Source organism: Microcebus murinus, chromosome 23 (assembly GCF_040939455.1).
Source record: "Microcebus murinus isolate Inina chromosome 23, M.murinus_Inina_mat1.0, whole genome shotgun sequence".
In the NCBI taxonomy this organism is placed as follows: Eukaryota; Metazoa; Chordata; class Mammalia; order Primates; family Cheirogaleidae; genus Microcebus; species Microcebus murinus.
This window is the reverse complement of record NC_134126.1, coordinates 28,510,430-28,634,133: the sequence shown is the minus strand read 5'-3', so window position 1 is coordinate 28,634,133 and position 123,704 is coordinate 28,510,430. Positions and strand designations below refer to the sequence as shown.

Sequence of the window (123,704 nt, the reverse complement as noted above, 5' to 3'; positions counted from 1 at the left end):
GGAGGGATGACACCCACCCATCCAGCCCTCCCAGATTGCTCTCTGGGTGGAGAGGAATTGGAGGAGAGACTTCCATAGCCTTAGCGTGGAGCAGATGAGCTGCCGGAGGCCTGGACGACAGCAGTCGTGCCCAGCCATGGCCACGAGAGGGCAGCAGAGTCCTTACTCTAAGCCCTTCTCAGGGTTCAGTCCCAAAGAGGGGCTGCTGGAGTTGTCATAGCTCAGCATTGCCAGTGCCATGCGGCCGGGGCACGTGGCACCTGCTCTCCGGGAGCTAGAGCACGGTGTTGTGCATAGCAACCAGGTCCTCAGTGTCCGCTCTGTGGCTGCAGCCCCCTCCCCTGGCGATTCCCCCAGAAGGACCTGGATTCCCAGCAGGAACCCCACAGGAGTCTGGGAGAGGCCGCCTGGGTCTCCCCACTGGGGGAAGGAGGAGGAAGAGATGCTGACCTCCAGCGTCATGGGGGAACAAGAGGGCTTATGGGAAAGCACCCAGCCCAGAGCCAGAGACCCGAGTCCTGGCCTGTAATTAGTGCACCTGCAGCCAGCTCACATCCCCTCTCTGGCCTCAGTTTCCACATCTGTAATATAGGATGTGAATATTCCGCGGTGCTGCTGTATTTGTGGCCTCAGGCTCCAGGAGACTCCAAGAGTCACGGACAGTGGCCTAACCGGATTGGAGAGGACACTGTGCTGGCGCCACAGGTAGGGTGGCATTGACCGTGTGACATCTTCACCCTCTGTACGATGTAGAAGTTGCACAGATGACCTTTCCGGTGCCTTCCAACAGTGTCATTCCGGGATCCTGCACACACACCCCTGGGGAGCCGCAGGTGGCCTGGAGCCCACATTCCTGGGCCCAGGTGGGGGGTGGCCGTGCCAGGCTGCAGACATTTCCCACATTCCTCCCCAAGGTCAGGTGCCTTCCCTGAATTGAATGTCACTGCCAGCCACAGTCCACACTGAGAGGGAGGAGGAAAGTGGGCGGGGGGCTGGTCATTCTTCGCTGATCCTGAGGCTGCAAAGCAAACCGGGGAGGTGGGGAAAGGTCAGCCCTGGCGGGGTCATCTGCAGTGAGCACAGAACACCAGCCCGTGTGCGCCTCGTCGTGACAGCGTGTCTGGTAAAGCCGGCCTGTCTGGGAGTGGGGTTCTGTTCCCTGATAGTGGCTGATGCTTCCTTGTTTGTGTCTGCGCCTCAGCCCCCTCTGTAAACGGGGGTGAGTTACCCCGATCCCTCCCCAGGCTCCTCCTCCCACCTGGGGTTCACAAGGTGAGGCATGCCCTGCCCAGAGCGTCTGTCCTGGAGGCCCAGCCCCTCCCCAGGAGGCCGGAGGGCCCAGCTGGGCCGGTGCTCTCCCCCCAGCCCGGGTCTGTCCAGGGTGGAGGCAGCTGGGAATTCATCTCCACCTGGAGCCGGTGCTGCTCTGCTCTGGCAGCACCCAGCAGGCAGGTGGCTGGCCTGGGCGGGCGTGTTTACCGTGCCCGTGCAGCGCTGGCATCCCCCCCCGGCCTGTTGGAACTGTGGGGCTGCAACAGGTGCAGCGTGGCAAACACTGAAGCCAGCACTGGGCAGCGGGAGGGGACTTAACCCCTGCCAGCCTGGGTCCAGAGTGGTTCTGGGCTGCAGAGGGAGGGAGGGGAGAAGGAGAGACTTGGGGCCACAGGGTGGGAGAAGAGGGGAGCTGTAGCTGGGGCACCTGGAGGGATCTTCCTGGCAGGCTTAGTTCCCCCTTAAGTGAAGTCTGGACCCCAATATGAAGGGGCTGGCAGACCCGGGCTCAAATCCCAGCACTGCCACTCACCTGGCACAAGGTCCTAGCGGCTCTCAAACCAGTCTCCTCATCTGCCAGGAGGAACAGAAATGACATTGGCTCACAGGAGACACGACGCCCTGCCTGTTCTGACCATGTAGGATGTTCAAATGCGGAACTGCTCAGAGAGGTCTAAGGTTGACCCTGCAGAGCGTGCAGGGTGACGGTGACTGAGTGGGTCTCAGCCTCCGACCCCTAAAGGCCCCGTACAGGCCCTCGAGGTCCCGCTTCCTGGGAGCCGGAACCTGATTATCCTCAGCGGCCTGTCCCCTCAGTCTGGTAGACAAAGCCAGCCGCGTCCCAAGAGGCCAAGCCGCAGCTTGAGCGAGGACGGGTTAGGCCTGCCTGGCCCCGGCCGACTGCCCCCCGCCCCCGCCCGGCCCTGCGAGTGTATCACTGTGCGGCCCCTCCCGTCCTCTGACCGTGGTCCCAGGCGTGGGGCCTGGGCACAAGCAGGAATCAGCATCGGGAGGCCGGGTCTGAGACTGTGAAGCCACGTGTCTCAGTCTCCCCACCTGGAACACGGGGATAATGATGCCTGCACCCAGCTGACAGGACCCTGGTGAGGCTCAGAGATGACAGGAGTGAGTGCCTGCCCCACAGCATCCCCGTCCTCCCCCTAGGGGAGCTACCTGTCAGGATGCTGCCAAGCCATCTGGGGCCCCCAGGAAGGGCTCTGATCTGCCCTGGGGGCAGGGCCGGGCAGGGCCTGGAGAAGTGGCCAGCAGGGACCCCTGGCCCGAAGGCTTGCAGCCAACCCCCAGATGCAGGTGGAAGGAGGAAGCCCGGCCCCCAGCAGGCCTGCTGGGATGGACTGTGGGGACCGAGGGACCTGTCTCAGCACATCCAGACCTGCTGGCAGCTCCTGAGTCACCCGGGCAGCCAGAAGGGCAGTCTGGGGGTGACAGCAGCACTGCCTCCCGTACCAGGGGCCTCCTCGCCGGCAGTCCCTGCCGTTGGTCCCCCTGCCCCTGGAAGTCCAGAAGCAGCATCCTGGGCCCAGTGCCACCTCCACCATGCCCCTGCCTCCAGGCAGCCGTCGCCAAGGTCGCTCTGATTCCAAAAGCGCTAGAGGTGACTCCGCGGGATCTGGGTGCCCGGGCTCTGCACGCCGCCAACCTCCCAGGCTAAAGGTTCTTTGTCGCCTTACTTTGGTTATTCTTGCAACGATTTCAGCTCACTGAAGACAAGCAAAAGCCAACGCTTAGAAAGATGTGAGTGTTTCTCTGGCTGGTCTGGGGGCTCTGGTCTCTGCCTTCCTGCAGGAAGACCAGGCCTCTCAGAACCACCCTAGGTAGGGAACCGCCCATGTCTGCCCGGAGCCGTCTCTGGCTATAGCTGGAGTTGGGGCCTCCTGTCTTTTTAATAGTTGAGGCCAGCCCCAGGCACCCAGACTTGGGGTGAAAGTGGGGAAGAGAGGATTTCCCATGAAACGGGTTGTTAAATGAGCTCATGCAAGAGGCAAGAGACAAGTCACCAACATGCACGTGTAACGTGTTTCTGACTGGTGTCCTCCTCCTCACCTTCTCGGCCAGGTGGGGCAGGGCCAGGCCAGGGATGGGGAGGCCCGAGAGATGGCGTGCGGGCTGCCAGGGGAAAAGGGGCCAAGGAGGGGTCCCCATCCTGCTTCCCCATTTCCTCCTCTGCGGGTCTTAGAGCTCATCATGGCTTGGCAGGCTGGAGTCCAGGCGTGTGACCCCCAAGCCACCCGACTTTAGGTTCAGTGAAAGTCCAGAAATACAGTTTTGAGCTCTGGCTCTGTGTCAGGCACTGGAGACACAGGGACCCTGTCCTCATGAGCTAGTGGGGACACGCCCCCCCCACACTGATACAGAGGCCGGCAGAGATCAACACTGCCACAGGGCCTGGGGGGCCAGGGAGGGCCAGGGAGACAGCATGTCGTTCTGCTGAGGAGCTCTGGGGAGGTTTCTCGGAACGCTGGAGAAAGGGCACGAGTGTCCCGTAGCAGGATGGCTTTGGTCGGGCCCTGGCGTTGGGGTGGGACGGAGGTGCCCGCGCATGAGTGGCTGTGCGGTCGTTTCAGGCACTGGCATTGCCCGGCCCACCTCCCAGAGCACAGGGTTCCGGGAAAAGGGGCTTTGAAGGGGCAGGGATGGGGACAGCTTTCTAGACGGAGGGAACTGCACCCCCAAACTTTGGGGACTTGGGGACTGGAGAGGGGTCGTTTGCACTGGAAGGCAAAAGGGCAGGTGAGGGGACTTCGGGAGAGAAGGGACAGGGAGAACGGGGCTGCCTGGAGTTCTAGGGCTGGGGGGGCTGACCTCAGAGGTGCGGTGGGACACAGAGCAGGTCACATCACCACTCTGGGCCTCGGTGTCCCCACAAACGGAGAACTTGGGGGTGGAGAGGTTGGCATGGCCAATGAGTCACCCGCCCCTGGGGTCTCTGGGAAGAGCCAAGCAGGTGTCTCTGCGGGCGGCCGACCCAAGCGCAGGCTCCCGGCAGGGCAGGGGGAGCTCGGGTGGGGGCCGTGCACAGGGGCCCGTGCTGACAGTGGAGTCACGGTGGCGGGAAGTGACAACGGGCTGGGTCCTGTGCTCCAACCACCATGGGGGTCCCCACTGCTGGCCGCCCAGCCCCCCCCCCCAGAGAAGCACGAGATGAGGGGAGTAGTGAGATTTGGGCTCCCCTGGGCTCTCCTGGTCCCCCCTCCCCAGGATGGGGTCATAGACGAAAGAGATACCCGGCTCCCCTCTCTGCTTGGCAGCTGCAAGATTACAAAGGAGGTGGCTTCCACGCAGGGCCGCCGTCTCCTCTGGTATGATTTGAGGGCGTGTGGGAAGGCCCCACCCCGGCCCAGAGTCATGCCAATATGAATCCTTTTTCTGTCTAGGGCCTTACAGCTAACAAATGCTTTCTGTGCGCTCTGATTCATTTTGTAAGCCTCACAGGAACCCTGGAGGGTGGCCGGGAGGTGTCATTAGACTCCTCCGTTTCACAGATGAGCAAGCTGAGTCTCGGAGAGACGACGGCAGGAACTCACTCACGGACACACAGCTGGTGCTCGGTGGACCCAGGACGGACCCGGCTTTGGCGACAATGCCGTTGCCCCAAACCGAAGCCTGGCCAGCCGTGGTCAGGTTAAGTGTTGCTCCTTCTCATGCCGATGCAGCCGCCCATTGGTGTGGGTAAAACCCGCACCATTCTCCTCTTAGTATGAATTAGTTCATCCCACCAAACACTTCCCTGCTCTGCAGGAGAGAGACAGGGTTGAAGTTTGGGAAGTTAACAATCACAACCGCCAGCCAGGCGTGGTGGCTCACGCCTGTAATCCCAGCACTCTGGGAGGCCAAGGTGGGCAGATTGCTCAAGGTCAGGAGTTTGAAACCAGCCTGAGCAAGAGTGAGACCCCGTCTCTACTAAAAATAGAAAGAAATTAACTGACCAACTAAAAAATATATACATATAAAAAAAATGAGCCGGGCATAGTGGCGCATACCAGTAGTCCCAGCTACTCGGGAGGCTGAGGCAGGAGGATCGCTTGAGCCCAGGAGTCTGAGGTTGCTGTGAGCTAGGCTGACGTCACGGCACTCACTCTAGCCTGAGCAACAGAGTGAGACTCTGTCTCAAAAAAAAAAAAGAATAACGACCCCCTTCAAAGAGGCAGAAAGGGAAGATAAGACTTCTACAAATTCCACTGACTTTCTATTTTTCCCCCCAAATAGAAAGTCCTTTTAGGGTTAGGGTGAGGCTTCTTTAGCCAGGAGCCTCACTCAGACCCCAGAGGGGAACGGCTGGAGGGGTGTCCAAGAACCATTCGTTCTCCTGTCCCTCAACCCCGCAGGAGTCTCTGCCTTGCATGGGACATGGGGCACGCAGGGGTGCGCCAGACAGAGACTCCCTCTCCTCGAACATCTCGAAATCCATCCTGAAAGACGGAGAGAAAAATAGGTCGATGGCAACACAGCCCGGTGACTGCCAGCATGGAGTCAGGGTCCGAGGAAGGACGCAGAGTGACGTAGGCCGCCTCCACCGCGACACGCTCTTCACCCACTCCAGCACCTCGGCAGCCCTCCAGCCAGAGAGTCCTTTCTGTCACCTCCCTTCAGTTTCCCTCGCCCCCAGGGCCCGGTGCCCCTGACCGTGGCCGATGACCCCACCCTAGGTCTCAGCAGCTAGAAGACAGACTCTTACGGACTCTCCGGCTGATACTCCCATCATACAGATGAAGAAACTGAGGCCCAGAAAGGGGAGGTGACCCGTCCGAGGTGCCCCCAGCACAGGGGTGCCGAGCCCGGGTTCTTTCTCACCCACTGGAGGCGCCTCCACCACGAGGCACCCACACCGGGAGGGGCTGCCTGGAGGAAGGGACAGGGGCCCTGTCTCCACGCTGAGCAGAAGACACCGTGCAGCCGGGGCGGGGACCGGGGCGGCGGGAGAAAGCTCGAGGGGTGCAGCGGGTGACCGGGTGGGAGGCTCAGCCCGTCACCGTCATGCACAGTCGTCTTACCGCACTCCTGAAAGGCAGGGCCGCGGAGACCTACATTTGTCAAAATTAAATAAAGTTCGAAGCTCAGCTCCTCGGCTGCACTCGCGGCAGTCAAGTGCCCGGCAGCCACCACGGCTGGTGACGGCAGTGTCAGTGGGAACGGGGAACATTCCCAGTGCGGCGGGACACTCCGTTCCTACGGCGCTGCGCCGTTCCACGCTCGCATGCCATCGCGTTTGAAGAGCATCTCTCTAGTTCCGCCGATGCACGTGTGCTGTAGAAAACTGCACAAGGACACGACCCTGGAGTCATAGTGGTCCCCACCTACTATCAGCATTTGACGTGGGTCTGCCCAGTCTTTACTCTTCATGGAAAAGAAAATCCAAATGATGCGCAGTCGTTGTGAAAGATGCAAACGCTATGGGGGCATAGAGAGTAAAAATGTTGTCCTTTAACCCCCCCACACCAGATGCCAGCCCTGGGCACATATTCTTCTTGAGTCTGAGCCCCCACCCCCACCTCCCACCACCTGCCATCCCATGGCCCCGGGGAGCCCCTTTAACCACAGAACCCCCATTTTGCTCGCCCCACCTGTTGTTCGAGACTCTAGTCGACTGCCCCAGACGCGGCTGAGTGTCCTGGGGGTGGGGGCAGGTGTCTGCACTCAGAGCAGCCCTCTCCGCCCCGCCTTCCGACCCTCATCAGCGACCCTCATCAGCGTCCTCTGCCTGAGAAGCCCCTGTCTCCTGTCCCCACCAGCCCCGTTCCCTGCACCCTGCAAGGCCAGGGCAGGGCCCAGGGGAAGGGCAATGTGGCCTTTAACCTCGCCTCCTACCTTGCCTCCTACCTTTCTCACATCCATGGCAGCCAGCAGCAGTCCAGCGAGCTGTCAAGACCCAAGCTCTCTAGGTCTCAGGTTTTGCACACAAAGAAGGGAGATAGCATCTACCTCAAAGCCTTGCTGTGAGAGTTGTAGGGGAGGCAAAACTGGGCCTCTGACCTCCTAGGGTCCTCAGCTGGGCCTGAGAATTAAGTTTACATAAGAAGATCGACAGGAGAAGAGCACGTAAGTCTTAGTTTACACGTACATGGATGTCCTCTCAATAAAATGAGGACCCCGGGCCGGGCGCGGTGGCTCAGGCCTGTAGTCCTAGCACTCTGGGAGGCCGAGGCGGGAGGATCGCTTGAGGTCAGGAGTTCGAAACCAGCCTGAGCAAGAGCGAGACCTTGTCTCTACTAAAAATACAAAGAAATTAATTGGTCAACTAAAAATATATAGAAAAAATTAGCCGGGCATGGTGGCGCATGCCTGTAGTCCCGGCTAATCGGGAGGCTGAGGCAGGAGGATCGCTTGAGCCCAGGAGTTTGAGGTTGCTGTGAGCTAGGCTGACACCACGGCACTCTAGCCCAGGCAACAGAGTGAGACTGTCTCAAAAAAAAAAAAAAAGAAGAAGAAATGGCAACCCCCAAACGTGTATATAATAGGTTGAACAAAGAGTAGCAGTTGGGGGAAAGTAGCTAAAATGTACGGGGAGGCTGAGGAAGATGGGGGTTATTTAACAAGGTCTGGCTGTACGGAGTTTTCTCAGCCCCAACTCCCTGTCCCTGGGGACAAGAATGTTTCTTTTCCCCTGATACACAGAGAAAGGAGGAGGTCAGAGTGTCCCTTTTATATCAGCTGCTTTTCAAATGCCTTGTGCCGAAGCGGCATATTTTGGGGTGGCATATTTTGTCCGTCTTCGGAGATAAATGAGATGATACATGCGAGACATTTTGCACGCGCGATGCTTATTACAGATGAGAAAACCGGGCCAAGGAGATCCAGCCACCTCTCAAGGTCAGGAGGTTGAGAAACGCAGGTTCTAGCCCACATGTGTTTGGCGGCAAAGCCCACCCTGCTGCCCACGGGTGTCTGATTCCGGTCCCACCTCACCCCCTAAGCACCAGAATAATCTTCCTTCCGCCCAGACAGAAGTGAAGCTTTGACAGAGGCCGCAGCAGAGGAGCTGCAAGGGGCCCAAGCCTCAGACCGATCCTAAGCCGGAGGCCTGCAGGGGGCCTGGGAGCTGAGCAGTCCCCTTCCACGGAGTCCTCTGTCCCCCACCTGCCACTGCAGCCTGGGCACCCCTGCTGCAGGTGCCTGGCCTCTGTGATCTTGGTTTCCCCAAATGTGTAACCCTGACAGCCTGTCCTGCTGTGCTTCTGTGACCCCCACCCGCCCAAGGAGACATCAGGGACCCCGACTCCGGCTTGACCGGGAGCAGAATGTGGGCTCTGCCGCGTGGGCCGGACCAGGCTCGGGAGGAGGTAGGGGCACCGTGGGCACTGACCCAGAGTCACCCTGCTCTCCCCAGGCTTCCCCGGGGCCCTCAGCGAGGGTGGGGTGCTCGCCAGGCCTGCTAGGTGAGAGCAGGTTTGGAAGGAGGCTTAGGCGGGGTGCGGAGGGAGGGTGCGCCTGCCCGGCTCCGAGGTGATCACGGGAGAGGGCACGCCCGCCGGCTTCCCCCGCCGTGCCAGACAGGGCAGGGCCCATCTCACACGCTCTGGGCCTCCGGGCTCCGCGGTGGGACCACCCCAAGCCCCTTGGCAAGGTGTGAGCAGAGCCGGACGCCCTCCCCTGCACACCACCCAGTGCCAGCTCCCCAGCCTGCCTTGCTGGGCGGTGGGCAAGGAGGGCAGGGGACCCGCATCCCAGCTGCCCCCAGAGCTGCGAGGACAAGGGTGGGGAACCTGTCCCCACAGGCCCAGCTGGCCAGAGGCCTTGCCTCCCCCAGCTGCCTCCCCCAGAGGGAGCAGGAACAGACAATGGCCATGGGTGACTCACCAATGAGCCATCGTTCATCCCCACCCGCCTGGCCCACGACAGCCCAGCTTGTCCTCACGGAGCTGGAGACCCGTCTTCAGGGGCTGCCGGCCTCCTCTCTCCTCACCCAGCCCCGTTCCCCTGCTGTGCAAGACCACATCAGGGGCCCAGGAGGGTGATCCAGTGGGGAGGGGCTGCGGGGGACCCAGGCGGTCAGAGCAGAGTCCTCCCGTAAAGGCAGGTAGTGACCACTGGGGCCCTAGTGACATCTGGCTGCTTTCCCCTGCTCTGCCCCATGATGCATCACTCACTCTCCCAAACCACAGGGGAGTGGTCACTGTGATTCCTTCCTGCCCTTACTGGACAGAGCTTGGATCCTGTCTGCAATTTACTCCCTCCTACAACATGTGGAGCAGTGGGGAGTCCCATTTCACTCCAGGTGGGACAAGGTTCACTGTTAGAAAGTATTTCCTTTTGCTAAGTTGCTATCTGCCCCCCTGTAGCACCCACCAGTTGGCACTTCTAGAATTTAGTGTCCACTCCCAATCCCCACGTCCCCTGTGTTCTTTGCTGTGAGCTATGAAATACCCTCATTTCTTTCAGTTGTTCCTCCTAAAACATGCTTTCACAGGCCTTTTGACAGCTCGGCCCAAGTCCTCTGGATACATTTCTGTTTATCCAGGTTCTTCTTACAACATAGTGCCCTGAACAGAGTATGGCGCTCCAGCTAAGATCAGGCTAGCATAGAGGGTGCAGATAAATGTCACCTAGGCTCTGGGGCTTGCAGATCTCCTGAGCTCTGTGGCTTGCTGGCCTGCACCGAACTCAGCGTCAGTGAAAACTTCCTTGGTGCTGTTGGACCCATTGGGCCAGGCCCATGCTGAAAGGTGTGCTGAGGTCACCCCAGCCTGCATGACTGTCGCCTCCAAGGCTCAGAGGCCCCTCTGCCTACCTGGGGGTGGGGTGGGGTTTCCTGGCAGACGACCTCCTGTGGAGAGAGCCTCCGGGCTCAGACAGTGGCTCTTCACAGGTTTTCAGTTGTGGATTCCCTTGTGGGTCCCATGAAAACTCTTCCCAGAAAAATGTACCCACTTGAAAATCCCCCATATGTCACCATGGCTCTCTACAGACCACTGGCTCTGATAGGAACCCCCATCTGGAAGCGGATGCCCCCAAAATAAACTCTGAGGCAGCTTCCCTGTTCCAACTGTGGGACTCAGGGCACGTTCAAAGTCATAGCCCCTTTCACTAGCGCTGTGCTCGACAGCTTACGATGTATGTCCATACTCATCGCCAGCGACAGACCCTAGAGTCTGGATTATACTTGTGTGAATAGGAGGTCAAGGCCCAGAGAGGTCCAGCGACTTGCCCAAGGTCACACAGCCAGTCCAGGCAGAGTCACCCCAGACTCTCCTACCCACATGGAGCCTCAGAGAAGCCCAGCACAGTCTGCCCACCAGTGGGGAAGATACAAGGAAAGGCTGCACCTGGCTGCCGGGGAGACTGGTCTGAGCTGTGCCCAGCTGGCTCCCGCTGCTCCTTGGAGGCACGCCCCACGTGGCCTTGGTGCTGAGCTGTGGCTTTAGCAGCCTTCCTCCTGGCAGAGGCAGAGAAGGGGCCGGGCTGCCAGGCTGTGGCTTGTCAGAGGGGAGGGACAAGGGAAGACACCAACCGGGCCTGGATCCCAAAGCCCAGGAACCCAGGGGACAGAGAAAGAGTCCCTGGCCCCTGCCTGTCCCAAGAAAGCAGACACCTCCCTGGGCAGGAGCACACACCCAGGGCGGGGGAGGGAGTCGGACAGAGAGCCATGCTCTGTGTGCATGAGGTTCACACACGGGCACCACGCTGACCACGTGAGGTCAGTTTTCAAATTTCCAAGGATGTCTTCCTCCCTAAGAACCTCTCTCCTTGGCCCAGAAAACTCTTCAGCCTGCAAGGCCCGACTCCCTCCCTCCACAAAGCTCTCCCCAGTGCCCAGTGTAGGAGGGGCTTGCTCCCTGCCCAAGGCCCTGTGGACCCCGCTCAGGCACTGTCTAGTCACCGTCCGACTCCTCTGAAGACCGTGCCCGTGGCAGGCTGGAGCTCTGGACTCGACATCTCACCCTTGCCCCTGGCAGTAGGGGCTCAAAGCCCTTTTGTTCAATTCTGCCTGCGCTTGTTCTGTGACTTCAGGCCGAGTCTAAAACCTCTACGGTCAAAGAAGGCCAGCGCCCACCAACCGTTCCTGCTCAGGTGGAAGCCAGTGTGGCCCTTAGAGACCCTCTGAAGAAGCATCTAACAGCCGTTCTCAGGCTGTGATGGGTGACAGAGAAAGTTCAGGGGGAAAATAAAAACTGTCATTCTTTTTTATCTTTCCCCAAACCAGATTCTTTTCCTTTGCTCCAGCTGGCAAAGATGTCTGGGCAGAGAAAAGTTCCGGGGCTCGGAGTGTAGCTCTGCATACAGCTGGGTGAGTCCCATCCTCTGCTGTTGGTTGCTGGGAGCAGGGCGCAGGCTTGCAGGCTTGCAGGCTGCTGCTTGGGCCTGCGAGGATTAACTCTTATCACAGTGAGTCCCTGAATTCCTATTGGCTGTAGGTATGTCTCTTCCACCACGGGACTTCCAGGCTGCGGAGGGCAGGGACCACATTTTATTCAATTTGGGGTCTCCAGGGCCTGGCACAATGCCAAGCACACAGTAAATGCTCAATAAATGTCACAAAGACAAAGTGCACTGCAACCTCACTGCCTGCCCGATTCGAAGCCTCCCTGTCTCCCCTAATGGAAAGAGCATCTTGGAGCTCTTCCTTGTTGACCAGAGAAGTGACCCTCATCGGCCCCTCCTCCCTCGGCTCTCTTCTCTCTTCGCTGGAGGGAAGGGCCCTTCTCCTTTGGGCTGCTCCCCAGCCCCACCGGGCCACGCCTTTGTTTCTCTGTTTATTTGCAGCCCCAAATATGCTTCTTAGGTTTTCCTGCCACCTGGCCTGGAGCTCCAACCACCCCGGCACCACCTCCACTCTGCTTCCCCCACCCAGACCTCGACATTCACATTCCAGACTTGCTCCCCGGCCTCTGGCAGCCTTCACCCTCACCACAACCGTAACTGTTTTTAGCACAGCATGAAGGAGAAGGGAGCTGAATGACCTCACCACCCCATGGTTTTGACACCCTCCAGAGACCTCAGTCCCTTGTCCCCACCTGGTGTCACTTCCTCTTTTTAATAACAACACTGACACCCTGTTTCACTTCCACCACTTCCTGTGTTCTCTGCTCATCTCAGCCACTTCCTGTGGCTGCCTGGGTTTCTTGAGGGTGGGTGTGTCTTTGGCCCCGCTGGGGGAAGGTCATGCCTCTTGACTGCAAACTCTAACCCTAAGCATTTAAAGGCCTGCCCCCGCCATCCACAGACGCGTTCAGACATCTGCAGACACGTTCACCTTTTCATAAAGCTGTCCAGAATAGGGAATTCAGCATCCTCCCCTGGGTCAGAATCCCAGTGTCTGACCAAGTTCATCCTATTGTCCATCCTAAATCTCTCCTGCTGGTAGTGTTGCAGATTTAGCAAATAAAAATACAGAACCCCCATTTAAATTTGGATTTCAGATAAACATGAATAATTTTTTAGTTAAGCGTGTCCCATGCAACATTATATTATAAAATTATTCATTTCATTTATCTGAAATTCAAGTGCAACTGGACACCCTCTCTTTTATCTGGCAGCCGTACCTGCTACATTCCTCACAAAAGCATCAGTTTGCAAGTGTTTTGATCTCAGTACCCCTTTGCCACTCTTAAAAATTATCGAGGACACTCAAAGAGCTTCTGTTTATGCAGATGAATGATAGCTTCTGATATTTACCATGTTAGAAATGAAAACAGAAAAATTTTAAATCATTATTAAATTATTTTAGGATAATAATATTTGTTTATGAAAAATAACCATATTTTTCAAAACAAAAAAATTAATGAGCAGAGTAGGTAGCATTGTTCTACTTTTTTTTGTGAGCGATTTTTTTTGTTACATTTTTAATTGTAGTAAAAATCATAACAAAAAATTTGCCATCTTAACCATTTTTAAGTGAACAGTTCAGGAGTGTTAAGTATATTCACATTGTACTGTAGGCTTGGATTCTTATACCTCCTTCTGTATCCAGGCTGTTTTAATATCACACACCATGAAGTCTCTGGAAAACTTCACTGTATACTCATGAGAGATTGACAGTGACAAAGGCAAACGATGTTTTCATATTATTAATAAAAATAAATTTGACTGTGTATACCCTCTAAAATGATTTGGGGGAACCCCCAGGGGTTCCCTGGACCAGACTTTGAGAACAAGTGCTCTAGCGCCATGCCAGGGGCTGCAGTGGTAATCAGCATCCACTCCTTTGCCCCGCAAGTTAATTTGGGCTGGGGATGTGTGACATCACACAGGTAATTAATGATTCCAAGTTGGTGCTTTTTTCTGAGAATAGGTGGGGTATGGGGAGGCTGAGGATGGATCTCGCCTAGTGCAGCAGTGAGGATGGGGAGATGGGACTGCAGAGACAGCCCCAAGGGGCCTCAGGTTGTGAGGTGGACCGAGCTGGCTCAGCCATGGAAGGGGGAGAGCTGCAGTTCTGCACCCCCTTGAGGCTTTAAGAGGCCTCTGGCCGGGCGCGGTGGCCCACGCCTGTAATCCTAGCACTCTGGGAGGCCAAAGCGGGCGGATTGCTGGAGGTCAGGAGTTCGAAACCAGCCTGAGCAAGACCGAGACCCTGTCTCTACTATAAATAGAAAGAAATTATTTGGCCAACTAATATATATAGAAAAAATTAGCCGGGCATGGTGGCGCATGCCTGTAGCCCCAGCTACTCGGGAGGCTGAGGCAGGAGGATCACTTGAGCCCAGGAGTTTGAGGTTGCTGTGAGCTAGGCTGACGCCACAGCACTCACTCTAGCCTGGGCAACAAAGTGAAACTCTGTCTCAAAAAAAAAAAAAAAAAAAAAAAAGAGGCTTCTATAGAAAGTCAGCTCCTCCAGACCCTGAGACAGAGTGGATGAGCCTGGTGGGAGTGCAAGCTCCCGGGGAGCAGGGTCAACAAGACAGCTGCTTGCTGCCCCCGCCTGCCCCTGACGGCGGCTGTCAAGGGAGGGGGTGGACAAGCCCCCCCACTCCTACCTGGCATTTGTCTGCCTGGTGTGGCCTCCATGGGCATTCCCTGCCAAGGCTGGCGGGGAGCAAGGCAAAGGTCGGTTGTGAGCAGGGACCTGGACCCTCAAATCTCAGCTGAGAGCCTCGAGGAAGAACCTGCCCCCTGGGCAGGGTGTGGGCCAGGCTCCTAGAACCCCACAGTTGGGGGGCTTATTCCTTGGCCGACCACCCCAGTGGTGAAAGAAAGAAAGGGGACTGACAACAGCCAGCGTCCAATCCAGCCCATGTCCACACAAGCAGTCCCACCACACCAGTGCCACTGGGGCTGCAGCGGCTGCCTACATGTTTTCTGTGCCAGTCACACGCCCTTAGCACACTCACCTCCCTGCTGTTAACGACAGTCCTGTAGGTGTTAGTTTACAGCCCCAACTTTATTATGTATAAATTCCTTGAGGGAGGGGAGCCAGGCCCTAATTGCCCCTGTATTTTCCATGGCACCTAGAACAATAGTAAGGTCTCAGTAAATATGGATGGTTTATTAGGGAACGGGTTTTCACTGATTTAACTCTCAGATTCCCCTTTATAAGGGGCTGGGGCCAGGAAAGCAGGTGGAGGCCCTTTATTAAACATTTATTGAGTACCTGTTCTCACTCCCTAGGTTTTCTTTGGTGATGCATTGCTCACAAAGCATGTTAAATGTATTGTCTCATTTAACCCTTTGAAAGTGACTCTCTAAGGCATTGCCGTGGGCTCTGTGGAAGGAAGGAATGTGCTAGCCCAGCGAGGTTGTCTCTGCTCTGCAGTGTCAATTGTGTGCATGGGGTGCTCTCAGAGCTGGGGAAGGGGTCTGCCAGGTGTACCCTGGCAGAGAGGTAGAGACCATGCGGCCAGCTCTCCTCGAACCTTCCCATGCTCATCGAGTAAACGTCTTACTGAACTTTGGCCTCTCCGTGTGCATTTCCACTGGTAGTGAGCCTGCTCGCCAGCAGACCCAAGGATCTGGTTGGTTTGACTGCAGTTGCGTTTTTCATTCTAAATCAACGCATTGGCACTTTGAACCCACGCCTTTCCTGGAGCTTCTTGAGTTTGCCCCCTGCACCTCCAGGGCCTGTTGACAAAGAAGGTTTCTGAGCAGCAAAGTGAGGCCCAGACCCTGAATAGGGAAAAGGCCCCCCAGGGAGGCCGGCCCACCGTGGGACACCTTTTTGGCAGCCCCCTGCCTCTCCAGTGGCTTTCCCATTCACAGAGGGCTGGCTGGCCCTGGGCTGCGAGGCAGAGAAAGCCAGGGGGTCCCTTGGCAGAGAAGGGGTCCCGGCTAGTGGCTGGCCTGCCGCCAGTATGAAGCCGCTACGAACTAGGGGACCCTCCATGGACAAAACCACAGTGCCTCAGTGAGTGTAGCCCAGGGGGGTCACAAAGACTCACACTCTACAGGCCAGGTCTGGAGGGTGACTCAGAATCCAGCTGGGAGCTCTGGAAGGTCACTGCGCCCTTACCCTGGCTTCTAGGGGGAGCAGGGGGTGGGTCCCGCTGCAATAGCTGAGCGACCTGCTGGCCAGGGCCCAGGTTAATGCGGCCTGGAGTTCGCATTCCGACCTTGGGGACAGAGAGGTGAGGAGGAGAGAGGAACCGGCGCTGGCTGGGCCTAGCACCTCAGAGGCATGGCCAAACACTTCCATTAGGAAATGGGGGTTTTGGTCTCTTGGGCTGGGAAAATCCTGGCCGGTAGTGTCTGTTTATCAGCGAAGCTGAGTCAGACTGAAACCTATCTCCTAAAAAGCTCTGCTATTTCTAGAATTCCATCCGGTCAAAGTCAGCCCCGGGCTCCTTCCTTTTCCCTGGGGAATTCCTTTGTGTGGGGGGTGGGGGACAGAGGGAAGAGACTGGCCTTTTCCTAGACACTAAAACCTGAAATCTGAGTTTCTGCCCATTTATGGACTCGAAGCCCCCTCCCCCGCCGACGATGACTCATTCCCCCAGCTTGACCTAATTGCCCCCCGGAGAGGGGAAAGGGCGAAATTGAGAAGTGGGATTAGCTCCCGGAGGGGGCTGGAGGCTAAAGAGAGAAAGGAAGAGACCGCTGGGGAATTCCTGCCCAGAGATGGCACGGGGAGGATTTTGGAGCCTAAAGGGGGCAGATCGAGAAAGAGACAAAGATTTTTATCCCCAAGAGAAATGGCAATGCCCCGCGGCGGCCTAAAATTCCTCCCGAGGCGGCAGCTCCATAGAGGAAGGCTAAGTGAGTTCTTCCACCTCAGTGTGGTCAGAGCCACTGGCTGTTCCGTGAAGCTGCAGCTGCCTGTGGGCTGTGCTCAGCCTCCCAGCCTCCTTCGGGCTCTGAAGCGGAGAGATCCTGAAACAGAGGACGAGGACTGGCATCGCTGTCCCCGTCTGGGGGCGCTGATGCGGGAGGCAGAGCCGGGGCCGAGCAAGGGCCACATCTCTAACGTTCCTGTAAAATCCGAGAAAGCCTTTGAAAAGGTGCAGCCGTGGCGTTTCAGAGCTGGAGGGTCTGGAGAAGCCTTGTAGTACAGCCCTCGCTTGTTGTGCAGTGAGTACAGGTGGAGAAACTGAGTCTCAGGAAGGCTAAACTTCACGAAGGACAGTTTTGTCAGGAGGAGAAAGCCGATCCCAACCAGGCAAACATGCCGCCCCCATCTCCGCACTGCACCCATCCCTCCCAAGCCTCGGCAGACGAGTCTTCACAGGCTTTGGAGGGAGCTGCTTTCCTAATCAATGCAATCCTAGAATTTTTACAGGGCAAAGGGACCTCAGAGATCATCTGGCCTGATATTCCACCCACAGCAGAAATTCCTTCCAGCAACAACTCCCAACCCTCTGTCTCTAACACAAATCTCCCGAACTCCAGACTTCTTATACCACTTATCTCTGCTTGGAGGTCTAAGTGGCCCGAGCTCACCCCACACGCCCTCCGTCTGCCGTCCCAGCCCGTGGACACTCTATCCTGCGAGGTTTGCACGCCGAAAACCGTGGCGCCATTCTTGCTCTCCCCCTTTTCTTTCACACTCCACATCTAACCGAACAGGAAAGCCTATTGGCTCTATCTACCTGCAGAATATCTCTGAAATACGACTACTTCTCATTTCTTTACAGCTGCGACTCCAGTCCGAGCCCCATCACCTCTTTCCAGAATCGGCCTCTACCAGGTCCTTTTGCTTCCAACTTTGGCCCTTCCATGGCTATTTTCAACAAGCAACTAGAAGATTTTTTTTTTAAAAAAAAAATTCTAAATGAAGTCTGGTGTAGTGGTGCACCTGTAGTCCCAGCAACTCGGGAGGCTGAGGCAGGAGGATCTGTTGAGCCCAGGAGTTGGAGGCTGCAGGGATCTATGGGTGTACCTGTGAATAGCCACTGCACTCCAGCCTGAGCAACAAAGAGAGATCTTGTCTCTAACAAAAAAAAAACCAAATTCTAAGTTAGATCATGTCACTCCTTTACTCAAAACCTCCCAGTGGCTCCCCATTCCACTCTGAACAAAAGCCACAGCCCATATAATGCTCAGGAGGCACCGTGTAAGCCACTCTTCCCACCCGCACCTCTCCTGACCCTCTCTTCTGCTGCCCTCCCCTCCCCTTCCCTCCATCCTCAGGGCTGTTCTAGCACTTGCCTGACCTGCTCCTGCCTTAAGGCCTTAGCGTTGGCTGTTCCCTCCACCCGAAACACTGTTCCCAGACATCCACAAGGCTAGTAGTTCCCTCCCCTCCGGGTCTTTGTTCAAATGCCACCTTCTCAGCAAGGCTTTCTCTGACTACTTATTTAAAACTTTATTCCTTGTCCCTCCATCCCCGAACCCCAACCTAATTATGAGTATTTCCCTAATCCTTATGACCCTTCCTAAATAATACACTGTATCATTTACTTCGCCATACTTTTTGTCTGTCTTCCTCCACTAGAACAGAGGGGTCCCATAAGGGTGGAGATTTTTCTCAGCGTTGTTCACAAATGTATCCCCAGAGCCTAGAACAGTATACACTGCTAGGCACTCCGTGAATAAATACTGAATGAATGAATGAATGAATGAACACAGCATGTAGGTGATTGCCTCACCAAGCTGAACTCCTGCCTGAGTTGCCCCCACCCATGGGTCCTGCTCTCTGAGCCAAGGCCCATACAGCTGTTCTGTTTTCCAGAAGATCACCCCTGTCATCCGTTGTGTGATTCCCACCCATCCCCCTTCCCCTGCTTTAAAAGTGCAGAGGGGCCTCTTCAGCTAATCCTTTGTCCTGGGTCCCCTTCAAGACGTGCTCAGGCTGTCAGTCACTGTCCACATCCTGACAATGCCCACTAGAAGCTCTGCTGGGTGTGGGCGCCGGGCCTGGGGGGGGGTGCTGCTGCTGCCCGCACATCTGGATGGATTGCTGTCTCCCCTTTCACTTGTCCCGCCAGAGGGCCCGAGGCAGCTGGTTGGATGGGCCAGAGGGAGAAGCGAAGGGGTCATCCTGACGGTGGGGACAGGCTGACGTGCCATTGGGGTTCCCCTCTGCCCACGCAGAGAAGCCTCCGTACCACCCTGGGGGAGGCCTCCCCGTTTCCCCTGCGGGCTGTCTGGACTTGCCCCGGGAGAGGGCTGAGAGCAGGCCGAGGATTCTGACCTTGCCTGTCCTGGTCTCACAAGGGCCCTTTCCTGTCTCCCGAAGTTACCCACCCCCCAGCCCCTGTCGTTCGGTCTGGTAGTTCGCATTCCGGAAGCGCTGATGTGGCACTAAATATTCCTGCAGCTCCGGCCTTCTCCCCCGGGCCGGCGTCATCCTGCGGAGGCCGCTGGCTGGAATGTCCCTGGTATGCAGCATCCCGGCAGGTGAGGGGAAGGGCTGTGCAGGATGGGTCCCCACACCCAAGTCTGGGACTCTTAGGGGCCCGAGATAAAAGATATCCTCTTCCCGCTCAGCTCCTCCTTCCCCAGCAGGCTTCCCCCACCCCCACCCCCGCCCACCCTCCCACCTCCTGCCTTACACGGGGTTAAGCAAACAGTCCTCCGGTGGACGGAGGTCTTAGGACCAAACAGCTTTGTGTTACCTCTGCTTTCCTGAAAGTGCACACCCCAGCCCCCTGGTGAGACAGTGCTGATGGAAAGGGCTGTGTCCTCTTGCTCCTGCTCCATCCCACCCCTTGGTTCCCGGCTTGTGCAGCCCACCCCCCACTGTGACCTCCCCTCCCTGTAATCCCCCACCTGCAGCTTCTCCCAGCTCCCTGGAAGGCTTGCTGAGACTTGGGCAGGGCCCTTGGGGCATTGCTATAGTACTTGTGCCTAGCAAAGAGCCTGGCGTGTAATAGATGCTCAATACATATTTGTAGTTCTGTTTACCTCCATGCTTTTACCCAATCCTCCAAACCCCATCCAGGTCAAATGAGCCCCCGCCACCCCCAAGATATGGCATCCCACACACCTGGGTTGGAGGTCTGGTTTTCCCATTTGCTAGCCAGGCAAGTCACTTAACAGGTATTTGAGTCTCCCTTTCTCCTGTGAAATGAGCGTGGTAAAAAGGGTACCGCATAGGTAAAAAGGGTACCCTTTAAAAAGGCCATCCTGAGCATTGAATAGCACACATAAGGTGCCCAATACATAAGCACTTAATAAACAGTAGCGCCTATAAAAACACAACCGCACTAGAATGCTTACAGCAGCACAATTCTCAGTTGCAAAGATGTGAAAACAATCCAAGTGCCCATCAGCACATGAGTGGATTAATAACAGGTGGTATATGTATACCATGGAGTTCTACTCAGCCACAAAAAACTATGGTGATCTAGCACCTCTTGTATTATCCTGGATAGAGCTGGAGCCCATTCTACTAAGTGAAGTACCACAAGAATAGAAAAACAAGCACCGCAGGTACTCACCATCAAATTGGTATTAACTGATCGATACTTATAACATTCATCAGGTGTCGGGCAGGTGGGAGGGGGCAAAAGGGGATAGGTATATTCACACTTAATGTGTGCGGTGTGCACTGTCTGGGGGATGGACACACTTGAAGCTCTGACTTGGGCAGGGCAAAGGCAATATATGTAACCTAAACATTTGTAGCCCCATAATATGCTAAATTAAAAAATAAACAAACAGTAGTCCCTATTATTTCCCAAGGTGCAATTCTTCTTTCTAGCATAATTTATTTCCATTTTTTTTTGTTTGTTTGTTTGTTTGTTTTTTTTGAGACAGAGTCTCACTCTGTTGCCCAGGCTAGAGTGCCGTGGCGTCAGCCTAGCTCACAGCAACCTCAAACTCCTGAGCTCAAGCGATCCTCCTGCCTCAGCCTCCCGAGTAGCTGGGACTACAGGTGCTCGCCACCACACCCTGATAATTTTTTGTGTTTCTATTTTTAGTTGCTTGGCTAACTTTTTCTATTTTTAGTAGAGGTGAGGTTTCGCTCTTGCTCAGGCTGGTCTGGAGCTCCTGAGCTCAAGCGATCCTCCTCCCTCAGCCTCCCAGAGTGCTAGGATTACAGGCGTGAGCCACAGTGCCGGCCACATCATAATTTCTTATTGAATTGAATTTATGCATACTACCATCCTTCTCCACACTCTGTAACCTTGAGGATAAGATCTTGTTTGCCGCACCAGGGATACAGCAATTATTAAATATCTCTGTCCTTCCACAGAGCTTACCATACAATAGGGCTTGATTCACCAGTGGTGTGGGATAAACGCGCACTGCTAACCCCACAGCTGAACTCTAAGCTTCCCAAGGGTAAAAGGCCCCTATACTTTTCTGGTGTTTACTCAGAGTCTAGCCCAGAGTTCAGCAGGACTCAGAGACTTGGGACCTCAAGGCCCCAGGTGTGTGGCCTAAGCAACTTCTTGTTTGCTGTCCCATCTTGACCCCACAACTGCCTTGCCCTCCCCATCTCTTCCCCGCACTCAGTCACTTTGCCCTCCAGGTGCAGGGACGGAAGGTCCAGTGCTGCGAGGGGCAGACAGGTAGGTCGTGGAGGGAACCTGGCCGGTGTGGGGGACGTTGGGAGGCTGGGAATACCAGCGCGGGTTGGGTGAGGGAGGGAGCCTGCCTGAGGCCGGAGGCCACCTCCCATCTGCGGGTACTTTGTCCTCATCCTCCCTTTCATCCCCAGCACTCCGAGCCCAGCCAGGAGTTTCTCAATGGGGCCAGCGTGTGGGGAATGCTCTGCAGGGGGCTGAGGGGGCTGGACTGGGGGGGGGCAGTGGACATTCCAGGCATTCTTTGCTTCCTCTAGGAGTCAGGCAGGCAGCGGGGTGGACGGGAGAGGAGCTGCCGGCACTGGAGGATAGGGGATTTCTTTGGAGGGAGGGAATAAAGGCTGTGGGGTGTCTTGTGGGGGGAGGTGGTGTGGGGGGTAGGGCTTCAAGCAGATGGGGGAGGGGACAGAGAAGAGAGAGAGGCAAGGGTGGGGTTGGGGCTGGACAATCTGCCAAATCCCGTTCTTCCTCTTGCGCAAAAGGCTGGAAAGAGCAAACAGGGACCCTGGGCCCGGGGCTTTCCCACCTGTGTGCTTAGTAGGGCCAGGCCCGAAGGAACTACTGATGCAGGTGTAGCAAGAAGCCCTGGCAAGCTAGGAGTGCGGGTTTGTTTGCTTTGGTTTTGATTAAGTAATTTCTCCATTTCCCACCCTCGGGCGGCCAGGGGGAATGTGTACTGGGAGAAGGTACAAGGACCTGGCCCCCACCCCCTCCCCAAAGAGAACGACAGAGGCTGTTTTCCAATCACCATTCTGGTTTTAATGGAGGGTTCTTCCTGGCCACTGAGGCAGAGAAGAGGGACCATTAGGTAGACAGTCAACAGGACATGAGGGTTTGGAAAAGACCCCCTTCTCCGTGACCAGTGGGAACCATTGCAAGAATACCTCTCCCTCCGCAAAACTGAGACGTCATAGTGGATTTTCCCAGAACACGGCATTCACATTATCGAAAACAGCAAGATTCACTTTTTATAAAACAGCGTCAAGAACAATTAAAAATAAATATGGACTTTCCAGGGTCCCGAAGGCCCAGAGAAATAGACACATCCACAGTCTAGACTTCAGGAGCAGCTTAGAGGCAGAAGTTGCGAGTCTCTGAGGTCAAAGTTGGGGTCCAGAGGAGGATGGGACCCCTGAGATGAAGTTCATACAGCAGCCTGAGCCTTTTCAAGTCTTTTAGATTCATAGCAGCGACTCCGGGAGGCTTGGGCCAGGCTGGGAGGATGGGAAAGGGAGAGAACCTTTGAGGAAACAGAAGTTGTGTTTTCTTACGCCTAGGATAAATAAGGGAGGGTCACTCCAGGCCATTCCCAGGACGTCCCAGGCGCATTGGGTGGCCACAATCAATCCAGTGCTAGCGGTGGGTGGGGGCTGGAACGTGCGTGTGCAGACAGTCCGGCCCACTCTGGCAGGGAATGGGCAGGGCCAGGGCTGCTCCGGGAGACACCCTGTGTGACACTTATCCATGGCAATGAAGGGCGTGGGCACCGATGGGCACACTGCCCAGTCCCCACGGCCCTGCCATGTGTACGAGAAACAGGCAACCCGGGCTCTGCCACGGGCCTGCCCATTCTACTCCGTTGCTCTACTCTCTTCCCCTCTGCTTGGTTCAACAGGGCTGAAGACGCTGAACCCCTGATGTACTTCGTGTACCTGCTCCCCACATCCGGCCCAGCCAGGGCTCCGCTGACGCCCCTCAGCCTTCTGAGCTGGGGTGCAGGGCCTGGGCGGCAGGGGAGAAGGCAGCGCCCGTCGGGTGCAGCCAGCTGCATCTTAAGCCTGCCTGGGCTCGGGCAGTCCCCCCACCACCACTCAGCCGAGCTTCGAGCAGACCCCCAGTGCCTGTCGGTAGGCCTCTGTCACCTCCGGGCAGTCTGTCAGGGAGAAGCAGCTATCCGCCAGGGCGTCCTGCCGCCAGCGCCGCAGGCAGCCTCCGGGGCCCTCGGCGGGGGGCTCCTCCAGACCCATGAGGTCGTCCACAGACACACAGCCCCGCAGCGGGGGCTCGGGGAGCCGCTCGGGCAAGTCCAGCTGGTCAAAGGACTCAGAGGACAGGATGCTGTCCTCGCTCACGGCCCCTGAGGGACGGCTGGTCCGGGCGGGGGGCCGAGGCGAGGCCAGTTTGTCCAGGGAGCCGAAGGCGGCGGGGGCGGTGAGCTCCGAGGCTGTGCGGGAGAACTTGCCATCGAGCTTGAGGATGCCCTTGCGGTGGAGGAGCAGCCCCGAGGCCTGGGGGGGCTTCTGCTCCACGGGGTCCCCACTCACAAACACGTCCCCTGCGTCCAAGAGCTCCCCGGACTCACTGGGCTCGGGGGAGGAGTAGTAGCCGGACTCGCGCTGCCGGGCCTTCTTGAGGATGCCCTTCCTGGGGGGCAGGGGCACAGCCTGCCCCGGGCCAGTGGGGACTGGGCTGGGCTCCGGGGAGTCCTCCTTCGCCCCCTCTGATGAGGAGGAGGTCAAGGCCGCCTTCTTGAGAATGCTCTTGGGCAGCTTGAGGCTGCTCTTGCCAGGGCGGGGGGCGGTGTCCTCAGCCGGGCTGCCCTGGAGAGACTGGGCCATGTCATTCTCCTTGCGGGACTTCTTGAGCGAGTGCTGGCGCTCCAGGCCGGGCGCGGCACTCCCACCGCCGGGAGCGTGCTGCTTGAAGAAGCTGCACACCTTGGCCCCGTTCTCCAGGAGCGGCCGGGAGGAACGCCGGAGCCAGTCAGCCATGGAGGCCCGGGCAGAGTCGCCGCCAGTGTGCCCGCCCTCACGCAGAGCCTCCTGCTCCACCACGCGGGTGGCATAGCCCCAGTTGACCCACCAGTGACTGGCCACGTCCTCCAGGGTGGCCCGGCGGGTGGGGTTCACCATTAGCAGCCACCGGATCAGGCCACAGGCGTCTGGAAGACAAAAGGCGGAGGCTTCAGTCTGGCCGCTCCGAGAATGGGCAACCCGTCTCCCCCGAGTGTCTCACCCCATTTGAGCCAAGACGCTGCCCGCCTGTATCTACATCAAGGCTGGCCTGGGCCCCAGCGCAGGTCGTGGGAACAGGGGAGGGAGGGTGTGAAGAACTAGACTGGGGGTCAGGAGACCTGGGTTCTAGTTCCAGTTTTGCCACTCTGGCTAGAGACCTGGCGCAAGCCACTACTTTTGGGGGAACTGAGTTTTGGGTCAGATATGTCCATTCCAACCTAGGCTCTACATACCCAGGCCCAGCCACCTCCCCCGTCCAGCCTTCCTGGATTGACTCCCCCTGCTGCCTCTCTGCCCCACGCCCTCTCAAGACTGTGACCCCTTCCCGTGCCTGTGCTGGTATGTCAATGTGTAATTCTCTCTCTCTCTCCACTGAATCCAACCCTCGGAGGGCAGAGACTGCGCAAGGGTAAACTGGGGCTCTCACACCCTTTTTCCTGCCTTCTACATCACAATGAAGGGACAAAAAGGTTTCTGAGGGTGAGAACAAAAACAGGAAATGAGACAACTGCAGCAAGATCTAAGTCGGACCTTAGGTAGCACTTCCCCACTCTAACCCAGCGTGCCCACGGGGGAAGGGAGAGCTATCCCCTCCTTCCTCAGAGGGCTCAGACATTGGAGAGATGGCTGTGGAGGGTTCCCTAATCTTTGCTGCAGGTCACAATGGACGGTCGCCCTCTTCACCCGGGTGCCACTGTTCACTTCCTGCTCCGGCTGAGAACCCCCCACCTCGCACTCACCGGAGGGCTTGGGGGGCTCCCGGTAGGCCCCGTGGCTAATCTGTTGCACCAGCGTCTTGTGGTCCTGCCCGTCAAAGGGCATGGTGCCATGCACCAGGATGTACAGGAGGACACCCAGGGACCAGCTGTCCACCTGCGGGAGAGGGGAGATCAGTAAGGCCAAGGCTGCTGGACCCGCAGCGGGGGCTGCCAGCCTCAGCCTCAGCACTGGGGAAGGAAAGGGACCTGCTGGACCACTCAGGGGCCACACACCTGAGGACCACCCACCCCTGGTGCCCTGGGGCCATGAGGGGGACACCGCACAGGGGCTGTTGCTCTCAGAGAGAGACGTCATCGCCTCCCCAGGAGGGACGGCCACAGCACAAGGGCAGGGTGGGGTGGTTGTGGTGGACACCACCTCTACATCAAGGCTGGCCTGGGCCCCAGCGCAGGTCATGGGAACAGGGAAGGTGAGGGTGTGAAGCACTAGACTGGGAGTCAGGAGACCTGGGTTCTAGTTCCAGTCTTGCCACTCTGGCTAGAGACCTGGCGCAAGCCACTACTTGTGAGGGAGCTGGGTTTTGCGCTCTGAAGAAGGGAGTTACCAGGAAACCAGCCCGCCTAGCTCGCAGGATCTGAAGTCCTGGGAAGTGACCGAGCTGGCGGAGGGCGGCCACTCACCTCTGGGCCCGTGTAGGGCTTCCCATTGACGATCTCTGGCGAGGCATAGAGGGGGCTCCCGCAGAAGGTCTGCAGGAATTTGCCTTGGTGGTACAGGTTGGAGAGGCCAAAGTCAGCAATCTGCAGGATTGGGGCAAATGCAGACCCAGGTCAGGCCAAGGCTAGGGTTGTTCCATAGCTCCCAGCACGTCCCTCTCCAGACCCTGAGGAATGCCAGGCCCCAGCAGAAGGAAAGGGTCCCCACAACCCCTGCCCCACACTGGGCACTGTCCACATAGCTTAGGCCTGGGAGAGAGAGCCCTGAGCAGGTGTGCCAGTAGGGAGCGCCCAGGCGGAGGCATGTGTGTGGGGGGGCTCCAGGATCCTGCTGCATCCCACCCAAGAAACCCTCTCTCCTGCCTGCATCCAGCAAGCCCACCTCCCCTGGGAGGCCTTCCACTGCCCTGAGATTGCCTCCTCCTACGAAGCCCTACAGCGGCCCACGGCTCCCGGGAGTCCCGGCTCATCAGCTGAAAGGAGCCAGATGGAGGGGGAGAGCCAGCTCCTCACGCCAACACACAGCCCTCAGGACCACCCTAAGCCGTGCAAGACTGGAGCTGCCCTCCTAGCACAGGGCTCATGCCTCTGCCCGCACCTGGCAGCAGGAAGCTGGGGTCCGCCCACAGTAGCTCTGAAGCAATAGTGAGGGCAAAGCAAGCAGCAGGGCTGTGGGGACAGCCCAGACAGGACCTTCACACAGGACCTTCACAAGGACTCCCTGAGCCACCTGGCACTGAGCGCTTGACAAGCCCCCCGATCCCACCCTCTCGCCCCCCATGGACAGCCTTTCCCAGCTATCCACAGGTAGAGGCCGAGGCCGATGGCCTGCTGGTCCCCACCCTGCCAGAGGATCATGCGTGCCTGGGCTGGGGAGGGGCTGTGTATGAAACTTGGGCTCCTTCCTTTATGGCTTTATTGGCCTCTTATCGAGCAGATACAGTTGAAGCCCACAGGCCTGTGATTGGCACAGACGTGAAGGTTCGTTCCTGTCCTGGTCATGGGTTTATTGGCTCTGGCTTCCCTGCCCCCGGTCAGCATCAAAGAGAGCCCCACCTTCTCCGGGAATTGGCTGGGAAGGGGGAATGAACTTAGCACTGGGAAACCTCAGGCCACAGGTCTGGAGCCACTGGATGGGACTATGGCTTGGGTTCTGGAAGATTCTGAGTAGGGTCAGAGGGCAGACTCACCCTCCCAGGTGCCTGCTAGGGGACAGCCTCCTTGCCCGAGCCAGCCCTTGCCACACCCTCCTTTCCGAGATCTGGGTTTATTCCACCAGCATGAGCTTCTCCTGCCTGACCTAACTTTAACTCCTTGGGAAGGAAATCCAGCAGCGGCAAGCAGGAAGCTGGTGCTGAAGTGCTTGGGCTGTGGGGACAGGTGCCACACGGCTACCTATCTGTAGCAGATTAGAATGTGCATGTGTGTGCGTGCAAGTGTGCACACATGCAGCCAGGGAGAAGAACTCCTGGCCCATCCCAAGGTTGTGAGCAAAAGCTGAGCCTAGATCTAAACTCCTGTCAGCCTTGTGATGTCAAAAGAACACTGGTCTGGGAGTCAGAAGACCTTGGTTCCAGCCCAGGCTCAGCCACTCACTAGCTGTGTGACCTTGTGCAAGTCACCCTTTGTCCTGAGGCCTCAGTTCTCATCCAGCAGGTGCTGGAGTGGATGAGGTTCCTGTCGGTACTGACATATTAAGTCTGATCTTTGCTCAACTCCTTCAGGAACCCACTAAGAGCTCAGAGCTACCTGGCTGGGGATGGTGCAGAAAAGCTAAGGTGGGGCAGGGAAGCTTCTGGAAACAAGAAGTGGGGCTCACCTTGATATTTCCATTGGCATCTAGGAGGATGTTCTCCAGCTTGAGATCCCGGTGGACAACTCCGTTCTGCAAGGAGGAGGGAGTAGAGTCAAGGGACGGTCACCAGGGAAGGGAAGGGGATGAGGGGCCGAGGGAGCCAGGTGGGGCTGAGCACAGGTGGGCTGGGAATGCCCATCTTCACTGGTGTATGATGCAGGAAATCACAGCCCCTTCCGTCCCCAGCCAAGAGACGCAAAGTCAGAGATGCCAATGTTTCCTTGAGTGAGAGTCCAGAATCCAGTCTTGCCTCTGCTTCTGTCTCCCTGAGTGATCTGGGACAAGTTGTGGGCTCTCTCTGGTCTAAACCAGCTCCAGAGTCCCAGGGCTCAGCCCCTCAGAACACGGCTGGGGCAGGTGCGCGCTCACCTGGTGGCAGTAGTGCACAGCAGAGACGATCTGCCGGAAGAAATGCCGGGCGTCTCCCTCACTGAGCCGCTGCCGCTCGCTGATGTAGTCGTACAGGTCCCCGCGGCTGGCGTACTCCATGACGATCACGATCTTGCTGCTGTTCTCGAACACTGGGCAGAGCAAGGTGGGGAACGTCAGGCCCCCCTGCAGTCTGCTCTCCACTGGGGCCGCTCACTCCACCCAGGCCCCACACCAGACAGGACCTCCCTCTAGAGATGTCTGCCAATCGGGCTGCAGGACGAGGGCCTCTGAAGCTCCCAGCACCTTCAGGGAGCAATGAGTTAAGGCCGAGGACACTGCCTTGCCCTCCCCCTCCTTGGAAGTCCAGGCTTTGGAGGACTCTGAAAACTACCTGCAAATCCCCAGGAAGGCAGAGACATCACTGGCTGAGAACGAAGGGCCAGCCTCTTTGGTTTAGAACCCAGCTCTTTCTCGCCTGTGACCTTGGGCAAATATCTTCTAGATACATCAGTAAGAATACAACTTTGCCGAGTGGTCTTGGACAAGTTATTTTACCACCGTGCCTCGGTTTCCTCATTTGAAAGGCAGGATGATAATGGCAGCCTCACAGGGCTGGGGTAAGAAACAGATATAAAAAGTCAGCAATAGCTTTGGGGCTGGCTGAGCAAGCTGGCATAGGGTCTGGCACATAAGCAAGCTCTCGATAAGTGGTACCTACTGTTATCTTTATAATCAGTGCCCTCATTAATAACTTTGAAAAATATTGCCAATAATAATGACCGCCTGGAAGAGCAGAAGAGGGATAACAGGATGCGAAAGTGGATCGTGAGCTACAAAGTACCGTGGAGAGCTGGGCCATTCATCACCCTCACCATCTCTGACTTCCATCCAGGCTGTCTGAGCCAGGGCCTCGTACATAGAAACAATCAATACGTATTTGGCAATTAATTGACTGGCTGGGTTCCTGGCCACCAGCCCATCCCGGCTGGCTCAGCTCCACGTGTAGGAGGGCCCTTCCTGCCACCTCAGGCCCTGTCCTGGCTCCAGACCCCGGGAAAGGTAAGGCGTGGCTGGTTCACCAAACTGGCCCTTCAGCTGGGTGTGTGTCAGCACATGCACATCCATGACATGGCATCTTTGTGTCTGACAGGTCCTGTGACTTGCTGGGCCAGCCCCAGAGCTGTCACTGTCTAGTCTCGGAGAAGGAGCAGAGGGAGGAGGCTCCTCCCCTAGAGGGGTCCCCACTTCCAGGCACTCCTGGATACAGGGCCAGGAGGACTGTGCCTTTTTCCAGGGGAACATGAGTAAATGGCCCTGATCCACGGTGGCTCAGCCTCCTCGGGGTGCCTGGCTGAGATTCCACCACCCCTGGGGCTCTCGATATCTCTGCAGGGGTTCGCTAACCTTTGTGCCATAAAGCTGGGGGTCAAGAGCCAGCCAGGGCACATTCTGGAGAGGAGCTAGGTCAGAGTTCACTTCCCAGGACTAGAGCCTCCCCCAGCCCACACCCCCTGAAGCCTGGAGCTAGGGGGGCCCTTCCAGGTACACTGTGATGCTCTATGTGTGCTCAAGGTACACAAGAAGCCACATTCTGAGCTGCACGCTCAGTTCCCAGGCCTAGCTGGGGAGACGGGTGTGGGGGAGAAATCACACACACACAGACACACACACACACACATACACGCACGCACACTCTGCCAGTCACCAAGCTCAGCCCGGCTTAACCAATGCTTTGTCATCGGCCCACTCTTCCCTGAGGGAGGTACACAGAGATACAATTAGTCTTCTCAGCCACTTGCCTGGGCTCCCCATGGGACAGGCTCAGGCCACAGGGCCATGTCAGTGGCTCTGCCCTTCATCTTCCTACAGACAGGACCTGAGAGCAGACACTGCTCCATTTTTTACCCCACTCGGAAAATTCAGACAGAGGCTCCCTTCCCTCCCCCCTGCTGCTACTGCTCTCCCCGGCTTCCGGTCTAATTGACATTATGTAAAGGCTCGAAGCAGACAGGTGTGTGTGGGAGGGTGCTCCCCCTCTTTCCCTCGTCACCCTCTCTTGCTTGCTCTGTTGTCTGGGTCACGGGGCAGGGGGCAGCCGGGGTGGCGAAGTCGGCACTGACGTCAGAGAGGAGGAAGACAGGAGGGACGAGGAGAGGGAGCAGCCAGCCCCTGGCGGGAGCGATTCAGAGCACAGGACAGACTCTAGGAGATCTGGCTCTTGGGACCATGAAGAACAGCGCCCCTGCACCTGAGCCGGGCGCACGTGTACGTGTGCCTCAGCCTCCCTAGGACTGCTAAGGGTCCAGCTGTGTTGTTGGGAGGGCAGCGTGCAGGGAGGGAAAACCTAACGATGACAATAAGCCTGCACTCCCTTGAGTACCTCCCTGGAGCAGAGCCCTCCGTGACATTATCCAGTTTGATCTTTGCGGCCACCTCGTGATGTACGTGGGAGTATCCCATTTTGTAAACGAGGAACCGAGGCCCGGAGCCTAAATGAAATGGTGCCTAACGTCACACGGCTGGGTTTCAAATCCAGCTTTTGCCCAACTCTAAACCCTGGGGTTTTTTCACTTCTTCGTGTTGTCTGTTCTGACTCCTTCTAAACACACACATGCACACATACACACTCCAGTCCCCCGCGTACCCTCATGGATGGCGATGATGTGAGGGTGGTTGAGTGACGACATGATCTCGATCTCCCGCCGTATGTGCTTCAGATCTTGCTCGTCTTTGATTTTGTCTTTCCGGATGGACTTGATGGCCACCTGGGAACAGAGCATGCGGGAGAGTGAGGAGAAAGGTCTGACAGGTAAAGGCATCTCTGAGGACGTTCTGGGGGCCCTCCTGGCCCTGCTGGCCTGCCTGCACCCGCCACAAAGGCCGCCGTGTGCACCCAGAGAGGCCACTCCATCCTTCCCCAGGGTGGGTGGCAGGGCGGCCGGAGAGCACCTTCTCTAGAAAAGGTTCCCGCCTGGGCTGGGTACAGTCCATGCAGCAGGAAGGAGTATGGACCAGTGGCCTCCTTATTCAGAGTGTCTAGTTCAGGGGTCCTCAAACTTTTTAAACAGGGGGCCAGTTCACTGTCCCTCAGACCGCTGGAGGGTGCGGCGCACATTCCACACATGCGCACTCGGGGCCCGGGACGCGGTGCCTGCTAAGCAGGACAGGCAGCGGCTGCAAAAACACCCGCCGGGCCGGATAAATGTCCTCGGTGGGCGGCATGTGGCCTGCAGGCCGTAGTTTGAGGACCCTTGGTCGTTGAACTAGGAAGGCAGCCACCTGCCTTCGTAAGACGGATGCTGTACGATTTATACAGCCCCTGTGCCAGGCCGCACCAGGACGAGGATGGGGCCTGTTTTGCTCGCCACGGACCCTTGACGCTGAGCGCAGTGTCTGGCACGTGGTTGGCACTGGATAACTGTTTGTGGCATTAGTGAAGGAACCGGCCCTCACAACAGCCCTGGGAGGTAGGCACAGGAAATGTCACCGTCCCCGTTTGCAGGGGAGGAACCCGGGAACCCCAAGAGGTTAAATGACCTGCTCAGACATACAGTCACTAACTGGGGTGACCACTGGTGATCACTAACTGGGGTGATCACCAACTGGGGGGAGACCACTGGCTCTCTGACTCCACGTTTGGTACTTTATCTGCCCCCAGAGCACTCAGTTGCCTTAAACGACTAAATTCTAGCCGAAAAGTGAAAACAGCCCAAATGTCCCTCAACAGATGAAAGGACAAACAAAACACGGTCTATCCACACAATGGAGCCATAAAAAGGGAGGGAATTCTGACACATGCTAGAAACCTTGAAGACGTTATGCCCAGTGAAATAAGCCAATCACACAAGGATAAACGTCGTAGGATCCCACTTGTGCGAGGCACCTAGAACGGGCAAATCCGCAGAGACAGAAAGTAGAACGGTGGCTGCAGGAGGCCGGGAAAATGGGAGTTGTGGCTCCATGCCTATAGTTTCAGTTTCACTAAACGAAAAGAATTCGCAGACTGGTGAACAGCAATGTGAACTTGCTTAACCCTATTGTACACTTAAAATGGTTAAGTTTTACGTTATATATATTTTACTATGATGTTTAAAAACGTTGCCCCCCAAATTATAGGGGGGAAGAAAACTCAAACACCAATCTCTTCTGTCCAGGTAAGGAAATATTCCTCCCCTGGTGACAAACGACTCGGCAGTTAAACAGAGAGCTCAGGCCCTGCCATCTCAGTCTCTACATGTGAAAAACACCACGTAAGGTTTAATCCCCGTGGCTGGGGCGTGTCGTGTGCTCAGGAAGGGTGGGGCGAGGCAGGGGGACACACAGGAGCTGCCAAGATGCAGTGGAAGCCGCCTCTTAGGGACCCAGGTGGCCGGGTGTCTCTCTGCTCCACCCTACTCAGCAGCAGCTGCAGGACAATGCCCCAGGAGCACCAGGTCACAGGGGGACAGGCCTGGGGAGCCAAGGGGCCAGCCCCCGTTCTAGGCCCTTATTCTGTGGCTGTCCCTGTGGGCGAATCCCACCCTTTCTCAGCGCCGCGGTTTTCTTTTCTGTGAAATAAACAGGTTGAGCTAAGATGTCTGGGGCTTTCCTGCTCTGAGTCCCCGCAAAGAGCCCTACAAATGCCATGGCCTGGCCCTCCTTGCAGCTGCACGGCTGGCATGGGGGCTGGGCGGGGGTGGGGCGGGGGTGGGGCGTCCGGGGCCAGCCAGTTCCTGGCAAGTCCTGTCCAGGAACACGGACAGTAAATAGGAGACTTCCTCTTCGCGGGAGATAGGGGAGCGATGAGAATCCGAAGACGATGCAGACCGGGATAAATAGCTCTTCATTTCCCAGGAGGGCTTGCCTCCCCTCCGGACTCAAAGGGAGACAGAGAAAAGGAAACCCCTGCTTGAGGGGAGGGGCCTCTAATCCACCCTTTCAAAGGGCTCTGCAGGCAGACAATGGCTTCCGGCTCGCAGGGCTCACGGGGACAGCGGCCTGTGCTCCCCGTCGGACAAGAATGCGGAACAGCCCTAATCCCGTCAGAGGAGCTGCTCACAATGCCCGCCAGCCCGGTCACCCCGGCAACGGGCCAGGGATGGCGTGCCCTCCGCCCTGCTCCTCCCCCAGAGCCGGGCCGGTGAAAGAGGGGAGGCCCAGTGCTTGCTCAGGCCCTCCCCGAGCAGGGCACAGAGGACAATGGCAGGAGGGAGGGATGGTCACCATGGAGCCTCCTCCCCATGCTGCAGCTGCAGGGGCTGGGGCTGCCCGCCTTCCGCTCCAACAAACCATCCATGTCTCTCCAGTGAGCTAAACCAAAAAAAATCCCTGGGCTTGGAATTGGGCAGGGGTGGGGAGTGGGGTGTAGAGGGCTTGGATCCTCTCTCTAGCTCGGAGGCACCCCTCTCTCCCGGATTCAACCTGGGGCGTCATTCCCCCACACCTCTCTCTCCATACCCCTTTTCTCTCCCTGAGGGGAGATTTTGTGGACTAGTTCTTTTCTCTCTAAAATTCTTTGTTTCTAAAATCAAACAATGGATATAGCGCTATGAGCTCTTTAGAGACAAAGGTCCATTAAAATGTATTAATAGATAGTAAAAGCAATCATGTGAACACAAATCACATATCCAGACAATCAAAAAATTTGAGAACTTAAGAGGTACACGTATAGAAGACCTAGGCACATCTTAGATATAGACGCTTGTGTACTCACAAACGTAAACAATAGTGAAATAAATCACTACAGGCTTAGGGGGCTGAACTCTACAGATGACAAGGCCTAAAAGAAATGAGGTTCCAAAAAAAAGGGGGGGGTCTTTGAGGTGCTAGAAGGAGTCTCCACAAGGGCAAGAGGGTACACAAGTCCAACCCTGAGAGCCATCTCTTTCAACTCTGGAAGCCCAAAGTTCTCACTCAGAATTGTTAATTCTCAGTGAACAGCTCCATCCTCCTGCAAACTCCTGCTCTGGCCTCAGGGGATTTAGGGATTTATCAGGGACCCTCCAGTTATCTAAGTTAGGTTCTAGCACATCACAGCTTGGCTGGCACTTCCCAGGAGAGAAGCAAGTTATTCATCAGGCCTCCAACAGTAGGCCCTGCTCCCAGCCTACCCCAGCCCCAGGGGAGAGGCCTCTAGCTAGGGAGAGGCCTCTACATATCGCCTGGATGGCTTGTCAAAGTAAATTAGAGCTAGCAACCGCTCAGGCCTAGACAGAGCCTAGCTACCGAATGCATTCAACAGTTGTTTACTAGGGACACAACTCACAATAAAATTATTTATTGGTTAAGTCATCGGGCTGATCTTTGACTTATGGGACAGCACCCAGATAAGATTTTCTACCCCTCCTCCCAGGCACGGGTAGAGTCAACCTCAGTCTTGAGGACTAATTTTTAAGGACCTTTGTTCTCATCTGCAAGTTAGTTGGGGGACTATTTTCTAGAATAAAAATAAACTGACTAAAGCCAAGGAAGAGTGTAACAATTGCTGAATGGACCACCCAGAGGAAGGAGGGCCACATGCCCAGAGAGAGTCCTGGTATAATTATTAATATTGCCCCTTTTACTGTCCAAACTATCCGAGTGTAGACAATAAATCATACGACCACCCTACGCAGAGGGGGAAGGAAAACCAGGCCCAAGGATGATAAGGTAAACGTGAACACCTGATTAGTGGAGTGGGCACTGAGAGCCCAGGTATCTAATCCTTATTGTCCCTATCGAGCTACACAACTCAAGACAAGTCACTTAAATGATCCGGTTAACTGGTCTGGCTAGTTCTAATGTTCTCATATGAAAAACGAAAGGACATTTATTCTTCAAACATCTGCTAAGTGCCTATACGTGCTATGCTATGTGTTAGGGATTCAGACAAAACTTAGTCCCTGTGCCAAGGCCTTCAGTCCAGGGGGAGGACTAGCAATTAAATCAACTCCAGTCTGGTGTAATAAATGTAGCAGCTGAGGCCCCTCTCTGCAGAGGGGCTCCAGGAACACTGGAGAGAGCTTTCTTTCCCTGCAGAAGCAGGGAAAACCACCCTTGGGAGAGAACTAGTTCAGAGCTTGAAGGGTGAGTGAGCTTTGTGGGGCCAAGGGAGGTGGGCTAGGTTGGGGCAATGGGGCACTCCAGGCAGAAGGAAAGGTTGGAGCAAAGGGCTGCAAGCCACTCACAAATTTGAGCATCAGGATCTCAAAACTCCCTTCCAAACTCTGTTCTGTGCTGAGCTTCTTCAGAGAGCGCCTGCCAAGGATTGTTACCAAGGGGCCTGTCCAGAGGCCCCTTACTATGACCATGTTCACCTGCCCGAGCATAATTCTTCCCGACACCATCCCAGCGATGTTCTTGCCCCTGCAGCCATGAACATTGGAAAGGAGGCGGGGCCAATTCCATATCCTGTTTTGCAAATGGGAAACACTGGGGTCCAGAAAGGCGCACTGACTTTTCCAAGGCCCCCCAACACATCGAGACAGAATCAGGATCTAAGATGCAGGGGTTCTGCCTGGAGAAGTTTCCATCTCAGAAGACAAAGGGCATGCCTCACATCTTGCCCGGGGCCAGGCTGTGCAGTACACCACCAGCCACCCCCATCCTGCTTGTGGACATATAAACATGCCCTTGCTCCTCTGCCTACACCCTGGAGAGGTAGGTGCTGGGGCTTGATGGGTAAACCCTGCCTCCCTCCCAGGAACTAAGAATGGTAGAAAGTTCTTAGAAACAGAGGGCCCAGAGGTGCTGGTTGCAGGTGCAGGGAGAAGGGGTGCAAGCTGGGCATCTCTGGTCATCGCTATCACCTGGAGCCAGAGCCAAGCTCCTTGACTCCGCTGCCCTTTAATGGAGCAGCTGCTGTCTGGGAGGCAGGGCAAGGAACTGGAGGATGACCCATTTAGATAACGGAGGACAGGTTGGGCTGGGCTGGCCCAGGCTGGGCAGAGTGAGGATGGGCCTGGGGGTGGCTCACCATCCCACCAACCTGCCGAGGACAAGGAGGAGATCAGGACTGGGCTCTGAGGGGAGCCTAAGCCACCTCCCCTGAGCCCCATACTGTACCACCCCCTCCCTGCCACCCTCCAACCCCCTCTGCCAGGTTGCTGGGCAAGGAGCCTCCCTGCCCAGCCCTCTTGTGTGGTTTGGCCAGAGCCCAAGGACAAGAGTCGCCTGCAGCCTCCGTCCCTGCAGCTGAACAGGCAGGTGCAGAAGGAGCTAGGAGGGCAGTGTCCCGCCGAGCAGGCCTTTGGTAGCTGGCCAGGCGGGAGTCCTCTGGAACTAGGGCTGAAAGAGAGGCTGGGACTTTGAACAAAGCAGAGATCAAAGTGGCTTGGCTTAGGGAAGCTGGGCACAATCCATGCTCTTTCTCAGAGCAGGGCAGACCGAGGATGGTGGTGGGGGGTCCCCAGGAGAGGAAAGGAAGGCTTGGTCAAAGCCAACCTTGCTGGAATAATAACTATGTCAGATACTGCGCTAAGCACTGTGCATAGACTATCTTATTTAATCCTAGGAGAACCCCACAAGGTAGGAATGATTATAATCCCTACTTTACAGATAAGGAAACTGAGGAATGAACAGGTAGCACAGCTGGTAAGCAACAATGCCATAACTTGAACCCTTGCAGTCTTGACTCTGAGCTAGGCAGTCTCCCCAGTAAGTTTTAAACACCGGGACTATAACGTAGGACACTCACCCAGGATTCCTTAACACAGTCAGTGTATGTGGGGGTGCGGGTTGGTTCCCAGTGACTCTCCCACCCTCAGCACTGCCTGGAGCGCTGGGAACGGCAGCCAGCGAGCTAGCTGTTGGAATGACACAGCGCACTGGGGCAAGCCGGGGCTCATCTCAAGGCCAACTCCCAGTCCCAGACTCAGTACTTGGTCACTCAGAGCCTGGGTGGTCAAGTCCATGCCTGTGCTGCAGGCAGGTTACAGGCACAGGATAAGACACTTCCCCTCTCTGGGCCTCAGTTTCCCCATCTGTCAGTGAAAGAATCAGACCATCTCAGTCATTTTCAAACCTTCTGGAATCCCACATGGCAACCCAATATATCAAAGGGACAGAGCGCCCCTGCCGCAGAGCACTACCCTCTTGGACTCCCTCATCTCCCGCAAGGCACCCCTTGCAAGTGAGACTACCATGCAGATTATCCCAAAGGCTCTGGTGGCCTCGGCCATGCCAGGGACCTCACTCAGCATGTGTTTTTCTCTTCAGGGGGAGGGGTGGTGAGGGGAGCAGGGAGAATCACAGGAGGAAATGTCATTTGGATACCAAGATCCAGAGCAAATATTTGTTTTTCCTTTGATGCCCTCTTGGAGCAGCCGTTAGTCCCGCCCACCTGCCCTTCCCTCTGCCCATCCCCTGACAATCCCACCTAGCAGGCTGAGAGGGGGAAGTAAACTAGAAAGGTGGAGGGAAAATTGGGATGGAAGTCACCCAGCAGGCTTTCCTCTCAATCTAGCCCCCACCAACAATCCCAATTCATGTGAGGAGGGGGGTCATGGGCAGCCCCCACGTGGCACCTGGCCTCTCTTGGTTCAGGGAGGATGGTAGAGGCGCAGGGTTGGGGGCAGTGTGCGGAGGAGGGCAATGCTCCAACATTGAGAATCCATCGGCTCGGCAGGCAACTGCTCTCCAAGAAGAAGGGAGAGCTGAGCAAGTTCTCAGCAGCAGTACTGGGTGGTCTAGATCAGGGAGGCTCACAGCAGGCCCACGCCTACTGATCTTGGCTCCCTTCTCACAGCAAGAGGCATGTGGCCAGGGAGTATCTTCAGAATTCTCCCTGTTCTGATGTAATAAAAGCTGGAATTCCTGCCTAGAGCTGCTGAGGCTTGAAAACTGAAAGCTGGTTTATCTCACTCCGGAATCAAATGAGATCTCCCTCTTTCTCTTTCTTTTTCTCTCTCTCTCATACTCACATCCACTCTCTCTCTCTCTCTCTCTCTCTCTCTCTGTCACACACACACACACACACACACACACACACACACACACACACACACACACACACATATGCAGTGACCCAGGTCAAGAACCTGATGGGATCTCTGAACTTCAATCTCAGTTTCCTGGCCACCCCAGTCCTCACGACCCAGTCCCCACCCGCTCCCCCCAGGAGGCAAAAGGCACAAGCCACGAGCAGCTATTTTCCAGCTGAGCCACTGACAAAGCCTGGGCCCAGCAGTCTCAAGCCTGGGGCCTCACTGGGTCCTCACACTTTTAAGAGAAAGAAAAGGAAAGCCAGGAAGTACATGATTGCCCAATAGCTGTAACCTGGCAGCGGGCAACTGGGGACTGTGCCAGGCGAGAGCAGGAAAAACATACTCAGTCCTATTGATGGGGCCATAATCCACCCCTTTCTCCAACATCCACTCTCCTTCACCAATGAAATGACTTCTTGTATTTCAAACCAGCTACTGGTTGCAAAAGCAAACACAACCTGGGGAGGAGGCAACCACTGCCATAGCCAATAGGGCAAACCATAGCCAGGCACACACGTACGTACTTACACACACACACACACACACACACACACACACACACACACACACCTTACAACCAGCACCCAAATGGAGTCAGCAAAAACATAATCCCTAAACCACCTGCTCTAAAAGGCTTGTTAAAATACAGATTATATGGCCCCATCCTATACCTTCAGAATAAATTCCACTGGGTGTGGAACCAGAGAATAAGTATTTTAAACAAACACCCCAGGTGATTCCTGTGCACATTAAACTTGAGTAGGAGAACCACAGTGAACCAATGGTAACTAACTTTTGGCAAGTTTGTCATCCTTTCTGGGCTGGCCTTTCTAGATACACATAGTAGTTCTCACTGCAAGTTCTATGTGTCAGGGACAATTCAAGTTCACATTTGTATCTTATTCAGTCCTCATAGCAGCTTGTGAGGCAGGCTGTGTTTTCTCCATTTTTGCAGAAAGGGAAACAGAGTCAAGAGGTGAGGAAACTGCCCAAGTTCACACAGATTCCTGTGACTACTACACACACACACACCAAATTAAAAGGGCAAGTTCCTGAAAAGGGCCCAGAGGTATCTTGGGGGCACAGTAGACTTGGTATCAGTGCCTGGTTTCATATTTTCCAGAATCAAAACCTCATCATAAGGAAACTTCCACTAAATCTTAGAGCTGTAAAGGACCTAAATGTCAAGCCCGCCCCTGTGCGGATCTCCACAGCACGCTGGGACGCCAGACTCTTTAGAGTTGAGGAACTCCACACCGCATCCATTCATTCAACCACACACATATTTATCAAATTCCTACTAAGCTCAGGTGCCTTCTCTTTCCACTCTATTGAACAGTCTGTTCCAGGCAAAATTCATCTTAAGTCCCATCTTCCCTAGGGAGCCTCCCCATCCCAAGACAGGACAACGTTGTCCTCTGCGCGCCCCGGGCCAGCCATCCGCCTCACTTGTTTGGCAATCCATCCCATGCGGTCTGGTGCTCCTGGGGTCCTCAGGTCTGCGACCACTGTCCCTCCGGTCGCGGACAGACACGTCTGCAAAGGACACCCCTCCGCACACACGGGCCCCCTCGGCGTGGTGGGACCGCACGCTGGCAACTCCCCGGAGCAACGCGCGGGCCCCCGGCCCAGCCCCCTTCACTCCCCGGCAGCCGCCGAGCCCGCGCCCGCTGGGCCGGCCAGAAGGGAGCCGCACTCACCAGGCGCCCCGAGCTCTCCCGCGCCTTCTTCACCTTCCCGTAGGTGCCTTTGCCCAGGGTCTCCAGGAACTCGTAGCGGTGCCGCAGGTTGTGCTTGTGGTGGTGCCGCTTCACCGCCTGCCTCTTCATCAGGGGCTTGGGGGACTTGATGAGCCCGTCGGCCAGGGGCCGGGGGGGCTCCGCGGCCAGGGCGGCGGCGGCGGCCGAGGCAGCAGGGCCGAGGCGCGGAGGAAAAGCCAATGACTCCATGGCGAGCAGGACGGGCGCGAAGGCGACAGCGCAGTCCAGCGGCCGCGCGCGGAGAGTTAGAGCCCGCGGCGCCCGTCCAGCTCCGCGCAGGGACCCCGCGGCCGCAGCGCAGCGCTCGCGAAGCGCAGCATTCCAAGTTGTTATAAGCGCTGCCTGCCCGAGGCCCTGGCCACGCCCCCGACAGCGCCCATTGGCCGGCGAGCCGGGCGGCGCGTGACCGCGGCCTCCCGCATTGGCTCGCCCGGCTCCCGGCCCCGCCTCCTCCCCTGGGCGTGGCTGGGAAAGGTGTCAATGGAGCCCGCCCACCTGGGCCCCCGAGGCCAGGACGGGGGAACGGGGGATTCCGGCGGCCGCGGAGGCCGGCTGGAAGTCCAGAACCTTGCTCCGAGGGCCCTTGGAGCTGTTCTTGCCTCTTGAGTGGCGCTTGGTCCTGGTTAGAGCCCCTGTTTTTCTGTTGTGCTGTGTTCTCGGTTGGCAAGGGGCAATCTGAGGGCGCTGGAGGTCACCAAAGTATTTCTCCATCCTCAGTAATTTGCTTCTCCCAAGCCCAGGTCTATAAAAGTTGCTGGGCCACTTCTTTAAGTCCATAAAAAAGAAAAAGGGATAGGATATAGGACAGGGGTAGAATCAAGCCAAATGAGAGCGCTGGTGGAGAACTGTTCTAGGGTTCTGAGTTCACTCGTTTTCAGTTAGATCAACCTTAATTGGATCCCAGAATCTAGTGGTCTTGGAAAGGCCTCACCTGTTCCTCAAAGAGGGCTTCCGGGGTTGAGTGGACCCCTCAGAGGTGGTGGAATTTATGAAGTGTTGGCAGGAGCTGGAGAGAGCCAAAAGGGAAACAGGTATTCATTAAAAAACATATATTACAATCCTACTATTTAACTTGTATCCCTAAATCTGTAAACAGATGCCCCACCCAAAGTGTTCTTGCCCCTGATTTCGGAACCAGGAGGACTGGTGATAGGTCATGATGTGTGGCTTGGGCTTTGAGGGTTTTTAGGTCCAGAATCTGTGTTCTGAGAATCCATTTAGAGTGAAATGAGAATGTCCATAGGTTTTCTTCCTTGCTCTAAGTGGGAAGAAGAAAGGCACTTTTCCTCTTGCAGCTGTCTTGATAACTTAATCCTGTGAAAGGAGTATTATTCTGCCCAAGGCCACACAACTGGTGAGAAAGTGGCAGAACTGGGATTCAGACCCTGATCTGTCGAGAATAGAAGACTTCAGACCTGGATCCCCTCCCTTGAGGGAAGCCCTCCTGCTAGCAGACTTATGGCCCTGCCTGGATCCCAGCTGTGCTGGGGAGACAGCCTTCCTTTCATGCCCCAGGAGGATGGTACTCCAGCTGTGTATTCAGGGCAGGCTGAGGATCAAGAAGGACCAGATCCCTAGTGGGATTTTGTATTTAGTGTCTACCTACTTTCCTACTTCCACTTCCACGGATCCTTTGATCTTTTCTAGAGTGAGTTGTGGATGTCTTCATCCCTCTACGGAGCCCTTCTCTTCCTTTGTGGCTGGAGAAGATCCACCTTAGACAGGAAACCAACTCCCCTCCCCCAGATCTGAAGGGCCAGAGGAGGGAGAAGCTGGTTTAGCATTCTTTCCTCTACCAGCCTGGGCTTTTGCTCTGGGTTATCTGTGAAAATAGGATGAGGCCCAGGAGACAGTTCCCCTGACCTGCTGTTTCCTTTCCCTTCTGACATCTGTATCCATTCCTGGGGGCCCATCCAGATGGATTAGGATTCTCAAAAGGAAGCCTGGGTAACATAAGGGCAAGCACAGGGCTGAATGTTAGGAGACCTGAATTCTAGTCCTGACTCTGACACTAACCAGTTCTGTGGCCTTCTATTGATTACTTCATTCACTCTACAAATACTGGTGCCAACTAGATGCTGGGCCAGACGACATAATGGTGACAAGATCATTGCCTCTGGAGTATTCTCAGTCTAGTGAGAGACAAGCAAATCCTATACAGAGGGAGAAGGGTCCATGATGGAGGAAGAACAGAATGCCGTGTGATTTATAACAGGAGAGAGCCCCTAGCCCCATGGGAGGAGGCTGGTCTGGGGCAGCTTCCTGAAGACAGGGCTTTTCAAGCTGAGACCTGAAGGGCAAGTGGCAATTAGCCAGCCAAATCAACATTTCTCCATAAGATGAAAGAATTATGCAGATGAGCCTAAGATTCCCTTTCAGGCTTAATCTAGAGTCCCATGAAGTTTTCCAGGTATCCCCAACATCCAGTGTGCTGCCAGGACACAAAAGGTGCTCAATAGATGCCTGTGGATGGAAGGAATGGAATCCAAAGACTAAAGGGAAAGCACTACATGTGACAGATGTCCTGCCATTACCAGCTAACTGGCCATGGCAGTGGGTGACATCACCTGCAATCTCTTGGACCTTTCTCATCCCCACTTCAGCTTCCTCTGACATAATCTCAATCCCCATTTAGGTGACAACAAGAGGCAGGCGAGGGAGATAGAGGGAGATAGACAAACAGGCATAGAGCCACAACAGCATGTGACTCAGAAATGATCTGATCTGCTGAAACTCAGCTCTCAAATTCCTTGGAGAGAGACCTGGTTGGTGGGAGAGCAGGAGTGCCTCGCAGGGAGTCTGTGCCGGTCAGGGACTCTGTTGCCAGCAGCTCTCAGGCAATTCCTGGGTCATGTGCTTGGATGTGTGGATGAGCTCGGGTGTCAGGGCTGAGCTAAGCCATTTTCAATCCTGCCTGCCCCACTCTCCAGTCCCGGAAGGGGGAAGCCTACCCCCTCTCCCCCAGCCCCACGGCCCTTTGCTGACCCGTGTCCGAAGGGCTCCTGGGAGCAGCCATTTGTGGGGTCTACTGTATGCCGTGCTGGGAAAACAATCGGGAACAAACCCCCAGTTCCTGTCCTTACACACTTCACACCTTCTGTGTGCGTATCTGTGGGGGCCGGGTGGGTGCAGACTATCAAAGGGCAGGGCTGTGAAAGCAGCTCAGAGTGGGACTGTCCAGTGGTGTCCTGCTGGGTGCTGTGGGGGGTGGGGCGGGTGGGGTGGGGTGGGGGCAGCTAAGGCAGGTCTCAGATGCATCCAGGATGAGTCTTGAGGAGTGACTGAGAATTAGCTCTCTACTCTCAGGGAGTTTACAGTTTAGCGAGGGAAATAGATATACGACTTACCCCATAATCCAAGTTGAAAAGTGGTAGGACCCCTGAGAGAGGTATAAAATGCCTGTGGGGGCTGAAAGGATGTTTTTTTATTCTGGCCCAGGGGCTTGAGGGGGTTCTCATAGTTGAGCCTTGAAGGCTGGGTGGGATTTGGAGGAAAGGTCCTAGGGATGGGGTGGGGGTGGGGTGAGGGAAGGAGGTACTGCATGTGTGGTAGGGCTGGGGAGGGGAGAGGAAAGCCAGCATGCTCTGAAGCTCATGACCTACAGGGGCCTCCCGGGCCCTAGAGCATCTTCTCCCTTGCAATCATCTTAGTATAGATGCCTGAGCACCTGCCTCTTCTATCTTCTGGGAAAGGGGCTCAACTCACCATTCCCTCCCAGCCTGAGACCTCAGCCATCATATTCCCTTTCCCCAGGGCTCTGAGGATGAGTTACAGTCCGCAGTCACCTCCCCTGCCCCCACAGGCGACAATATGGCCTTGAATGTGTTAACCTTCCCCTCTCCGGGGCTGGTGGAACTACCTGGTTAGGAGCCTGCATGTTAGAACTGGCCCTCCCAGCCTGGCCTGAGAGCTGTAAATCCAAAGACAGGGATGCAAAGCCTGCTAGTCTTTGGCAAATCGGGACGCCTGGCTCAAAGCTGCCCTCTTCTGACCAAACTAAGCCTAGCGAGTTTTGTGGGATGCCCAAAGCTGTGACCACAAAGCAGGCGATGTGTTCCTCCAGCGAGCCATTCATTTGTTCATTCATTCATTCCTTCAACAAATATGGACTGAGCTGTTACAATAGGTATAATAATATCTAGCACTTATGGAGCCAGCCCTGGTTCTAAGCTTCTTAGATATAGTGTCACACCCAACCCCACCCAGCTGGCAAGCAGTAGAGCTGGGAGGCAAACCCCGTCGGTGCAACATCATGCCTTGTTGCCCTGACTTGTTGCCCATTGCTTTATGGGGCCTGAATGGGTGCTGGAAATACAACATGGAACTAGTGATCTTCTAACAATCTAAATATATATATATATTTGAGACAGGGTCTTGCTCTGTTGCTGGGCTAGAGTGCATGGCATCCTCATAGCTCACAGCAACCTCAAACTCCTGGGCTTAAACGATGCCCTGGCCTCAGCCTCCTGAGTAGCTGGGACTATAGGCATGAGCCACCATGCCCGGCTAATTTTTTCTATATATGTTTTTAGTTGGCCAATTAATTTCTTTCTATTTTTTTTTTAGTAGAGATGGGGGTCTCGCTCTTGCTCAGGCTGGTTTCGAACTCCTGACCTTGAGCGATCCCCCCCGCCTGGGCCTCCCAGAGTGCTAGGGTTACAGGCGTGAGCCACCGCGCCCGGCTCATGCTGGATTTTAACACCAGAAAAATGTTGTTCTGTGAGTTGGGAGGTGGACTGGGTGGATATTTGTATAGACAGAAAGTCTAGAGCTTCCAGTCAGTGTTTTGGAAAGCGTCTCCTTACCTTGTTGTCCATGGCAAAACAAAGAGATCTTCCTCTTTTTCTGCCCCTCGCTCCTGAGTCCTTTTCCGGTTCTCTGGTTGTGTCACTACCATTGCTGTGGGGTTGGGCAATGTGTTGGGGTGCGAGAAGGGGGAAGCTATGCTTACAGCTGGGGTAAAGGTTTTCAGGGGACTCCTCCCTGGGCCCCCGGAGTCTCCAAGTGCTCCCCGCTAACTAACCCTGTTGTGTCATTGTCTCTGTCCCCCGAGATCCTTGATGGATTGAAATGAGTAAATAAAAATCGCCTCCCACCTTTACAGGTGTGAACACTTTCACATCCATCCTTTTATTGATTCTTCACTGACATTGTGAAGTTGGGGCCTTGGGTTAGATCTTGGGGTGGAGAGGCTTTGATATATTTGAGGCAGGAGGTACAGTGAGCTTCAGAATGGAAGTCAGAGGATGGGGAGCTGTACCCAGCTCTGTAGCGTGCTGGCCACATGCCCTGGGCAGGTGACTCAGTTCTCCTAGGCCTCAGTTCCTAATTGGTCAAAGGAGACCCTGAACTTGGAGGTGCTCTGCAGACGGTTAAAGACTCCCCAGCAGGTTGGGGTTTGTGGCAGTGGGTACTGTGGCTCAGGGCCCTTCAGGGGCACTTCACGCCATTTAAATGCTGCTCCATGAAAGAGGTGAGTGTCTTCTCCTTCCTGGGTCTGCCTGCACTCGGGGAGGCCCAGGAATGCCCAGACAGGAATGACCAGACAGGGCATGGGATTATGTGCCCAGGAGGGAGGTGGGAGGAAGGTCTGTCCAGCGCCACCTCCCTGCCCTGTGCCTGGCTCCTGCTGGCAACCTGAACCCTTGGCCTCCCAAGCTGATCCTGGAATGTAAACCCCAAGCAAAGCACATTCTTTCACTGGGTCACCAGCTCCTGGCCCTTGGTAAGGGAAGACAGAGCCAGCATTTCTCTTGGCCCCAGGGAGTGACATGAGCAACAATCTGGTACTAGGGGGCTATCACAAGGCTGGATTAATCAGCTGGCTGTCACCCATAGCTCATAAAAAGCCTAATTCTGACCTAGCACTCCTGGTGGAGCCCACAACTAAGGGGAGAGGGAGCCCAGTCCCTAAGCAGGGCATTTGGGGTGCTGCTTCTTTCCTGGGTCTGACTCCTTGTGTCAGCCGCAGCCATAGAGGAGCCTGCAGGGAAAGGGGCATTAGTAAGATTCCTCTCGAAACTGGTGCTGTCTTTGGGCTCTTTGATTTCTGACTTTTATGCAACTCAGGGAGCATTGGGCAGAGGTAAGAATGGAGGCTGGAAGGGTGGGACTTTGCGAAGGGCCTTCCAGGGAGGGTTTTAAAGCTCCATGAGGACGTAGGCAAATCTGTAGACAAGAAGGATTTCTGGAAGGGCACAGGGAATGGAGCAGCCAAGTGGAGCATGGGCTGGAGGAGAGCCTGGGGGCAGGGGAACCGGAGTTAGGGGGCTACTGAGCTTGCCCTCGCGTAAGACGGTGGGGGTGTGAGCAAAGCCAGTGGCCGTGTGAGGGGGAAGAGCAAAGATGAGGTCACCTGTGACCAGGGCTGAGCTGGCCACCCTTGGGCCCCAGAGGCCAAGGCTGGAGGTATAGCAAGACCCAGTCAGAAGGGCAGCTCCAATCCAGCCCCTTCTACAGATGGGCACACCGGGGAGCCTGGGATAGGATCTGTAAATGACTATTCCCTTATCAACATTTCGTGTGGAGGCTACGGATTGCTAGGCTGAGCTTGGGACCAAGGCCCATTGTCTGTTGAATGGCAGGCAGGGGGCCCCAAAGTCCTTGTCTCTTCCTTCAGGTAAGGAGGGCAGGGCTAGGCCACCTTTTAGAGACATGAGTGGGGCTATAGAGGTCCCTAGCCCTGCTGGCACGGCCAGGCCACGGTCTCCCACCCAAGGCTGACGAGAGAAGGAGGCCTGGCAGCCCAGTTAGAGCCCAACCAGCCAGAAGACCACCAGCCGCCAGCATGGAGTTCCTTCCTGCCCGCTGTCCATGGTGCCGGCGTGCTGGGGGGAAGGAGGACAGATTCCCCCCAGCCATCCCGGAAAACCCTTCAACTCTGAAATGTCACCTAAGGCACCAAGTGTTCAGACACGTCTCTGGCCTCCAGCTCCTCACCCCAGGGACCCTCCTAGTCATCTGCCAACTATTTCCTCTTTGGAGGAGGGTAGCAGCTGGGAGGTTTTGCATGAAAAAAAGAAACTGTCTCAGGAGCCTGGGGCTGCGGCATGAGGACCTTCCTAGTTCTTTCCCCAGGAAACTTCCCCTTCATTCACTCTACACGTGTTTATCACGTGCTGGCTCTGTGCCAGGCACACTAGGTGCTGAGCTTGTGAAGGCAAGTGACGAAGACCAGGTGACCCCCTTTACAGAGTTTATCTGGAAGTTATAGGACTCCTTTGGGTCTCAGTTTCTCACCTGTAAAACAGATGGATTTCAGTCATCATGATGGATCAAAAGATCCCTCTAGGCCGGGCGCGGTGGCTCACGCCTGTAATCCTAGCACTCTGGGAGGCCGAGGCGGGCGGATTGCTCAAGGTCAGGAGTTCAAAACCAGCCTGAGCGAGACCCTGTCTCTACCATAAAAAATAGAAAGAAATTAATTGGCCAACTAATATATATAATATAAAAATCAGCTGGGCATGGTGGCGCATGCCTGTAGTCCCAGCTACTCGGGAGGCTGAGGCAGGAGGATCGCTTGAGCCCAGGAGTTTGAGGTTGCTGTGAGCTAGGCTGACGCCACGGCACTCACTCTAGCCTAGGCAAGAAAGCGAGACTCTGTCTCAAAAAAAAAAAAAAAAAAAAAAAAAAAAAAAAAAAAAAAAAAAAAAAAAAAAAAAGATCCCTCTAGCCATATGGCAAACTGGGGCCAGGGTTTCTGGAAGGAGGGAGCTGCCGCGCGAACAGCCCAGTGCAACAGAGGATTCTGCCTGGCGAGGACTGAGTAATGGTGCAGCAACTCACCGCCCAATGTAAAAGGCTTCTGAGTCTGGGCACCTGCTTTGAGTGCGCATCTGAGAACGTGAGTGTGTGTGTGAGTAGAAGAGCAAAAACATGTGCATGCACAGGTGTGTAGAATGGCGTGGGGCTGTGTACATGAATGTGCAAAAGGGTAAGGTGTGTGTGAGCGTGAGGTATGAGAGGGCTGGGGACAGGCAGGGCCCAGGGTGTGCTGGGTGGAGTTGCAGGAAGCTCATTGGTATGAAACAGCAGCTGCGCAGGATCTGCAAAGAGCTCACTCTTGGAAAGAGGGACGCTTTGCCCTCTGGGTCTCGGGGTTGTGGGTGGTGGGTTCTTGGTGCTCTGGCTGCATGGAGTCAGAAACAGGGGCCCTGGGGGCTATTTGAGCCAGGTCTACACCTGCCTGGGGAGTTCAAGTGAACTGGGATATTTGGGAAACAGCCCGCAGTTTACACCACTAAAATAAAGAGGATCATACCATGGGGGAGAATGCAAACTCTATGTGAAGTCAACACAGGACACTGAAGTCATTTTGCCCGTGCAGCCAGCTGGCCCGCCCCTTTCTCTCGGGGGTCATCTCTCCCTCTTCTGTCACTAGCTACACTGTGTGTAGCTATACTCGGTAGCTACATTAGCTACACTCAGTAGAGAGGGCCGAGTCTGAGAGGCACAGACAGAACCACCGCAGTGCACTTTTTGTAGACCTGCCCCAGACCCCTCCCCTGGAGGCGCCAGCCCCCATTCAAGGTTTGCACAGACTCCAACTTGCTTCAACCCCTTTTCACACCACTCCCCAAAGGCCTCCCTGCTGCCGACACTTGGCGTAAAGTTCCAACCATTTAGAAATGCCCCAGTCCTAGTCACGTCTATAAGCCGAGCACTTTGGGAGGCCGAAGTAGGAGGATTGCTTGAGGCCAGAAGTTCGACACCAGCGTGGGCAACATAGCAAGACCCAGTCTCTACAAGAAAAATAAAAAATAAAATAAAATGCCTCAGCCCCATCCGCGATTATGGGACCGTTTTCTGCACTTAGAAAACACCCCCCACCCGCACCCCAATAAGGCTTGGCTTCCTCGAAGGGGTGGAGGCACCCATTTGTAAACACTCTTCTTGGGTGGGCCGTTGGGCAAATGGTACCAGGGCTGGCCTTTGAAACCGCTTCCCCTAACGTGTGGTTCCACATCCTTCCCAGTCTTTGCAGCTCCTCCAGCCCCTTTTCTGATGGTTGTTACTGCAAGTGCAAAACTGCAACGGGATCCAGAAGCAAAGGAAGGCCTCTCCGCAGTCTGCATGCCAGGGGCCACCAGCGGCCACAAGAGGGAAGGAAATGCCAGGCCAGCAGGTGGCAGTGCCCTTCTGGGACCCAAGTTAGGAAAGAGTCCAGGTACCCAGAGAAACGGAGGGAAAAAAACATCCCTATCCCTTAAAAGCCCAGGTTCCATTTGTCCTTGAAGATCCAGCTGAAGGTGTCCCCCTCCCTCCCGCCAGGAGGCTCCCTTGACCCCTCGGATGCAGACAGGTGACCCTGCTCTGTTGCTGCCTTGGTGAGAAATAATTATACTATCACGCGAGGAGTGGCACCTGACTCCTCCGAAACCTTTCAGGGCAGATATTTTAATCACCTTTGCAACCCCGGTGCTAGCGAAGCTTTTAAAAATAACCAGGATCAGCGAGAGGTGCTATATGAGCTAAAAGGAGGCACAGTCTTTCAGCTTTTTTTTTTTTTTTTAAACCGGTGAGCAATTCCCTTTCTACTTTGGATAAGACAAAAATGAGCTTTAGCTGAATGAGGCTGGCTATGAGAAGAATGCTGAATGAGGACCGGCATATACACAGAGTCTCAGCGCAAGAGAAGGAGCATATGCTGTTTTCCTGGGAGCGGGGCGGCTCACCTCGGCTGTGGGAAGGTGGAACTCCTCAAAGGAAACTGACAAAATAGGTGGCCACTGGGGGTCCTGTTTAGCCTGAGAATGCCACAGGGATTGTCTCATTGTCCCCGCTACCCATTGAGATACCCTTCCATCCCACCCCTGGACCAGGGTGCCAGAGAAGATAGGAATATAGATTTTAATCATTGTGCTGCTGCTATTGACCAGAGTGCAATTAATCCATCTTTTGTGGATTTTGATGCCACAGTGTAAATGAGAAGGTTTCAGGCAGAAACACTCTGGGGACCTTCCGTGACAAAAGGGCCAGGTCTCTGGTGGGTAGGGCATGACACAAGGTGGAATGGAACGAAGAGAGGTGTGGGGAGCAGACCCAGGGCTGGAAGTCTGCCCCCTCCCCATTGTCCCACGTCCAGTAAGGACCCCAAGAGGAAGGGGGTCCTCGCTGCCAAGGCTGCTGGCCTGTCCATGCATGCGAGCCCGACTTCCCTTCCAATGCAGCCGCCTCTAGCTTCAAGTCCAGTTCTTGCTGAGTGCATGAGGTCCAGGGTGGGCCCACAGTTGACTACCAAGTGGGGAAGGGATGTAGACCAAGGGGGAGGAAAGGGGTGTGGGATCCCCCGCCAATCCTTCGCCACTTTTCATCCCAAGAGACCCTCAAACAAGTTCGGAGCTGGGGAAAGGACAACAACGCAGCTTATCCGCTGGGCCCAGAACTGCCCTTCGTGCCTCCTGGAGATGGGCGTGGGGCGGGGTGGTACCCCCAGGGGAGAGCGGCAGGAGAGATTCCTGTGCCTTTCTGTGCCTGCGCAGTAAGTGGGGACTCTCCCCAGTGGCCGGCTCAGCCACAGCCTGGGGCTGGTGGAGCCATGTGCGCTGCTTACAGTTTTCTGGGGTGTGCAGGGTTTGGAGACCGAGGGAGATGACTCGGAGCCCCAGGGCCCGACCCCACTGGCTGCTAACTTGACCAGAGTGACCAGCTGCTACCAGGAGCTGGCGCCCTGGGAAGTCGCCCAGACTGGTTTTGACAGCGTCATTCCTCATGTCGGAAGTGGAGTGGTGTGGTCCAGGGCAAAGGTGCTAGGCCAGGGACAGCTAGGAGTCAGAGACACAGAGGGCTTCCACCGCGTCGCTCAGACCCTGGTTGACGCCCCCCACGGCCAGGAGGCAGTTCTTGACGACGATGCTGGAGCAGGCGCAGCGGGGCGTGAGCATGGCGGGCAGGATCTCCCATTTGTTCTTCCCCGGGTGGAATGCTTCGGCCGTCTCCAGGACAGTGGGCTGGTTCCCTGACAGCGCCAAAGGAACCAGACCTTACAAAGGAGTTCAACCACCAAGCCACGCTCCACAGCCACCCCCGCCCCTTCCCTCCCTTGGGAACCCACAAGCAGAGGCTAAGCAGCCGCAGCTTCCCCGGCTACAGGATCACTCCCTCTTCCCTGAGCTGGGCCAGAGGCTCTTGTCAAGCAGCCACTTTGCCCTTTCTACCTTCTTCCGGTCTTTTCATCTCCTTAGAGGTAAGCTTTCCTTCCCCACCCCTTGCTTTTACCAGGAGTCCCAGAGCAGGACCGCCTCCCTCCTGCCTTTTACTAAAAACGCTACCCACATGGCCTAGCTCACATAGTCCTTTCATGCACGAGTAAAGTGGGAGTCTGTCTACACTAAGTAAATGTGGGGTGCCCGGGACCCTTGCTGTCTGGACCCCTCTTCCCTGATGCTGTTGGACTTTTCACCCTTAGAGTCCTTCCTTCAAGATACCAGCAATCTCTGGAGGGGTAATATATCCAATCCCAGATTCGTTAGACCTTATTTAATCAGACTGCTTTCCTACTCCATGAGAGAGCTGGGTATCCAAGAAGAGATGGGTCAGAGAAGGAGGACCAAGGCTTAGCCCCTCCACAATCTGTCTCAAGTCCCTCCCAGATAGGGCCCCAGGGATCTGTGCTACATGGTGATCGGTATGCCCCTTATTCTCTCTGGGCCTCAGTTTCCCTGTGTAGGAGGACAGAAAGGCCACGTCTACGGCCCATATATGGATAGGTAATGTCCATGCTGGTAGGGAGCATTGTGAATTCTTTGGAATAAAGCGGTAGGCAGGTGACGTGAAAGGAGCCAGTAACCGCTCCTGCCCATGCAGAGTGCCAAGGAACCGCCAAGCGCCAGAACTACAATACATTGCAGCCTGGAAGCTCCAACCTTACCAAGTCCCCCGGCCACTATCACTCGTCCACCCAGAGAGCCGGCCACGAAGTCTGCCCGCCGTTTCTTGAGGAAGAATGAGCGTTCCATCTTCAGCCATCCCCCTAGCGGACACGGATAAATGGCAGGATATAGAGAGAATTGGATGCTGGCCACCCTCCCCAAATACAGATTGAGTCCCAAAGAGCTGTCACTCTGGGCAGTGGGTCCACTCCGTTTACCCTTTGTGCTCAGGGAGCAAACAGCTCCTCCTGCTGGTTGAAAATTCTCTGCGGCTGCCACCCTCACCCATGCTTGTTGCAATCTAAGGAACCATAATGCCCTATGATGACCAGCTTGTTATACCTACGTCCTCACGGGCTCTAAGCCAGAGAGGAGGCTAACAGAGACAGTGAGGGTAGGAGTCAGGATCGTTCTGTTTGTCCATCAGTAAAAAGTAGGAAAAAAATCCCTCCCTGACCTGATCCTGCACGGATATTGTAAGGAAAGACACAATAGGTAGAAAAGGCTTTGCTGAAAACAACCAGCCAAAGGGAGCCCTGTACAGATGACAGAATTTGATCCCAAGAGTAGCCCTGAGTGGAGAGGGGGGTGTTCAGACTTCCGAGAAGCTTGCCCAGCTGGGTGAGCGGCCCTGGGAAGAGGGTCGGCTTGTGGGCGAGGTGAGGGGAGCCAGGCAGAAGGAAGACAGGTGGCCAGCGCCTCCATGCGGGAGCCCGGAGAGAGCAGGGCCAGGGGCTGGCGACCAGCTCACCCTGTTCCATGTCGAACACGTCCACCGTCCGCAGGAACTTGGGCTGCCGGTAGAGCCGACCCTGGCGCAGGCCCCCCAGGCTGTACAGGCGGTTGTCCAGGGTCACAAAGCTGGAGAAGGCCCGCTTACACGGGATGTTGGGGAACTTGGTCCAGGAGCGAGTCTCTATGTCAAAGACCTCGAAGGCATTGACCGCGTACTTGGACTGTCGTCCCCCTGGGGGCCGGAGCAGGGTGGAGGTTGGGCAGAAGGGGAGTCCCTGAGCATAGGGACTGGGTTTCCCCTTCTGACTGTTGCCCAACCACACAGGAGGCTCCCCGGGGGTGGGGCGGTGTGACTGCCCCCCAGCTCCAGGGAGCCGCTCAGCACACGGGCACCGCTTCCCACGGGAACCCACCCAAGGGAGGGAGGGAGGATAGAGGTGGAACAGGTAACCCATCCTTACCCAGCACGTAGATCTTGGAGCCTCGGAGGAAGGAGGTGGCAGCATATCTCGGGGTGGGCATGGGTGCCAGTGACACCCACATGTCCTTGAGCATGTCATAGTGTTGGAGGTGGTTGTGTGGACGGAGGTCCAGGCCCATCCCACCTGCTGCGTATACTCGGTAATCTAAGAAGCAAGGCGACACACACACACACCTCGCTGGCTTAGCTCCCAGGCACCCTGAGACAGTCCACAACACCCCTCCCCTGCCATGGCCAGGCCCAGTTCCCAACCACTGCTCTGCCCGAGCGAGCCGTAGCTATGTCACTGCGGTTGATGGCACTGTTCAAAGTCCCTGCCGTGGCTGAGCCTGCATCCCTCGGCTAGGTCCCAAACACTAAGGAGCCCACAAACCCTACACCTCCCATCCCTGCGTTACCTGGAACAGCTCCTCCTGGGAATGAGTCCTCCTACCTACTCCACACTACTACTTCTGTGCCCAGTTCTTACTCATGCTTTCAGAGTCATCTCAGTGTCCCTGAACCGCAAGACTGGGCCGAGAGTACCTGCTCCGTGCCTCCTGAGCGGTGGCAGCTCCGTCACCCTGCTCGCCACGTGTGACTGAATGGTCTTTGTCTGTGTCTTCCAACAGATTGTAGGCTCTGTTAATCTGTAGCCCCAGAAGCTGGCACACGGGCGCGTGAATGCTCATTCAGCTAACTGCTAAATCCACTCAGTGTCACAGTGAAGAGCACAGACCTGACCATCACTTCTTAGTTTTGTAACCTTGGGCCAGTGATTCAACCTCTCTGGGCTTCACACTGCTTTTCTCTAAAATGGAAATAATAACAGCACTTGCCCCATTGGCCAGGTTGTGAGGATGAAAGGGATTAATAGATGCAAAGCACCAATGGTGAGGACTCAATCAACGTTAGCTCTTAATCTCTCAGCACCATTAAGTGAGACCTGGGAGGAAGAGGTAGGTTCTTCTCCATGAACCTCCAGGCCCTCCATCCTTCTTACTGGGAGGTCAGAGAAGCCCCACTGGCCACCTGCCCTGGGGGCATTCTGCACCAGAATTTCTGTCTGGGCACCCTCATCGGTCAGACTCGGGCTCCTTCTGTTCTCCCCGGGGCCTGGCACTGTGCCAGGGACGGAGCAGGTGCTCAAGAAATACTGGTTCCTGATCTACAGTGGATGCGGCAGGCAGTGAGGACGGTTTAGCAGAAGACGGAGGGAAAGAGAGGAGACAGAGGGAAGGTCACAGCCCGCTGCAAGGCTGCGCTGCCCAGTCGGGTGTGTCTGAACTTGGGCGCTCCTGACTCCCATTGAACCATTTCCCATTAACCCTTTGTGTTTGGGCAAAAGAGCTTTTGGAGCCCCCTCTGGGCTGTGCTAGGCTCGAAAAGAATGAAATGAGGGGCTTTGAGAAAGTAAAATGGAAAACTGTGAAACCAGGTAGTCAGCACGCGTATGCCCTGAGAACTAGCGGACCGGGCAAGGTGCTGCAGGAGCACAACCCTTGGGAACGTTCTGGTCTCCCTTGGCATCTCCGAGACTGGGAGGCAGAGGAGGTTGAAGGTGGGAAGAAGGTCCTAGAATTGGGTCCCGAATTGCTCCCAGGGGCGCCTGGTGATGGCACAAGGATAAAGTGAACGTCCTCAGGACCCCGAGTCGGTGTGGAGGTGGTGGCACCTGCAAAGCAGGTTTCAGGGGCTGGGGTGTGGCGGTTGGGGGGTGCAGTCGTCCTGCTGAGCGCAGGGGTCTGCAGAGACATGGCACTAAACTGCACAGCCCACACTTCCGGCCTCTCCGCCCGCCCTCAGCCCTGGCCCCACTTGCCTTTGGCCGTGACAGAAATGCCCATGGCGGCCTCTCGTAGCACGCTCCTCTTCTTCCACTTGCCCTCGTCGATGTTGTACATCTCCACGACCTTGAGGGGCAGCTGATTGGTGCCCACGCCCCCGACCACCATGATCCGCTTCCCCAGGGCAGTGACGGCCACCCCGGCCCGGGCTGTGGGCAGGGGAGGCAGGGCCGTCCATTGGTCCGCCTCGGGGGAGTAGACCTCGAAGCAGTCCATGGGGACGCCGTTGTCGTCACAACCCCCGATGGCATAGACCTGTCCCCCGGTCTCCAGCAGGGAGCAGTAGACCCGGCGGCTGGGCAGCGGTGCCAGGCGCTTCCACTGGAAGTCCTTGACGTTAGGCACCTCCATGGCAGCCCCGGGGACCCCGCTCGCCGCGCGCCCGGGCGCAGGGAGGCGCGAGCGCGGGGGTCCGCGGGCTACTCGGTGCCGGCTCCCGCGTCCCCTCTGGCCGCCTCCATCTCGTCCCCGAGCGCAGGCTCCCGCCCGACGCCGGCCAGCGCTCACCGTCCCTCCAGTCTCAGCGGTCCGGCGGCGTCCGCGCCCGGCCCTGCAGGAGGAGCCGGGCGAGTCAAGGGCGCCGGCGGGCGCGCGGGCGGGCTCCGCAGCCCCTCGCCAACTTTAAAGGGAAGACCGGGCGGCGGAGGGCGCCACCCTGCGGCGGCACCACGCCCCGCACCGCTTTGTCCCCAGCCCCCGCCCCGCCCGCCCGCCGCTCGGAAACCGCCCGAGCGCGAGGAGGCGGGGGCTCTCGGGGTTCGGGGCGCCAGGCTGCCTCTCGGGGGGAGGAAGGAGTTAACCTCCTTCGGCGTCGACGCCTCCCCGCCCCCACGCCCCCTCCCCGCAATCTGGGCGCCCACGCCCCCGCGCCACTTACACTGCCGGGCCGGAGGCGCGCGGCGGCGAGGCGCAGGCGACGCATTACCGGGGAGCCCGGGGCCCCCGCCCGGCGGCGCGGGGAGCAGGGGAGAGGCCGCTGTGTCCTTCCCCAGTCCCCACGCCGCTGTCGCACATGCAGATGGGGAGAATGAGTGAGCAGCAGGCAGGGGAGCGGAGCGCGCGGGGAGGAGGCGGGCGAGCCGGCTCCACACCCCCCGCACCTGAGCGGGCCCGCGGGCGCCCCGCGGCGGGGCGGACCGTGACCTCTTTACATAAGCCCGGCTGCGCCGCCCCGCGGGGGAGGGACAGGGCCCGGCGGCGGCCGCGGCGGCGGCGGCGGGAGCAGCTCACCTTGTCTACAAGGGTCAAGGAAAGCGGGGCACGACAGCCAAGTACCCAGCCGGATGACAGGACCAGACTCCCTGCGGTGTGGGGGCGGGCTGTTGTGTTTGTTTTGGATGAGGAGGCGGGGAGACCAATTACCCGGTTTATCTACAGTACACAGACCCAGTTCGTGACGTGACGCGCGGGCTCAATGGCTTTGCTCTGGGGGAGGTGCCGTCATACGGCTTAACCCCGTGGAAACACGTTACGTGGGTGTGCCACACGCACACCTGACACAGGTGCATCCGAATATAACGTATACGCCGACCTACACGTATGCATACCTTGCGCGTCACCCTCCCCTGCCCTCCCTCCCCTGCATACACAGCGACACTGACAAATGCGCGGTTAGGTAAGTGGAGGAACAACCAGAGACATCAACACAGATAGACGGACACACAGGTGGGCTCTCTCGCCCTGTCTCTCATGCACACACACACACACACCCCACCACCACCACCATCACCTGTCTTCGCACACTTCAGGAAGGAGAAACCTGATGACCAAAATGACCAAATCTTGGTCCTTGGTGCCAAGGCACAGGGCTTGACAGACAATCCTTTCAAGCCACTCTCTAATAGCCTTTTAGGACAGAAGTCCCCAGTAACAGAGGTGCCGGTGACACCAGAAGACCGCTTGGTCCGGTGGACTGCAAGGTCTATGGGGTCCTTCTCCCACCTGGTTCCCTCCAATATAGATAGCCAAGTCTTGAAACACCCAGGCACAGGAGGCTGACAGGCCTGGGTTTGAATCTCGGCTCTGAAAATTGTTTAGCTACTCTGAAACTCAGTTTCTTATATATATTCCAACTCGATCTTTTAATTTGAGAAGAATTGTAAATTCATATGCAGTTGTAAGAAAAAATACCTTTTACCCAGGGTTTCCCCAATGGTAATAACATCTTACAAAATTATAGGAGAACATATAGTACAACCAGGGCCATTGAAATTGATCAGTCAAATACAGAACATTTCCATTGCTACAAGGATCCCTCATGCCCTTTTATACCCACACCTATTCCTCTCATGCCCCTTCCTTCCCAGGCCCTGGCAACCACTAATTTGTTATCCATTTCCATACTGTTGTCATTTCAAGAATGTTATAGGAATAGAAGCATACAGCATGTAATCTTTTGGCATTGGCTTCTCTTCCTGCCCCCCACAACACAATTCCCTGGAGGTTCATCCAAGGTATTGCATGCATCAATAGCTCATCCCTTTTATTTCTGAGTAGCAGTCCATGGTATGGATGTATCCTTGTCGGTTTTTGTGAAGATTAAATGAGATAATATTTGTAAAGTGTTCAGCATTCCTTCTGACATATAACGAGGGCCTAATAAATCTCTATTAATACCATGACTACTATAAAAAAAAAAAAACAGGGAAAAGAAAAACTGAGAACAAACACAAATGTTTTGTCCCTTACTTAGAAATGACTTCCTGTGAGAAACAGAAGCCACAATTAGTATTTTGAGTTCTTGGCTTAAAAATTCCACTGTTTTTTAGTTTGAATTCTCTGTACTTACAAAGTAAGTACCTCTAGAACCGTCGCAGCGGAAGAGCATGTTCTGTTTTCTCTATTCAATAAGAACTCATCAATTTCAAAAGAATGTGATCTGAATTAATGAAATTTCACAGGAAATAGCAAACATTTCCCTCTCTTCCTAGGGGTCTCTATCTGTCCAGGGAAATAAGGAACAAACCTTTGCCTCGACTTGAATTGTTGTCACAGAATCAGAATGGGGTGATCAGGAAAATTGAGGTCATAGATCAAGCGTCCTCAAACTACGGCGTGCAGGCCACATGTGAGTGTTTTTGCCTGTTTGTTTTTTCACTTCAAAATAAGATATGTGCAGTGTGCATAGGAATTTGTTCATAGTTTTTTTTTGTTTGTTTTTTTTGAGACAGAGTCTCACTTTGTTGCCCAGGCTAGAGTGAGTGCTGTGGCATCAGCCTAGCTCACAGCAACCTCAAACTCCTGGGCTCAAGCGATCCTCCTGCCTCAGCCTCCTGGGTAGCTGGGACTACCAGCATGCACCACCATGCCCGGCTAATTTTTTCTATATGTATTAGTTGGCCAATTAATTTCTTTCTATTTATAGTAGAGACGGGGGTCTCACTCTTGCTCAGGCTGGTTTCGAACTCCTGACCTCAAGCAATCCGCCTCCCTCAGCCTCCCAGAGTGCTAGGATTACAGGCGTGAGCCACCGCGCCCGGCCCTCATAGTTTTTTTTTTTTTTTTTTTTAACTATAGTCCAGCCCTCCAAAGGTCTGAGGGACAGTGAACTGGCCCCCTGTTTAAAAAGTTTGAGGACCCCTGCCGTAGACCTTCCTCAAAGCAGCTTGCTGGAGTCCGTCTTCAGCTCTTTTGCCCCCTGAGCTGTGTGCCAAGCCAGTGAGGCAAAACTTCTTGTGCCCCAACGCCCCCAGGCGGGGGCAGCTTAATAAGCAGATATATAGAGTTCCACAGGACGGACTTTATGTTTGCGTTCCTGATTGAGACAAATGAAGCCCTTGCATATCCATTTTCTCGTCATCTTAACACAACCCCGGAGAGGTGGTGGCCAGGGCAGGGGTCAGTATCCACTTTTTGCAGATGGGGACTCTGAGACTTAGCGAAGTCTTAGTGGAGACTTAGTGAAGTGACTTACTTATGACCATGCAAGCTGTTCAGGGTGGTTCTAGTTATGAATTCCAAATCCAGTGCTCTTTCACTTTATCACAATTAAATCACAAATGAAAGAATTATGGCTTATTAAGGAAACCAAGCTGTTCCACTCTCAACCGGCTTCTGGCTTTCTGTCCAACTGTGGTACAGAAAGAAGCTGAGACCGTCCAAGGGGATTCCAGCCGCTGCCCGTACTACTTGTGCCAGGCAGCGCAGCTAGGGCAGCACCGGAATACAGCCCCAGAGCTGTTCTACCTGTCGCTCACGTCCTACAGGCACCGCCCTTTACGCAGACCATGGGATCTAGGGACTTGGACCCTTGGAAAAGTACTAAGAACAGGATGTCTTCCAGGCTGTGGCCTAATTGCTTGTTCTGGAAGTCCTGGCTTCTCTCCATCTCCCCCACTCCTTCCCCATGGCTCTTCCTCCCAGCCAGGTGACATCCTTTAGTCCTTACATCGAGTGCACATTGAGGAAGCTTGTAACCTAGCAACCGCCACTTAAGATTCCCTGAGTCACCTACGGTTTCCATGCCTGGGCCGAGTGCACCACGCTGGGGCCTTAAGGAGTGCTAAGCAGAGGGGGACAGTCCAGTGACTCCTTTGATCTCTCACCACCCTATTCTAGTGTGTAATTATTTTCCTGGTCGGGAAGTTCTTCCTCATGTCAAACCCCAATCCTCCTTGCTCTAAGATCTTGCATAGCATTGGATCTGGGTTTCTCTTCTTTCCTAAAGAGTTGATGGCTTTTTGCCTTAGTTACACCGTAGGAGTGGGTGGTTGGGGAACTAGGGGAGGGAAAGGTCGTAAGGCCTCTAAAGGTTAGGCCTTTGGTACTGCGGAGTCTTTGTTATTGTGATATTGATGCATCAATCAAACGTGGGGATGCTCAGTCCCAGAAAAAGTCATTCAGTCATTTTTTTAGAGATGGGTCTCGCCACATTGCCCAGGCTGGACTTGAACTCCTGGGCTCCAGTGATCCTCCTGCCTCAGTCTCCCAATATCTGGGTCTGTAGGGGTGCACCACCATATCCAGCTCAGTACATTTTATTTTATTTTTTTATAAAGTCACACCTTGGATTTGTTGAGGTCTAATTTACATACAATAAAATGAAGTTTTACTCATTTTCTATGGAGTGTCTGTTAGGTATTCGGCACTGTCCTGCCTTCACCAAACTTTGTGGTAGGTTAGGGGGAAACTGAGGGTGTGGGAAGAGGACAGTTTCCCCCAGGGAACTAGGCAGATTCTCAGTGTAGCAGACCAAGGACGGAATAACCGTGGGTGGGGTTCCAAGGGCCTGGCGGAATTCCAAGTATAGGGGACATTTTGGGGGGTGGGGAAAGAGGACTTGTTTAACTGTTAGTTGCTGCAGCAGCTCCTCCTCGTGTCCCAGAAGTGACCTTTACCCTCCTGTCAGGGGCACCAGCAGAGTGCCCTCTTCCGTGTACCATGCTGGCCAGAAGGGCACACCAGGAGTTCCCTTCTCCATGTAGTTCTCTTTCTACAGTGCTCCACAGATCACAGGGTAGAGGATGAGTGTGTGCACTCTGGAATCAAACAGACTGGGTCTGAATCCCGGCTCAGCTACCTCCTAGCTGTATGACCATACACAAGTCACTTATGTCCCTGAATCTCAGTTTCCTCACTTGCAAAAGAGGGTAAGAAAATCTACTCTAATCCTCCTGCCTCGGCCTCCCGAGTAGCTGGGGACTACAGGCATGCATCACCATGCCCGGCTAAGTTTTCTACTTTTTGTGGAGACGGGGTCTTGCTCTTGCTCAGGCTGGTCTTGAACTCCTGACCTCAAGCAATCCTCCCGCCTCCCCAAAGTGCTAGGATCACAGGCGTGAGCCACAGTGCCGGGCCAAGAAAACCTACTTTCTAGAATTGTGGGAGGAAGGAGATGCCAGGCATAGTTCCTGGGCACATAGTAGGTACCCCATGAAGGCCAGTTCTCCCTTTGTGATGGCAAGTCTCTGTTTCTCTAACTTTCTGTGAATTCGCGCTAGTGTGCCCGAACAGCAGGTGCCCGTCCCACTAGGTAGGCAGCCGCACCAGGGCCCACGCCCTCCTTTGCCAGTCATTTCTGGGCCAATTCTTGGACAGGATATTTTTCCTCCTAGCTAGCTGAAATTTCTTCTGCTGCAGCCTAAACTGCATTCTAATCTGGAGAACAGCTGGTGCTCTTCCTTTAGATAATCACCTTCTCATTCCTAACCAGAAGATTGGGCCCCGTGTAGGGGCTGGGGAGTGAGGATGACTCATCCAGTTAGGACTGAGGCTGCCAGCAGACCAAGGGAAGGGTGGGCTCCTCCCCCAGCATGGAAAAGCCTCATTAGGCCCCCCCCAACCCAGTCCCAACATCGGCCCAGAGGAAGGATTTAGGGCTCACTCGGGCTTGATGGGAGATGGCACGGCACAGCTGCCAGCCGTCAGAACCACGCCCTGCAGTCTGTCCACGCGGCAGTGCCACCCTAGGGGCAGAGGTCTGGGGTCCCACAGCGTGGCCTTAGCTATTTGAGCGCCCATCCTGATCGCAGAGCCTTGATTAGAGAGTTGACTTAGCCACATTCCTTCCATAACCCGCCTTGCTCCGTCCCCCGCAGGGCATGCGCCAAGTGTTGCCTGGAGGGACTCAATGGGTCTCAGCTAAGGAACGCGCCTGTGCAACCGGGAGCACCTCCCTGCCTAGCTAGGCACAACTGGGACACCGCAAGGTGGATCCCAGGTCTGGGCGGCGGACGGGTGCGGGGAAGGGGCCATCGTGGTTTCCAGACTCAGGAGCTGCACAATTTAGGAAACAAAGGGCTGGGGAGCCCCACTCTCCTCCCCATTTAGTGTGCAGGGTGACAAGGACGCAGGAAGGGGAACCTCTGAAAGACCCTGGCCACTTCCCTGTGTGCACTGAGGAAACTGTCAGAGGACACGGGGTTGATGATGAGGCCCGAGGGTCTGGGCTGTGAAGGAGGAAGGATTTCCTGGGCAGCAGCGTCAGAAACTAGAAACAGCCGCCCGAGGCGAGGCTGCTCTGCCACGGCCCCTGGGACGTTCGGGAGGGACGTATCTAATAGGAGAGACACAGGACCGGGCGTCGGGAGCCCTCTGCTCTGCCTGCAACCGTGGCGAGTCACAGCCATTCTTTAAAGTTAGGAGGAAGGAAGGTGAAGGAGCGCAGCTGGGTCCCTCCCCGCCGGGGGTCCTTTCCTCCCGGGGGCATCATACAGGGAGGGAAGCCACGAAGAAAGATGCGTTTAGCTTTTAGTGACAAAGCAGCACATTCTCGAATGGACATCCTCACATTCTTCCAGGTGATACGAACACAGGGGTCTGGCCCTACTGGCTCTTGTAGGCACTGCTGGCTACCCAAGGTCCAGTCGCCAGCGAGGACTTCAGCAGAGGCTTCCCCTGGCCCTGCTGCTGCCGCCATCACCCTCATTTCCCTCCAAGCAGCCAGGACGGCGGGGCTGGGGGGTGGCTTGTGACAGCTGTGGCTGAGGCTAATGGGCTGGCTCCCTGGAGACCTTGGGCACCCACCTGGAAGCCTGATCCTGTTTCCGGTTGGGTTCTGACCTTTCTGGGTACCGGCTGTCTTCCCACGGTTGCCAGGACAGTAGACAAGGGCTCCACGCATCCCAATCTGGCTCTTTCTCTAAAAGTGCAAACGTGCCCACTTGTCCCAGGTCACTAGGCGGGGGCCTGGCCGGGCGCTGGGGATATCAGGGGCCTTACCCTCACCCTTCCCATGCAGAGGACAGCAGAGCCTTCGCGGGGGCAGCTCTGCAGAGGAGCAGAGGCTGCTGGGAGGGGGGACCAGCAGACCACTCAGACACGGCTCTTTAAATGCCCATTAGTAAGTTAATGTCGCCGTTTCCAGAGTCAGCAGCATCCTCCATTCTTCTTAATTAAAAACAGCTCCGAGTCCTGGCAGAGCCGAGAGAGGGCCCTGAGTGATTTACACACCAGCCCTGATGCTTCCGGCTGGGAGATCGGCGAGGAAGATTGATTGGCAGATGGGGCCGCCTGCCTGTCACGGACGGTGTACGTGCCTGTGCCCCTGTGCATGCGTGTGCCCCAGCTGCCGTGGCGGGGGATGGGGTGGCTCTCCTGCCGGCGGGATCCGAGCGAGCAGGGCCACCGGGCTCTGCAGGCGCAGAGCTAGGGCCTGCTAGGAACAAAAGGCTAAACGAAAAGCTGGCCGGCTCACCACTGCCACCAGGTCCCTCTTCCTAGCTAAACCACCCTATCTGGGTGACGAAAGCTCATCTATTGTCTGATCTCTACCCGGGAGAGAAACGGCCCTCCCTGGAGATGCCTCTTATTTCCAGGCAGATATTCCTCAGCTGGTACACAACAAGTACTGGCTTCTGTTTGATCATTACTGCTCGCATTGAGAGGTGGATTTCTCACCGCCTGGTCCTCCTTCCTTGCCTCCCTTCTAGCACCGAATTTTGTCTGACCCTGACGTCCAGGGCCATGCAAGGCTCCGGGTCTTTTACAGGGCTGGGGAGGGAAGGGTGAGGCCAAAAGTTGGACTGGTGGGAGGTGACGCTCAGCCTGGGCCCGTAGGGAGCTGACAAGTGGGAGCAGCCACCCCGGAGGTGCCAGGCCTCTGCCTCTCCCTGCCGGGGCTTGGGGCAGCCTCTTTGTGCACCCCACGCCTCTGCTTATCTCTGAGAGTCCACCAGCCTCCGTGGGTGCCCGAGGGGCAGGTCCAGCTGGCCCTGCAGTGGGAAGGAGGGGTCTGTTCACCAGGGACAGGACCTGGACAGAGGTAGGGAGTGGCTTTTGCCCTCTCCTCACCTCTCCCCTTCTCCTCTGGCACTGCCCATCACGCGCGCGCACACATACACGTATGCACACACACACACACACACACACGTATGCACACGTGCCCTCCTCCCCAGAGGCTCCAGAGCAAGGCCCAGGCAGAGAGGCGCAGGGAAGAGGAGGGGCAGGGCCTGGAGAGCAGGCGTCATCACGCCCTGCTTCCACCCCTGCTCCCAGGGGAGACAGGCAATCTGCCGCACAGCAAGGTCGCCATCTGGTGTGCTGACCTGCGTCCCTCCATGCTGGAGACAGGAGGAGGGGACACATGATGGGCTGGCAAGTGTGCCGGGCAAGCGTGCCTAAGAATAGCTGAGCGTCCAGAAAGCTGAGAACCAGGCTAAGCTTTGGGAGGGTCTGCGTGTCCTCCGCCGCTAGGCACTCCCAGCGCGGGCAGGCCAGCACCCGAGGAGGGCTGAGGGGCCCCAGGGAGCCTGCACACTTTCCTAGTTGAGGACAGAGCGTCTGAGCGCCCTCCTGCAGCCTGTCGCCAGGAGAATGTGGCTGCCCGCCTAGCGCCCAGGAGCCGCCAGTCCTTCCCTGGACGTCACTAGGCAGGAAGCGGGTGACACTTCTATCCACAGACTGACCTGCCGGCTGGCACCCCAGGAGGGGCCACCACCCTGTGCATCCTTTGTTCCCTGCAGGCAGTCCTGGCCCAGAAAAGGCTATTTCCTTCCGGGGATGCCATCCCTCCCCTGCCGTCCACCGTCCACCCCAGGAGCTCTGTTCTTTTTTTTTTTGAGACAGAGTCTCCCTTTGATGCCCGGGCTAGAGTGAGTGCCGTGGCGTCAGCCTAGCTCACAGCAACCTCAAACTCCTGGGCTCAAGCGATCCTCCTGCCTCAGCCTCCCGAGTAGCTGGGACTACAGGCATGCGCCACCATGCCTGGCTAAATTTTTTTTTGTATATATATTTTTAGTTGACCAGTTAATTTCTTTCTATTTTTAGTAGAGACGGGGTCTCGCTCTTGCTCAGGCTTGAACTCCTGACCTCGAGCGATCCGCCCGCCTCAGCCTCCCAGAGAGCTAGGATTACAGGCCTGAGCCACCGCACCTGGCCTGAGAGAGCTCTCGATGCAAGTTGCCCAAGTCACAGGTAAGACACCTCAGCGCGGGAGTCGGCCGACTGCGACCGAGGCCGCTGCTGGCCCCGCTGCCTGCTTTTGTCTGGCCTGCCATCCAAGAACAGTTTCTGCATTTTTAAATGATTGGGGGAAAAAAAAATCAAAAGGAAAATATTTCGGGATACGTGAAAATGATAGGAAATCCACATCCCAGCGTCTATAAATAAAAGTTATATTGGAACGCAGCCACGCGCATTCGTTTACGTGTTGTCTGTGGCAGCTTTCCCGCGGCAGCGGCGGAGTGGCGACAGGGAGAGCCCGGCCCGCAGAGCGGAAAATATTTACTATCTGGCTCCTTGCAGAAAAGTTGGTCCCCTCCCCCACACACACCTGCGGCTATTTTAGGGGGACAAGAGGAATGCCACCTGATTCTTGACAGCTCAGTCCACGCTTACCTTGACACGTTAAGTTGGTGCAGCAATATCTAGTGGCCGTGGGGAGAGATTAACGTTTTTGGACACTTACTGTATGCATGCGAGACACATTTTCTCTGTTTAGTAATCTTTGTAACAATCTTGAGCGAAACCAGCACTCATAGCCCCATTTATGCTAGGAAGGCACAGGGAGATTAACAAACTGGCCTAAGCTCTCACATCTAGTTGGAAGAGGATCCCGGATTAAAACTCGGATCTGCCTGACTCCAAAGCCCGTGCCCTCCCCAGGCCACCATGATTCCGAGATGACGACCCCCCAGTGAGGACCCCCCCCCAAATGGCTGCTGGCTTGGGCACCCCGTGAACAGACAGGGGACCCAGGCCCCGCCTCCAGCGCCCTCAGCCTCAGAGCCAGGTCCTCAGGTGAGGGTAGTCTGGGCCGCAGGCAGCAAATCAACAACAGTGGCCAGGGTGACAACGCCACACCCGGGCCACCTCCCTCCTCCTGCCTGCTTCCTCATCCCTCGCTATCTATTTTCATCACTTATTAGCTTTCTTTCAGGAAGATTCAATTTGCATTTAGATAGAAAACCTCCGGAACGACTCTGATATAACGTTAAGGTGCTAATTACACATTCATTCCTCTTGAAATATTAAGGCACATCGGTTCATCCCCGGGGGGTGGGGGTGGGGGTGGAGGGGGTGACGGAAGGCGGCAGGAAAGCTTGGTGTTGATGTGCGATGAATATTGAGCTGTTTACAGCAAAGCGCTTACAGCCCCTCACCAGCAGAGGGCGCAGAGGAGCCGTTCTTAAGACCTACCAGGGCAATGTCTTGGGAGCCTAAAATCAACTCAAATTAAATGCCCAACAGCAATTAACCCTCGAGAGCAGCTGGAAGATGGCCGGTGAGAGGGCAGCTTCTGGGGGTGGGGGGAGGTGGGGAGCACCCGGAAGTGCTCTGGTTGCCAGTTTCCTGAGTTGCTTATAAGAGTCTCGAGGCAGGGTGCATGCCTGTCTATCCACCCCTCTTTCCCATCACCACATCCACTGCCTGGCATTCAGCGGGGACTCAGGAATGTCTGGTGAATGAATGAATGAATGAATGAATGAATGAATGAATGAATGAATGAATGAATGAATGAGTCATCTAAGCATTATGGGAGAGTTCATTCATTCCACTACCGTGATGAGTCAGGCATTGCGCTAGATGAAGTGCATTGGCCTCCTTGCATCTCCCCCTGGGCCATGCAGAGGACAATTCTCCTCTGTGTTGAAGAACAGTACTTTGCATTTTACATATTGCTTCGTAATTTCACATTCGTATGCAATATTTAATAATTATAGTAAAATTGTGAGGTAAAGTCAAGTTTTTTTTTTTTTTTTTTTTTTTTTTTTTTTGAGACAGAGTCTCGCTTTGTTGCCCAGGCTAGAGTGAGTGCCGTGGCGTCAGCCTAGCTCACAGCAACCTCAAACTCCTGGGCACGAGTGATCCTCCTGCCTCAGCCTCCCGAATAGCTGGGACTACAGGCATGCGCCACCATGCCCAGCTAATTTTTTATATATATATCAGTTGGCCAATTAATTTCTTTCTATTTATAGTAGAGACGGGGTCTTGCTCTTGCTCAGGCTGGTTTTGAACTCCTGACCTTGAGCAATCCGCCCGCCTCGGCCTCCCAAGAGCTAGGATTACAGGCGTGAGCCACCGCGCCCGGCCTTCTACGCCTTATGTTAGTGCTGGGGTGGTTCTTCCAGTCTTCACAGTGTCACACCCCAAACTAGGCCCTTGCCCCTAAGATGCTGGGAGCCCAAAGTCCAGCCCAACCTCTCAGCCAGGCTTACTGCCTGGGCTCCCGCCAAACCACTCTGCTAGCTGATGCCCAACAGCCCTTTCATTTCCTGCCTCTAACCTTGGCTTTGTGCTTTCTGCTTCATATGCTTACCCCTGCCTGTTGCAATCCTGGTCATCCTTCAGTGCCCAGCCTGGATGCCACCTCCTCTAGGCTTTGCATGCTCCCTGCAGGCAAGAGCCATTTTCCCTGTGTTTCCATAGAACTTTGTCTAGACCTGTCAGCACTTACGACTGCCTTGCCTGACAATGACCACCACCGATATCCTCAATACCAGGCCAAATTCTTTACATGTTTTGTGTAATTTGAACCTCATGAGAACTTAACAGCCACGATGATAGTTAACAAGTATATGGTGCTCATTGTGTGTCATGAACTGATCTAAGTTTTGTGTGTGTATAATTTAACTTATAAGGTAGGCACTATTATTATTGGCATTCCACAGATGAGGAAACTGAGACTTGGAGAAGTTAAGTGACTTGACCAAGGTCAAACAGCCAGAATAGGGTGTGGAATTTAGCTTGCCTGGCCCCGGAGTCCACATGCCCATCTGTGTATTAATAGATACGCTCTCTTTCTGACCGGATGGTAAGCACTGTGAAGGCAGGAACCATGGTATATGCCATTCTTGTCAAAGCACACCCCCTTTAGAGCCAAGCACAACAACTAGCACATGATACATATTGCATCAGTTGAGCTGAATTTGGACCGGATGCCACAAGTCCTGGATGTTGGCTGTATGCTGGCCAGGCTGTGCCTGGACAGTGATCTTTGAAGTTAATCAGCTGGGTTAAAACCAGATGGGAAAGAACCTTTAACGTCAATCCAGAGAGGCCCAGCTGAGGAGGAAAAGCCCTTAGAGCCCCTTGCCCCTCCCTGACCCCCGTGCCAGCCTGTCTGGGCTGGGCAGCCCTCCTGTCACTAACGGCCCTCCTTGCCCCCTTCCCACCAGCAGCCACTCGAAATGCTGAGATGTCACCCTGCATAGATGCATCGAAATGCAACTTACCTGACCAAGGGGAGGAGGAGGGCATCCGATCATCATCTGCAAAAGACAAAAAGGGGAGGGGATTGAAGAGGGCCGGGCAGGTGTTGGCTCTGAGGCTGTCCTAGGAGCAGGCTGGGGGCAGAGTTGGCAGGGTCCCCTGGGTCCCTAGGGCTTCCTCCTCGATTGACGAGTCCGTCAATGCTGCTGCCTCTGGCTGATGAACTGGGAGGCAGCCAGGCTCCGTGCAGAGGGCACGGGGCGGCCAGCCCCGCCCGGATGCGCACAAGCCTGGGGGTCCCTGAGCCCCAGGAGGCGAGACGCCCCCACCAAGAGGGCCTCTGCCCGCCAGCGGGAGCCCCGAGCCTGCCAGAGCCTCTCCCTCCACGGAGTCTCAGCTGCAAGGGCCCGCTCTGCGCGGAGAGAGGGTGAGGGGGCGGACATGCTCACACACACAGACAATAACTGCCATGGAAACTAACCAACAAAAAGAAGATTTAGGGAGCCGGACTCCTCTGCCAGATGGGAGAGAATGGAGGGGAGAGAGAAAGGGGCCGTGCTTTGCCAGGCTGCCAGTCATGCAGAGGACAAATGTCCCCCTTAGCCCTGACCCACCACCTGCAGATTTTCTCCCCTTTGAGGTGGGGCTGCGAGTAGAAGGCAGGGAAGTGGGTTGACGTTTTTTGTATTAGGGACCCAAATAGCCAGCCCTTATCTTTGCCTTTCCATGCACAGAGGGGAGGGGGGGGAGGGGTGGGCATCAGCGGCTCAGAGAGGGCACACGATCCCCAAGGAAATGCTCAGCACCGCTGGCAGAGCTGGATGACGAAGCCACCTGTTCACTAGGCCAGGCTGAACCTTTCTGGGCGATTTGATCACTTCTGCTTGGGGAGATGGCTCAAAAAAGTTTCTTCGATGAAAGGGCCAGTAATTCAAGTAACAAAACAAAACGGCTCTTCCAGCGCGATCTTTTCTATTAATGATGTCAGAGCAGAAGGCTCATGGCTTAAAGAAAGCCCCGGGGTTGGGGGTGTGGGGTGTTGGTTTTTTTATTCTCTGAGAAGAAGCTACTGTTGGGGGAAGATTGGGAACTGAACACCAGAAATGCCACTCCCAAGTATTCGGCCGTGTGACCTTGGACAAGTTTCTCCATCTGCAAAATGGGACCACTGGGGTTGGAGAGGGGATTAAAGGAGGTGATGTGTGCTAAGTACTCAGAACCGTGCCCAGCTCAGAGTCTTCGCCATTATAATTGCTATTTGTGCTCATCTTTCTGACCTTCCTTTTCCTCAGTAACACCGATCTTTCACGGGGATTAACCCTTTGCACTCGGATGTCGAGTGTGACTCGACACGGTTAGCAAAAATTATAGAGATTGAAATTATTCTTTGAATGTATCAATAATTTGAAATATAAAAAAAATCCAAATAAATAAGTTTGCATGAAAAGAAACTCCAGCTTTTTTTTTTTTTTTATTCTACTGCCTCACTTTGTAAAATCTGGGGTATTTAAAAAATTAAATCCCAAGTAGAATAAAGGAATCGAGAAAAAAGCGAGCGAGTGCAAAGGGTTAAACGTGAGTATTCATGATGCCATTTTAACGATGGAATGGTAGCGACAATCGTGTATACATTTGCCAAAAGCCATCAAACTGTGGATTTCATTGTGTGTAAGTTACACTCCAATTTTTTTTTTTTTTTTTTTTTTTTTTGAGACAGAGTCTCACTTTGTTGCCCAGGCTAGAATGAGTGCCGTGGCGTCAGCCTGGCTCACAGCAACCTCAATCTCCGGGGCTCATCAATCCTTCTGTCTCAGCCTCCCGAGTAGCTGGGACTATAGGCATGCGCCACCATGCCCGGCTAATTTTTTTTTGTATATATATTTTTAGTTGGTCAATTAATTTATTTCTATTTTTGGTAGAGACAGGGTCTTGCTCAGGCTGGTTTTGAACTCCTGACCTTGAGCAATCCGCCCGCCTCGGCCTCCCAAAGTGCTAGGATTACAGGCGTGAGCCACCGCGCCCGGCTCCAATTTTTAAAAGAATGAATTTTCCATAGTTGTTTACCAGGCAAACCAGCCACGAGTGTCTAGAACACGGGTAATATCCATCCCCTGCTTACTCCCCAGCCCCGGCCCCAGCCCCTGGTAGAGAAGAGAGGGAAAGTGAGGGCTGGAGGGAGAGAGGGTTGCAGCGGGAAAAGGTGTTTGTGTATAGGCCGTATTGACTCCGTAGGTCATGGGCCATCTATCGAAACAGAGATGTTCTGGATGTTTCCTGAGGCTTGAAAATCAATCTCTCGGCTGCAGAGGCAGCACCTGGGTAACTGAGTTGCCCTTTTTTAGACTCAGCTCCTAATGTGATAACCTGGTGTAAGAAAGTGGGCGGCACCCCGGGGTGCTCCCTGCGTCTGTTCGGGAAGCCACCTCGTCACCCTCACCTCTCCACCACGGCCGTCCCTTTGGCGCCTGGCTGAGCTGCGTGTCGGTTCCCGGGCAGGGTGGCGTGGTGACCACCGGCTGTAGGCCGTCACGCCTAATGAAGCCGTGGCCTGGGAGACGGCTGTCCATCAGAACAGCCCAAGGACGGACTGAGTGCCACACTAGCAATGCCTGGAAGAGACTGCTACAGCCTAACTAAAGAGGCCGTGTGTGTGCGTGTGTGTATAAAGGGACAGAAGGAGATGGACGGCAGGATATAATTAATATTTAAGTAAAAGTGATCCCCGGAGATGGATGCGAGACCACAGGCTGACGGCAGCTTGCCTGAACAGCAGCTGCCTGGGTGACACTGGACGGGGTGGCCCAGGCCACATGGCCTCGAGCCAAAGGGAAGCTTGCTGTCGGTCTCTGTTCTACGGGGCGATGCTTACCAATCAATCAATACATTTGATAAACCATATCTCAAGAATAATTTTAAACTCAATTTGCGAATATCCGTTCTAAGCGAGTATCGCTGGGCGCCGGCTCTTCGCCTTTGCTTTATTTGGGGTTACAAGATGGAGCAAGAGGCAAACGCAGAGGTGACGATGAAGGTGTTTCCGACCTGACATCCTTTCGGGGTCAACTTCCCTCATCTCTGCAAAGACGCTCGTGCCTAAGACCAGGGAGGAGAAGGGGATGAGTTCAGACCGTGACAGCTAAGATAGCCACGAAGACAGCCGTAGCCTTAAATTGCAATTCTGAATGTGAAATCCTAGTGATAAGGAGACCTGCACCTCTCTCCAGCAATGAAAACAAGCAACAACCCTTTTGGCATTGGTCTGATATTCAAAATAAAGTCCGCCCCAGCTGAAATGAGCAGGCCGAGGTCCAGGTTGCAAGCAAACAAAGGAAGGCAGCCCAGAGTCAGCTGGGATTCTGGGACACGGATAAGTCACAAAGCCGGGGGTCAGGATTGATCAGCTCGGCGGCGAATTTTTCCAAGGCTCCTCTCCACCCTGCCAGCCCCTCCCCACTCAAAAAAACAAGAGGCCCACGCTGAAATATATAAAAAGGCGCTGGGTCTGAAATCCTGCCTAATTTAAGCTCTGCTCACAAAGGAGGCCAGGGAGCAGAGGGAGGGGTGGGGATCAAGTAAGTAAATGTCAGCCCTGCGCTTGGGCAGAAGCCACTAGCCAGGCAGAGCGTCCAATTAGAAGGCATTGAGCCCGAGCAGGGAGAGAGGGGCCTAACTTCAGAGGGGAGGGCCGGCACACGTGGGCAGGGAGGAGCGCGGACGCCATCTATGGGGGATCACTGTAAGATGGGCAAACGGCAGGGCCAGACGCCTTCCAAACGACAGGGCACCCCGTCCAGATACCCTTCGTAAAATGCCCCCGTGGTCCCTTTGTGCTCCCCCAAATCCCGTCTCGGGGAGACCAGCCACCCCACAGGCTATTTTGGAAAAGATTTCTCCTTTTTTGCTTCAACCCAGAGACAAAACGGGCAGCTCACTGCCACGCCGGGATTAGTGGAAACAGACAAAGAAGGGGAGCAAATCCCTTGGCAAATAGTGCCTGGGAGAGTTCATTTTTTTCTGCTTTTCGGCACAAACCTGCTCAAGCAGATGCGGAGAGAAACGCATCCGTCTGCCTGGACGCGCAAGAAGAGCGAAGCCGGTTCGCACGCAGACATGCTCATTCAGAGACGTCACAATGATTGTATTTCGTAACCAATGGTTGGCAGCGCTGAATCTTTTTTTTTTTTTTTTTTGCTTTTTAATAAATTCTCATTTCCTTGTCCAGAGAAGGAAAAGATTAACATTTCCCCCTGTTCTTCAGATTGGAAGATTTCAGATTAAATCTCTCGAAAGCCGTATAATTGGCCTGTGGTGCCATGCGTCCCTGATTCCAGCAGGGAAAATGCACTCCGAAGATGGAAGTGGAAAGGAGCTCTGATTTGGGACAACCGAGTGTTGTTTATTAAACCGACACATAGCAAAGGGATACCTCCCGAGTGCAAAGCACGAGGTAGCACAGCAGATTGGTCTGGTGCTCAGGAAGCTTCTAGGCTCAGGCAGGGGGAAGGCACAGGGAACACACCTTCAGAGAGGAAGGAAGCATGTGTTAAGGGACACATGGTAGGAGGGATGAGGAAGAAGCAGTCGTAACTACCTTGAGAGAGAGGTGAACTCGGAGCAGGGCCTCCAAAGCGGTGTCTGCTGTTCCAAGCAAACACAGCAGATCCGTGTTTGCACACTGGGGTGTGGTTGAGACCGACTGTGGGGCTGCCAGATAAAATACAGGATGCCCAGTTAAATTCGAATATGAAGGATACACTAAAAAGTGATTTCTTGTTTGAAATTCAGATGTAAGCGGGCATCTTGTATTTTTATTTACTAAATCAATAAACCCTATGACAAGAGCAAATGACCACTCTCATGCATGGAGTCCCTGCGTTATTCCAGGTGCTCACCTGTGTTATTGGTGATCTCCACACCTATCTCTGCAAAGTGAGTATCAGCATGCCCATTTTATAGCTGAGGAAACTAAGGCTTACAGGTTTTGGGTTTTTTTTTTTTGAGACAGAGTCCCATTCTGTCACCCTGGCTAGAATGCAGTGGCATCATCATAGCTCACTGCAACCTCAAACTCCTGGGCTCAAGCAATCCTCCTGCCTCAGCCTCCTGAGTAGCTGGGACTACAGCCATGTACGCCGCCATGCCCAGCTAATTTTTCTATTTTTAGTAGAGATGGGGTCTCGTTCTTGCTCAGCCTGGTCTCGAACTCCTGGCCTCAAGGGATCCTCCCACCTCGGCCTTCCAGAATGCTAGGATTATAGGCGTGAGCCACTGCGCGTGGCCTGGCTTATGGGGGTTAAGCAACCTGTGACTCTGAGTCAAATGGTTAATAAGTGGCAGTGACAGGATTTCACCCTCGGCCTGACCAACTCCAAAGGTGCCTTTCGTGTTCTGAAAGGTCAGGCGAGGGCAAGCCTGGGAGAACTAGAGACAGCCCTTGCTTGAATGCCACGATAGGGAGGAGCCTTCTCGGAAGGCAATAGAGAGTCCCTGAAGGTTCTTGAGCAAGGGAGTCAAATGATCAGAGCAGTGCTTGGAGTATCAATCTGGCCGCAGAGAAAATGGGTTTGGTTCAGGTAAGGAGTTTAGAGATAAAGAAACCATGCCATCTTCCTTTCCACAGGTTTTTTGTGGGGCACCTACCTTGTGCCGGACACAGTGCTAAGCACCAAGGGCATGATGGTGGAAAACAAAGACATAGCCCCTGACCTTCGTGAAGCTTATAGCTGGATATATTAACATGCAACTGCTTTCAGTGCAGGGTAATGAGTTTTATGAGCGAGGAACTTGGCCTATTTAGCAGATTATTGAAATAATCCTAACTGATGCGGAGACGAGGACCTAAATTAAGGTAATGGAAATGGGAATGTACGATGCTCCCGCAAAGCAAGATTTTTAAATGTATTCAGGACCTGACCAAATGATTTGATTCTTAATTACAAGAATAGCTGGAGCAGGAGGAACACAGATCATTGAAATCCAAGGATAAATTCCAAGTAGGCATTTCATGCTCCGCCCTCGTCCATGGGTTGTGGAGGTATTTGTGTCTTTATTCAGACACGCAAAACAGTAAAGCATAGTGGGTAAGAGAAAAAGCTTCAAGACCTAAATGTAACAGCTAAAACCATAAAACTCTTAGAAGAAAACTAGGCATCAATCTTTGTGACTTTGGATTAGGCAATGGTTTCTTCCATATACTTCAAAAGCACAAGCAGCAAAAAAAAAAAAAATATATGTATAGATATGTTGTAGTAGGTATCAGTACCTCCTTTCTTTTTATTGCCTAATAATATTTTATTGTATGGCTTTGCCATATTTTATTTATCCATTCATCAGTTGATAGAGTTTCTTTTTGGAGTTATGAAAATGTTCTAAATTTGTGGTGATGGCTACACAAATCTGTTTGGCAAAAAACATTGCATTGTGCACTTTAAATGGTTGAATTGTATGACATGTGAATTGTATCTCAATGAAAGCCATTCTTTTAAAAAAAGAGCAAAGGCTTTAGCATTTGGGTTCATATCCTAGTTTTCCACTTGATCTTGTTTTTTTTTTTGAGATGGATTCTCACTTTGTTGCCCAGGCTAGCGTGAGTGCTGTGGTGTCAGCTTAGCTCGCAGCAACCTCCAACTTCTGGGCTCAAGCGATCCTCCTGCCTCAGCCTCCCGAGTAGCTGGGACTACAGCCGGGCACCATGCCCGGCTAATTTTTTCTATATATTTTTAGTTGGCCAATTAATTTCTTTCTATATTAGTAGAGACAGGGTCTCGCTTTTGCTCAGGGTGGTTTCGAACTCCTGACCTTGAGCGACCCGCCCGCCTCGGCCTCCCAGAGTGCTAGGATTACAGGCATGAGCCACCGTGCCCGGCCTCCACTTGATCTTGAATAAATCAACTTTCTGGGTTTTAGTTTCTTCATCTGTAAAGTCAGGATTACTACAGTACCTAGTTCACAGGGTTGCTGAGAGGATTAAATGGAAAAAATTGTGTGTAAAATATTTAGCACAATTCCAGGCATAGAATAACTTTTTAATTAATGTCACTTGTACTACTAAGGTTGGATGAGTAGCAACTTCTGTGTGTGATCACAGACCATCCTTAATTCTAGCACCTTGAGTTATAGGAGGGTATTCTCTGAAAACTTCATGGGACTGTGTATACATGTAAGAGAGCTACAACGGTGCAATCGCACACAGCATTTCAAAATCAGGAAATATACCTCTCAGCTGTTGAAACACAATTCTCAGAATTAAAAACCCAAACTAGAAGACTCCAGAGCTAAACCAATTTTAGTTAAAGGTTTCATAGCTAAACTTAGTAGGGAGTATTTATATTAACTTCATATCCTTTGAATGGACTTCTGTGAAAATGCCTTAGGTAGGTATGTGATTGAGTAACAGATGGTACAACTAGGACCAGGGCAGCAAGTAAAAGTTCTGCCACAATTTCCATAGCTTTCACATATGCTTATTTTTCCATCACTTAAATGTGAATTGCAAAAATTAAGTACTTGTATTTACACACACAAGTTATATTGTGAAAGCATAGTTGCCTGCAAACCTATGAAAAGACTTGCTAACTAATTTGATCGGACAATAATGTAAAAAAAATATATAGCAAAGAGAGAAAAAAGCTTCTCTCTAAACTGTGCAAGTAGCAACTTTCACAGTTTAGATTTCTTTTATTAATCCTCTTGTCCAACTTAAATGGGGAATGGCTTGCAAGAATAGAGGAGAGGCTGGGCGTGGTGGCTCACGCCTATAATTGTAGCTTTTTTTTTTTTTTTTCTTTTGAGACAGAGTCTCGCTTTGTTGCCCAGGCTAGAGTGAGTGCCGTGGCGTCAGCCTAGCTCACAGCAACCTCAGACTCCTGGGCTTAAGCGATCCTCCTGCCTCAGCCTCCCAAGTAGCTGGGACTATAGGCACGTGCCACCATGCCCGGCTAATTTTTTCTATATATATTAGTTGGCCAATTAATTTGTTTCTATTTATAGTAGAGACAGGGTCTCGCTCTTGCTCAGGGTGGTTTCAAACTCCTGACCTTGAGCAATCCGCCCGCCTCGGCCTCCCAGAGTGCTAGGATTACAGGCGTGAGCCACCGCGCCCGGCCTAATTGTAGCTTTTTTGAGAGGCCGAGGTGAGCCTGAGAGGCTGGGGTGAAGCCAGGAGTTTGAGACCAGCCTGAGCAAGAAGGAGACTCCATCTCTACAAAAAAAAAAAATAGAAAAATTAGCTAGGTGTGCTGGTGAACACTTGTAGTCCCAGCTATTTGGGAGGCTGAGGCTAAAGAATCATTTGAGCCCAGGAGTTTGAGGTTGCTGTGAGCTAGGCTGATGCCACGGCACTCTAGCCCGGGCAACAGAGCAAGACCCTGTCTTAAAAAAAAAAAAAAGAAGAAGAAGAACAGGGAGGAAAACCAATCAAAAGGGTCTAAATCTGGGTAAGGAAGCACCACTTGCATTAATAATAACTGTGTTAATAAAAACTGCATATTATTATTGGATCTACTAGTATTTAATCTACTATTAATACAAACAAGGTGTTTTCCACATATTATCTACTGCATTCGACTAACTTATGCAAGGGAGATATTTTAATCCCCATTTTATAGATGAGAAAAGGGAAGCCCAGAGTTAGTTTTCCAAAATCAGGGGTGTGATATGTGGCAGCACCAGAGCCTGAGCCCCCTGAACCCCACGTAGAAGATTCTCCTTTTATTATACTGTATTACCAGGCCCCAGGAATTCTTGGCCCGATTGACCAATGAAGAAGACTGTGAAGTCACACTCTGTCCTAGTGTCCGAGCTCAATCGTTAAAAAATGTTTAGCCTTCTCTACAGGGTGCAGTGTGGCATTGGAGAGCACTTAGGGGGTCCCCAGGTGGTTGTGACGGCAGCCAGGCTGAGAACCGCAGGATTAGGGGACTCTGTGTGCTAATGATTCTGAGCCTTTCGTCCACACCTGCATCATGAAGGGCCCAGAGGAGATGCCCCGGTAGCCACTTAGCTCCGGCCAGGTCAGATCTGCCCACATGAGGCTGGGCCTACGGCAGCCTCGCCAATTCTGGCATTGTAGGCTCCTGTTAGACAGATAAGAAGCCCAAACCCAGGCTCCAAGCCAGCAATTCTGGGTCAGGCAGTTGTTTAACCAGTTTAATTGTTGTGTGAACAAAATGTACCACTGCAGCAGTTTCTGGAATTTGATCTCAGAGGGACCTGCTCTCCTCTCACCCCTGCCCAGTGGCCTGGACACTGAAGACAGCTGACTAAGCATCCTAGCGCTCCCATCCGGCTCCTGTCTGGCCCTCTGGGAGCAAGAGGCGACCAAACGCCAAAACAGGCTGGGAGAGTCTGTGTCACTGCAGGAAACAGACAAGAAAGACATCAAAGGAGAATGACAGGGGTGTGATTAGGAGCTACGGGAGACAAACACCCACATGGCTTTTCCTTTGAGGTTCTCTATTGTTTGCAAAACCCATAATATTAAGACACTTTGCCTGTCGTGGGGATAATGGAAAAGGAAAGCAGAATTTTTCTATTCCGAGTCTTAGTCCTCGTATTAACACGAATCAAAAGGTAAAATCCATCCTCCCCTTTCCCCTTTCAGTATTCAGGTAGGTATTAATACCTATTTTTATCTCAAAATTACCCCGAAACCTCAACCATCCAGAACTAAAACTTATGGCCTTTGACTAACGCAGCAGACATTCATGCCCTCATTTGGAGCCTCTTTACATACATTTCGTTTTCAATCCTTATTAAAATTGCATTAAAAAAATGCACCCCAAATAGCACCTACTGGATCCCTGTTATCTGCTGGCGCTGGGGCTGGGCGCTAAAGATTCGTCAATGATGGAGTTCGCAATCTAGTCTTGGAACTATCAACTAACAATCTAATGTTGGAACCTACCCATCAACAACCTACCACGTGACAAGTCAGACCGAGAGACTTAATAACAATAAAAAACCCAATCGATTCTAATAAGTCTGGTTAGAGGATTTCCCCGGCCTATAGCAGATTAGGGTCGGGAAATTCACACGCAGGGAAAAACTGTTTGAGATAGCTGACAGCCCAGAAAGCAGGAGAAACAGACAAAACCAACAGCTCAGGATGCACAGCAGTTTGGGGCTGTTTGGCATAAGGGGGCAAGTGCTTAACAGGCCTCTGTAGCCCCTGAAGACGTCACTATTTTAATAAAAATAGCATTCGTAATAGCAGCGTGATCGATCACCTGACCCTATACTGTGCTTCCGTATAGAATGTTCCGTTGAGTCCTCATGGCAACCCTATGGGATAGACACCACTTTCTCACTGGGCAGATGAAGGAACCGCAGCTGAGCAAGGCCAAGCAGTGTGCAAGGACCCTCGGCTGTTAGATGTGGGGGCAGAATTTGAACCCAGGTGTGTCTCCCCCAAAGGATGCTCATGGTTATAAAGTCAAAGCCATGTAAGAGTTGGCAGGGAGATCATCTAATTCCATGTCCTCATTTAGCCAAGGAGGAAACTAAAGGGGAAGTCATTCCAGAACGTGCAAAATTAGATTTGAGATCTTTCTGCTTTAAAAGGCAAAGAAGAGTACAACATTCCAGGAAGATTTCTACCAAATGTTTCCCCATAACACTCTCATAGATGGGGTTTTCCTAGAAGCAGAGCCTCAGACGGGGATTCCAGCTTATTAGGACTCGTTGCAATGGGCTGCCTTCAAGACCTGCATAGAAGCCAGCACCATGGCAGTGGCTTTGGAGAGAAGAAGAGGCTTCATCGCAAGTCGACTGGCAGAGAGACAGGAGGCAACTCTCGAATCTGCCTCGCCGATCTAGGGGTGGGTCCAACCTACATGGCGTCTCTAACTAGTTCCAGGTGATGCCAAGGCCACCGGTCCGCCAGGCTGACGGTGGAGGGGACAGGCACCCAGGAGCGGCCAGCAGCCAGTTCACACGGCAGGGCTGGGCGCACTGGCCCTGGGAAGAAGGTCTGGGCCGAGCACCAAAGCAGCATCCCTCCAAACCCTCTCGACAAGTTATAGTCATCTGTTTATGTCTCTGCTTCCCCCGCTATCTTGTGAGCTTCGTGAGGGAGGGGACGGTGTCTCACTCATTACATCCCAGCTCCCAGCACAGTTCCTGGCACGCGGCAGGCCCTCTGCGGATGTCAGCAGAACGATACGCAGTTAGGAAAAGAATTGCCAGAGCTCTCAAAGAGGCAGACTGTAGTTATCTGGGAAACAGTGGCGGCCAAGTGAGAAATCACCGGGCATAAGGCCACCGTGGACCACAGGCGTGTTGGGGCAGAAAGACTCACTGCATACAGTCTACCACCTTCCCATCACCGGCAGTGTTTGCTGAGGATGCAGATCTGTTCGTCTAAGCGACACTTCTGCTTCCCCACTTTGGGACAGCACAGCACATCAAAAAGAGCCTTTTGATGGCTCCTTACAAGCAGGAGACATCTGCGCTGTCACTGAGAACCAATCGTAGAAAGCCTAGGGTAAGGAAATGCCCAAATTTCTCCTTTTTGCTACCAGATTTGGTATAAGCAGGCAGCAAACTGGCAGATGATTAGAGATGTGTTCCCCACAGCGCTCCGAACGGCCTACTTTTGCGAGCAACACCCCACCTTTGCATAAAGCTGCCAGCAAACGCAGAACACCGCCTCTCTTCTTTTGCCAAGTTGCAGTATCGGGCTCGTAAGTGAAACACAGCACAGGCGACCTCTTGAATCTGTGTGGCTGCCCCTGCTCCGATAAGGTAACATCCCTGGATATATTGGGATATATTTTCCGCGCTTATCAAAATTCAAGAGAGATGCAGGGCCGTCTCTGGCTTCTGAACTTGGTAATGAGAATGGGCATCAGATGGAGCGAGGGAGCTGATTGGTTTTAAAACAGAAATGGAGAGTGATGGGAGAGGTAAGGACTATTTCACTAGGTCTCCTTTAAGAAAAATAAGAAATGAATGATAAGGCCGGGCGCGGTGGCTCACACCTGTAATCCTAACACTCTGGGAGGCCCAGGCAGGAGGATTACTCGAGGTCAGGAGTTCCAAACCAGCCTGAGTAAGACAGCGTCTCTACTAAATATAGAAAGAAATTAATTGGCCAACTAAAAATATATAGAAAAAATTACCTGGGCATGGTTACTACATGCCTGTAGTCCCAGCTACTCGGGAGGCTGAGGCAGGAGGATCGCTTGAGCCCAGGAGTTGGAGGTTGCTGTCAGCTAGGCTGACGCCATGGCACTTTAGCCGGGGCAACATAGTGAGACTCTGACTCAAAAGAGAAAGAAAGAAAGAAAGAAATGAATGATAAGAATGAGTGGAATTCTTGAGGTAAAAGTGAATTTGGGGCTAGAAAATGTACACAAGTACCCGAGTTCTCTGATGGGCTCTACTAGAACAACCTCAGTGCTGATGCCATTGTGCCTGCCTGTTTCAGGTGGGTGTCCTCCACCTGTTCTGCCCCGCTCTGGTTGCAGGGGACTGTTCCAGGCACAGTTGGTCTTGGCCACAGCCTGTTGTCAAGGACAGTGTGTGGAGCAGAAAGCTGGCAAAGGAAGAAGAAATGAAAACGAGATGACACGGACTGGTCATCTCTGCAGAGGTAGAAAACACGCTCTACGCTGCAGATGTATTTTGTTTGCCCACAGTTTGTTTCTTTTTAAAATTTTGACTCACTTGCCAAGTTTAATGAATTGAGAGATTTCACATAACTATCCAGAATTTTCACTTCCTCTTGAAAAATCTACCCACATTCCCACGTGGCGAGTCTTGGCTGGGCTGGGAGCTGCCACCCCCTCTGTACACTACGCCAGTCGCTGGGCTCACTCCTTTATTTACACAAATTGCCAGGCCCCCATGGGTGCTTGAATTTGAGACTCCTGAGTCAATGTTGCGGATAACTGCTTATTTAAAAAATATATGCACATATAGTAGTAAAATATACATAAAATAAAATTTACCATTGTAGCCATTAAGTGTACATTTCAGTGGCACTAAGCCTACCCACACTGCACAGCCATCACCACCATCCAACTCCAGAACTTGTCTCATCTTTCCAGACTGAAGCTCTGCACCCATTAAACAACAACTCTCCGTTCCCCACTGCTCCTGGCCCCCGGGCAACTGCCACTCTGCTTTCTGTCTCTGAATATAACTGCTCTAAGGATTCATGTAGGTGAGATCAGGCAGTATTTGTCCTTTTGTGACCGGCTTATTTCACTCGGCAAGCCTTCCAGGTTCCCATCACACAGTTTCAGGCTCAGAGAATTCTGGTGTTCACTTCACAGATGCGGAAGCCGAGAGCCGGACACTCCCAGGAGCAGCCAGGGGCAGAGCTGGGATTGGAGCCTGGATCCCGGAGGCCTTGCTCAGGACGCTGCCCCCAGCGTCGCCCTGCCCAGACCAGGTTTCACCCCTCTAGCGGCGTAAGGAGGAGTAAGGAGTCTTCACAGCAGCGAAGCTGTCCTTGTCCATGCACGTTGCAAACTGGCCCTTCTCCCTGTTCACCTGTATGAGGGGTTGCCCCACATTCAACTTGGGAAGGGAAAATAGCTAATTTCTCTAATCAGAACAGTAATGCACATTAATAACCCATTTTCAGGCCGGGCGTGGTGGTTCACGTCTGTAATCCTAGCACTCTGGGAGGCCGAGGCGTGTGGATTGCTCGAGGTCAGGAGTTCGAAACCAGCCTGAGCAAAAGCGAGACTCTGTCTCTACTATAAATACAAAGAAATTAATTGGCCAACTAATATATAGAGAAATAATTAGCCGGGCATGGTGGCGCATGCCTGTAGTCCTACTACTTGGGAGGTCGAGGCAGCAGGATTGCTTGAGCCCAGGAGTTTGAGGTTGCGGTGAGCTAGGCTGACGCCACGCCACTCTAGCCCAGGCAACATAGTGAGACTCTGTCTCAAACAAACAAACAAATAACCCATTTTCCCACTAAGGGCCAAAAAAAAAAAAAAAAAACCCAGTTGCACCCCCCACGCCCCCAAAAGACAAACTTGTCCTGTCCCCTCCATATATTTTTAGCTAATCCTTGAACTCCAAAGAGGATTTTGACAATGGCTCTCTAGGAACTGTAGTTCTTCCGTTGCCAGGAAATAAGGAGAGACATCCTCAGTACCTGGAATAGTCCCCTTCTGGCTCTCCAGAGATGGAATCATTAGGCAGAAACTGTGTCTCCGTGACGCCCCCACACTAGGACGTTCACAGGAGCCAGGGGTTCTCAGCGAATACAATCTGGTAAGCCACGGATCTTGTAACCCGGCTGGTCAGTGAGCCGCTGCAACACCTCCGCGCATTTTTTTTCCCTGTCCTTCACTTACCTGCTCTACCAAGACGAGCGAGAAGGAAGCGTGCCTGGGCTGGGTACCCAGGTGGCCAGGAAGCCCCGGATGACCCTCTCAACAGGTTCATTTCTTCTTGAGCAAGCTTGTTCCAAGTTAGCTTCGCTTGGCAGGAGCTAATTGGATTCCCTTTCATTTTCTTCCATCCAAGTTTCCGTGGGGGAACCTTCCTCAGAACCAAAGGCCAAGTTGGTTAGGCACTTTCTTAGTTTAGTCTGGAGATAAGTTCTTGCTTCAGGAAAGAGCAAAGTGTAATTTTACTGCACAAGTCAGCCCCTTCTCATTCCTCTAATCAACAAGACATTTCTTAGCTGATTGGGAGGCAGTTGGTGGTGAAGAGGGAAAGAAAAGGGGGGGGGGAAAGCAAGAAAAGACACCCTCCCAAACACCAATAACTCTTTCTCTTGCATGTAAGATTATCAGCCACTATAGATATGAATCATGTAGTCTAGCACTTCTTTATTTGTGACTGCAGCCATGAAAATAACTTGGTACTTAACCAATTATTTTTAAGAGGTGGTAGCACAGGATTTCTTTGAATGTTGAAGAACGGAATTAGAGCCTTTAAGAATTCCTTCCATCTGCCAGGCTGAATACTGGCTGGGTGGGGATGGAAACAGCATGCCTGCAACGGAATAGGCCTCGCTGCCTCATGTGCAGAGCACAAGCCAGTGACGTCCAATGTGCCCGTGTGACAAGCAATGACCCGGATCCTGTCTCTTCTTCAGCCAGGGCTCCCCTGGGCTGTTGGAGAGCACCCCGTGCTGGGCAGCAGGTCTGACCCTAAAGGAAATAGTGACATTTGCAGGACTGAGCATTCCCGATGCCCTGGGACCGACAGCCTTTTAAACAGTACATAGTAAGGTTGATGGGACCCGCCTTTCAGCAGCCGTTTGCTCCTTTTAGGGACTTCTCTAAAAAGAGGCAAAACCTGGGGTACTGGTTTTGTGGTCTCAAATGTCTATTTGGGTGGAAAACAGCCCAATATGGAAATGGGCTCTTTCCGGAGGGAGCAGCAGACTTGACTTTGAGAGGAGATGCAGAGATGATGAAGACACGGCCCTCGACCTGAGGACCTCCAAGATTTGTCGGGGAGGCAGACAGGTCATCGAAATTGGAAAAATAAAACACCTCGCTGGCTGGGCGTTTGCTCCTGACAAGAAGAGAATAAATCTTTATACCGATTCGCTTCCTATTACCGAGGCTAGCGGCGGGGGAGAGAGAGAACGCTGCCTTGGAATTTGATTTGGCCCAAGGTCAATAAAATCTCAATGTCATGGCCTGCTGCAGGTGCTTATATACAGCAGGGGGCGGGGGGTGGGGGAGGGGTGCTGTTGGGGAAGGCACTGGAGTAAGCCCAGTTTCTTTCTTTCTTTTTTTTTTTGAGACAGAGTCTCGCTTTGTTGCCCTGGCTAGAGTGAGTGCCGTGGCGTCAGCCTAGCTCACAGCAACCTCCAACTCCTGGGCTCAGGCGATCCTCCTGCCTCAGCCTTCCAGGTCTACAGGCATGTGCCACCATGCTGGCTAATGTTTTTTTTTTGTATATGTATATATATATATTTTAGTTGGTCAATTAATTTCTTTCTATTTTTAGTAGAGACAGGGTCTTGCTCTTGCTCAGGCTGGTTTCGAACTCCCGACCTTGAGCAATCCGCCCGCCTCGGCCTCCCAGAGTGCCAGGATTACAGGCGTGAGCCGCCGCGCCCGGCCGAGCCCAGCTTCTATGTACCAGGTGCCCAGGTCTGCTTCAGAAGCTCCAGAAAGAAGCACATTTAAAATCAAACACATATACTACCCACATCAGGGGCCGGAGAACGCTTGGCCAATCACGTGGTTTCGGGGCGAGGGAGGTGCTTCTCTTCCTTAATGCAGATCCAGGTGGCACTTTGTCTGAGACCGGTACTGTGTCTGAACCACCGTGTGTCCTTGACAGGGATGGGACTGTGTCCTGCAGAGGAGTCTCAGCGTAGAGCGTCCCCCTGGAGGTCGGAACACCTTGGGAAAGGAGGACAAACCTGGCAAGGCCGGCGACCGCCATGCGTCTGTCTAGAGAACCCCGTTTCAAAGGGGTTAGCGTTTTCCTTTCTCCTAGGATTCTGGGAATCAGTCATTTAGCATCCTGTGTTACTATCCTTCCCCCCCACACACACATTTTAATTTCCTCTCAATTTCCTCCTGCCTCTAAAATGTTGGAAATGCCCACAGCACACACGGCTTGTTTTATTGTGTTGCGGGGAGTCCAGGGACGGGCCGGCAAGAGGAGAAGTGGCCCCCTGCGGCAGCCCTCTGCCCGAGGGCGGCTTGGCGGCAGGGACCCTGGGACGTCCGTCAGCCCCACTCCCCGCACACGCTTTCCCCGAGTCGCCAGGGGAAGGCGAGCCTTGGCAGGAGGGTCAGGAAGTACTCGGGTCACGTGGAAAGCACTCCATGTGACAGGGCCAGCGCCTTCGCAGAGTTTCCTAAGCACAGGTTCTAAGTGTTCTCCTTCACCCCGTTCAGCCCGTCCCGCTTGCACCTGGCAGTCACAGCAGCGCTGCCGGCCCTCCCTGGGAGTCCCGGTGACGCTGTCTCGGCCACCAACCTCCCAGTTTCTTCCCTGCTGCTCTTGTTCCCGCAGGCCGCCACGTTGGCTGCCGCGTGGAAAGCGCGCCTTGAAGCCTGGGCTTCCCGCTCCTGCCGCGGCCGTACCCTGCAGACTGGGGTTCGGCCCTTCCTGCGGGCAGGAGGCATGGAAACCGGCACCAAGACGGTCTGGGAGGTGACACCGTTAGTTCTCAGGAGGGATCCTGGTCTTGTTGCGCACTGGGCTGTGTTAAAGTTCAAGCCTTTCCTTGGTCTGGAGTGTATTTTCCTTCCTGTGGTCCCCGAGCCCCTCCGTGATCTGCATCCCGCCTGCTTTTCCAGCCACACCTGCTCGCCACCCGCTTCCCTGCCTCAGGGGTCCCCAGAGTTGCCACTCGCCCCTGCAGCCTCACTCACCCTTCTCCCCTGCTTTGGGCCGAATCCTACTGATCCTGCGGTTTCAGCTGCGACATCACCCTCTCTAGGAAGTCGCCCGTGTCCGCCCCCCATCCGACCGCGTGTTCCTGAGAACAGGGACTGTATCTTATTTTTTTGAGACAGAGTCTCGCTTTGTTGCCCAGGCTAGAGTGAGTGCCATGGCGTCAGCCTAGCTCACAGCAACCTCAAACTCCTGGACTCAAGCGATCCTCCTGCCTCAGCCTCCCGAGTAGCTGGGACTACAGGCATGCACCACCATGCCCGGTTAATTTTTTCTATATATTTTTAGTTGGCCAATTAATTTCTTTCTGTTTATAGTCTTGCTCTTGCTCAGGCTGGTCTCGAACTCCTGACCTTGAGCAATCCTCTGGCCTGGGCCTCCCAGAGAGCTAGGATTACAGGCGTGAGCCACCTCGCCCGGCCTCTTATATTGATTTTATTTGTCATTATATTTCATGTGCATGAGAGGTGCAAAAATGAATCATTGAATGAATGAATAGTGACACACAGCCTAGGACCAAACTCCTATGCCTTGAGTCTCTTCCTTTGTTTTTTCCCCCCCGAGGGAGGAGTCCCGATGGCACAGAGTCCCGGGCGGACTCACCCCACTGGGCCTCCGGCCCGAGTCTCAGGGACTCCCCCTGCACAAGCGTGGATCTGAGGTAGGAGAAACCCCGTGTTTCTTCCTCCTGTCACGTCCCACAGCACTTCTGACTCCAGATGTGTGGTGTCGGGGCGGGCACTCACGCCGGGGGGTGGGAATTCTCCACACAAAGATTAGAAAGTTTTAAAGAAAGAAAGTTTATTTTACTTCCGGAAGGTGGGAAGGGCACGACACAAGAGAAAGAAAGAGGTGTCAGCAGTGAGTGTGGAGGATCCGGGGCTTTTATGAGGGGGGCAAAGAGAAAGGAAAGACGTGATTATTACAGGCCCGGCGCGGTGGCTCACGCCTGTAATCCTAGCTCTCTGGGAGGCCGAGGCGGGAGGATTGCTCGGGGTCAGGAGTTCGAAACCAGCCTGAGCAAGAGCGAGACCCTGTCTCTACTCAAAATAGAAAGAAATTACTTGGATAGCTAAAAATATATAGAAAATATTAGCCGGGTATGGTGGCACATGCCTGTAGTCCCAGCTACTCAGGAGGCTGAGGCAGGAGGATTGCCTGAGCCCAGGAGTCTGAGGTTGCTGTGAGCTAGGCTAACCCCACGGCACTCCAGCCAAGGCAACAGAGTGAGACCTTGTCTCAAAAAAAAAAAAAAAAAAAAAGTGATTATTACCAACATAGCAAAAATGGCCGGGAAAATGCTTTTCCCTTTTTCCCCCTTCTCTGTGGGCTGGTTCATCAAAGGTCCTTGGAGCTTCCTCAGGGCTCTTCAAGGCTGTGAAAATGGACTCTCAGAGATTAAGGGGCTTAAAGACAAACTGAGTTGAGCCCCAGGTGTTTAATCAACCAAAACAAAGGGGGCAGATGTGCTGTGAGTTTTCTCTTCAAAGGGGAAATTGTGTGTGGCGAGTTCATTCCTCTTACTTTCCCTTAGTTATTTTTCTCGGTTAGTTTGTTATCCAGGTCGTCTTGTCAGGTGGGTTTTTTTCCCTAAACACCCAGCAATTCTGACACCACATTCTCCAGTAGACACTACCGGCGCGTCCTGCAGTTTCTTTCTTTGTTATTTTCTTTCTTTCTTTCTTTCTTTCTTTCTTTCTTTCTTTCTTTCTTTCTTTCTTTCTTTCTTTCTTTCTTTCTTTCTTCCTTCCTTCCTTCCTTCCTTCCTTCCTTCCTTCCTTCCTTCCTTCCTTCCTTCCTTCCTTCCTTCCTTCCTTCCTTCTTTCTTTCTTTCTTTCTTTCTTTCTTTCTTTCTTTCTGACAGAGTCTCACTCCGTGGCCTGGGCTAGAGTGCCATGGCGTCAGCCTAGCTCACAGCAGCCTCAAACTCCCGGGCTCAAGTGATCCTCCTGCCTCAGCCTCCCGAGTAGCTGGGACTACAGGTGCTCGCCACCAAGCCCGGCTGATTTTTTCTATTTTTAGTAGAGCCGGGGTTTCGCTCTTGCTCAGGCTGGTCTTGAACTCCTGAGCTCAAACAATCCCCCCCGCGAAGATTACGGGTGTGAGCTGCCACGCCCGCTTCAATTCCCGTCTGACACTTGTCTACCTGGCGACAGTATCAGATACCACAGGATGAGGGCTCAGTCCCACGAGACTGCCCCCCCACTCCATGCCATCTGCAAATCCCGCGTTGTGATCTGTGCTTCTGACCGGCCAGCTATAAATCAGGATTCACAGGGCCCCCTCCTTGGGGTAGATTAATTTGCGAGGGCAGCTTGCAGAACTAAGGGGAACACGTTAGCTGCGTAAAGGATTTAGTGGAATATCCAGATGAGCAGCCCAGTGAAGGGAGGCACGGGGCAAGGCTCGTGGGAAGGAGCACAGGCGTCCTTGCCCCTCTGGGACACCGCCCTCCAGGGTCCTCCAAGCGCTCCGCTCTCTGGAAGCCCCTGCACCTGTCCTTTTGGGTTTTTATGGAGGCTGCATTGCATGGGCACGACGGATCAAATCATCGCCATTGGTGAGCCACTCAATCTTCACCTCTCCCCCTTCCCTGGAGGTTGGGGAGTGGGGTTGAAAGCTCCAGCCCTCTAGTCCTGCTCTGGTCTTTCTGGTGACCAGCCCCCCTCTGAAGCTATCTAGGGGCCACCAGTCACCTCAAGTATTAGCATACAGCAGACGCTCTTATTACGCTGGGGATTCCAAAGGTTTTAGGAGCCGTGTGCCAGGAACCAGGGCCAGAGACCAAGTGTATTATTTCTTATTATATCACAATAGCACGGCGTATGATAGGGTGGACCACGGCAGTGCTTCTCAAACTTTAACGCACGTAAGGACTACCCGGGACCCTGTTTAAATGCAGATTCTGGCTCAGCGGCTGGGCTGGGGCCTGAGACCTTGTTGCTTCTGCTCAGAGACTCAGGGACCTTTAGTAAGACACGAAACTAGTCGTCTTGTGCAGTCTCTAAGCTGATTTCAGGATTTCGATGTATACGAACTAATTGGCAAAAGTAGAAAAGGAGATTTCCTAGGAGACTTTTAGTTTTCATAATGCTTGCTCTTATTAAGAGCAGAAGTTTCCTGTAAGCACTTGTGGACATCACTGCAGGTGGGCTCCTCGTGCTCCTGTATCCAATCCTCCTCTTCCGTGTGTAATATAGAGGCCGCTACAGCTCAGAAGCTCACCTTCTCCACCTCCCTTGCTGCTGGGGATGAAATATACCTAGCACAGAGCTGGAGATGGCCTGTGGTCAGTCCTTAAGTCCTGCCTTAAATGCTAAAGGGAAGGCCAGAGCTGCAGAACTCACTTTAGCAGTTCAAAGGAGTCAGTCCAGCGTCTCTGCAATTCTTTTTTTTTTTTTGAGACAGAGTCTCACTTCTGTTGCCCTGGCTAGAGTGCCGTGGCATCAGCTGAGCTCATGGCAACCTCAAACTCCTGGGTTCAAGCGATCCTCCTGCCTCAGCCTCCCGAGTAGCTGGGATTACAGGCCTGCACCACCATGCCCGGCTAATTTTTTTTATATGTATATATATATTTAGTTAGCCAATTAATTTCTTTCTATTTATAGTAGAGACGGGGTCTCACTCTTGCTCAGGCTGGTCTCCAACTCCTGACCCTGAGGGATCCTCCCGCCTTGGCCTCCCAGAGTGCTAGGATTACAGGCGTGAGCCTCCACACCCGGCCTCTGCGATTCTATTATGCTTCTTACTTCGTGGAGACAGAAAAGCTGCTCAGCTCATTAAGATCAAAAATCTCTTAGTATCAAAAAAGATCTAGTCAGTTTCAAATTTTCTTGCTCATAATTTTTTCTGCAGTTGGTTTGAGTCAGAATCACATTATATCTGGTCATTTTAACAATATTGTACATCTTAAGCTCCAGACTTCTTTTTATGAGATAAAAACAAATTCCTGTTTGTTTCAGCCAGGCTTACTGGAGTATTTTATGTTCCTTGTAGACAAACAGTAATAGAGCAATTTTAAAAAATTAAAATTTATTTTCTCTCATTAGCAAATTGATACACACGGCTTATAGAAATCTTTAAAGAATACAGAAAAGTAGAAATAGGGAGAAAAAAGTAGAGCCTCAGTTACTGAAGAACTGTTAAGATTTTTACATATTTTCTTCTAGTGTTATGCAGTTGTGATAATATGGTACAATAAATTTGTGTCCTTTTTTTGTTTATCATTAAAAAAATGAGCATCTTAGGGGTTTCTTTTTGGGGTGATGAAAATATTCTAAAATTAATTGTGGTGATGGTTGCACAACTCTGAATATATTAAAAAAATCATTGAGTTGTGCTTCTAAGTAGGTGGATTGTATGGCATATAAATTATATCTCAAAAAAGTTATTTTAAAAAATTTTTAAATAAGCATTTTCTATGTTATCATCAACTCGGTGTTAACATTTTTAATTATTGCATAATCATCTATCAAGAGGCTATACTTCCATTTCTTAAACTATTCCCCTATTATTGGTAGGTTCTACGTTTTAGCTACCATAAAAATTGCTACAGTTGGTGGCTCATGTCTGTAATCCTAGCACTCTGGGAGGCTGAGGCAGGAGGATCACTTGCGGCCAGGAGTTGGAGACCAGCCTGAGCAGGAGTGAGACCCCGTCTCTACAAAAAAAAAGGAAAAATCAGCCAGGCTTGGCGGTGTGTGGTAGTCCCACCTACTTAGGAGGCTGAGGCAGGAGTTAGAGGTTGCCGTAAGCTATAATGACGCCACTGCACTCCAGCCCAGGAGAGAGAGAGACCCGGTCTCAAAAATAAAGAAAAAATTGCTACGGTAAATTTCTCAGTGCTTATGTATCTTGATGCTTTTTGTATCTAGAATTAGCTGCTCCCAGAAGTAGAAATTTTGTGCCAAAGTGTAACGTTGCTTATGCATTTACTGAATGCATACTACAAGCCAGGTGTGGACGACACTAAATACTTTATATGCATTATTTCTTCAAAGTCTTCACCACTCTAAGAGGTCTATCCTACCCCTATTTCCCGAAGGTTGAAACTAAATAAAGCTCAGGGAGACAACTAACTCACCCAAGGTCACGGGGCCAATGACGAGAGGAGCCAGGTGCCTCTGCAGCTCCGCCTGGTCCCAGACTCACGGTCACCACGCTCCCTCGCGTTCAGCCCTGAATTTTTTTAGGACCTTGCTAAATTTCAAAGGCACAAACGCTATCTTGCTCTAAATTGTTTTCGTGATGTTGGACATGTCTGTGTGTTTGCTAAACCAGAAATATTCCTCTTTTGCGAATTAGCTACGGTGGCCCTTCCCGTGGTTGGCTATACAATTGGCAAGAGTGAATAAAATGTGATCCATTGTTCTATCGCCATAGCTAAGAAGAAAAATGCCAGGCAGAGTTTCCTTCTTAGAAATCTGCTGGCATGTGGCCGCATCTTTAATGATGGCAGACCTGGCTCGAGGGAGCTCCTCGCGTTACACTCTTGACACAGGTGCCTGGTTCCCCCTCGCTCTCCCCGCCACGGACGAGCCCGGGTACAGATGTGCGCGCAGCAGCACGGAGCCCGGGGAGGGCTACCTGGCTGCAGGCTGGGTTTGCACCTTCACGAGAGTTCTGCGGTTCCTTCCTGAAGCAGGAGGGCTCGCTCAGAACAGTACTCAAGCACGCGCTCACTGCTTTGCTCCCAAAGCACCTAACCAAACAGTGGCTTCTTCTCGACCGTTATGTAGACAAACACCACGATGATGAAGATGCCAAGCACAGCAAGCTTCAAGCCCACGGGGAAGCTTTCTTCACTGCTGCTCCCAGCGCTCCGGCTCGCCGCCCAGCAGTCTCTCCTTGCGTTGACAGTCCCATCTGAGCATCTGATGCTCGGTGCTCTTGCGGCACACCTGTGAACACAGTGGTGGCGCTTGGGATTGTGCACGGGTGCAACCTGAGCACCCCCTTAAAGTGAGCGGGTCTTGAGGCCCAAGGGAACAGCCAACGGTGGGGCTTCAGTGGCAGCCCCTCTACTCACTTAAAACCTGAGCTAATTTCAACTGTGATATCAACAGGGTACCAGGGCAATGTGAGGTCTCAAAATCCCACTGAGCATTTATTTATCATCATCACCCATTTGTGTGACTTACCTCCATGCTGGCAGAAAGCCTGACTCGGGGTCTTATAGATCCCCAAGTCCCCACTATTGGACGCTAGGCCTTGTTTCTTCTACTTAACTGTACATCTGTGTGCTTTTTTTCCTTTTTTGCCTCTTACCCATCTTCCAAGACCCAAATAGGACCAAATGTTTCCAAATGATGACACATCAGGAAACTTGGGCTCTGGTCTCTCAGTTCATTGTGACTTTTGGCACCCCACTCCCCCCATTCTCCCGGGCCTGTTTCTTTATCTCTAAAGTCTAGCAATGAACTAGAGACTAGGGAAGGCCATTTGCTTTGAAATTATTCAATATAATGAATCTTTCTCCTTTCTCAACAGATTCTTTTCAGGCTCAACCCTTCATAGAAATCTGAATAGTAAATTTTTTTTTTCAGAGTTATAGAATACAATAATATCAAATTCCTGTATGCTAAAAAAAAAAAAAAAAAAAAGCATTACCTTATTCCCCCGGAAGGTTTACACTCCAGGCAGTAGACATCTACAGGTTTTGGTTTAGTGATGTAAGACTCAACTCTCTGGGAAACAGAAAGAAAATGTCAAGGGGAATTTGTTTCCAATGTCTTATATAAAAAACCTGTTTCTTTCCTAGAAAAAAATCACATTAATCTGAGGACTGATAAAAGTTTTCGGTACATCAGATAGTTTAGCACTTCATAATATAAATGTCAAGTTTGGCTTTGTTCAATAATTAGCAAAAACATCCAAGTTCCATGGAGTAATATTTTAATTCAGTGACTCATACAAGAACAATAAACACACAAGCAACGAGGGTCACATGATGAAAACAGCATTCTGTTCTTAAATATCAATGCTCTATTTTGCTCTCTTATTTGTACTTTTTATTGCTGGGAGCTGTTTTTTTTATATATATATATGAACATGCATTGTTTTTATACAAAGAATAAAGTTATTTAAAAAACAAGTTGAGGGCAGGTGTGGAGGCTCATGGCTGTAATCCCAGCCCTTCTGGAGGCTGAGGTGGGAGGATCACCTAAGGCCAGGAGTTCAAGACCAGCCTGGGCAACATAGCAAGACCCCCATCCCTACAAAAAATTACAAAACTTAGCCCAGCATGGTGGCACATACCTGCAGTCCCAGCTAATTGGAGTGTCAGCCCTGAGCTATCTGTGAAGATTTCAGAAGGGACCACCACGCCGTCCCCTAACCCTACGCAGCTCACCGCCGAGCGTGGTTAGTCTGCAAGTGTTCTGCGCTGGCTTCCTTCTTCCCTCGTCAGACCATCCGTTGGCTCCCACGGAGCTGTCTTCTAGTTCTCTTTCACCCAGCCACAATATCTAACACTCGGGGCCACCGGCAGCTCAAGCGTCTGTCCCCTCCTAGAAGCCCGGGGCCCCGGAACACGAGAGGAGCCTTCTGACACCGGCCGTGCTGCCCGAGGCCTATGACACAGGCAAGCTGCACACAGCCAGTCGGGAACTGGAGGATTCCCGGGGACGGGAGAGGGAGCCGAGACTCGCTTCGGACAGGGACAGGATGGGACGGGAACCAGAAGGCAGGCCGGCAGGCGCGTTCTGACGGCAATACTAGGGTGTGTGGAGGGTGGGGTGGGGCAGGGGCACTGGGCATCCGAGTCACGGAGTCACCGGGAGGAAGGAGAGCCCTGGGCTTAGCAAGGGTGCTGCCAGGACACCCCAGTAGAGCACGTGCCTCTAGTGAGTCCGGACTGTGACCTACGGGTGTATCTGCAGGCCCGAGAGCCCCCGCCCAGGGTGGCTGGGGAGGGCACAGCCTGCTGTGGCATCATACACTGCCAGTCACCTCTACCCAGTGCGGGCCACAGTGACAGCCTCGTCCCACCTTTTAATTTTTTTTGACAGAGTCTCACTCTGTTGCTGGGGTGGAGTGCCGTGGCATCATCACAGCTCACTGTGACCTCCAACTCCTGGGCTCAAGCCGTCCTCCTGCCTCAGCCTCCCAAGTAGCTGGGACTACAGGCGCGCGCCACCACATCTGCCTAATTTCTTCTTCTTCTTCTTTTTTTTTTTGGTAGAGATGGGGTCTCCCATGTTGCTCAGGCTGGTCTTGAACTGGTCTCAAGTGATTCTCCTGCCTGGGCCTCCCACCTTCTTAGGGATGTTCTCAGTAGTGGTTTGGTGACACCCAAGCAGTGCCTCTGCATGTGGTGGGAGGTCGTGCATGGCACAAGAGCCCCATGCCCAAGGTAGCACCATCCCTGGCGTGGCCACCATGGATTTACATACCATTACCACAGTTCCTGGGACAGGAGAGTAAAGGCTTTGGAGGCAGAGGTACTTAAAAACATTCCCACAAACGTGCCACATGGGCCGGTGGTGGCCTGCTCACCAACAGATATCTCAAACTATTTCCAAGTGTATTGGAAAAATCACTTATAAGCAAATTCTTTTTTTTTTTCTTTTAACATTTTTGCTTATGGAAAATTTTAAACATATACTAAAGTAGACGATAGTATAATGAACCTCCCCGCATACCTATCATGTGCAATTTCTTTTTAATTCTCTTAAATTTAAAAATAGATATATTCAATAAGCATTTGGGGTAGAAGTCTGTTGCAAAATCAAATTATAGGATTTCACAACTCTTAGACAATCAAATACCTCCCTCCTGCCTGAAGGAGGTTTAGGTCTTTTATTCATTTTCTTTTAGAAGCTGTTTTCTTTGTTATGATTCATGTGTAGAGTTCTCCTACAGTATGTAGAAGGTGGACGTTTTGATTTCCAAAAATGGAATAATTATGTCCTATTCGCTTGACTGTGCAGCCGTCAATAATAATGCCAGTTACAGAGACTATGTGACAGGGAAGAAGGTTATCGATTAATGTTAAACAGGAAGCAGAGTATAAAATTGTACGTACACAGTGATGTCTGCTGTGTAAACATATAAGAGATATGCACATAAACAAAAACTAGAGGTAAATCGAAAAAAAATAAAATTAGTTTTTGCATCAAGTGGTGTGTTTGTAGTTGAATTACATTTCATTTTTTCAAAAATTCCCTTAATGCTGTTATGATATAAATTTTGCTATAAATAATATTTACAACGGAGCTAAAAAAATATTGGTGTTCATTAAAGCAAGGGCTCAGTGAGGGCAAATGGTACCCAGGAGATGTGTTTAATAATATGGTTGCTCCTTTTTCCCTATGCCCAGGGCTAGAATTCACAGAGATGGCTATTTTCACAAAGCACTCAGGGCCCGAGCTGGGGAATGGGTGGCCCCCTCTGCTTCTCCACTCTCTTCACTATACCCTTGGCATTAAAGTCCGAAAATTCCACCAATCCACACTTCCAAGACCTAAAGCATATTACTGGCCACAGCTGTAGTTATTAATGTAAATGCAGTAAGTCAGAAAGATGCCGATACAACAAACCATGAGCATCTCACTATGTTAGTAGCTAACGCTTATGTAGCATCTCTTGTGTGCCAGGCACCATTATAAGCATTTTGCATAAATAAACTCATTTCACTCTCGAAACCACCCTAGGAGGGAGGTGCTTTGATTATGCCCATTTTACAGATAAGAAAACTGAGGCATAGAGTGTGTAAGCAGCCTGCCCATGGTCACACGGTGGAGCCAGGAGCCAACCCAGGCAATGAAGCCTCATGGTCCCTGCTCATAATCACCACACTGTACTGCAGTGCCTTAGTGCCTCGTTACCGGAAGGGAATTAGAAGTACCACGTTCTGCATGTCTAGCATCTTGAGCATTCAACATACCTCGATTCACTTAATCTTTCTAATATACCTCAATTCACTTAATCTTTCTAACAACTCTGGGAGGTAATCGTTATAGTCACCATTTTATAGATGAGGGAATAGAGGCTTAGGGAGCTTAAATCATTTTGCTCTGGGTAAACGCAATAAAAGGAATGCCTATAATTTAAGCCCAGATATTTTGGCTCCAATGCCTTTTTAAAAAGTATTTCTATGCAAATCAAAATCACAGTGAGATATCACTTATCTCCAGTGAGAATGGCCTTTTTTAACAAGTCCCAAAACAATAAATGCTGGCGTGGATGTGGAGAGATAGGAACACTCCTACATTGCTGGTGGGACTGCAAACTAGTTCAACCTCTGTGGAAAGCAATATGGAGATACCTTAAAGCGATACAAGTGGATCTACCATTTGATCCAGCAATCCCATTACTGGGCATCTACCCAAAAGAACAAAAGTCACTCTATGAAAAAAACACCTGCACTCGAATGTTTATAGCAGCACAATTCACAATTGCAAAGATGTGGAAACAATCCAAGTGCTCATCAATACATGAGTAGATTAATAAAATGTGGTATATGTATACCATGGAGTGCTACTAAGCTATAAGAAGCAATGGTGATCTAGCACCTCTTGTATTTTCCTGGACAGAGCTGGAACCCATTCTATTAAGTGAAGTGTCCCAAGAATGGAAAAACAAGCACCACATGTACTCACCAGCAAATTGGTATTAACTGATCAACACCTAAGTGCACATATAGGAATAACATTCATCGGGTGACGGGCAGGTGGGAGGGGGGAGGAGGGGATGGGTATACACATACATAATGAGTGTGATGCGCACCAACTGGGGGATGGACACGCTTGAAGCTCTGACTGGGGGGGGAAGGGCAATATAAGTAACCTTAACATTTGTACCCCCATAATATGCTGAAAAAAATAGTAATAAAAAAGTATTTCTATTGGGAACTTATCATTGGAAATATGTCAAAACATATTTCTAAAAACTGTTTTTGTTAATAAATTATCAAACTGTGAATTTCCTGTGGAAGTAACATTGGCAGCCCATGGTTCTATTCTTAAATATTTCAGACAAATTGACCACTCCATAAGACTTTTCCAGGTGGACTATTTTGTGCTAGTTCTGGCCGACTTTCGCGTATCACATTAAATCCGAAAATGGATTGTGTATAGATAGTGTGTCGCAATGCATTATACCGTAGTTACCTACAAAACACTGGGCTAACGTCCAGAGCCAGAAAGAACAATAGCCATTTTGTTTTCTCGTTAAATCATTACACATCAAAAATTATATCTGGCTTTTGAAAGATGATCGACCTTGACTGAAGCCATTACTGTCCACAAAGACGCGTAAGTTTGTTTGCATTCCCAGACTCACGTCTTACAGTGTAGGGCCAAAGCTAGCCAGAGTGTGAGCTGGCATCTACAGTTATGAGCAGGTAAGGAAGGGTTACCGGGTGCTGAGTTCCCTACCTCTCCTTTCTCTTAATCTTCCAGGACTTCCTACCACTGGACTTGGGGGAGGGACGGTTCAGTGACGTCCAGTGAGGGCCCGGGGGCTTGGGGATGGCAGTCTCTCCAAACGAAACATAGTACATTTTCTCACATTTTCTCGTCGCTCTGATTCATTAATGCGACTTCTTTTTTTTAAAGCTCTATACTTAGAATCAGACATTTTTACAGATGACATAGCAAACTGGCAGTTGTGAACTGCTTATAGGCAGAAAAAAAAAACATCTTTTTTATTTAGAGCTCTTTAAAATTAAGTTAACCCTGATTCTCTTTATTGACTAAAAATGATTAAGTTAATAAAAGATCTTATAATCATAACAGACTTTTACTTAATTGTGTTACCTGTGTCTTGACTTAATAAAGCTTTCATTTAAAACATTGTGTTCTTTTAACCTGACTGATGATTCGGAATTAGTTAAAAAGCTTTTAAAATGATCCGTACCACTGTTAGTATCACTGAGAAAAAAATAAAATAAATAAATAAAAAAATAAAATAAAAAAAAATAAAATGATCCGTACCACATTCACAAAAGATTGAAAACCTCATGATCATCTCTATCCCCGATTAAAAAATAAAATCTTTTAGTAAACCAGGAAGAGAATAGAAACTTCCTTCACTTGATAAAAAGTGTCTTCCAAAACCTACACCAAAAGTCATACTCAAAGACAAAAATATTTAAAGTTTTCCTTTAAAATCAGGGCCAAGGATAAGAATGCCCGGTATTATCACTCTTATCCAATATTGTAATAAAAAGGTCTTGCCCAGCGCAATAAAACAAAAAGAAATTAAAGATATACAAACATGGCTAAAAAATAATCTACAGAAAAATCATTAAAACTGCAAAGAGGTTATTGTTATGGCATTGATATGCAAACGTCAACTTCAGTTCTATACAGCAGCAACAATTTAAAATATGCTCTAGAAAAAGATACTACCCCCAGTAGCAACAGAAATTAAAAGCCTACCTAGTCATAAAACTAACAAAAGCTTAGCATGATCTTTGCTGAGAAAATTATAAAATCTCACTGAAGGACATTAGAGAAAATTTCAATAAACATAAAGACATTAAAATACCCATTTGAAAATATCCATGTATATGTGGAAACTTGATATATGACAAGAGCTACTATTGCAGGTGGAGAGAGAGAGAATGGATTGTTCAAAAATGATATTGGGAACAAAATAAGGTAGATGTACTTCTCCCAATTTCTTCCGCCAAGTGCAGCCCAAACCCCCGGCTACTACGTGTAAAACCGACGTACGCAGGTGAAAGGTGGAGAGAAGGTGCGTGGACCGGTCCTCGAGACTCAAGGAAGAAGATAAGGCGGTGAGATCCCTGGGTTTTCTTTTTAGCTCACATATCCTGAGCTGGGGGCTGAGGAAGCTGACCACCCGGAAGCACCAAGTGACACAGGCCAAAACAAGCTCCCAGAAAAATCAGAAAGACCCAGAAAGGGGCAGCCTAGTAAGACAAAAACTTGGTGACAATGACTGCCCTACTCCAGCCAAACAGCCCCCTCCACCCCCATGGTGGAGCCAAGGTTCATGAGAAGCCTGGACTGTCACCTCCATGTGGCAGACCCTCCAGCTCCCCCTCGGGTGTCAGTGGAGGCCACGTGGGAGCCCCTCCCAGCAGTCCAGCAAAAAGGAGGCACCCACCCCCCGACACACGCCCAGGTGTCCCCAGTGGGGAACGTGGGACCTCACAGCAGGGAAGCAGAGCCCTTCCTCCTCCACCGGCGTGGAGCCCGAGGAGGTCTGCCAACACGGAAAATGTCAATAAGATCCAGAGTCTCGCAACTGAGTGACGAGTGAGAAGAGACGAGCACAGACACTAGCACTGAGATGACACAAATCTTGGCATGATCTCCCCAGGATTTTAAAGCAGCCATCATAAAATGCTTCAATGAACAGTATGAACATGTTGGAAACAAACGAAAAAATATAAACTCTCTGCAGAGAAGTAGAATACATAAAATTTTAGAACTAAAGAAAACACAACCGCCAAAATAAAAAACTCATTAGATGGGCTCAGCAGCAGAATGGAGAAGACAGAGAAAATAATCAATGAATTTGAAGACAGAACAATATAAATCACCCAAAACTGAACAACAGAGAGAAAATAGGGTAAAAAAAAAAAAAAGACTGAACAGTGTCTCAGGGTCTTATGGGAGTGGAATAAAGACCTAACATTCGTGTCATCAGAGTCCCTGCAGGTCAGAAGAATGATACGGTGCTGAAGAAAGCATTTGAAGAAATAATGGCTGAAAATGTCCCAAATTTGGCAAAAGACATAAACCTACAGATTCAGAAAGCTGAGTAACCCCAGATAGGATAAATCCAAAGAAATTGATGCCAAGACACATCATGATTAAACTTCCAAAAACTTTTGGGCATCAAAGGACATTATCAAGCAAGTACAAAGGCAATGTACAGAATGGGAAAATATATTTGCAAGTCATAAATCTGACAAGGATCTATTATCCAGAATATATAAAGGACTCTTGCAACTCAATAAGAAAAAGCAAAACAATCCAGACTAAAAATGGGCAAAGGACTTGAATAGGCATTTCTCCAAAAAAGACATACAAATGACCAATAAGCATATGAAAAGATATTCAACATCATTACTGTCATTAGGGCAATACAGATCAAAACCACAATGAGATGCTACTTTACCCCTGGTGGGATGGCTTTTTCTTTTGAAGGAAAATAACAAGTGTTGGTGAGGATATGGAGAAATTAGAACCTTCATACGATGCTGGTGGGAATGTCAAAGGGTGTAGACACTGTGGAAAACAATTTGACAACTCCTCAAAAAGTTTAACACAGAATCACCATATGATCCAGCAATTCCACTCGTGAGTACATATCCAAAAGAATGGAAATCAGGTCCTCAAATACGTGAACACAAATGTTCATAGCAGCACTATTGACAATAGGCAAAAGATGGAAACCACTCAAATATCCATCAATGAATGGATGAATAAACAAACTGTGGTGTACACACACACACACACACACACACACACACAATGGAATATTACTCAGCCATTAAACAATGAAGTACTAGCTGGGTGTGGTGACGCATGCCTATAGTCCCAGCTACTAGAGAGACTGAGGCAGGAGGATCACTTGAGCCCAGGAGTTTGCAGTAAGCTAGGATGATGATGCCACTGCATTATAGCCAGGGTGACAGAACGATATTGTCTCTAAATAAATAAATAAACTGAGATAGAGGTGGTGGCTTCAAAGCATTTTGAATGTGCTGAATGCCACTGAATTATGCACTTTAAAATAGTTAATTTTATGTTATGTGAATTTCATCTGAATTTTTAAAAATCCTGATTCTTGTTATTGTACTGGGATTATATAAGTAAATATCCTTATGTCTTTATTTCAAGGAAATATATACTGAAATTTTGGGGAGAGGGTAAAAAATCATGATGTCTGTAGTTTGATCTCAAATAGTTCAAGGAAAAAAGAGAAATAAAAGTATAAAACAAATGTGGAAAAATGTTAACCACTGGTGAATCTGGGTGAAGGTCATATAGGAATTCTTTGCTGGAAACTTCCTCTAAGTTTGAAATTATTTTAAAAGAAAACTGCAAAAAATAAGCACTTAAAAAAAAGGCACCAAGAAGAGAGTAAAAATACAAGCCTAAACTACTAGAAAATATATGCTACACATATAGTTAACAAAAGATTAGTATCCACAATATGTAAAGAGTTCCTATAAATTAATAAAAAAAATAAACGACCTAATAAAAATGGGCAAAAGACATGAACAGGCATTTCACAGATGAGAAAATACAAATGAACAATAAATGTATGAAAAGATGTCCAACCTTATTAGTAACAAGAGAAATAAAAATTATCATGAAATACCATCTTACACCCACCACACATTGGCAAAAATAAATCTGGCAATACTAAAATTTAAAGATTTAGAATAATGGAGCTCAGTATATTAATGGTAGAGGTATAAAATGGTGCAATCACTTTGTAAAGTAATTTAGTACGATCTCTTAAGTTGAAGATGTGTATGCCCTTCACTTCAGCAGTCCTACTCCAGGCATATTCGTGCAACCGGAAAAAAATTCTTGCACATGTACACACAGGATCATATACCATAAAGTATGCAACAGCATTGTTTGCATTAGAAAAACTTGAAAACAATCCAAATATCCAGTAAATAGGGAGTGGATAATACGCTTCTATAACAATTCTATGTAGCAATGACAATGAATGGACTAGAGCTATTATGTTGGGGTGAAGCTCCCAACATAATGCTGAATGATAAAGGGAAGTTGCAGAAGAAAACTTACACTATAATATCATTTAAACAAATTCCAAAGTCATGAAACACTAAAGTTGTGGATATCATAAAGAAAAGGGAAGGAATGAGTAAAAAATTCGCAATAGTGGTTACCATGGGAGAAAGGAAGGAAGGGGAGTATGATCCAGGAGGGATACACTGGTGTCTTCAACTCATTTTGCAATGATTTGTTTTTTAACCTCTGGGGTGGGAATCCAAATGCTCCTTTTCGGATGCATAAGGTATTTTATAATAAAATGTCAAAAAGATTTTCAGACTCAAATTTTTTTCCTCCCCACTGGGAAAATTCCAACTACCTATCTGCAAATGTCTGCCAATTTCTAACTGGGCCGATTTCTGTACCATGGCTTTAAGGTATGTTTGGAAGTGTCACCAAAAAGTGCCTCGGTACAGAGTCTCTTACAAAGCAATCCTCAGAAAGACAGCCTCTGCTGCCTTGGGTAAAGAAATGGCCTGAGACCTTCTGCAATGTCATGGAAAGGACGCTAGGAGGAGCTATTTAGTCACTCAGGTGCCTGGTTGCTTTTCCTCCCTCTTAAGACACTTGATATAACGGAGAAGGCAACAGAATGGAAATTAGGAGACCGGAAATCTATTTCCAATTTTCCTCTAACCCTCTGTGGGTCTTGGCCAAGTCCCATTCTCTCCTTGCCTGTTTCCTCATCTGTCAGACAAACCACATAGCTTCCTTCGAGAAGCCTTTCAGACAGGAAATTCCATGATCAACAATTATCTATAATAAATCACTCCTGGATGTATGAATTGCAGTGAATATGCCTGGCACTCAACGAAGCCCTGTCAAGCTCCAAGAGATTAAAATAACTCAGAGGTGCTCATATGGAGGGTGTAATGGAGACGCACATCTATACTCATAAAGCAAATTATGATAGCTAATGTGTGGGCATATCCTCGGATAAAAAAGAAAGGAAAGCTGACCCTTGGAAACAAATCCATACTTTTCCTACGGAAGGAGAGCGCCACCGGTCATAATTCAGCCTTATGAAAATGAGGATGTTTACCTTTATTTTTGTCTTGGAATCATAATCAGAGTTTGCTTTCATTTTTTCTTCCCGCTGCACTTGAATTTCGAAAACTGGGTTCTGTTACACAGAAAGAAATCAGCATGTAGTCAGTGAGATCAAGACGCATTGATCACTAAGCGTGCCTAAAGCGTACGCATCAGCAGGTCAATATTTTTACAGGAAGAGTGTTAAATTACATTCCTGGTGAAGATGGCGTTTAGCCCCTCCCGAGCACACGTCAAAGGTAAGAAGAAAGGGCTTATTAAGTAGTTATAGAATGTGTAATTTACTCTTCACTTTAACCCAGCTGGGATATATAACTACTCTTGGGAATAAGAATGTTTTTCAATTAATTAAGAAACTATTGTAGAGATGTTTAACATCAGGTCTTCAAAAAACCTTTATATGCCACTGGAACCACCGCTTAGCTGTAGTCCTTTTTTTTTGAGACAGAGTCTCACTTTGTTGCCCAGGCTAGAGTGAGTGCCATGGCGTCAGCCTCGCTCATAGCAGCCTCAATCTCCTGGGCTCAAGCAATCCTCCTGCCTCAGCCTCCCGAGTAGCTGGGACTACAGGCATGTGCCACCATGCCGGGCCAATTTTTTGTATATATATTTTTAGTTGGTCAATTAATTTCTTTCTATTTTTGGTAGAGATGGGGTCTGGCTCAGGCTGGTTTCGAACTCCTGACCTTGAGCAATCCGCCCGCCTCGGCCTCCCAAAGTGCTAGGATTACAGGCGTGAGCCACCGCGCCCGGCCTGTAGTCCTTTAATATGCATTCCCCTTACACGTGGGGCCTTCCGCTGGCAGCATTTGGGGTCGGCTGTGCACATGCTAATTGTAGGTCTACAGGTATCTTCGAAGCAACAGTAGAAATCGAGACACAGAGAGGTAAAAATCCTATTAAAGTTTGGCACAAAGACAGTGAAACAAACTCAAGAATTAGAAGCAAAAAGAGACGTGCAGCTTTCCCTCCCTTCCTTTCCCTCGCCTGTGGTGCCAGTGTGTCTCCTGCACACTAAGGAGGGGACAAGGACACAGAAGTGTCAGCATGCCTGGAGGCCAAAGAAGTAGACTGGTAGCTGAAGGCTTGAGGGGTGGGGCTGGGCGGGGAGTTAGTGTCCTGGGACCAGGGAAGAGGGACAGTGGGGGGAGGGCTGCAAGGGGGTGTTGGGACGTACAGTGGTCAGGGAAGCAGTGACAGAGTGATGGAAGAGGTGGCTATTGGGACTGAGTGATTGGTTACACTGAGAAAGCTAGAAAATTGAGCAAAAATGTAAATATGTTAAATTTGGTGGAATCCACAACCAGGGAATAAGGGAACCACTGTCAGAGGGGTGGTTTCACAAAAGTGAATCATGATTTGCCATTGACACGGTATAAAAGAAAGGAGACTAAAGGTGAATGGTTAGAAAGAAAACCAAAATGTTGGTTTGCGACTGGAGATACATATGAACTCATGCTTCCTAATTTTATATATACATATATAAAAGTAGAGACGTACATGTGCATCTGTACACAGAGAAATAGTTATCGTCCAGCTCTGTCCTCTGAAAGGGCCCAGAAGGGACGACACCCAGTACAAGGAGCTCTCGGATTAGCTCTCAGTTTCTAAAGACCATCCTGCAGTGAAAGGAACCAGGGCTCCAGGGGCAGGGAAAGTACAAGGTGAGTCTGAAACATCTTTCTGTGCCAGGAACTAGGAAAGTGCTCAAAAAAAACGACGAGGACTTGTCCAAAGGACACAGTGTCCATCCTGAAGGGGCTCCCACTGGCCAAATCTGGGACAGTTTGAGCATTAAAATAAATAATGATGTCAACGGATACAACTCACCGAACAAAAACAACAAAGAATCAATGAGTTCATGCTAATATGAACAAATGAGTTATTGAATGAATGAATGGAAGAAAGGAAAGGCCCTCCTTACAGTAGCACAGCAGGTAATAAACGTAGGGCTGATGGAAACAGAAAATTCCAACAGGCCATCGCCATCCTGGTGGGAGTGGACCCAGGCAGAGTGGTCCATGTGGCTAATGGGTGAGGTTTGATGGGTAAAAACATGCCGGTGTCAGTTCAGAATATTTCCCTGCAAAATACTATTCAATTACAAATGGAAAAATAATGGTGGAAAACCTTGACAGACACCAACTGTTCCCGGTGAGTACGGCTAACATCGCCACCAGTGGCATGGAACGACATTGTTTGCCCCCAGCGTGAGGCAGTGGGAAGAGCACAGTGTCATCTTGGAGGAATTCCCGCCAAGAATGCATCACGTCTAAGACTGGTCAGAAGGAAAAATCAGTTTCAACTTAAGGTTGCCCTTGTGTTGCTGTGGTATATAATAAGACATACATATTTCATCTGCATCCCCAGTTCCTGGCACAGAGCTCCTAAAATCTTTGTAATTTCTTGAGTGATAGGTATGGCAGAATCATCTTTTGTTATAATTTGTGATATTGGTCCCAGGTTTCTGACACAAGACCTTCTAAGATCCTTGGAATCTCCCGAGTGATAAGAGTGTCTTTTGTATGCCCCCAGAGACCTTCAGGATGGCAGCTGGTCACCAGGAAGACCAGCCCTGTGATCAGAGGATGGGGACTTTGAGCTTCACCCCCAGACCTCCAGGAAGGGGAGATGAGCTGAAGATTGAGTCAATCACCAATGATCGATGATTTACTCAATCATGTCCATGTAATGGGGCCTCCATAGAACCCCTAAAGGATGGGGTTCAGAGAGCTTCTGGCCTGGCGAACACACCAGGGTACTGGGGGGTGGAGTGCCCAGAGAAGGCATGGAAGCTCTGCACCTCTCCCCATACCTCGCCCTACGCATAATCAGCTGTTCCTGAGTTGTATCTTCATAATAAACTATCATTAATATAACTGTAAGTAAAGAGCACCCCTGACTTCCGTGAGCTCTTCTAGCAAATTATCAAATCCAGGAGGGGGTTGTGAGAACCTCTGATTTGTAGCTGGTCAATCAGAAGTACAGGAGACCCAGGACTTGCGATTGGCCTCTCCAGTGGGGAGCAGTCTCGTGGGCCCACGCCCCTTCACCTGTGGGATCTGGTGTTAACTCCAGGCAGGTACTGCCAGAATTGAATCGAACTGTTGGACACCCAGTTGGTGTCTGGACAATTGGAGAACTGGTTGGTGTGAGAAAAAAAAAAAAACAAAAACCACTCGTAGGTGTCAAAAGTGTTCTGTGAGTAGAGACAGATCATAGTAACCCTATGAGATGAAAAGTCTGTACTCTTGAAAATGGTCAAGGCACAGGGAAATGACAGGGAAAGACTAGGACACTATGTTCCAGACTAAACGGGAATGAAGAGACTTGACAACGAAAGGGAACATGTGTTCCTGGAGTGGCTGTGGACCAGAAAGCTAAAAGATGTTGTTGGGACAGTTGGTGAAACTTGAATGGGGTCTGAGTACCGGATGGCAGCATTGCATTAATGTGGATTTCATCTGGAGGTTATATGGAGGTCATGTAGGAAAGTGTCCTTTGCAGGTGGACAGAAGACTTGCAGGAGGGCTACGGTTTGCTCCCAAATGGTTCAGAAGGAGCCAACGGTAGGAGATACACACACACACACACACACACACACACACACACACACACACACACCCCAAATGCGGTGCAACATACTTATTGAAGAATCTGGATAAAAGGAATAGGAGAGTTCTTTGTCCTATTCTTGCAACTTTCTGTAAGTGTGAAACCATTTCGAAAGAAATTATTTTTAAAATTTTTAAAGAGGCAAGAAGAAGAATTTAAATATAAGATTAAGAAGGAAAGATTGAAACAGGACCCACACCTTTCACCTCTCACAAACATCAACTCACGCTGGGTAACAGACTTGAACCTTAGGTGTGAAACTATTAGAATTCTAGAGGAAAACGTTGGAAATACTCTTCTAGACATTGGCCTAGGCAAAGAATTTATGAAGAAGAACCTAAAGGCAATCACAGCAGCAACAACAATAAATAAATGGGACCTGATCAAATTAAAAAGCTTCTGCACAGTCAAAGAAACTGTCAAGAGAGCAAACAGACAACTCACAGAATGGGAGAAAATTTTCGAAAGCTACACATCCGATAAATGGCTGATAGCTAGAATTTATTTAGAACTCAGGAAAATCAGCAAGGAAAAATCAAACAACCCTATCAAAAAGTGGGCAAAGGACATGAACAGAAATTTTTCAAAAGAAAACAGAATAATGGCCAACAAACATGAAAAAATGCTCAACATCTCTAATTATCAGGGAAAGGCAAATCAAAACTGCAATGAGATATCATTTATGTCCAGTAAGAATGGTCTTTATCAAAAAGTCCCCAAACAATAAATGTTGGCATGGATGCAGAGAGAGAGGAACACTCCTACACTGCTGGTGGGACTGCAAACTGGTTCAGCCTCTGTGGAAAGCAATATGGAGATACCATAAAGTGATACAAGTAGATCTACCATTTGATCCAGCAATTCCACTACTGGGCATCTACCCGAATGATCAGATGACACTCTACAAAAGGGACACCTGCATTCGAATGTTTATAGCAGCACAGTTCACAATTGCAAAGTTGTGGGAACAACCCAGGTGCCCATCAATACATGATTGGATTAATAAAATGTGGTATATGTATACTATGGAGTACTATTTAGCTTTAAGAAACAATGGTGATATGGCACCTCTTGTATTTTCCTGGACAGAGCTGGAACCCATTCTACTAAGTGAAGTATCTCGAGAATGGAAAAACAAGCACCACATGTACTCACCAGCAAATTGGTATTAACTGATCAACACCTAAGTGCACATATAGGAATAACATTTATGGGGTGTCGGGCAGGTGGGAGGGGGGAGGAGGGGATGGGTATACACAAACATAATGAGTGAGATGTGCAACGTTTGGGGGATGGTCACGCTTGAAGCTTGACTCGAGGGGGGGCATGGGCAATATACGTAACCTTAACATTTGTACCCCCATAATATGCTGAAAAAAAAAGATTAAGAAGGAGTCCTAAATACTGGGAGAGCATATAGGACTATTTTTAAAACTCAGTCTCATTCAATACACATTGCCTACAGAAAGCAATCTTTAATAATTATATCTGCATATTTACCTATATAAATCCTTCTATGGGCACTCTGGCTAATCACATTGTAGCACTTAGGACTTCAATACTAAAGATTCAATTTCCATTATATTATTTTTCAACTAAATATGTGGATTTGTACTGCAGACAATTAAATATTATGCTTTTTATATAACAATAATGTTAATGACAATAATAGTTCTTATTTGTACTTAAATAGCTCTTATATTTTTGGAATTTTTTTTGCCTTTAAAGACTGGGTCTTACTCTGTCACCCAGGCTGGAGTGCAGTGGTGGGATCAGAGCTCACTGCAGCCTCAAACTCATGGCCTCAAGTGATCCTCCTGCCTCAGCCTCCCAAGTAGCTAGAACTGCAAGTGCACACCACCACACCAAGCTAATAAGTAGCTCTTATTATGTGCTGTCACTTTATATATCTTAACGTGATCTTCACAACACTCTACCAGCTTGACACTATTATTATCCTTACTTATAGCTGAGGAAGCTGAGACTTAGAGAGGTTGAGTGTCTTGCCCAAGTTAGTGGCAGAGCTAGGATTTGAACCCAGGCAGTCTGGCTCCAGAGTCCATTATTTTTCATACACATATTCTTTGTTTCTAGAGCTCATTTCTTAAGTTTCTTCAGGACAGGAACCTATGTCTCTGTCCACACCTATTGTCTTCCTCAAGAAGGTGCTATATTTATGTGCTATTTAGTAGATATTAACAGTTGTTGGCTCACAGGCTGAGACGCAGGGGTGGACGTCTGTTGCAACCACTCCCTAGATGGGCATCCATTCGCCATGACCTAAGCATGGTCTCTCAAGAGAATACATTAAGGTATGTCTAAAGGACAAAACACATAGCACCGAATATGAAGTCAGAGAAAGAGGGCTCAGCAACCTCAATGTAGGACAAAGTCTCCTTTCAATTCAGCCAACAGGGACTGAGTAGCTCCCCCACCCCGGCCCCCATATGCCTGGCCTTGAATTAAATGCAGAGAAGTCAAGGGCATGGGTGGACCCTCAACGTTTTACAACCTAGAGCAAAAGCTCCTGGGCAGAGGCCGGGGTGAAGGCTGATTGGAAAAGCAGGTTCCTGGGCCCAGAGCTGCAGAGTGTAGGAGGGGGGTGGGGAGATGAGAAGAGGCCATCCAGGCTGGGAGGACAGAGTGAAATGAGATCCTGGCAGGGAAGAGCCAGCAGTGTTTGGGAGAGGGCAAGGAAATGCCCAGATGGCCTGGGAGGGCTCAGGAGTACACACCCTCCAGGATCAGCTGCCCCCTGGGCCTTGGGTGCAGCAGCCCTCTGCAACGGGGCAGGCACATGCAAACACCTCCACCCTTGGGACTGCCCCCAAACTCACAGTGACCCTACAGCCCCCATTTGCCTAGGACAATCCCAACGGTCTCCTATTGTTCCCACATTCCCTCTGGTTAGTATCTGCTGTCTTAACTCCCTGCTCCATCACTGGTAACACAAGCTGTGACTAGTGCCCTGATGAGAAAAAAAATCCCCAATAAAAAACCAAAAATGGACCTGGCTTGCTGAGTGGTTTTAATGACCAGATCCAAAGGGCTGCATATGCGATTTGACAAAACACACACATACAGTGCTAAACAGAATTCAGAAATTGGCATACTTGAAATCTCAAAGTGGCTTGTATTCCACTAGAAATCTACTAAAATGAGAGGAAAATATGGTGTTTCAAAGAAATGCAAATACTACCTTTCTAGGCACTCAGAGGTCCATCGGGTACAAACAACTGCTCTTAAGTAATTAAAGTCTATAGCGTTAGACAAGCGTCTCAATAAACACACCTTCTACTATATTTTACACGGAAATTTAAATGCTTATTTACATTTACTCGCAGATTTAAAGTTGAACAGACGTCTTGAGGCCCTTCTGGGAACCAAAATGGCTTATGTAAATCCTTCAGATCAAAAAGATTTTATGTCATTGCAAACTTTTTATTTAATTCTATCGCCGATTCAAAATATTGGTATGGTTTTATTTCAGGCTTATGGAAAGCAAAGAGTGAAGGGCACTGGTCCCATCCAATACATTTTAAATACTCAGATTGCTTTTTCTACTGTCAATGTCTTTGCAAGAACCACACAAAAGAGTTTTCTGCAGAACCGAGGTTTCCTGAATGGAAAGGATTCCTTTAATGAGCTATTTTGAAGATTTAAAAAAAAAAATCTTTAGAAATTTTGATATGATATCAGCATTACTTCATCAAATTTGAATTATGCTTAAATGGGAAGTTGAAGCTACAACATATTGCAGCAATGTTTACCAGGAGTTTTCTTTTCATTCATTTAGACTCAGCAAGTAGTTAAAATACTAGACTATATTTGCAGACTAACCTATTTGTCACCGGAGTTGTTTGGTAGATTTGGTGAGGTGAGTTTTGGGTTCCCACTACGTGCAAGACCCTGCGACAGTTACCGAGTGGGGATAAAAATGCCATTTTATTTTATTTTGTTTTGTTTATTTGTTTTTGAGACAAGGTCTCACTCTGTGCCCAGGCTGGAGTGCAGTGGTGTCATCATAGCTCACTGCAGCCTCAAACTCCTGGGCCCAAGCGATCCTCCCACCTTAGCCTCTCGAGTAGCTGGGCTTAGAGGTGTGCACCAGCATGCCCAGCTAGTTTTTAAAATTTTTTGTAGAGATGGGGTCTCACTTAGTTGCCCAGGCTGGTCTCAAACTCCTGACCTCAAGCGACCCTCTTGCCTCTGCCTCCCAAAGGATTACAGGTGTGAGCTTTAAAACACCATATTAAAGGGGTTCCCAGGAGTGGCCTTGGAGACATTCCTTAACAGATCGCAGGATTTCAGCAGGAAGAAAAATGGAGCGGGGACGGGAGCGGTGGGAGGAATTCCAGGCGCGAGGAACAGATGCGGCAAAGGCGGAGCGTGTGAGAGGTGCAGGAAAAGGCAAGCATCGCTGGGTGGCATGATGCGGGAGACCCGGCTACAGGCGACACTGGGGTCTCTTCATGACGTATGCTAAGTTCGCATCTAGCGTTGGAAGTCTCTGGACAAACGAGTGACCTGATTCAATCTCTGCTTCTAGATCTGAACCGGAATGGGGAAGAGGTGGAGGAGCACACCAGCTAGGAGGATATTTGCAATTGTTCCAATTTTTAAAGAAGCAACCTGGGTGCAGGCTAGGATAGCAGCAGCGGGAAGAGAGGACAGGGATGGATTTTTTTAAAATCCCTAGGACTTGGCAACTGTTTACGCGTGAGGCGCTGTAGCCAGTGGGTGTTCCGGGATGACGCCGAGGCTTTGAGCCGGGACAGCGGGGAGGTGATGAAACCGTCAAGATAAACAGAGGCCACAAACGCAGTTCTGGGGTGAATGAAAATACGCTTGGTCCTGGATCTCCCGAGGCCGACGTCAAGGGGTGCAACCCTGGGCAGAAGCACCGTGCATCTCTGTAACCTACAAAGTGTTTGTGATTATAAGGGACCGTTTGTCTAAGGGATGCAGGGCGAAGGGAAGGAAGGAAGGGAAAGAGAAGGAAAGGGGAGCGAGGTGGTGAGAAGGTGAGGCGCCAGGGACAAGGTGCAGAGCTGGTGGCCTGGAAGCGGCTGAGGGCAGAGCGCTGGGGCACAGCGCAGTCGGGGCGGAGAGAAAGACGGGCTCAGCGCGCAAACAGCTGGAGGAGCAGGACCGAGAACCAGGAGAGCACGGGGCTGCCGACATCTAAGGAGGCAGGTGTCTCAAAGTAAAGGCAGACAGAGAAGCAGCCACTAGAGTTGGTGTCGCAGTTTGTGACCGGGCGCTGATGAGGCGCCGTGTTTCATGTTGGGAGCTCGGCCTGCCTTTCCCTTCACGCCCGCCCACGCCTGTCAGACGGCACCAGGCGGTTTAGATCCCTGAACTGACGTCCCCAAAGTCACGCAGCGAGTATAAGTGGAGGGCAGGGTCACTAAGCAGCTGGATCACCCCAGACCTGTAACCCTCACACACTTGGCCGTGTGCTTCCATCGGGTGGTGGGGCTGGGGTGGCAGCCAGCTCTTAGCGACTGCAGAAGAGAAGGGGACAGAGACGCACCTTTATTCTATGTTTACTGTGAGCCTGGAACCAGCTCAGCGCTGCACGTGCATGTGGACTACAGGTGCTCAAAGTGGCGGGTGGAGGCTCTTTCAGGGAGGGGCAGGAGGGACCCTGTTCCCCTGGGTCCTCTGCCAGAACAATGGCAATTGCTTCGCAAAACAGAGACCTGCATTAAAATGATCCTCTTTACACCAGGATTTTACCACTATAACAGAATGCAGTGACTCGCTTCTTAATACCTACGAAAAGTGCGATTTCCTATTTTCAATACATGGCTGAAAGTATTCATGCATTAGAATTGTACGCACCTTTTTGAGTTCCTTGCCTTTTTCTGTTGAGAGTCTGATGTTTCCTTTCAACATGATATTAATCTCTGGATCATAGGAAAGAAAAAAAAAATAGGCCATGAGAACATACGAGCTAGCAGAGGGGATAAACACCGATCGCTGGGGTGAATTCTCTCAAGCAGAGGGCGGTGTGGGGAAGGGAGAGAAATTCACGTTGCCCTTTTGAGGGAAAAGATCATTCTGCCCAGCCGCAGTGGTCTTTGTGAAACAAAGACCTGGGCCCTCCCGGGGGAACGCAGGGAGGAGGCTGCCGTGTTTGTACGCCTGGGGAGAAATTCGCAAGCCTTCTGCTCATCTGGGCAGCTGTTTTCAGCCTTTGTCCCTTCAAACCAGCTGGAGGCCCCGTGCATCCCTGAATGTCGGGATTGGGCAGGAGGATTCTCTCCCTCTGAATCCAAAAAGGCACCCAGGGAAGGGAAGGCCGGACCTGTGCTAAAAGGCTTTCAAATCCCGGGACCTAACGGGGACATAGAAGGCTGTCGCTAATCAGCCCGTGGAGCAGCATTTTGATAAACTTGAAGGAGTCACACTTGCTGTTGCTCATTCAGGACGGCTTTTCATGGAGAGGATTTTAAATGATCTCTCCAGGTCAAAAGTATTTGGGAAATTTGAAAGGAGGTTAGATAATTAAAGCTATGTCCACGCAGTGCTGAAGCAATGAGTGAGATTGAGAAAAATCAAACCCACTGATTGTTTGGATGATCTAATGCTCGGCCACAGGTCTAGAACTCCCTGCACCCCCCCGCCCCACACAGCCCCATCCCAGGACTAGGTGTCTCTGTGAAATGCCCCAGGCTGAATCCACAGGACCTCCTTCCCCAAACCCCATCAGCTCCATTTCATCCCTGCCATTCTAATGGCACCAGGGGCTACTAGACTCTTCCAATGAGCAAATTCAAACGTCTGCTTCAAACCTGACCTGGAGAACCGGTTTTCTACTTGTTGCAACCACTGGCCACTGATAGCACAGAATTGTATGACAAGGGTAGGGGTGAATCGGAGCTTCCCCCTCTGACCCGATAGCCCATAGCTCATACAAACTGAAGGGCCAGTTTTCTCCTAGGGCTGCATGCTGGGAACCAGGATGGCCTGGCCTGAGGCTACAACAGCTTGGCTTTGCAGCTTTGACCTGCAGTCCTGGGCAGTCCTGAGCTGTTCTGGAATCTTCAGCCTAGCATTGCTTTTCATCAGATGCTAGCTTAGTTCCTTGAGCTCCTGTCCAGGGTGGGAAACAGGGACAGGCCCAGGTCTGAGACAGGACTCGGAACACATTATTCGTCCAGGAGGGGTCTGGGGTAGACACTTGCCCTGAGACACCTCTGTGCTAGCTGTCCTGCTCAAGGGCCTTGCTGTCCTTTTCAAACGAGACCAGCTGTGCCCAGCCCTAGGGGAAAGCTCTCTGCACCTGTGCCGCCTCCAATACCAGGGTTACAGGATTTTTTTTTAGAAGGCCCAGGTATTTGTATCGACGGTCAAACTATATGAAATTGTCCTCTTTTGTAGATCCCATATGGTCCAAAATGTCACGTGTTCATTCTTGCAATAGAAATTATGAGAAAAGTGCAGGGTAGGTGGCGAAAAGAGCACAACTTCGAGAGCCAGACGGGGTCCAAATCTCAGTTCTGTCACTTTCATTCAACAAACATATGCTGAATTCCTGCCGTGTGCCTGGCAGTGTTCTGGGAGTTGGCCATAGAGTGGTGACAAAGACAGATGGGCCCTGCTCTACGTGGCACGTTCTCATGGATGCTCATCTCCTGGGGCCACCTCCAGGCCGAACGATGCCGGGCCAGTCACCGGGCCTCTCCGAGCTAAGTGCGGTGAGGGCTAAATGCAGCGATGCACACTAGGCCCAGCACGTATCGGTGGCCTTCAACAGGTGGCAGTTTCTGTTATTTTACTGCGCCTTGTGGAGGACTCCTAATAAATATCTGTTGAGTGGAAAAGCCTTGAAAGGTATTTATGGCAACCTCCAAGGCCATCCTCTAAGAGCCCTGAAGCTAGAAACCAGGGCAGGAGAAGGGTGGGGCAGGGGCCTTCCTAAGCAAAGGGATTCCCAGAGACCACTGTTCCTCACCCTCTCTACCACCCAAGGGGACCAGCTGCTGTCAGCTCCCCTGTCAATCAAAAGGGCAGTTGGCATAAGAGGGGTTCAGGGAGGTACAGTCTGGTTCATCTTTCTTAATAGGCATGATATTTAATCTGAAGAAAATAATGGTCCAATTTATTGATTGAGACGAAGCAGAGGTTGAGACCTCAAAGGAGGCCTAGAATTTACCCATAGGAAGCTCTGGTTTTAAGGAATCAGCACATATTTGGCTCTAGTTCATAAAAGGACATGCACATTGAGCAGTTTTCCCCCCAACTTGAAACCCAATTGAGTCACTAGCGTGAATACAGACGCAGAGTTACAGATTGCTTTCATAGCCCGGGCTATAAACAGGCCACCCGCCTTCTCACAGGTGAGCCTGCACCCCCATTTAAAGCTGCATAAATCACCATGGACAGGCTGCTGCTAAGTGCGAAGTTGCTATCTAGCAAACAGCTGGTGACGGTACCTTCGCTGTCATCGCAGTCCTGAGGTCCATCCTGCTCTCTGGGTCCACTCATCACAGGTGCTGCACACGGAGGTGAGACCAGCAGCTGCACCAACTTTTTTTCATACAGCTTTCTGGTGGAGGCTGGGCAAGAATGTGGAGGACAAATGAAATCGTTCTGTTTTTGTATGTGATCCTGCTGGATTCAAGGCATTTCCTAATTCGGACCTTTACTCTTGTCCCTTACATTATTGGTTAATTACGGCTTTTGAAATGAGGCAGAATCCACAGTTACTCAACTTACTCCTTCCCCTCCACAAACACTCAGGTGATGCACTGGGGCACATTTGAGAACAAAACGGACAAGGCTGTGTGTCCTATCTATGAGGAATATAGACAATAAATACACAAATTGTTAACATGGTGCACATGCTAAAAACAACACAAAAACCAGGATAATATAATTATGAATTATATAATATATTATGTTGTATAATTATCATATATTATATAATATATATTGCTTTTATTGTGTTAATTATATAATATGTAAATTATATAAATATATTATGAATAAATTATATAATTATATTAATATATTATATTATATTAGCTGGTTTTTCACTGCTGAAAAAAACAAATCCCTTTTCTCTGGAACTGTACTTCCTGATCTGTAAGTAGGATCTGAGTATATTTATTGCCTCTTCCCTCTTTATGGTTTTCTGTTTTCTCTATTTTCCTGTTTCTATTTTAATGGTCTTTATTGCATATGTCCCTTCTACCGTAAGCTGTTTTAAATCCTTAGAGGGAGCTTGTAAACAATAAAGGACCAGTCTCTAAGATCTGCCGTCCACTCTACCTACGTAGTATTGGGCCAGGTGAAAATCCAAGCTTCTCCAGGTGGCTCTGCAATTCGCTGTCATCCAGACACTTCACATCCACCATGGTGACAGAAGTTTGGCCTCTTTTCTGACAGCGGAATCCTCGAAATAGCAAAACATTAAATTCACTGAGACAGCCTTGCAAATAAGTACTAAAACATTACCAGTCCACAGAAGCGTTTACAACCCCACCTCCCTATTCTCAGACATGCACAGGCCATAAAGCAAAAAATCAACACTCTCTGCCATAAATTCCTGCTGGGATGAGATGTCTTGATGCAAAACTTTAGATGGGTGTCCCTTTCCCCAGTGTCCTTGGGGTTCGATTATTTCTAACTTTTCTACTCAACTAATGGGAGAGAAATCTTCTCGGATACAACGAACAAATATTTCCATTACTGCTCAGGAACTCTGAGTAAGACTGGAGCTCTGAGAAGATACGAAGTTAATTAAATAGGAAAGAGCTGAGAGAGATTTTTTTAGTGAGTTAAATAAAAGTTATTTATCCCTGCCCTCCTTTTGATGAGAGTGCAGAGAGAACGGGAGCATTCAGTTATTGCAAACAGTAGTAGTTTTCACACATGTAATTTAACTCCGAACATAACGAGATGGTAGTTTTTAATTAACCGCCAGCAGACTTTGTAATTGCTGAATTGGCATTTGAAAAAAAGTCAGCTATTCATTCTCTGGTACACAAATTGATTTATATAGATTATGCAAGTCTTGCTATGGCTTTGCAAACCTGCTCAGCCTCGAGTTCAATCGGTTGTATTCAGTTGATTCCTCAATCCCCCCCAAACTGGCACTTCTAACTACTTAACAAAATCCTGAAAAGGACAGACCCATTCGTCAAACCTTTTAATAGAGATTTTTAATTTTGGAGTTTGTTTCTTGTACCCCATTTCTATCATGTTTCAGGGCTTTTGAATATTACAGTGAAAACAACAGCAAGATAATTACTCACCCTAGGATGATCTAAACCAATTTTAAGTAATGACTTTGCTTTTATTGGTGATCAGTCAATGTCCAATTAGGAAGAACATTGTATACAAGCCAGAAAAAGGCATGAATTGTTACACGTAATAGGATATTTTTCCAGAAAAGCCTTGTTTGACAGTTCTTGCCTTCAAAACTATGTTTTAAGGACAGTCACATTCTAGCGCATAGTAGGTACTTAGTGAATGTTAGTTCCCTCCTTTTCTATGGGTTTGGGAAACTGAATTAACGCTTTTAGGCCAGTAGGAAACAACCTAATGCTAATAGGAAAAAGGACAATGTGCCTCACCACCTCAGATTTTTTTTTAGTGGAATCTAGCTTAGGCAGATCCTGTGACATTTGTTCCTGAGAACAGCTGTCTGTTGTTTCACCAGCTTCCCAAAAATAACCTCCAAACGAGCCCTCATCAATTTCAAGTGACACTAGACAATTGCCTAGAGGGAACACACATATGGAAGAAAAATATTCAAATGGAATCCAACCGGATGATTGATCCACTTACCCCTTCACATGGTGATCTAAAGTCTATGCAATTGAGTTGGTTACTAAAGCTGGGTGAGTTTCACCCTAGGGTTTCCACTAGCAACCAATCCCTTTTTGCCTGGTTAGATAGTATGGTAATCATAATACTGACAGTGTGACATCAGTAACCCCCATGGCAACAGATTGATGTGCAAATCGGATGATTAATTTAACCCAAGTTCAAACAGAAGGAGGTACTGGTCGGCTTCACAGGCAGACTGCCATGATAAAATGTCAAGAGATGCAGGGAAGTTATCATTATGCACAGGAAGTAAGGAGCTGCTACCAAACCAAATGGTGCCAAGAAACTGGGAAGGGAAAGGAGAAATCAAACAACCTCAAGGGTCCAGGCCATCCATCAAAAACCCCACACTAGTAGACAGGTAACGTGGCCAGATACTTTAGGGAAAATAGGAAAGTGGAAGAAACCTATATTCATTTATTAAGCATTGCTCATTTAAGAAAATAACAATCAGGATGGAGTACAGATAAATATTAATAATAATACACTACAGGAGTTTGATGGTTTTGGCCTTTTCATAGCATTTTCCTATCATCTTATTTCATTCTCTGGACTCCCCTGGAAGACAGCTGAGATGGATATTGTCATCTACATTGCAAAAGGCTACTTTGTTGTTGCTTTATTTCATTTAAGGAAAGATCTGCCAGACCATTAGCTTGCATCTTTTAAGAAAGACTGCTCAGATTTTAAAAACATTTATGGCAAGACAAAATGTAACTGCAAGAAAACACAATGCCTTGATTAAATACCACGGACACGGGGGTGACAAGGACAGTGGAGCCAGCCTGCCTAGCGTCAATTCCAGCTCCGTCATTTGCCAGTTGGGTGATGTCAGACTGGGTGAGTTACTAAACTCTGTGTCTCTTCTTCTTCCTCTGTAATGGGGATGACAACGGTACCCACCCCAAAGGGCTGTTATGTTATTCAATGAGTTATAACACATATAAAGTGCTTGGCACACAGTAAGCGTTATATAAATGTTTTCCATTAGTCTATTCATGAGCCCTAGCCTCAGAGAGTTTCCGCATCCAGTTTCTTTTTCAGGAGGTTCCAACCAACCCCTTTACACTTGCCCATGGAAGTCTATAGTTTCAACTCTTTGCAGATTCTGGGAGAGAGCTGAGCATCTTCGGGTCGGTGGTTAGGAAGGCTCATCGAGTGCTCACAGGCTGCGGCTTCAAGGGCTATGGCTCCGGAGTTTCTGAATAGAGCATCAGTTTCCAAACAAACATGCAATGCAAACATTTACCAACATCCAAACATTGGATTCACCAAACAAAAGTCTTTGAAAATTGACACATTTGTTTCCATCAAAGCATATAAATGATAGGCTTGGGTTATTAGATGCATAAGCATTTTGTTTACATTTCCCAGAATTGCTTTCGACAAACAGCAGCCAGCAGGTGGAACTGCTTCCATTTAAACAGACTGGTGGCAGGAAACAGGCATTTCTCAAACATTTTCTTGGTGAAATCTCTGGAATTTAAAACAAGCTCCCTTGAGAAGGATTAAATCAGATGGTCTCAACCAAAAATCCACGGGTCGAGCCCCCTATGATGTGCAAACTATTCTGTCTAAAGATACTCTCTTAAAGCACATTCATGACTCTATCGTCAGCATTATTCAGTTTAAGAATTCCTGTACTCCACGGTAGCCTGAAATATTTGGTTTCGGTGTTTACAGCATGCCATTTCCCTCAGTTTTATCTGTGTACTCCTAGGTATTAGCTTGTTTTTTGTTTTTTATTCTCTCCCTGGCTGCAAAGATATTTCATTTCTTGAGGGAAGCAAGTTTTAATTGCCAATCGACTAGGTATTCAACATGATAAGGTATCTAAACCCTGAGAGCTTCCTTCTTTCATTAAAATGTAGATCCAATTTCTCTTCCCTTAATGCCACATGCTGTTATTAAACCGAAATAACGGAAATAAGTAAAAGCCAGATGTCACTTCAGTCTCAGGTTTGACGTGGGGCACAATTTCCTCTCCTCAAATTTAATCTGCCAGTTATTTACTAACCCCATTCTTTGGAAGAATGCACAATTTAAATGTAAATGCAATTTACATAGGGGAGCAGATAGTAGATTTGCAGTTTCAATTGCCAATAACCATTTGCAAAGGGGGAAATCAACTAAAGCAAAGATCAGCAGCTGTCAGTCTGAAGTCTGCATCACTCACCATTTTCAGATAACTTTCCTCCCGAAGCCACCTGCCCCTGAGCCTCGGCTAGGCAGGCCAAAGGAAATGGAGAACCGAGGCATCTCCCCAGATATTTCAGGCTGAATTTACTACTGACTGTGGGAAGCGGGGGGGGGGGGGGGGGGGGAGTTGGGGTTTTAATGAGCGAATCTGGTTGGCACCATTGTTGAAATCATTAGCTGACCAATTTCTTCCAACAACAATTATTTACTGATCATCTCCTATGGGACAGGCATTATGTTTGGCCTGAACCAGGGAGAGGGAGAGGAGAACACAAAAACATAAAAGCTACAGTTCTTCTCTTAAGGAGCTCACTGTCTCCTTGAAGAGAAAAGAAAGCAAATGATTACTAGAAAATAAGGTGTTAACGTAGTGCTGCGAGAGCCCAGAATTGGGAGCCCCTAAGAGTCAAAAGTCTCATTTAGCCTGAGATTTCCGGGACGAGCAATAGTTTGCCCTGTAAACGAGGGACTGGGGACGGACGTTCTAGGAGCGCGGCGAGTGAGAACGGAAATGAGTCAGGTTGGACAGGCTGGGGCCAATTTGTGAAGGGTCTGGCGGGCCATGCTAAGGAGCTCGGCCTTCACCTCTGGGCACATCTGGAAGTTTCTAAGTGGGACATGGCATGATTAAATTTAGCTTGCTACTGATTGGAGGATGAATTAATTGGTAAGGCAGAGTCTGGAGGCTACAGGACTACTTGGGGGTAATTACAACAGTCTAGGGAAGAGATGATTCAGTTCAGGGGAGGACGAGGGAGGAAGGCACGTGATGCATGAATGATTTAGGAGGTAGACTGGCCACAACAGGATGTTTGATTATGTGTTTCCCCTTCACTTTGCTTGCATAGGCAACGCCTCCATGACAAATCTTTTGTCTCCGCCGTGAGTCTGCTTACATAAGGAACCATATGGAGTATGGTCTACACAGCACTGACACTTAAAAAAAAATTATTCTGCACTTGTCTAGTCAACCCTTGATTATCCACACTACTTGAAGGCAGCAACGGTACAGATAATCCATAACTCTCTGCTACTTGGCTTTGGAATTAATTATACCTTTTAGAGCATATTTGCCTTCCTAATTAATCTTTCTTAGGCTAATATTAAAATTAACTAATATTCTCTGAGCCCACGCCAGCTGGGCTGGGGAGCGGGGAACGGGAGGGTAGGGGCAGGGAAGCGGCTGGGGCCAGGCTGAGCAGCAGGAGGAAGCCAGCTGCACATTGCAATTCTCCACGACCATCCACAGCTCACTGAGAGGTGGCTGTATAACTAGAGACCCACTGGGAGCTCAGTTAACCGAGCACCTACTGCGCGCCAGGCCCCTTGCTAAGGCTGAAGATGAGAAGGAGAAGGACAGTCTTTGTCCCCAAGGAGCCGCCAGTTTAATGGGGGAGATGGAAGAGTCAGTGGATTGTTTCATCAAATGCAGCAAGGGTTCTGGCGGAAGCATCTTACCTTCTAGAGAATAAGGCACAAACAAGGGTAGAGGAGAAAAAAGAAAAGCCAACAAACTTGTATGTAACAAAGGGGGAAGCGTCACTTAATTGCCATTTTATAAACACAGCAGCAAATATGCTTTTAATAAAATGAGTGTATATAGTTTCTCCTTTCAGTAACCCAAATTAGCAAATTCTTCTAATGTGAAGTAAGATGTGATCTTCCCTGGCAATTTTCCAACCATGATGCTCCAGTACCAAGGTTCCCACAGAGGTGCCTGGAGCTGCCATGCAGGGGTGGGGGGCACAGGGCAGCCCCACTCCAGGACAGGCAGAACAACTCCACCTTTACCTACTTTACAGATTGCATTCCTACGCAGGTTACATTTAAAGGAAAAATTCACTGTTACGCAAAGTTAGGAGACTACCCACCTACCCTGTTTTCTGTGCTTCTTCTTAAAACCAAACCTTTGATATTAAATGATTGTGATCTTGAGGGCTCCCGTCCTGATATCCTGCAAGTCCTGCATATGGAGATCCATGGTGCATAAGCCACATGCAAGAAATTTTGGATAACCAGTGGGGGACAGAAAGCCATCTAAGATACAGTTCTTGTCCTCAAAGGCATTGCATTCTAGACAGAGACACAAACCAAAAACACACATGGGAGCCTAGGAGTTCAAAGCTGCTCCAGACAGCAGTAAGCCATGAGCTTACTGCACTCCAGCCTGGGTGGCAGAGAGAGACCCTGTCTCTAAAACGAAAACACATGGGTAAGGGTAGGAGGACCAGGTTCACAATCTAATACCAATACGGTGGTACCCACATAAGTGCCACGAGGTTGAGAAGCAGAGAAAAATCACGCCTGGTTGGAAGGAGGGGGTGGTATTCAGGCAAAAAGCTTCCTGGAGGAGGTGAGATTCAGAGTGGGACCTAAAGAACAGGCAGGTCTGGACTGGCAGGAAGTAGAAGGATGGACATTGTAGGCCAGGGCACATCATGGACAGCGGCTTGGGAGTAGGAACGGGGAGGAGACTGGGCCGTACCTGGCTTCAGCAAAGTATCTGCTTTAGATAAGTGGATGGATATGGTTGAACCAGCGTGCAGAGAGCTCTGGGATTTCTGGCTCTGGGTTCCTTTTGGTTCCGAGATCCTTCCAGTGTGGGGCTCTCTGCTGCCAGTGCTAGGCTGTCCCCCTGAGGCCTCCGAAGGAGGACACTCAGCGATTACCGCAGGAACAGTGTGGGGCAGGATGGAAGAGACGGGACAGAGAGAAACACAGTGGGTCCTTCGCCCCATCTCCATATGAAGTTGTAATGACTGTCGTGGCGGGGAAATGCGGGGATGCTCGGGATCACTGGTCTCCGACCATGAGCTCGGACGGCACCAAAGGGCACGGAGAGGCAGTTTTGGAGGGGTTAGGGCCAGGCTGCTTCCGTCTGTGTCCCCGATTTCGTCTCCCTGCCTTCCTTTATATCACTTGCTGACTCTGTCACCCCAGGCCGGGGCTCTGACATCTAAGAAATGAAAATACAGTAATAGTAGTACATGCCTCGAAGAATTATAGAGGATTGAGCTAATGCATCTCAGGTGCTTAAAACACTGTTTACAGTAAATGCTAAGTGCTAAGTGCTCAATGGCGAGTGCTCAAGAGCGTGAGCTGTGAGTAAAGCCCCAGTACTGTGCAGGGTACCCGGGTCCTGCACTGGGATTCTTGCCGGGGAGGGGACACCGCTGGTGACAGGGGCATCTCCTCACCTCATTGGGATTGCAGCCCACCACTCTACCTGGGAACTCAGGGAAACTGAAAGTAGCTTCTCCCCATAATAAAGGCCAGTCAGGGATGTGCTTTTTCTCAAAAGAATGCGTGTGAGAGAGAGAACCCGCTCAAGGCAATGGGCTTACGGTGCAGCGTAGGGAAACCGTGGCAGAGAGCAACCTCGTGCAGAGAGACGCTAGACGACCCAAGATGGAAAGGGCATCCTGAGACATCCATTCCCGTCCCTAAAACCCAGGACAGTTGAACTCCCAGGGCACAAAGGAGACTCTGCGCCAGCAAGGATCTGAAGACAGAAACAGAAAGAGAGTAAAAGCGGACGCAAACGATGACAGAAAGAGTAACAGCGTGACACGAAGAAAGAATGAGGCTGAGAGAGATGGAAACCCGAATGGTCTGCGTGCACACTCACCAGACCCGCGGGAGGATCTGCCGTGTGACCCAGCTTTCTAGCAGCCACACGAAAAAACTCTAGTAAACCCCACACTCATGAAATGAAACCAAAACAACGGTTCCGGGGAGTGATAACTGCGTCTGGTACTAAGAGGCAGCGGAGACGCTTCCCGGGCATCCTGAGTGTGGGAGGCGAGGCTGGAAGCCTGGCGAGGCCGGGACAGCCGAGGGCCTTGGAAGCGGCATAAGGAGGTCTTAGGCTTTGTCCTGGGGCCAGTGGGAGCCACTGAGGGTTTTATGGTGGTTTTTGTCTCCATAATTTTTTTTTTTTTTTTTTTTTTTGAGACAGAGTCTCACTTTGTTGCCCAGGCTAGAGTGAGTGCCATGGCATCAGCCTAGCTCACAGCAACCTCAAACTCCTGGGCTCAAGTGATCCTCCTGCCTCAGCCTCCCAAGTAGCTGGGACTACAGGCATGCGCCACCATGCCCGGCTAATTTTTTCTATATATGTATTAGTTGGCCAATTAATTTCTTTCTATTTATAGTAGAGATGCGGACTTGCTCTTGCTCAGGCTGGTTTCGAACTCCTGACCTCGAGCAATCCACCCGCCTCGGCCTCCCAGAGTGCTAGGATTACAGGCGTGAGCCACCGCGCCCGGCCTGTCTCCATAATTTTTAAACTTAATGTAAACATTTTCAAACAGAAGTAAATGACAAGGAAAAGCATAATGAGACCCACACATACCCCTCACTCTGCTTCAACAGCTGTCAACATTTCGCCAATCCTGTCACCAAAGGACTTTGAGCAGGGGAGTGATGTGATGACAGCTGCATTTGAGAGAGATCCCGCCAGCTGCCGGAGAGGATGATAGGAACGGGGCATTGCTAGCGCGCAGCAAACCATTCGCTCGTTCGTTCGACAGATATTTGCTGACGCCTGCTCTGTGCCCGGCACTGTTCCTGGTGCTGTGGGTTCAAGGGTATTGAATATGTAAAGCAAACGAGGTTCCTGCCCTCCTGGCACTCCCGTCCTAGGAGGGAAAAGCAGACAAACAAGCCGATGGAGTGAACAGGAAAATTTCAGCGTGATAACAAGACAGGTTGATGTGCTAGAGAAGGACTCTGGAGGAAGGGGTCTGATTTAGTCTGGGTGGGCAGGGAGGGCTGTGCGTGCATGTTTCCAGAACAGCAAGAAAGTCAGGGTGGCTGGGGCAGCACGAGAGAGAGCGTGGCAGGAGGTGAGAACAGAGAGGCAAGGTAAGAAGGGGTGACGGCTTGGACTAAGGTGGTAGCAGTGGGGATGGAGAGGAGTAGATGTGAGGGAGACTTAGGAGGGAGAAGGGGGATTAGAGAGTAGGGGAGTGTCAAGGATGACTCAGATTTCTGGCTTGAATATCTCGGTGGACAGAGGCGCGCTTCCCTGAGACAGGGGCTCATAGAAAAGTCCAGATGCCCACATGGTTCCCTCACAACCTTTCAAAGTGAGGGTCTGGCGATGGGAAGCCCCTTCCACCGCCTGTCCCAGTCAAGACACCAGTTATCCGTGCAGCTTCTGGATCAGACAGTTGCCTCGGGCAATTCCAAGTGACTCCCAACCCTCCACGGCTGGCACCAGCCCACCTCCCCCTCCCGTCTTCCGGAGGACATGGAAGGGCACTTCCCACCCAGCTCAATCTGCTTGGGCAGTGGAGGATGGGAAGGCAATGCTACAACTCCTTAACACAGCTTTAGGGGGAGGGTGGGCACGTTGAACCGCACCAGAGGAACGTGGTCTCTATGATGGTGTTTCTCAAAGACTGATCTTATCCTGATGGGGTCCTCTGAAATCACGCCAACGTCTCGCAACATTTTGCGGCTCGCTT

The 123,704-nt window shown here is 51.4% G+C and overlaps 3 protein-coding genes and 1 long non-coding RNA gene across 6 annotated transcripts; all 4 read right to left on the bottom strand.

The window, feature by feature from the left end:
* Nucleotides 1-21,867: 21,867 nt before the first annotated feature.
* NUAK2 (NUAK family kinase 2) lies at nt 21,868-39,770 on the bottom strand. Its single transcript, XM_012759796.3, has 7 exons — nt 39,390-39,770; nt 30,393-30,513; nt 27,746-27,897; nt 27,341-27,406; nt 25,486-25,605; nt 24,826-24,958; nt 21,868-24,012 (listed from the first exon to the last, which is right to left on the bottom strand). Exons 1-7 carry the CDS (start codon nt 39,636-39,638, stop codon nt 22,943-22,945), a joined length of 1,911 nt encoding a protein of 636 aa, XP_012615250.2. The 5' UTR covers nt 39,639-39,770; the 3' UTR covers nt 21,868-22,942.
* Nucleotides 39,771-48,962: 9,192 nt separating this feature from the next.
* KLHDC8A (kelch domain containing 8A) lies at nt 48,963-55,459 on the bottom strand. The gene is made up of 6 exons (XM_012759841.2): nt 55,239-55,459; nt 54,337-54,911; nt 52,516-52,680; nt 52,071-52,286; nt 51,319-51,420; nt 48,963-50,406 (listed from the first exon to the last, which is right to left on the bottom strand). Exons 2-6 carry the CDS (start codon nt 54,710-54,712, stop codon nt 50,213-50,215), a joined length of 1,053 nt encoding a protein of 350 aa, XP_012615295.1. The 5' UTR covers nt 54,713-54,911; nt 55,239-55,459; the 3' UTR covers nt 48,963-50,212.
* Nucleotides 55,460-70,399: 14,940 nt separating this feature from the next.
* Nucleotides 70,400-71,572, bottom strand: LOC105868742 (uncharacterized). The gene is made up of 2 exons (XR_001152877.2): nt 71,483-71,572; nt 70,400-70,543 (listed from the first exon to the last, which is right to left on the bottom strand). It is a non-coding gene; the product is annotated as an uncharacterized LOC105868742 (long non-coding RNA).
* Nucleotides 71,573-90,197: 18,625 nt separating this feature from the next.
* Nucleotides 90,198-116,095, bottom strand: LEMD1 (LEM domain containing 1). 3 transcript variants are annotated; one of them, XM_020284398.2, is made up of 7 exons: nt 115,993-116,095; nt 114,476-114,595; nt 113,634-113,756; nt 111,037-111,101; nt 101,567-101,647; nt 91,400-91,476; nt 90,198-90,690 (listed from the first exon to the last, which is right to left on the bottom strand). In XM_020284398.2, exons 2-7 carry the CDS (start codon nt 114,555-114,557, stop codon nt 90,492-90,494), a joined length of 627 nt encoding a protein of 208 aa, XP_020139987.2. In that variant the 5' UTR covers nt 114,558-114,595; nt 115,993-116,095; the 3' UTR covers nt 90,198-90,491. The 3 variants fall into 3 exon arrangements, with proteins under 3 accessions (XP_020139987.2, XP_075853122.1, XP_075853123.1); XM_075997007.1 differs by lacking the exon at nt 101,567-101,647; XM_075997008.1 differs by lacking the exons at nt 114,476-114,595; nt 115,993-116,095 and adding an exon at nt 113,860-113,978.
* Between the last annotated feature and the right edge of the window lie 7,609 nt (nt 116,096-123,704).

Excerpts from the sequence above, each read along its gene's own strand:
- NUAK2 (XM_012759796.3), bottom strand. The coding sequence starts at position 39,638 with ATGGAGTCATTGGCTTTTCCTCCGCGCCTCGGCCCTGCTGCCTCGGCC. Across the intron at positions 27,407-27,745 it reads CTGTGCACTACTGCCACCAG|AACGGAGTTGTCCACCGGGA; the intron begins GTGAGCGCGCAC and ends TCCTCCTTGCAG. Across the intron at positions 25,606-27,340 it reads ATGCCAATGGAAATATCAAG|ATTGCTGACTTTGGCCTCTC; the intron begins GTGAGCCCCACT and ends CCAATCCTGCAG.
- KLHDC8A (XM_012759841.2), bottom strand. The coding sequence starts at position 54,712 with ATGGAGGTGCCTAACGTCAAGGACTTCCAGTGGAAGCGCCTGGCACCG. Across the intron at positions 52,287-52,515 it reads CTCCAAGATCTACGTGCTGG|GGGGACGACAGTCCAAGTAC; the intron begins GTAAGGATGGGT and ends TCCGGCCCCCAG. Across the intron at positions 51,421-52,070 it reads CGTGTTCGACATGGAACAGG|GGGGATGGCTGAAGATGGAA; the intron begins GTGAGCTGGTCG and ends CGTGTCCGCTAG.
- LEMD1 (XM_020284398.2), bottom strand. The coding sequence starts at position 114,557 with ATGGTGGATGTGAAGTGTCTGGATGACAGCGAATTGCAGAGCCACCTG. Across the intron at positions 113,757-114,475 it reads TTCACCTGGCCCAATACTAC|CCTCCACCAGAAAGCTGTAT; the intron begins GTAGGTAGAGTG and ends ATTCTTGCCCAG. Across the intron at positions 90,691-91,399 it reads AAACCTTCCGGGGGAATAAG|GTGTGCCGCAAGAGCACCGA; the intron begins GTAATGCTTTTT and ends CTGTGTTCACAG.